The sequence below is a fragment of the Delphinus delphis genome, chromosome 8, assembly GCF_949987515.2.
Source record: "Delphinus delphis chromosome 8, mDelDel1.2, whole genome shotgun sequence".
Lineage (NCBI taxonomy): Eukaryota > Metazoa > Chordata > Mammalia > Artiodactyla > Delphinidae > Delphinus > Delphinus delphis.
Window position 1 is genome coordinate 22,662,826 of NC_082690.1, and position 144,179 is coordinate 22,807,004.

Genomic DNA, 144,179 nt, shown 5'->3' on the forward strand with positions numbered 1-144,179 from the left:
CACGAGCCTGGGAAGGTAGACAAGGATTAGATTGCCAGCGGTCTTCTGTGCCTCCAGCTCTGTGGCTGAAGGGACCAGGTGAAGGCTTTTTAAGCTGGAGAATGGCATGATTCAATCTAGGTTGTGTGAGACGGCTCTGAGGCAGTGTGGAGGGCAGAGCAGCAAGGCCCCAGACCGGCCAGAGGGGGCCCAAGTCAGGTGGTCTTGACCCCAGACTGATGGGGTCATTAGGGCCTGAGCATGTGGACTTCAGGTACCCAGTGACAGAAGGCAACCAAACTGGGAAGAAGTCCATGGCCTAACACCCCAAACACTATCAGAGGGTGAACCCCATTTCTTTTCCGCCGAGTCACTTCATGTGGACAGGTGCTGCCGGCTAGCAGGGAGGCTCCTTCACATAACGTCTGCAAGTTCTCTTCGAGTACCCAGCTCCAGTTAAAGAGCCTGGGAGTCTTCTTTCTGCGCTGAGGGAGCTGGCCTCTTTCTCCGTGGGCATGTGGACCATCAGAACCGGTGTTCCCCCTATTTAAGCATGATTAGGCCTGGCCATTTTGGTCGTAGCTGGGGGGCAAGGGGAAGCGCTAACCTGGTTCAAAATGGAATGCACAGAAAAGCAATATTAAAAGAACAAGGAGGTTGTTTAGTGAGGCTTGAAGAGTCTACAGGTGTTTCCTCCTGTGTTGAGAACCAGTGTCCCCTGGGAATCGCATTTCCCGTCGAGCAGGGCCCAGGGCGGACTGAGCGCTGCCGACACCCCGGTGGTGGAGAGTCCTGAATGGGTGCCACAGAAAACCCAGAGTTTTCCAGGGGGTCTTAGGGCCCATCGCAGCGCGGAGGGGGGCACGACTGGACACACACGCTCACGGAGTTCACACTCACGCACACTTGCCCACGCCCCGCGCACCCTGGCACCCCGTGGGGTTGCGTCCCGCGGCTCACGGCCTCCTGGGCCGGCTGGTTGTGCAGATCCAGCCGGCTGGCCGCGAGCATGGCGCATGGAGGGGTGGGCCGCCGGTGGACCCGTGAGCGCGCGCAGGGGGGTGACGGGCGCCCCGCTGGAGAAGAGGGGCGGCGGCGGCGCCCGGGGTGGGAGGATGTGATGACGCTGTGCCCCCGCCGCGGGAACTCAGGCCTTTAAAAGCCGAGGAAACAGCCTTGAGCAGGCGGTGGCTCCACTGGAGGCAAGCACACCCGGGTCTCACATTAAAGAAGCCAAACTGTCTACTTCAAAGAGAAAAGGCAACATCCTGTCGCAGGCCATGCTCTGGCAAAAACGTAAGTGGTTTGGCTGTGGCTGTCGGAGCCGAGTCAGCGAGGGAGGGCCTGGGCTTCGCCAGGCATCCGGGAGCCGGGGAGGTGCGGGGTGCGGGCGGGGGGGGGACCGGCAGTGGGGTCCCGGTCCCCAGCCAGGGGAGCAGCAGGGGCGAGGTAGGCAAGATGGAGCGGGGTGGAGAAACCAGCCTGTCAGAGGTGATGCTGATTTTCCAGGCTGGAGGGGAACGAACTAGTGTTCCAAGGTGGGACAGCTCATCCTGTCTCCGCTGCCTGCATGAATCACTGTGGTGAAGAAAGGGCAGCTGATGATTCACAAAACACAATTTAGGGGGGAAAGCGTGGAGCTCTTTACCAGAGTGTCTTTACTTTTATAAACAGCTACTCTACCCTGTGGTTCAGTTCCGTGGGCCTGTTTCTCTCTGAGTTACTGAGCTTTCTGACAAAGGCACGATGTGTCTCTGTGACTGCATCGGGACGATGTGGAAACTTGGCTTGTCAAGCCTGTCCTCACCTGCCTTGCTGTCTTTCTCCTGTCATTCTTCTTCCCCTCTTGTGGCAAGGCTCGTGTGTCCCCGCGCAATGGGGCGCGGGTTTACCTCTAACCTTAATGTTTATCCCTGGAGTTGGATGGAACATCTGTGAACTTTATTTTCCATATGTGGGACTGAACAGAGACTCGTGTTATTAATAATTGAAATCACACAGAGATTATCAACAACATTCCTTTCTCAAAAAAACAAAGTCAACTCAATGGCCTCATGAGAGTTGAACCTTCCTGGGGCTCAGTTCTGTACTTCCTCAAGAAAGAAGTAGTACCAAAAAATTTCTCTGTCTTTTTAAAGGTGCTTAGGTCTTTAAAATGCCCTTTAATGAATTCAGGTACACCCTACCTCAAACAAACTTAATATAAGAGAAACTAGATTTACAGAGAAAGATACATTAGGGAGTGTTTATTTATTTCACAAAAGATATTCTAATGGAGACCTTACAGTTCTGAAAATATACCATCATTGATTAAGTCATAACTTACAGTCACTTATCAGCAGTTCATTGTTTCCTTTATTTCTTGTGTAAATTCTTTGCAACTGAGCTTGTTAATGTGTAATGTGAAGGAATGATTTCAAAATTTCTCAGATTGTGAAGTCTCATCATTGTTCGATGTTGGCAAGATGCAGTTTTTTTCTTCAATGAAAGAAGTGAATTCTAATTTGCATTTGAGAGTTATGGAATCCTTCCAAGGTAACTAGGGATATTCTAGTATGGGTGGTGGCCACCGCTCCCAGGAGCAGGATAGAGCAAGACCCTCCCCTGCGGGGGCAAAGGCAGCCGGCCCTGTGGGAGTGCATTAATGGTGGTAGGTGGGCATTAATGTCCCTACTGGGAGCTGCTGAGTGTCCATATGCCCGGACCCCGACACTTAGAGCCCGATCTGTGGATTTTATGTAAGCCCCTGGAGGGACTTCTGCCTTTATTCCTACCTACGCAGAGAAAGTCACTTTCTTCTTTTTTTAATCCTCAGGTTTCTTATATGTAAAATGGGGTAAAAATGATACCCATTCCACAGAGATACCCTTAGTAAGGTGAGATGCCACCGAGATGATGTTGATTGCTCTGGTTCTGCTTCAGTGCCTGAGATATGGGTTGCTTCCTTGCACTCATGAGCTGCCATATTTCCCCCTCTTTGTTACACACTGCATTTTTTCTTCTTTAGCTCCACCTAAGAGATTAACAATTGTTTTTTAAAGGGGATGCTAGAGGCACGCTTCCTGCTCACTCCCTGGAGGTCAGTCAGGTGCAGCAAACTCCATCCTCAGGGAGACCACGTTGTAAATTCATCAGTGGAAAAACTGGGGTGAACGATTCTACCTGTTCAGATGCACATAATCAAAATTCTTTTTAATTGCTCTTTGGCATCTTAAAGGAAATTAGGAAAGGCCCTGGGTACTGGGCCCACCCCCTTACCCTAAGTGAGGCCCTGTCTAAGGCACTGAGGGCACGTGGGTGACTAAACCCTGTGGGAAAACCACTAAAAACAGGGCAGCATTGTCAGCCCACTTAGAATCACCTGATGGAAGGTCAGAATTTGAAATCAGGCACCAAGAGCGCTGAAAAGGCACTTTCTTTTTTCAGAAAACACCCTTGAGGCCTGAGCTGAAATGACTGTACTATGGGGTTCTGGAAAGGGTTAAGAAAACATTCACTTTGTAGATGTTGCCTCCTCCCTACCTGGCCCGTGACCCCTGTTTGTGGACTAAATGTGAACGTGGGCTTTGATTCAGATCAGCTCAGAACTGGGAGCACACAGAGGTAGAAATCTTCAAGTCACAACCATGAATTGGAGATTTGCTTGACCGGCCAGTTGGACAAAGAAGTCATGCTCCCTGCAGATCCACCCACTGCCACCACCCCTCCCCGCCCCGCTGCGGTTCTGCACTTGGTCCAGCAGGTGCCGCGTAGATGTGAAGAACTGACATCCACCCCAGCAAGAAGCCCTTGTTAAGGCCAACTAGTAACGGTGCCGTAGAAATAGCAGGCACGATGGAGTGAGACAGGCCTGGGTTTGAAAGTTGGCTCTGCAGCTTAATTATTTAACCTTTTCACATTCTTACAAATCTGGAAAATGGGGGTTCTAATGCCTGCCTTACAAGGTTTTTGTCAGAACTAAAGTAGAGAATGGGGAAAGTGTCATCATGTCTCCTGAGAATTAATGACAGTGGTAAGAGAGCACCTTCCCTCCTGGGACACCTTTTGTGGGCCCATCTCGAGTGATTAGGGCTATGCCAAATCCTTTCTAATCATTTCCCACACTTTGATTAGCATAGTTAAAAAGGCACATCAAAATATTTTTGAACAATAGGACCTTACATACAGTTTTCCAAGGGTCTAAATCAGAGGTCTGCCAACTATGGCCTGAGTGCCAAATCAGTCCCACCGCCTGTTTTCATAAATAAAAATTGATTGGGACATGGCCATGTCTATTCATTTACATATTGTCTAGGGCTGCTTCTGCTACAATGGAAGAGTTGAGTAGGTGCCACAGAGACCATATGGCCTGCAAGCAATATTACTATCTGGCCTTTTACAGACAAGGTTTGCCAACCTCTGGTTTAAGATGATTTGGGTAGTACTTAGGATGTTTATTTCCCTAAGTCACTGGGTATCATGGACTTGCACAATGCCAGTACCAAAGGGAGACAAAGCTTGCAGTCAACTGATTACATGATTTGCACGATGCCGAAATTTGACTTGGTTGACTTCTTCCTTAAAAGCAGTGGAACTGTGTATAATAAACTCAACACCACTTGTTAGAAAATGAATGAATTGAACAACTGCTTTTTATTGTTATTTATGTTAGAGAAAGATCTACATGAGAACAGAAGGCCTGCTTGACTGATTTTCTTTGAATTGACTTGTTTGTCTTGATGCCCCATAGACTTGGTCTTGGTGTTTCTTTGCTGTAGTGCTCAAGGAGGCATCTTAAGAACAGGAAATACTTATCAAATTATTATGGCATGAATGTTTACTCTCAGACAACTTGAACGGAGCAGAGATTCACCAAATAGATAAATTAAGGTCTCAAAATTCTCATTGACATAGAACTCTATCCTTTCTCCAAGCTTCCACTAAATAGCCAACTTTTTGAGGACAGTTAAAAGTTCAGTTAAAGATAAGAAAAACTTGTAATATACATATAATTTTTGGAACTCTATCTCCTGCATAAATTCAGATGAACTTACAATAAGAAGTAATTTCGGTCTGTGGAATGCTTCTAATATTTCTAGTCTGTGTTATAACCTTTGCTTACTTAATAAGCCTAATAAACACCTTTACTTCTTACTAAGTTTATCTATTGATGCAGTGGTTCTTGTTGATTAGGACAATTAGGATGCAAAAGATATTCACGAATTTACGTGCACAGGGGGAGGTGAAATAAGTGACACACATCTACTAAGCGCACAGATTAATCGGTAAAAGAGCTGATGAGTTTCAAGGTGGACACTTTACTTCTTCTCCCTATATTAACTAAATGAAAAACCAACCATGTCCCCCTCTACAGCCCAAAAGTTTATGAGTCAGAGGTTTTGAAAGCTCTCTTCTGATTCAAAGCGGCAAATCTGTTCTGTTGTGAGGAACAAAAAATGACCAGGGCTGTCCACACTTATTAGCTAAATATCTGGACATTTAATTTACTTAGAAGTGCTGTAAATTTTTGCTTTTAAACTTTCTCATTACAAAGTAAAGATATTAGGTTTTTGTCCTTTTAACTTCTTTCTAAAGTGGCTCATTTCCCACTAAATGAAGATGTCCACCAATTTCTCACTTTGAGCCAAAGAAACCAAGGTTGGCTAATTGGTTATGATCATTAACATATTTTTCAGCTTTATGAAATACTCAGTAACATTGTGGCTTTCTCATTTTTGTAGAGAAACTGCTTGATAGAGTGGGGCTGCCTGGGATGGAGAGGCTTCCTCTGAAACCCTCTTGTCCTGCTTGTGTGATGCTAAGATAAAGCATTACTCTTGCAGGGAGGAAACATGGATTCTACTTTCCAGACTCTGGGTAATTAGGTGTGGGGCCTCAGGCAAGCCACCTAACCACTGTGGGTCTCAAGTGCTCCAGCTGTAAAATGGGACTTCTGTTTTCCTGGCTGAGGACAAGGAGCCTGGACTTGACTGAAATCCTTTTCCATCTCGAGTTGCTGAGTCTTCACGAGTGCTTATAAAAAATAAATACATATTTTCAAATGCATCCCAGGTGATTCTAATGGGCAGTAGAGCTGAGAACTGTTGACCTGGAGTCTGAAATTGATGGCTTATAATATACTTTTGGACATTGCACCACTATGAGCAGAACATGTTCAATCCTTTTCATAGGGATAAATTTCAGTTGAGTGCTTCCCTGGTGCCATGCAGTATACCAGATGTTCTGCTGGATCAGTGTGGATTGCATTTGGTGGTTATTGAAGAGACCAGAAAATACATGGATTTAAATAAATAAGACAGTGGTATAGTTTCTCTCACACAAAAAAGTCCATAGTAGTCTGCAGGGGCTGTATGGAGGCTCTAAGTGCCAACAGTGTCTCAGGCTACTTCTGTCTTTCTGGTCTGAGGTCCTTAGCATGTGGCCTTTGTCCTCAAGTTTGCTTCATAGTTGCACTGTAGCTCCAACCGTCACATCTGTGTTTCAGACAATGAAGAAGAAGAAAAGGGAAAGGCAAAAATATCATGCTTCTCTATCATGGCATCTCCCCACCAACACACAACTTCTGCTGACATCGAATGGCCACTCCCATCTGCAAGGGAGAATAGTGTAATTGTTTAGCTGGGCACATTGCCAACCTTCCAAAATGTCGGGGTTGACAGTAAGGAAGGAGAGGGCAGATGCTGGGTGTGGCAACCGCCAGTCTTTGCCACACTTTGAATGTATTATCTCATTTAATCCTCATAAAATTCCATGAGGTAGATTCTGTTTTAAGCTCTATTTCATAGATGAGAAAACTGAAGCTTAAAGATGAGGTTAGTAACTCACCCTGAGTGCTGTCTTGCTAAGCTGTCCTGTCTCTCTACCATGGTGCCCGTCTCACTCACAGGGCTTAGGAGGATGCTCTTGGTAGAAGCACAGGCCTTCCATGTTAGATAAAGGACCAGTGACAAAATGAAGTACACCAGCTGGCAGATGTCTGTTCATACTTTGGAAACATTTTTGATGCATGTGTTTCAGCTTGCTTATTGAAGGAAATGAAGTTTTTGCTTTCCTGCTATACCTCCTTCACTGGGCTCTTTGCAGATACTTTAGCTGAAATGGAGGGTTCAAAGGGGAGGGAAGGACCTAGAATCGCCCCAAAATAACATAGCCTGCCTGTTTTCTTGGGAGCCCTGTGTGGCAGCCTGTGCTGGAAGCCAAGGCTTCTCGGCACTTCCTTCATTCTGAACTGTCTAGGGTTTGGAAGAAGACTCAGGCTCTCCCTTCACGTGTGTGTGTGTGTGTGTGTGTGTGTGTGTGTGTGTGTGTGTGTGTGTGTGTGTGTGTGTGTAAGTGAGGTGTGGAAAGCAAGGTAGAGGGGATTATTTTGAATTAGAGAGTGACAGCTCTGTTCTTTCTCTCCCTTCAGCGGTTTAAAGCTCAGCCTCTGGGGCAGGCAGATCTGAGTTTGAATCCTAGATTTATGCCTCAGTGGTTATATGAAGCCGGCTTTGCCTCACTTTGCTGCCATTTCCTTGTATGTACAAGGGGGAATGCAGTTCTTCATAGGGTTGTGGTAAGTGTTTACTACTGTGCTTGGCATTAAGTCAACACTCAATAGCTATTAGTTACTATTATTATGTTCCTATTCTCACTCACTCTACCTCTGAGGACAAAGTTTATGCAGCTAAGCCTAGATTACAATTTGTATGGCCTCTGAGTTCTGCCTTTCTTGTGAAATAGCAGGATGCATATTTCCAGTCTTGTAACTCATGGTGGGGTTAGTGATCAGGGCTTACATGGATGGTTAAGCTGGCCATACTGTGACCAAACTTGGAACTTGGACCACAATTTCCTACCAGCCTCATAAGGTGGGATGGTGGATGGCTTGTATTGACTGGCAAACTTGTGTTTGTTTTTTAAATTCACAAGATAGGACTTGAGGTGTTGTAATCTAGCTTGAAGTATGCAAGAAATAGAACAAATGATACTGAAAACTGAAACAACAATGTGCTGCCTCCTTTTCTCAGTAATGGTTTCATTAGTATCACTTTCTGGGAAGAGCAGGTAGCCAAAGAATTACAAACCAGAGTCATACTCAGACCAGGTGTTGGGACCAAAAAGGATTTGACCACACTTAAGAAAGATGAATTACTTTTTAATTCTCTAGAAAGAATCATAAATTTAATTGGAAGAGGAGTACAAAGATTGCTATAACCTTCCAGGACTGAGAAATGCTGGGAAGACAGAAAAGAAAGGAAAAAGGGAGGCCAGAGAGTTGAAGATAGAAACAAGTTTTAATGCTGGATGAAAGCAGCACCGATTTAGGAAAGAAAAGGTATAGAAGGAAAATCAACCATCCATTTATCATCCCATGCAAGCATGCATCCATCCAATAATGGAATTATTTCCAGCTAGGGAAATCAACGAATGAAGTAAATCCCTTCAGCAGGAGGGAGAGGAAAATGGAATCAGAGAAGGTGTCATGGAGCATATATATGGCTTCAGATGTGGATCCTCAAGAATAAATGGTAATCAGCCTTCTTGCTTAGATTCTGGGGAAGGAAGAGCATCTTAGGATGTAAAATATTATCATTGGGAAGAAAATCCAACTCTATCTATCTCGGCTGGTGTCTAAAACATTTTTGTCACCACCCCCTTTATTCAAACCAAATCTACTGCAGACCTCTGATACAAAAGTAAAAATGGAGCACTTTTGGGAGGCTCTTGGAGCTCTGATTGCTCATTCACCCCCAGACTCCCCCGCTTCCTTCCCTTTCTTGGCAAAAAATTCCCTTTATAGGCACCTTTACTCTATTCCAGAGTTTTTGATTACAGCCTGACAATCCTGGCCTGGACCAGTCCTCTGCTCCTTAGCAAGAACTCTGATACCTGGTCACAGATCCTTGGTTTAAATACTTCCAGGGTAAGGACCTCACTCCTAGAGAAAAGTGAGTCACTGTGAAGCATGTTGTATTCGTTTCCATGAAGCTTTGAGACTGTGAAAGTCGTGTTTTCAGTCTACATAGGTATCTTGTGAATACGGAAGGAGGTACATTCCTCAAAGATTGACCTAGTGACGTCTTTCCCAGGCTTGCTGTTCTAACTTCTTCAGTGTCCTTCACAAGGGATTTCCCCCACATCATAAGGCCATTGTTTAGTAAACCCCAGACTTAACAAAAAAGCTCCTTTTGACTGGCAGTTACATCTCACATCATGAATCAATTATAGGGCTGCCTTCACTTATGTAGGCTGTACCCAGGCCACCATGAGCCTTGAGTCTTGGGCAGTTGGGTCTGACCCCAAATATATAGCTGATGCTGGGTCTGAAGAGTCCTTCCTCCAAGGAAGTGTTCCCTACCTGAGGGTCTCAGGAAAATTTTATTTATTTTATAAGAGTCTTTGGTCTTGGAAATCCTAAACTAGATATTGCTTAAATCAAGGAACAAACAACTGAATGTCCTCAGTTCCTAACCACAGGTTTTTCCTGTTCTAGATCATACTGGCAATTAGATTTAGACTTTGTATCTCAGTCTAAAGAGGGTAGATGTATCTGCCTCCTCTGCTCCATCTCCTCATTCTGGTGCTGCCTTTCCATAGAATTTGGGTGGGAGCCCTGGGTTGGTTCACTCCCTGATGTGGTCTTGTGCTCTCAGTGTAGGTCCCTTCTTCCCCCATTTTGATCCCTGTTGCTCTAGGTAAAGCTGAGGCAATACCCAATATGTCAGCCAGAAGCCTGTCTTGCTCTATAGCTGGTAAAACTTCCCTCTCTGACCACTGAAGAGCCCTCCCTCCTCCACTGCCATGTTTGCATCCCATATGTGATATGTGCTTCTAGGTTTCTAGTCCCTTGAAGATGTATCCATGACTATGGCCTCAGTCATGGCTGCGTCCCTGTCCTTTTGGAGATACATACAGGTTCCTTGAGGGGCTACATCTTACTCTGTCTGCCACTCAAAAATCTCCTAGGAACTCCTTCCTAGAGTTGTCCTTTAAAAAGTCAGATCTGCCACAAACCTAATCCTCTGGTGGCTTTGGAAGAAAACAGTCCTTCTGCTCAGCTCATGGTATCTTTACGACAGGTCAGTGCCAGGATTTTGATGTCTCCTCTCCAGGCTTGCTCTGTTTGCCTGTGAGGTCTTTGACCAGTGTCTCTGCAGCATCATTGGCCTCCCTGTCTCCTAAACAGGGCCATCCTGCTGCTGGGGACATAGGCCCAAGCACCTGAGGGATGACTTCCAGGAATACAAGGAAGGCAGACAGGCTTTGCTGGAGGAAGAAGGCCCTGGGTATATTGAGGATAGAGACATTCAGTATCAGGATGCAGCAGGATGAGGGCAAGTTAGGGTCACTGTACCAAGGCTACTTCTCTGATGAGTGATAAACCACAGATTTTTGGCTGAGAACAAGGAGAAAAAGCCATCTCTTGAAAACCTATTACATGCTAGGTGTTTGGTTAATTTCATACAATCCTCATGATAACCCCATGAGATGGAGATCATTATTCTCATTTAACAAATGGAGAAACTGAGGCACACACAAGTTAAATTATTTGCCAAGGGTCACATAGTGATAAGCTCTGTAGCAGGCTTTCCAAACTAGATCTGCTTCGGTTCCAAACAATGCCACACCACTTTTCAATGCCAAGGATTTTAGGGTTGCATTAGATGCTTCTTCCCTTCCTAATTAAAATAAATGCACCATTAGAAGGAGGTGGTCTCTGACTTCACTGAGAGTAATTGTAGCCTGACTCAAAAGCCCCTGCAATTATGAATCTCAGAAAGTTAGATCTGAGACAGCCTAGAACTTCTGAAGCCAGCTGCTTTCCATCTTGGAATCTGAATTCCTAGGACTCGTCTTCCCCTAGTGAGCTAATCAGCCAAGATAGGATAAGTGAAACGTCTTCGGGGTTTATCCAGGGTCCCTAGGCTGAGGAAGGGTCCTGAACATCTGGGGCTCCTTTGTTACATCTTGGGCAAGGCTTCCATTCATGGTGTGGGCTGAGCCTGACCCCAGAGCCATCTCCTTGCACTGGAGACAGAACAGTCGAGCCTCATGCACTCTTCTCTTTATACAGCCCCAGGAGGCTGGGGCCCCTGGCTGGCTGCTCATTCAAGCCCAACTGAATCAAGTGAGGCTTGGACTTGACATGCTACAGAAAGTCTTTCCCACCCAATTTACACTAGATTGCAGTTTACTTTTTTTAATGTAGGCCAACAAAGAAATCCCATATACATGTAAATTTAGGTTTTTATTAAAAACCTAATTAGGTTATTATTATTCAATCAAATAATAATTATTATTATAACAATGCAATTACGAGGCAGATGCAGCTCTGTCACCGTTTGTAATTCTAGGTTTGCTTGTGCAATTATTTGATTAAATCTATATTCCCTACTAGACTAGATAGTAAGCTCCATGATGGCAGGGGCATGGTTTCCTCCGCTCTGTTCACAGAATGCACTGCCAGGGCTCTCCTACTGTTGACCCCACCCTGGGACATGGTATCTGAGACGGGAGCTCTTTCTGCTCTGGTGACCCCAGTTTCTGTAAAAGGCGGGCAGATGCAGCTGGTTTCTCAGGTGGACCTATCCGCTGTCATTTCAGTCGAAAAATACCAAAAATAAAACTTTGCGGGGAATTGTGTGGGTCTCTCAGTTCTCGCCACTCCTCATGTGAGCAGACTGCTGGTAAGCTTCTCATGGACTTCTCTCTCCCTCCTTGGCTGGGAGACGCCCTCTCTTGCGGGAATTGGCAGTCAAGGGAGATTGGATCAGGGTGGTGCGAGCCCAGACCCCCAGCGTGGAGGGAAGAGGGTTAGAACTGAGCAGGGGACCATTCAGTGGCCCACCTCCAGTGTCCCCCAGAGAAATAAATGGGATTTGCCGGGGCAGAGAGGAGGCAGGATGTGAGGCAGAAGCGGACTGCACTTGGAATCAGAGGTCCTGGGTTTAGTTGATGACCCTGCTGTTTACAAGCACAGTCCTCGGGCAAATCACTTAAAATCTCTGGGCATCACTTTCCTCATCAGTGAAAAGGAGGGTAAGAAGAAGACCTCCCCTGCCTATTTCAGAAGTTGTGGTGAGTCTTCATGTGAAATCATTTGTGTCAAATTCTCTGTGAGCCACAGAACATCTTGCAAAGGTGAGTGTGGTGATTTCTGAGTTCCTGGGAGTTAAGATCATGACCAGGAATCACACAGACCTTTGGCAGCCATGCATTCAAAATACCTGTGTCTCCACAGAAAAGAGGTCTCACACTGACACTGTCTCTGGGAGTAGGGAGCAGTATCCAGAGCCTTCTGTGCTCCTCTTGTTCTGTGGGAGGGTTGGAGGGAGGATGGATGTGTGGTTTGAGGGGTGCTGAGGGCTCTGGGGGAGGGACGCCTTAGCAGCAGTGCCTGTGAGGGAAAAATCTGAAGGCTCTGCCACTAGAGGCCTTGTGGCTGAGTCTACCCAAGGTCATGGGGTGGGACATCCAAAACTTTTGGCCTGGCCAGGTCTGGGGAAGTCCTAAGTGACTGTGGCCCTCGTTTAGCTTTCCCAGCGACCTGCCTATGGTTGATCAGTGAACTCTGTTTGGGCTGATGGGGATATGCCTCTTAGAATGGGGACACAGGGAGGGGAATGCCTACTGTTCCCTTCCTTTCTGTGACCAGACCAGAGAACATGGGCTCAGCCGCCATCTTTGAGATCTCCTGATGGAGACATCCTACTCTACACATGAAGTTGTCAAGACTTACTCTTGATTGGCTGACCAGTAGCCTTCAAGCAACATCAAATCCTAATTCAGTTGAGGTTCCACTTTCCCATATCTTCTGTATACCTTTAAAGCCACCCTTTTTGTCCGTCTATCTTTTTCTCCTCTTCCCTGTTATGCAGATTGCTAGAATACGTGAGTGACACTTCAATATTTCCTGGCTGCAGGGTCCTCCTCTGTTCAAACATTAGTGAATAGAAAACCTAAATTTACATGTAGATGGGATTTCTTTGTTGGTCTACATTAAAAAAAGGTAAACTACAATCTAGTGTAAATTGGGTGGGAAAGCCTTTCTGTAGCATGTCAAGTCCAATCTTTGGCCAAAGCCCAAGTTCTTTCTTCCTGTTTGGAAAAAAATCAGCCATTGTCCATGAATGCAAAGAACAAATTTTAAGACTTTGACTCAGACCTTCACCAAGAACACTTGCAGTAGTGTTTCAATTAAGGATATGAATAATCCTTCAGCTGAAAGGAGCTAAACTTTCCTGGGAGCCCTCTTCTGTCTTAGGTCAAGAACACAAGCAAGCTTGTTTACATTAAAGTGAAAAGTGTCAGCAACTTTTGTGACTTTGTTTTCAGTTAGAAGCTAGGACAAGTTTGTTAGCCCTAGGCTTGAATTCCTATTGTTCAATTATTTGTTTTTTGTTTTGCTGTAAGTAACAAGAATATTATTGTATTTCTCCTTAGTGGGTCTTTTTTATTTTTTAAAATACTACTGAAGGTTCAGCAGCAAAAGTGAATCATATGTACTGTGGTTATTTGGACTGATCCATAATGTGTTATGTGTCCTTCTGGGCTAGGAAAGCTTTGTCTTTCAAAATGGCCTCGTGTGGCTGCATCCTCAAGTTTCAACTAGACAGTTGTAAATGGGAAGCGCTTTCAACGAGCTAGACTGTCAGGATGGGTGGGCTGGGTTCCTCTTCCTGGTTCCCTGGTGATGGAAATGTAGGCTTAGCATGGATCCCACCTTAGATTCTAAACTTTAGAGCAGCAATCCTGCCTGGTGTCCAACTCACTGCCTGGGCCTGGTGGCTCATGGGAAATCTGTAACAGGACAATGGCTGGGAGAAGAGTATTCTTTCAAGAATATATTGGAGGCTGTTCTAGGTACCGCCTGCCTGAAGAGGGCTCTCTTAAAGCTGCCCTGAGGAGATGCCTGGGTGTTGGCTCCACTAGGACCTACCTGCTTAGCCTAGCTTTCTCACTGTGGTGTGAACATGGTTTGCATGGGGTCATTAAATAAACAAGTGCTGGCAGTTTTGCATATTTCCTTGGTGATGTTAATTATACCTTATCAAAGGACCGAGGGCCATGTTTATTTAAATCTGTAGAATCCTATGTTCCCGAAGCTTGGTGCAAAGCAAGCGCGGGACCCACATGCAGCCAGAGTGCTGTCTCAGGTGACCCTTGGGCTTGAATCTGTCATGGTCTGTGCTTTCCAGTGGAACAGCAGCTGCAGGACTCTTATTTTTGTGATGTGAAGCATGTCCGGGTATGCGGCAGGGGGAACTGAAATAGCCTCTGCTGACTTTTTATACCTTCAGATTTTTTCGTTGCTCATTTTGGAAAAGGGAAGCCCTCACTGGGGCCAAATTCATAGGTTTTTCTGTAAATGAGTGTTGTTTTTTTCCCCAAACAACATTGGTGACAGACTTGCCGTGGTGGAAAGGTAATATGGCTGAACTTCTCAGACTGAAAAAGGAGATTCCCAATGAGGGTCAAGAGGCTTGTGTTTAGGTGGAAAGATTTTTCTCAGTGCTGGACACTTGGATGCCCACAGGGGACTTAAAGGGCCTTCGAACCACAGGATAAATTGTGAGAAAGCTTCAGGTTTTGAAAGCGTGCTGCATGGAGCTGCAATCTGACCGGTGCTATGAAAATCTCTGGTCAACTGTACTTTGGGAAATTGGACTTTCATCTTTCTCTGCTTGTGTATTACTATTTTGATCTCCTGTTTTATTTTCCTTGGCTCTTCTTTTATTTAGTATTATTATTTGAAGAAATTATTTTAATAATCTTAAATTTTTCTTTTACATATTTTAGTTTAGTTTTTTTATTCAGGGATCCAGAAGACCCAAGGCAAAGCAATCATGACTGCGGGACAAGCTTCTTTTCCTTTTCCAAATTTGAATTTGTGGGCTCATTTCTCATGCTAGCAGCAGTAGGGAGTCCAGCGTTTACTGTGGAATTAGAAATGTTTATCGCTGCTTCACAAAGGTGGTGTGAAAGGCACCAACTGCGTTTTCACCTTGCAAGTACACTTGGCCGTTGGGGTCCTGTGGAAATTGTCTTGAGGCTTCAGATTTTGATATTTCATGGGCACTTTGCAAAGACACTATCAGAAGTGCCCTCACTCTTGCCTACTCACCTGGCAGCAGTCACAGGATTCCTTGGCAGCTGGCTGGGGACTCCTGGGTGGGCAGTCGGGAGGTCCTTGGGAGCTGTAGGAGTTTCATGACTGCAGTAGGAAGAGGTGGGGACTTTGAAACTGTTCTCCATATGGTGGTTGTGCCAGGGCACACCTGTTGACACTGTGGGTTCCAAGGGAGTCCAGACATCAGAGGGTGATGACCTCTGCTCACAGCACCTCCCCAAGCCCTCTTTGTTCGTTGATTCAAAAACAACAGGAGGCAGGAAGCTCTCACTTGCCAAGAAGCTGGAAGTGCCCAGCTGTCCCCTTTGCAGCCAAGTGGTCCATGTGTCCACTTCCCAGGGGGCAGTGGGATTGGAAATCCTCTGGGCCCTTCCCCAGAAGTGTACATGCAACTCAGAGGGGCATGAGCCGTATACCTGTCTTTGATCTGGTCTGAGATGTGTGCATGTGTGATGGGGCCTTTCTTGTCCCCCAACTGAGTTAAGAGTGTGATCACCATGCTCAGACCCCCAAATAACCCTGTCCCTTGAGTTTCTCCCAAATGCACAAGGCCTCAGGCTGCACTTTATGCCTAAGAATAGCTGGAAACCCAACCGGAGACAAGTGTAGGTTGAGTGATACGGGTGTGAACAAAAGCTGGTGTAGTTGTGGGTGACCCTGAGAATGAGTGAACAGAGTGCAGGAGGGCAGGGGCCCTTGTTCTCTGCCATGTCAGGCCATACCTGGGGTCTCTGGTCACCCCTGGGCATCACCCATCATAAGGGGAAGTGGCAAATGAACTTGTGGAGGAGTGAAGCAGCCAGAAGGAAGGTTAGAGGGATTCAAAACATGTCGTTAAGAAATAGCTGAAGGAATGGAATGTTCGCTCAGACTCTACAGGGGACGTGGGGGTCTGTCTTCAGATGCTGGGAAGGGATACTACTACTAATACTAATGATGATATTAGCTCACATCTTTTCAGTGCTTCCTCAGTGTAAGCTCTATTCTAAGCATTTACATGTAATTCTCAAATTATCCTACCGGGTATATACCACTATGATCCTCACTCTGTAGATGAGAAAGCTGTAAATGGATTATGAATTGTGAGTTTCATTAGAAGGTAATGCCAGGAAAAATGGTGCTTGTCACCATGAGGCAGGTCCAGTAGGAGGAAGAGCTTTCTGACATTTGCACTCTCCAGAGGAAGGTAAACATGGGTGGAGGAAGGGGAAGGAAAATAACGTGTGTTGAACATCGACCGCCTGCCGGACATGGCTTTGGGAGCTTCCCGTGTGTTATTTCAGTTAATCCTCACAAGAACCGTGTGAGACAGGAACTATTATCCCTATTTTACAGATGAAAAAACTGAGGCTTAGAGATGTAAAATAAATCAACTGAGACCTTTCCACCAGAAACTGACACCCCAGGTATCTTGAGCTCTTAAGTCCATTGTCACTGCTGTTTAAACAAAGATGATGGTGCACAGGTGGCCCCAGGGTGCAGGTACCTGTCTGGCTCTCTCTGCTGTACACTCCTGCTTCAGCCTGAATTTCACAAGTTGTAACTGTTTTATTGCTTGCCTGTCCCACTAGACTGCAAGATGCGTGTGGGCAGTGGCCACATCTATCTTGCTTAGTGCTGTATACCTAGTGCCCATCGATATTTGAAAGAATGAATGAATACCAGTAGAGATCCCTTGTTATGACAGGGCAAGTTAGAAAGAGGATGTTTAATCTCCTCTTGGGATGTTAGAGGGAGATCAGGGATGCATTAGCAGTGGTCCTAATCCCAGCAGAGCTTCAGAATCACCTGAGGGATTTTTATAAATATAGATCGTAAGTCCACATCAGACCCCTGGAATCAGACACTCCAGGAGCAGGGCCTGGGTATCTGTATTTTGCATCACTCCCTGGTCGCTCCTGCTACTTGGCCAGGTTAGGAAGCCCCCATAAATGCATCTGAGTCTGGGGTTCTCTGACTCTCACGTGTTTCTGGGGCTCTTGGACAACGCTTCTCTCTTCCCCCTGCTTCTCTGCCTGGGCTTCCAGGCCAGGCCATGTGTGTGCCTGGAGCATGGTTGGAGGTCTGGTGCTGGTCAGGCTTGGGGTCTTATCAGGTGGGTATTTACTGAGCAAAGTTTAGTTAGGGCAGCACTGCGGATCCGGCTTTAATAGATACCCAGGCTTCCGGGCTTTTGATTCAGAGCCCAGGTCCCTGGGCCCTTATCAGTGGATGATAATGGACTCCCATGTGAGTCGTAAGGCCCAGTGCTACTTGCCTTTCTTGGCTGACCCAGGCCTGCCCTCCAAGGGCCCAAGGCCTCCGGCTGTGGGCCGTCTGGGAGGGTAGATTGTCACTGCCCAGCCATGGCTGCTTTGGACTTCTTCTCCTGCCAGGGAGAGCCCTGTGTTCCAGCTCATGGTGCTTTGGTTTCCTGGCATTGATGGCAAAGGCAGAGGGAACCCTCTCTCAGAGGCAAGGCTGGATACTCTCTGGCCCCAGGGCACATGGATCACCATTGGGTATTTGTCCTGGGAGACACAGAGAACCTGGGAAGCATTCACTGCAGCCCATTCTAAAGTTCCAGGAGAGGTGAAGGGAAGGTGAGCGGCAGCACATTTTGAATAATCATCCAACCAATTAATCAACAAATAACTTACTGAGCTTATTATGGACATGCTACTTGGGATGATATAGAGAAATAAGGTAGAATATTTCACCTTGAGAAGTTTATAACCTAGCTAGGGGCATAAGAAATTTACCCCAAAAAGGATGACTAATTATTACATAGCAGACTACAAATTTATTGAATGCTTACTCTGTACCTGATTTTATACTTAGCATGTATTATGCTTCCCATTTGCTATGTCAGTGACTCCTTACGACACTCCTTTGATAAGAAACTGCAGGTTAAGAGGCACAGAGAGGTTTAGTAACTCGCCCAGGATCACACAGCTAGAAAGTGGCAGGGGCAGGTTTTGAGGCATCTGACTCAGAGTCCCTGCTCTTATGCCATCCTCTGCTGCCCCCTGTGATGAATACTAATCTGTCTGGAAGTGTTGAAGAGGTTGTAGGATGAAGCAAATTCTGTGGGCTCTGTGGTCAGCTAGGAGGCTTGCAGTAGTAGTCTTGGGTCAGGAAGAATCCAGAGGTCGAGAAAAGTGAGAGGGAATCCTCACCACGGGAAACTGCAAGTAGAGAAGAGGAGGGGAGACCTTCAAGGCGGGTGGAGAGGAGTCTAGGTGGACCTTCTGGCTGGAGTCAGGCTTTCCATAGTGGTTAGTGTACAAAGAAGTTGGGAAAATGGGTTGAGATCACCCAGTGGTGCTCGGGCCTTAATCCTCTGGGTGCAGGGGAGCCGCAGAAGTGTTGGGGCAGGAGGAGTGATAATACTGGGAGGAATACCCTAGGAAGTCTCGTGTGGTCCTGCACGTTCAGGCACAACTTTGGTGAGCAGGCAGACCCTCGAGGAGAGGGGGCACATTGGGGTGGGGCCTGTCTGAGAAGGGAGACCGAGTACCAGTGATGCTTTCTTCACAGCCACAGCTCCAGAGCAAGCCCCGGCCCCACCCCGGCCGTACCAGGGCGTGCGGGTGAAGGAGCCAGTGAAGGAGCTGCTGCGGAGGAAACGTGGCCACGCCAGCAGTGGGCCGCCGGTGGCACCGACCGCGGTGAGGGGGCCGCTGTGGCCAGAGTGTGTGTGTGTGTGTGTGTGTGTGTGTGTGTGTGTGTGTGTGTGTGTAGGGGGCTGGGGGTGGTCAGGTGGCAGTGTATGTCTTGCTCCACGGGCTACTCCTCGAGGGCACGGAGGCTGCACCTTGCCCTGCTGTGGCTGCCAGAGAATGGGCCCAGGTAGAAGTGCCTTGAAGTGGGATGAGGAATATGGGGCGGCTGGCTTGGTCCACTGAACAGCAAGTGTCTCACATGTCCTGGTGTGAGTTGAGGGCTCCCCCTGGGACGTTGATGAAGCCAGTTCCCTCAGTGCACAGCCTTCTTGCTAAACGGGAACACCGATCCCTCGAAAGTATAGGTGGTGATGGTTGGGACATGAGGCTTAGTTCTAACAAGGGAGGTTCTTGCGCCCCACCCGATACCCTCCTGCCCTGGGGCCCTCTGGGCGAGCTCCCTGCAGAGGGCCAGCGGGAGATGGCTGAACCCTGATCCCGGTCTCCCTTCTCCCCTCTAGGTGGTGCTGCCCCATCAGCCCCTGGCGACCTACACCACAGTAGGTAAGAGCTCCCCACAGCCCTGGCCTCCTCCCGGACCCGCATCTGGGAGACACCTGCAGCTCTGTAACTTCCTCCTTCCCACAGGTCCTTCCTGCCTTGACATGGAGGTCTCTGCTTCCACAGTGACGGAGGAGGGGGCCCTGTGTGCCGGCTGGCTCTCCCAGCCCGCCCCGGCCACCCTCCAGCCCCTGGCCCCATGGGCACCCTATACTGAGTATGTGTCCCATGAGGCTGTCAGCTGCCCCTACTCAGCTGACATGTATGTGCAGCCCGTGTGCCCCAGCTACACGGTTGTGGGACCCTCCTCGGTGCTGACCTACGCCTCCCAGCCGCTCATCACCAATGTCACGGTACGTCACACAAAGGCCTTTCTATACCCACCCATGCTGAGGGCACCCTTTTAGAACCAGGGCTGACTTCCAGACCCCTGACCTTCCTTGCTGTTGATTCCCAGGATAATCCCATCATCTAAGCCCACCCCATCCTCCAGGGAGGCCTACTTTCATTCCCAGTGACTTCAAATATCTTTCATAGAAAAGGCTTATGGCCTCCTTTGCCATGCTTTGTGGTCCTCGGGGTTGGCACGTCCTCCTGCCTCTCTGTCCTAAGTCTCCCCTGCTGCCCCATAGGCAGTGAGTCTCGGTGATGAGTCTAAATTTTTATTGAATGGTGATACTTGTGTGGGGTCTCTTGCCAGAGCCAGCCTCTCCTTCCTACTCAGATTATTTAGGAGGTGATCATTCACCCAATAATGGGATTTGCTAGAACATTTTTAGGCTGATCAACAGGTGACACAATTTTTCAGAAAACTGTACTTTTGATGGAGTCAGACCCAGCTGCAGGGTAATTTTTTGAGTTCCACCTCTAGTGTCAGATTGCCTGGGTTCAAATCTCTGCCCCTTCACTCACTAGCTATGTGATCCTGAGCTTGGTGACTTAATGCTCTGAGTCTCAGTGTCCTCATCCGTAAAATGGGTTGATGTCAGGATCAATGACATGATGCACGTAGAGGGCTTAGAACGCTTCCTAGGCTCAGCATAGCTCCTAGCATACAGAAAGCACCCGATAGATGCTAGTTATTATGATCGTTGCCCAGTTGGCCAACAACACTAACCAAGGGCCGTCTTCAAGTGCCAGATAGGAAAGGAGGTGCTTGCTCCCCCAGGAATGGAGGAAGGAAGAGAAACAGTTTTATGTGAATGATGCCTGTTTGACCAAAGGAATGGGAATTCTCCAAGTGTTCAGAGGAGAAAAGACCTGTGGTTACAGCTACATCCAGCTCCAGTCCAAGGAAAACTGCGGGAGGTAGAACAGGGGCCTCATGAGTCACTGCAGAACCACCCTTGATGATGGAACTTGCTTTGGTTCCCCAAATCCTCTCTGTTTACCTCAAGGTCCGGTGTCACCCTGATGCTCCTGCCCCTCAAGCACCGTCCAGGCACAGGCTGCAGGAGCTCTCCCACTCCATGCCCACCTGGTTACTCAGCAAACCAGCTGTGGGGCCTGAATGACGGTGGATGGGAAGGAGTTAATTCAACACCTCTCCCAGGCAGCTCATTTCCATATCAGAGGCCTGGGGTGAGGGTGGGGAGTGGTAGACACAATGGTTTCCCAACCATTTCAGGACCGAGCATTCCTTTCATTATTTATCCTTTCATCAATCTCACCTCTTGCTTTGAAAGGTTCTGTGTAACAACCAAACTATATTTATTAAGAAATAATTTATTTGTTTTGCCATTTTGTAAATTAACTCATCAAAGCTGGTTAGAGCTGCCAATCAGTACTCCAGATCGGTGGGAGATAAGACCTGTTTTGATGACAGTTTGATATAATTCTATCCCTGAGCCAGGAAACCTGCAGTCGCAGTTGACCTGCGCAGGTTTATGACTCAAAACTGTAGGATATCTGTTTGGAGTTTTGAAATACTAGAAATAACAAGGATTTGCTGGGAGGCTGGAAGTCCTCTGAGACCCTTTCCAGCTCTATCATTCTATAGAAAAACATCCTAAAGCCTTGCTACTCAAACTGTGGTCCCTGGACTAGCTGCACTGGTGTCAGCTGGGATCCAATTAGACATGCAGTATTCAGGCCTGACCAGACCTCCTGTACCAGAATCTGCATTGCAACATGGTCCCAGGAGATTAAAATAAGCTCTTCCCTGAGTGACTCCAATAGTTTGCTCCCAAGACACAGTGGCAACTGGAGGAGCTATGACAGAGAAGGGAGTGTGGTAGGGGGAGGTTTTGGCCTCTCACACACACATCTTTCCATGCAAAGACCTTCCTCCCCCACTGCTTCCTCAGCAGTGGAAGATAGTAAGAATCCAGACCCTGGCTTTGCAGGCTTGAGCTGGGATTCGTAGGGTGGCTGCTGTGCAGGTGAAAGATGTTTACAGAGGACCTGGGAGAACGGCCCTGACCTTTGGAGGTCCCTGGGTTGGCCACAGAGGGCCCAGCTAAGAGGCAGCAGAGGGTGAGGTAGTGGAAGGCTAGTGGAGCTGAGTCCAAGGGGTCCTTAAAATGCCAAAGCTGCTGTGTGGAGCCTGGACAGTCTCTGTGTCTGGGCACAGCAGTGGCCGCTTTGGGATATAGCTGCTATGCCGTGTGATGGGCTTGTTGTTTAACATGCTGTGTTTTCACTGATTTTAAGATGCACACCTCCCCCCTCCTCACACATATTTTAATAACTCTGAAATCAGGATGCATTTTATATTCAGTGAAATCTGGAAAAGTATCTCTAATTCACTCAGCTCTATGATGTCAGTCCTCTGTGTAATCTATTTACAGACGCTTCAGATGGGGAAGTAGCATGAGCAAGGACATATAGCTAGTGAGTGACAGGGTAAGGGATGCGGAAGTTTGTCTGGCTTCTCCCTTGGGGAAGACCTTGAGCAGGGAGAGACGGAGACCTCTGGAGTGAGACGGCAGGAAAGGGCTGAGGTGAGGGAAACAGAGATCCCCGTGGGGACCAGGGTGGGCAGTGGATATACCCCAGGGCTGCTAACCAACCAGTGTCTCCCCCATCACAGACGAGAAGTGCTGCCACACCCACAGTGGGACCCCAGCTGGAGGGCCCAGAGCACCAGGCACCTCTCACCTATTTCCCGTGGCCTCAGCCCCTGTCCACGCTGCCCACCTCCACCCTACAGTACCAGCCTCCAGCCCCAGCCCTGCCGGGGCCCCAGTTTGTCCAGCTCCCTATCTCTATCCCGGAGCCAGTCCTTCAGGACGTGGAAGACCCCAGGAGAGCCATCAGTTCCCTGACCATCGACAAGCTGCTTTTGGAGGAAGAGGATAGCGATACCTATGCGCTCAACCACACGCTTTCCGTGGAAGGCTTTTAGGGCTGGCTCCCACCCGAGCATCCTGTCCCCTGAAACTGGGATTTGAAAACGAGCCTGGGATTGAGCCTCAGGTTCATATCTGTTTGGAGTTTCATAATTACAAACTACAGTTTCTACCCCAAACTAGAATTGTAAACCAGACTTCCTTCCTCCCTCCCTCCCTCCCTTCCTCCCTTCCTCCCTTCCTCTCTTTCTTACTCTCCCTTTCTTATTTCTTTTTCCATTTCTGTTTCCTTTGGGAGGGAATTATAGGGATTTTAAAGATAATATTTGATGCCAAGTGTTGCCTAATCTGTGGCCCAGGGTTTTCATTTCTGCCACGTTTCCTTCCTGGAGAAGGCCCCTCTCTCCAATGCCCACTGCTTCGTGGGAGCAGCAGCCCTGCTGAGCCGTCTTCAGGCAGTGATGCCCTGTGCTCTGTCATTTTGAGATGGATGGGGTGCCCTGTGAGAAGACCAGCCCTGCCAGCATCTCCAAGGGCAGAACCAATGCCAGAGGCCTTGAGCTGTCAGTTCCCACAGCTGCTCCTTTGTTTGCTGTTCTCAGCTTTGGCCAGATTTACAGTCTTGACAGCAGGGTCTCAAGGCCTGGGGCTCAGCGAGGTGGTGGGTGGAGGGTTGGGGGGACGGAAAGGGAGAGTAAGAAAGAGAGGAAGGGAGGGGCTGAGTCAGAGGGACAAAGGAGGGTTGGGGGCATGGAGTGTGGATGTGGGGGGGGAGGGGCGAGCAGGAGGGCTGAGGAATGGTTTTCTTTAGATTACTTGGTTATTAAGAAGGGGAATAAATTTAAGAAAATATGGCTTTAATAGGTGGTTTTGCTGCTCTCCTTGAGGATGCTTGCAAGGAGAGCTGAGCTTTGGTCAACAGGATGATGGGATATGTCTGACTGTATCTTTCCATGTCCAGACCCTCTTTGGGGCTATGTGCAGGCCAAGACCCACTGAGGCCCAGGGATGACTGAGACCTGGTTGAGTGTGGCCACATGTGCTTCTTTAGTGTCTTAAGCCTCCATGGACCATGCTTATGTGAAGCCAGGACCGCCTCCCCAAGCACCATCCTTCCTGGGGGTTCTAGAGCCTCAGCAAGAAGGACCATTAGGTTTCATTTCAATTTTTATTTTTTTGCTGGAGAAACATCAGATCTGCAGGGGCCTGAGCACAGCTGTCACCAGGGGTGCACAGCTCCTGACAGAGGCCATGTCCTTCGGGAACTAGCACATCTGTCTGCTAAGGACACCATTGTCACTATTAGGCAGATGCATTAGTTGGAGGACTCCGCATAGAAGTAATGGACTTTTCTGGGAAGTGACCCTTTCTTTGATCTATATATATATATATCTATATATATATATATATATATAGCCATTTTAAATAAAGACTTTGGAGAAAAATTGCCTTTTTTGGATTTTTCTGCTTTGGGTTTATTTTGACCCAAATTTCTGGTATCTGCCTAAAATCCCCAAACAGATATCTTGAATTGTTTTTATTTAAACAATTTTTAGATTTAAAAGGTTAAGATATCATTTTAGATAACAAATTTCTATCTTTGTTGGCAGTGATGTGAGTAGGAAAGGGGGGGGGGTCTCAGGCCTATTTGATCAAAAGCCCTGGCTTCCTATAAAAAACACTATGCAAGAATTTTCCGCTTACTGTTTGAGGGTTTGAGAAGATGCAGAAGCAATCTCCATAAGGGAGTTTAAGCTGAAAAAACAAGCAAAGAAATAAAGTACTTGACATATTTGCTAAGATTTAAATGGTGTTTTCTTTCTTCTTATCTTGAGGTCATGGAAATCTTGGTTGTAGCCATCCATCTAGGTTTCTTCCTGGGTTTTTCTGTTAAGATGGAAACATTTTCAATAAAGATTTGCTCAGACTTTTCTGTGCTGAAGTGTTTTATTTCTTATCAGATTAATCCCCTTAGCTTGCAGTCCCATGTCAGGCAGTGCCATTCTAGGAAGGAGCTTATACTAGTCTTGTTGATTTTGCAATGTGACTGGCTGCCAGGGAAGATAAAACCAGCCCCACTGTGCTTGCAGCCCAGTTATCCTAAGCAGGACATGTGAGGCCAGGAGGCTTGGTCTCCAGGAGAGTAGGGATCTGAGGAGAGGAAGAAAATCTTTGTAACCGTATTACTCTTCCTGTTATTCATGGTACGTGAATACCTGCTCATGATGCTGGGGGTCCAGGGATAAATCAACCACTGGCATTTCCACAGCAGGTTCTTAGAGTGCACCAGTCAGAACCCAGGGCTGTGTACACGGTGCTGAGTGCTATGCGCAAAGGGAGCCATCTCTTAGGACCAGACACCACAATGAAATGGAAACTCAAGACGCCAGCAGCCTCCTCTAACACCAGTCCTTGGAATGAGTAACAGTTTGGAGGGATCTCCTTTTCCTGGCGATTTTCTGAGTTGCTGAGAACCTCTGAGCTCATTGCCTTCACTGGTAATATTTACAGGGGTGATTTTTTTTCTGCTGTGTGTCTTATTTCTAGTTTAGGGGGACAAAAGTACATCCAGTTATTTACCTCAGTTTAGATTATCATCACCATTGTCTTTTTTGTTTATTCTCCATATAGATCATAATTCAGAAAAAAGATACGGAAAGAAAGGGATTTGAGGGGTTTTTTTCTCCAGCTTTACTAAGGTACAACTGTAGGGGAAGCTCTTCTTAAAATGCACTTTGCAGGGGCTTCCCTGGTGGCACAGTGGTTAAGAATCCACCTGCCAATGCAGGGGACACGGGTTCGAGCCCTGGTCCGGGAAGATCCCACATGCCACGGAGCAACTAAGCCCGTGCGCCACAACTACTGAGCCTGTGCTCTGGAGCCCGTGAGCCACAACTACTGAAGCCTGTGAGCCTATAGCCCGTGCTCCGCAACAAGAGAAGCCACCGCAATGAGAAGCCATGCACCGCAAGCCCCCGCTCGTCACAACTAGAGAAAAGCCCACACGCGGCAACGGAAACCCAATGCAGCCAAAAATAAAAATAAATAAAATAAATAAATTAAAAAAAAATGCACTTTGCAGTCCTCACCTCCTTATGTGATAGAAGGGTGAACCACTTGCTGTACGATGTGAAGACGGTGGCCAGCTTCTTATATATGTATATTTAGTAGTTTTTAAATTGTATCCCTGAACTATTCTATAAATATAATATCCAATATAAAACAGTCACGATAATAGAAATTTAAAAGATGAAGTAAGTATAAAATAGATAATATTTTAATAATTATTTTATTAATGGTATAAAAGTACTTTTGACCTCATTTACTATAAATAATATTTAGAGGGAGAAATGTTATTGAATATGTCTAATTGCTTTTAAAAATCTTTGTAATATGCCAGTTTGAAGATCTGGGTCTTAGTTCAATCGATTTCAGTTCTCTGCTTGAATAGATGTTATAGGTGAAAAAGATACCATACAAAGATATTTAAATCCAAATAAAATAGTATATAATTGGCTGTGCTAAGTAAATTACAAAACTCATTGCGAAATTCCTTCCATCAATTTTGCAAAGGCTTTATTTTAACATTTGGCTAGTAAATCTCATCTTAGTTTATGTCAGCTAGTCTTGCAAACTAGTTAAGGGGGTTGACTTTTTATTTTTTAACACAGTGAGTTAAAACCACGCAAATTCTTTATTTGGAAAATTTAAAATAAACTAAAAAATTCTGCTTCTACTTTTTAAAAAAGTGTAAAGATAAGGGGTTTTACAGGGGACACATACCTACATTGTTGTTAGAAATAATATCACATCATGGTGGAATCATTCCTAAACATGCACTAGACTTCACTTTCTAAAGTTTTCCCCATTCATTTACTTTCTAAAAGTACTATTAAAATGTCATCTATAACTCGATGGGCTGGATTAAATGCAAATTGTGATTATTACTTAAAAAAAATCTGCAGGTAGCATATTTTGGACAGTCAACTTATCAACCAGAAAAGATCAGAAAATTTAGTACTATTGCATTTTTAAAAAATTGCTAATAATTTATTTTTAAGTTTGACAGTTCTTTGGAGTTTTTTTGCCATGAGATAATCAGTGATTCTTTTTGTGGTGGAAGAATCTCATATCATTATAAAGATTATATCATTTAAAACTGTTGCACCTATAAAATTAATCACATTTGTAATTGCCCTGTAAACTTCAAAGGTTGCCATATGATATGGAAACGAATAAGCTGAGCAAGGGCATCACCATCACCCCTGCTCTCGCGCATAACTTCCACTTGTCCCCGCAGACACTTTCAGAACCATGGATCACACATAACCAAGTGGGATGCTAGCATTAGTCCATGTTAGGTGACCAATTTGTCCTGGTTTGCCTGGGACCCTCCTGGATTTAGTCCTGTGTTCCAGGAAATCCTTTAGTCTGGAGCAAATTGGGACGTTTGATCACCTCAGTCCACATATTAGGTACAACTAGATATTAATTTCTTCTTTTCTCTGTTTTTTTCTTATAAATTAGTAGTTTTTTGGTCTGCACGCTAATGGTTTGTCTCATGTGATTACTAGGATACATGCGTCCCACTTCAGAGCTTGTAACTGAGATTCTTGCTGGCTAGAATTCTCAGTAAAAGCTCCCCTGGGGACCACAGGAGGGAAGCTGGCTCTGGCCTGAAGAACCTTGTCCTAATGGGTTCTAAGTCAATACTAGGTCTAGAAACACCAGCGATTCTACCAGGGAATGATCCTGGGGTTTCTCATTTGAGTGGTAATAGCATGAGATACACATTACATACTGTCTTAAAACTAAAATCAAGTTCTCACAAAAGGTTTTCTTTATGTAACCTGATCTTGAAGCAACACCTGTACGAATATGACAATGTCAACTCATTTGGGAAAATCTTAAGAGAAGGCACATTTTTCCTAAGGTCAAGGTGATGCCTTCTTCTACCCAATTCAATCAGGTGGGACACTTTAACAGCGGTCTCTGCCTAGCCTGCATATTAGAACTTCTTGGGGAATTTTTAAAAATCCCTGTGTCCAGACCAAGACTTAGATCAACTAAAACAGAATTGCTGGGAGTGCGAACTGGGCATCAGGAATTTTAAAGCTCTCAGGTGATTCCAGTGTACAGCCCAAGCCCAGAACCACTGCTCATCTACCCTCCCCTGCCAGTGGTTTTGGGATAGCTGTCATATCTGAAAGCTGAAAAAGAGATCTCAGCGACTTGTGCATGACATGTAGAATTGACGCTGTTCTATTTAATTAGCGTTGTTTTCCTACCAAGCCAGGCAGAGGTATAGTACTGCACCATCTCTTCATTAGAGGGTGAAAGCCCAGTGGTCTTAGCAATCACTATAGGAGGGCTCTAGAGTGGATACATTCAGTTAAGAGATAGCAGCTAAAGTCATTTCTTATGCCCATTATCTGATAGCACATGGATTTTCTTTTAATATGTGTAGTTCCCACGAGCAAATGTAAGAATGAAACATAAAGGAAAGAACAGGATATTAGAATCTTCTCCCCTTGTCTCACCTGTGTGTTTTAAACTTCAGTAATGGATTGATATATTCAATATGGAGCTGCTTGGACCAGATGAAAAGATAACAGGGACAACAGCTATGGTAGAATCCCCCATATAAGCCTATGCTTGTGGTCAAGTCAAGGGCCTCCCTGGGCAGAAGGCTTTATGACCTTCAAACCAAACTAAACCTTAAAGGATGAGCCATGTAGGACCGAGGAATCTGCTTCTTCCAGTGATGGAATATAACTAAGCCTTGACCAATGTCCTTATTTGCTATCTTAGATTCTATGTATTTTAGTGGAGAAAGATCTTGATGTCTGGAGGGCCTGAGAGAACTGGAGGACTTGGGGCCCAGGAGTGTAAGGAAGGTTGTCACCAACTGCTGGTAAATGAGACTGGAGACCCTTGTTTTGTTTACCAGGTGCAATAGCATTTATGTGCCGGGTACTTGTGGAATTCCAGGCCCTGACCACAGGAAGCTCAGAGTTAGTGGGGCAAGTGGAAAGTTGCAATAGAGTGAAATGAGTGGTAGATCTAAACACAGTTGATTTACCTGTCCCTCCTTTACCAATGAAAACGTTATTACCATCTCATTTAATCTTCACGAAAAGCAAATAAAGACTGTACAATTTTAATTCCCATTTATGGGAGGAAGACATAGATTTAAAGAGGCTAAGTAACATGTCCAAGTTCACACAGTCAGTAAATGGCCCTGCTGGTGTTCAAACCCACCATGCCCAATGCTCATTCTTTTAATCATTTTGTCATACAGCCAACAACATTGGCTCTGGCCTGAAGAACCCTGTCATAATGGGTTCTAAGTCAGTACTAGGTCTAGGAACACCAGGGATTCTAACAGGGGATGATCCTAGGGTTTCTCATTTGAGGCAGAGAGTAGGGATGGAGACCAAATATATCTATTTCTTACTATAAATCACAGTATCGTAGTGACCAACTAATATGTCCAGACTTGGTGCTGGGACACTTTACAAATCAAGAATTTGTTGCCTTCTTGGTTCCTGGCATACTTAACACAAATCAGAATATTTAAAGGGCTGAAATAAAATGTATTAATATTTTGGTCAACTTCAACACAATATTCAGTTCTGTTAAAGTATTTGTTAGAGTCTCTTAATCTGTAGATTTGGCTAAAAATGACTTTCAGAGGAAGGATATGATTAATATGAAGTTTTTACAGAGATAATTCGAAATATGTATTTCACTTGATTATGAAAAGGATTTTCTTGTGTTTTTCCCAAAGACTTAGATTTACATATTCACATTACCCCTTTTAAACAGAAATCTGCAAGCCATCTATTAAAAAGAAATAGCCTAATTCTTTCTGCACAAGCCAGTAAAGAGTCCAAGGGCTTTGGGGCTAAGATGCACTAAAAATGCCTCAGTGCCATGGCAGACCTGGATTTCTAGAGGTGTGCTTTCTTTTTTTATTTTATTATTATTATTATTATTATTATTATTATTTGGTGTGCTTTCTTTATGTCTAGGGAAGTAAGTCAGGATAAAGAGTTTTCAGAGTTGCAGCATTTGGCCCTGTTCACCCCTGGGAACAGTGACTCTGGTCTATGTACTTCAAAAACAAGGAGGCAGACCGGAGATCCTCGTGATGCTGAAGGGGCTTTTGAGCAGACCTGTCTGCTCACCACAGTGACTCAGCACCAACTTACAGAGACTAGCTCAGACTGCTGTGCATTTGCTGCTGTGTTTCATGTCCAAGTGTTGATTAGGGGCACTTTTGACATGGAATAACTGTCTCTTTCACATATCAAAAGCCATTGTTACCTCATCTGAGGCAATGCAGCATAGTGGAAGGGAGAAGAGTTTGGAGCAGACAAAATTTGGTTTGAATGGGGATAATATACGTGATAATATAATTAAAGAGACCACTGTAATGTCTGACATTTCATAAGCCTTTCATAAATGTTAGTACCTCTTAAGTAGAAGGTTAGAAGGTCCTGCATCTGAAGCTTTTAAAATTTAAAAACAGCTCACAGTTTTGATAGAAATACTTTATATAAACAAAATTTAGAGGTAAATCAGTTTTCATATAGCTGATGTTGAAATAGAATCTCCTGGCTGGGAAATAATTTGCCTTCCTGTTTACAGTTGTCATTTTTCACCAATTTTAGGTCTGAAATAAGAGTACTTTTTACATAAACAATGTAGTTCTCATAAGCTTTACCATATTAGTAATCACAGTTTTTAAAATTAGAATGTACACACAGACTTGCTGAAGTAGTAATGACTTGCTGTATATTCTTTTTCTGGGAAAGTTTAGTGCAATGAATGAGCTGGGTTTATGAGAAGTCTGGGTGTTGGATAACCCCTGCATGGCGCAGATGGGCTGATGGGCTAGTATGCAGCACGGAGAGCACATCTTCCAGGGGCTGAATTCCTCAGGGTTATGTCCTGAGGTCACCAGGGAGAGTTTTGATCTTTCACATCAGTGTTACTTTTTTTCTACCCATCATCTTATTATGCAAATGTTCAAGCATGCACAGAAATTTAAAGAATTGTACAGTGAACATCCATATACTCACTGCCCAAGATTCTACAATTAACATTTTACCACAAATCTGTCTAACTCATTTACTCACCCTCTATTTCTCCTTTAATCTGTCTTGTATTAAGATAGATTTCAAAGTGAGTTGCTGATACCAGTACACTCACCCCTAGATACTTTACTATGCATACAAGAAACTGATATTAGATTAGGGTTTTGTTTTTTTTTTTAATTGTGAGGTCAAATTTGTGTATGGTGAAACAGATAAATCTTAAGGGTACCATTAAATTAGTTCACCTGTGTAACTCAAATCTCTACCAAGACACAGAACACTCCCATCAACCCCAAAATTTCCTCATGACCCTTCTCAGTTAATCTCCATACCTACCTCCTTAAAGGCAACCACCAATTTTTCTTTTCACCATAGATTAATCAGTGTTGCCTCTTGTAGAATTAACATGAATGGAATGACAGAGTGTGCACTCTCTTGTGTAAATCTTCTTTTGCTCTGCATAATGTTTTTTATATTCATCCGTGTTGTGCACGTATAGGCAGTTTGTTCTTTTTCATTGCTGAGTAATATTCCATTGCAAGAATATTTACTGTAGTTTGTTTATCCGTTTTCCTATTGATTGACACCTGGGCTGTTTCCAGTTTTAGGTTATTATGGATACAGTTGCTAAGAACATTCTTGTACAAGTTGGTTTACTTTGTGTGTGTGTGTGTGTGTGTGTGTGTGTGTGTACATACATTTTTATTTCTCTTGGGTAAATACCTAAGAACAAAATTACTGGAGCATACAGTAGATATATGTTTAGTTTTATAAGAAAACTGTTAGATCTTTTTCCAGAGTAGTTATGCCACTTTACACTCTCACCAGAAATGTATGAGAGTTCCTGTTACTTCACTGCCTTGCCAACATTTGGTCTATCTCATTTTGGTTTTAATTTGCATTTCTTTGATGACTAATGATGTTGGACAATTTGTTCTACATTTATTTATTGATCATTCATCTTCCTTTGTGAAATGTCTGTTCAAATCTTTTGTCCATTTTTAATAGGTTAATTTGTCTTCCTTTTACTGAGTTATAGGAGTTCTTGATATACTGTGAATACAATTCCTTTGTTAGGTATATATTTTGGGAATATTTTCCTCCAGGCTGCAGCTTGCCTATCATTTTTCTGATAGTGTCTTTTGATGAGGATAAGCTTTTAAACTTGATGCAGTACAATTTATCATTCTTTTCTTTTATGGGTGTTTATTTCTGTGTCTTATCTAAGAAATCTTTCCCTCCCCAACACCAAGTTGTGAAGATATTATCCTGTTTTCTCACAGAGGCTTGGTAGTTTTATGCTTTACATTGAAACCTAAGATCCGTTTGTGTCTGTGGTATGATATAGGAGTCAAGGTTCTTCTTTTTTCCTACATGAGCATTCAGTTTATAGGAGACAAGTTTCTTTTTTTTTCCTACATGAACATTCAGTTTTCCTAATACCATTTGTTGAAAAGCATTTCCTTTCTCCATTGTATTTCTCTGATGTTTTTGTTGAAATTAAGTGACTATATAAGTGTGATTCTATTTCTCAACTTTATTTTCTGATCTTTTGATACTTTTTATCTATTCTTATACCACTACCACACTGTTTTAATTAATGTAGCTTTATAGCAAAACTTGAAATCAAATATGTAAGTCCTCCAATCTTGTTTTCCTTTTTTCAAGATTGCTTTGAATATTATAGGTCCTTTTCATTTCCATGTACATTTTAGAATCAGCTTATCAATTCCTACAAAAAAACAGATGAGATTATGATTGGGTTGCATTAAATTTGTAGATCAACTTGTAGAAGATTGACATCTTAAAACATTGCATCTTCTAATCCATGAACATAGTACGTCTCTCCATGTATATAGACCTTTAAAGTTTTTCTCAGTAAGGTTTTGTAGTTTTCAATGTACAAGTCCTATGCGTTTTTAAAATTTATTATTAAGTATTTTACGTTTTTGATGTTATTATGAAATAAATTGTATTTTAAAATTTTATTTTCTAATTGCTACTAGTATAGACAGCACAATTATTATTTGTGGATTGACCTTGTATCCTTCACCTGCTAAAGTTACTTATTGGCTCTAGTATCTATTTTTTGTAGATTCATAATGATGTCACATGTAAGCATTCATGTCTGAGCAGAGGTTTTACTTCTTTCTTTCCAATCTGCATTATTTCTTTTCCTTGTTTTATTGTATTGGTTAGAACCTTGGGTAAAATATTGAGTAGAAATGGTGAGAGACAATCTATTTGCCTTATTCCCAATCTTAGAAAGAAACAATTCAGTATTTCACTATTATATATGATATTAGTTATAGGTCTTTCTTAAATGTAAAACCTTTATCATATTGAGGAAATACTCTTATATTCCTGATTGCAGAGTTAAAAAAATCACACTGGTGCTTAATTTGGATTTTTTTGATCCACTGAGGTATTCATGGAGATCTCTGAATATCAGAGGAGGGTCTGGGCTATGAACACCACTGTCACAACACACATTTGATGAGCATCAGCTATTCGTCTTCATTGTGTTGTATGTAGTAGAGTTTGGCCTGGAGGCAGAGGGCTGGATAAGGTGATCTCTGGTTGGCTGCCTGCCCTAAGATTCCATGACTCCTTCTTATGTAAGCCACAAGAGAAGCTGATGTCTCAAGCTGCCACTCACTAGGGAAACTGATCTTCCCTGAAGGAGCCCCTCCCTAATTCTCACCTGGCAGTCTAAGCCCCAGGTGGACAATTTATTGGACAATTTATTGGACAATTTATTATGGGGCTGGGCTGCTCCAGCTGGACCCAGGAGCTCAGCTATGCAAATACCAGTTATGAGTTTGTATTTGTGTTGACCTCACCTTTTGCTTTCAAACCTCCAATGCCCACCAGAAGGAATCTGTCTAGGGAGTTTGGACAGTAGTGTTTTTTTTTCTTTTTTTTTGGCTTATTGTTTATTTGGTTTTTGCTCGGGATGAATTTTATATCTCATAGACATGAACTTGTGATTTTTAAAAATATACCTAGCTTTGTTACAGTGATTTTTCTTAAAAAAAAAATGCACTTTGCCTTTGTCATCTAGCCAACTTTAGTTCCATCACTTGCTCCTCCTAAAATAAGCTGTGGACCTTCCTACCTCTGTGTCCTTGACATGCCCTTTCTCTGCTTTTGATTCATCTCCAAGGTCCAGTTCAAATACTGCCTTCTCTGAGAAACCCTCACCATCTGGTCAGAATAAATGATTCTGAGCTCCCAAGGTCCACTGAAGAAATCCTTCCACCTCCTGTGAACCCCAAGGATCCTCTGAAGGAAACACTTTCCCCTTCAAGATGTGTGGGGAGGCAGGGATTGGGCTTCAAACCCACTGTAAGGACAAGACTGAGGGATGAGTTTTGTGCCTGTCACACCAGCCCTGGGTGGTCACCCTCTGCTCATCAGGTTGTCACGTCCTGGGAAACCTCCTTGCATTGATCAACGGTGTCTGTTTTTGCTCTATAGCTGGATGGAAAGGGTTAAGCAGTTAGGCAATTCCCCTGTGGCTTGGTAATTTCTGGAGAATCCTGGCACAAATAATTTGCATAAGGCGGACATCTCCTGGACGATGCAGCGCCCTGCAATCGCAATGCAAATGAACTGCAGCTGTATTAACCTCTGAGGCTTGGGGGACTGATTGGACCGTCCCTGGGAGCCTTTGCAGATCACCCTGCCCCATCTGGCCCCAGGGACTGCAAAGTAGAGACAGAACTTCCTTTGTCTGGGGTTGGAGTTATGCTGAAGGTGATTCTCCCCTCATTTCATCGCATCAGCAATAGGGCTCGGGAGACTGCCGGAGAGCTTCGCCTATGAGGTTATACAGACCTGGTTTCAAATCCTGGTAGTCATGTGACCAAGGGCAAGTTGCTTGGTAACCCTCTGCCCTTGTTTCTCCATCTATAAAATGGGTCCTCAAAGGATTGCCATGAGGATTAGATGAGATAATAATATAATATATGCAAAGTACTTAGCCTAGGGCCTGATGACTTGAGTGATTTGTGGCTGCAATGACGATAAGGAAGAAAACCTGCTCTCAGAGATTCCTCTCTGAAACCTGTGAGATCTGACATTCTCCCCTGAATAGAAGACCATCGGCAGTGTTCTAAAGACATGTGGCCCCCTCTCACTGAACTCTGAAGCTCCATCGGGGATGACCAGGGGTCCTTCCTGCATGGGGACACCCCCATCCATTCAGATGATCTGCTGCCTATTGAGGCATGAAAGGGAGAAAGGGATGACACCGAATCAGATTTCCCACAAGAAGAGTCTTAGGACACCGTGCAAACAGAAAATTTAGTCCTGTGCCTTGCGCTCTGATCAGATTCACTTCTCTACCAGGACGAGCAGAACCTCCTGGATCACACCTGCCAGCAGGGCCCCGGCCCCAAGGAGTTACAAGAGCCTAAGCTCTCTGCCCTTATGAATATCTACCCCTCTGTAGGATCCCTGCCATCAGAAGCCCTCCTGGTGAGGAAGACTCTGCTGGTCTCTGTGAACAAGGAGACCTAGCACGTGGGCTCACCTTCTCCTCATCTCCAAGGAGATTATCATTTTCTATTCTTGCCCCATTAATGGGGGTAAGGGGGTAGGACAGGAGTCTTCAGCAGGGACCTGGGAAGTCCCCAGGGAAGACCCAGTGAAGAGGCTGGGGTCCTGGTTGGCCTAGAAGAGTCTGAAGGGCCTGGTGGGACCAGGAGAACTAGTCACCCTGGGACTGAAGATCATCTTTGCCCCTTCCGAACTTCAATCCGGGCTGGTCTTTTCTTTAGGTCTGGGACTTTTGGACGCCCTCAGACCAGCAGACCCTGCTGACCCCGGGTTGGAGGGCCTGGATTTGGTTCCCACTCTTCACCCCTCCCCATCCCCGGTGCCCGCACCTGCAGGGTATCGCGGCGGTAAGTCCCACAGGTGATATTCCTGCTATTCGGGCCCCCAAACCCAGAGGGCTGAAGCAGACTTTCATTCTAGGATTTAACAATCCAGAAAACTTGCTTTGCCGAGGAGTGTGGGTTCGGATTTTGTGTATCCTGGAGCAGTTTCTTTGCCGAGATGGCTCAGGAAAGACTCTAGGGCACCTGCTGTGGGAGGCAAATTCCACCCTGCGCGCTCCTCGGGGACCGCGTTTCCACCGAATCAAGATAAAGCAGGTAGAACTATTGTCAATATTTAATCGGGTACATGGATTCGGCTCTGTAAAGGCAACACTCAGGACTTGTGTTTGCAGATGCTGACCAAGCGCCAAGAAAGTATTAGTCCCTCCCACGTTTACAGGGCAAGATTACAGAATTTCTCCCAAAGTATGTCACAGGAATTCAGATGAATAACTGAGCTGCATAGCAACCCCAGACCCCTACCTCTTCAAAGCCACGCTGCGGTTCTGTGCTGGGCCGGGCTGGGAGGAACAGAACCTTGGCCTCCTAAGTGGGCTTTCCCAGGCCCCCTTATTGCCCCGACCTGCTCTGTTCACCTTCTCTGCTCAGACAGCGCTGAGAGCTGTCAGCCGCGTGGTAGCCTCACAGGAAGGAAGAAATGCTGTCTTTGAGTTCTTATATTTGACCTTTCTCTTTCCAAATGACTTACTCTAGGAAGTTGGTCTCCTTGGTGGCGAGCTCCTGTCCTCAGAGCGAACGGGCTCCGCCAAGTCGGGGCTAGGACCACAGATGCTCTGAGGCCGAGTCCTGGGTCCCGGCCCTACTTTTATAAACATCTTTTGATCTCAACAGACAAATGCCTCCACCCGTGCTTTCCACCCAACTCTCCTCTTGGATGTCACTTGCCCTCCCATTTCTTCTCCCTTGGGGTGCGTGTACCTGCGTGTGCCTGTGTGCGGGGTGGAGGAGGGGCATAAGCTCTTCCTGTTTCCCTGATAGAAATCCTGGAGTTGTGATGAGATATTGTTACTTCCCAACAGATTTCTGCCCGCTCGAAGGCATAAATCACAGCTCCTCCAGATCTTTAGGAGCAATAAAAGCTGCCTGCAATGATTGATCACGATGTACGCACAGGGTTAAGAGCTTTATCCATTACCTCATTTAATCCTTCACTACACCTTCTGAGCTAAGTGTGATTATCAACTTCATTTTATAGCTGAGGCTAAAGAGACATAGAAAGGTTAAGTAACTTATTTAAGATCACAGAGCTACTGAGTGGTCAAGTCAGGATAGAAGCCCAGATCTGTCTGAGTCTACACTGCATCCTTTACCACCACATGCTATCATTTTTCTAATGTAAGTAATTAAAACAACTTTATATTAAATTTACTATAATTGCACAAGTAACACATGAATACATTATTCTTGTGAAAACTTAAAACTGCTCAGATAGAGCTGGAATCCCCTCTGATCAAATCCCCTATTTTTTGTTACTTTCCCTCACTCAGTGGGTAATTATTCTCAGTCTGGCTAATATAATTTCAGACCTTTTCCTATATATTTACATACATCTAAATATATGCATAGAAAACATCAGCATCACTAGCTGGGCATAAATACATGGAATCATGCTTATAAGCTTCATTCTGAAACTGCTTTCCTTTCACAATAGGTCTTTATTCTCTTTCCATGTAAGCATAGCAGATTCGTTCATTCCTATCGCTACCCAAAATTTCATGTTATGTGTACATGCCATAGTTTTTTGTTTTGTGGGTCATTCCACAATTGGTGAACATTTGAGTTGTTATCCACTTTCCATTATCACAGTGTTTCAACCAAGATCCTTGAACATATCTCCTTGTATACTTTTGTAAGTATTTTTCTAGGACAGAGGGGTTGCTGTGTGATAGAGTATGCAAATTTTAAATTTTAATAGATACCAGCAAATGATCCTCCAAAGTGGCTGCACCAATAAATAACTTTAACAATTGTTACACACATGTTGGGGGAAAGGTACTGTCTCTCCAGTGAAGACGGCATGAAAGAAAATGGGCTCAAACGGCAATAGGACACACACAGGCGGTAGGCAGCAAGTGACTGAGCTGTGGCTTCACAGTCTTCTAGTTGGGCAGCTGACAACCTCTCTGAACCTCAGTGTTCACATCTGTAAAATGGAGACAACAATCTCACTAACTCAGAGGGCTGTTGTGAGGATTAATTGAGATGACACATGAAAAACTCACAGTATATATAGCCCTGATGACAGTTATCATTAGCTCTAGGGGAGGTTCGGGACTGCCTTTCCTGGGAAATCTTTAAGGACAGCAAACCCACATCTGGGCTGGACCCAGGTGCTGTCCCCTGGAGGCAGAAAGTTGGATGACAGGGCATTGATGCTCAGCCAATTTAAAACCAGAGCTATAAGCCACTAGCCATGACCTTGAGCTTGACAGGCCAGCCTAGGAGTGGTAGAAGACCATACAGCATGGACATTCACTGCTGTTTTATGAAAATTACAAGGCCATAAGAAATGCTCTTGATGTTTTTGCCCTTGAAATATCTTGACTTTTTACCCCCAACTGCTTTAACATTCTGTGTGGCAAATATTCAGGATTTCAGGCCCTCAGGGCAATGCTAGAGTAGTAATGCTTTATTTGGTGGGTTTTATTTTCCTACCAGCATGGCATAGTCATCTTGGCTCTGACCTTCACTTGGTATGAATAGCCCTGAGAAAGATGTGGAACCGCTTTAGGTCTCAAATCCTTTGTAAAAATTGGATGATAATAATATCTAAAAGTAAAGCTAATGTTTATGGAACACTTAAAATGTACCAGACATTGTGCTAACTAATCACTTTACATGTATTATTAGGTTATTACCTAATTTAAGGCTCACAATAAGTAGAGGTGGGTGGTGGTCCAGGAGGCAAATCTGGATTTAAACCCACTAGCAATAACTGACCCCAAGTGCCAGGCTAGGCCCAGCTCTCCTGGGGAGTGGTCTTCTCTTGGGTCTGGTAGATGAGACCAGTATTGGCAATTCTTGGCTTGAGAGGAAGCAAAGAGGGTCATGTGTTGCTGACCTGCTTCTCGGAAGCCTTCATGGTGATCTGATACTTGCATGGCAGATTGGGACTGAAACCAGAGCTCTTGAACCATCTTGAGCTTCTTAAACCGCCGTCTCCCTTCTCCATCCTTCCCTATGCCCAACTCCGTGTGCCAAAGTGAGGGTGCCAAAACCCAGTCCCTCTTTCTCCGGCTTCTAAACTGCTGAAACCCAAGGGGGAGATTCTACAGGGAGAGCAGCACCTTAGCATCTTGGCACCTTGGAACTCATCAGAGCTGATTTCCTGTCAGATAGGAATGCTGAGAACAGGGCAGTGAGAGAACGAGGCACCACAGAGGTAAGATATGGTGGTGGAGAAGTTCGGAGACTTGGCCTGGGAGGACAGGCCTAAGCATGGAGCAAAAGAGAGAAACACAGACAGAGAAGGAAGGGGCTTCTGAAGAAAATCTATATGCTTGTGACCATCCCTGTCTTGGTGACTCAGTTGTCTCCCCATCAACCCCGGGACTGTGAACTCCCTTCTCGGGATGTGACAACAGTCATACTGTCCTCACTGGGCAGCCTGGGAGCTCAGATGGGAGCTCTGCCTTCTCAGGTGCCTCTTGGAAACTCCTGTTCCCTGAGCAGGTAGGACATGGGGGAAGCCAGTCATAGGAACATGGGTCTGTCTGGGCATCAGAAGCTCTTTGCCTGTATGAAACTGGACATCCCAGGGCCCTTCGACCATCACGTCTAGCAGCACCTGGCTCATCACCATCTTTAAATGAAACCTGTTTCTTGTGTGGTTGTGCCTGGGCCTGAGCTGCCCGCTCCAAATTCAACAGGGACAGTGTTCTGGCCCAGGGTGTGGCTGACCAAGAACAGGATTGGGGACCCTAAGACCTGGGTTAAGTAGCTGGGTAACCCTGGGCAGGTCTCTTTGGCACCGAGCTTCAGTTTTCTTCTCAGCGGAGTATGGGGCTGGCCGGCTCTGAGTGGGGCAACAGTCACCCCACAGCACACAAGGTTGAAGGCAGCTGAGTGTTTAAGCAAAAGAGGCTAGTCTCTTCCTTGGTGAAATTGACAAATACCAGCTCCACACGGAACTGACTTCTTCAGAGGTCCTAAAGCAAAGCTAGTGAGTCTGAGGGTCTCACACATGTGGGGAGCTTCTGAGCTTCCAGATCTCTGCTTTGCCAGGGGCACTCACTGTTCCTAGAATGACCAACTGTCCCAGTTTTCCCAGGACTAAGGGAGTCCCCAGAAAGCTGTGGGGGACGTTGAGTGGTAAAATGGGGAAATTTGAGGCAAACTGGTCAAATTGGTCATCCTAACTCTTCTCCGAGCTCTCTTCCTGGAGGCCTAGGGCGAGGCCCTTCTGCCTCTTGGTCTTGGGCTGAGTCCAAACCCAGATGCCCTTGGCTCTGACCCACTGGAGTCTAGCAATGGACCTGGGCTGCTTGCTTTTCTTGCCCATGGGCTTGGTGTCTTTCTCTCCTCTGTGCCTTGTCAATCTCACTTCCCTCACCCACTAGAGTCAGACAGTCCTGGATTTCGACCCTTGGGGAAGTTATTTGATCAGGTGTTCTCATCCGTACAGCATAAAATGGTACATATTGTGCTCTCATCAGGTGCCAAAGTGCTAAGAACTTTCCATATCTTAACTCATTATTCCTCATAGCAATCTCACGAGCATTATTGTTATCTGTACTATCAGGCATTATTATTATGATCTGTTTTACTCAGAGTTCCCCAGAGAAACAGAACCAATAGGATGTGCATCCATCCATCTATCTATCCAGCTACCTATCTATCTATCTATCTATCATCTATCATCTATCTATCTGGAGAGATTGGTTTTAAGGAGTTAGCTCACATGATTAAGGAGGCTGGGAAATCCAAAATCTGTTAGGGATGGGGAACAGCAGGCTGCAGACCAGGGAAGAACTGATGAGCATGGAAAATGAGGCATAGAGAGGTAAAGTAACTTGCCCGAGGGCACATAGCAGTAAGAAGGGGAGCCAAAATTTGAAACTGGGCAATCGTTTTTTCAGAGCCTAAGCCCCTAATTACCATGGTAAACAGGCTTTGTAATATGGGGCTATTACTATACCTATTACCTTGCTGAGTTCTTGGGAGGATAAAAAGAGATACATTAATCATTAGAGAAATTCAAATCAAAACCACAATGAAGTATCACCTCACACCGGACAGAATGGCCATCAATCATCAAAAAATCTAGAAACAATAAATGCTGGAGAGGGTGTGGAGAAAAGGGAACCCTCCTACACTGTTGGTGGGAATGTAAATTGATACAGCCACTATGGAGAACAGTATGGAGATTCCTTAAAAAACTAAAAATAAAACTACCATATGACCCAGCAACTCCACTACTGGGCATATACCCTGAGAAAGCCATAATTCAAAAGGACACATGTACCTCAGTGTTCATTGCAGCACTACTTACAATAGCCAGGACATGGAAGCAACCTAACTGTCCATCGACAGATGAATGGATAAAGAAGACATGGCACATATGTACAATGGAATTACTCAGCCATAAAATGGAATGAAATTGAGTTATTCGTAGTGAGGTGGATGGACCTAGAGTCTGTCATACAGAGTGATGTAAGTCTGAAAGAGAAAAACAAATACCGTATGCTAATACATATATATGGAATAAAAAAAAATGGTTCTGATGAACCTAGGGGCAGGACAGGAATAAAGACCCAGATGTAGAGAATAGCCTTGAGGACACGGGGTGGGGGAAGGGTAACCTGGGATGAAGTGAGAGAGTAGCATTGACATACATACACTACCAAATGTAAAATAGATAGCTAGTGGGAAGCAGCCACATAGCACAGGGAGATCAGCTACGTGCTTGGTGACCACCTAGAGGGGTGGGATAGGGAGGGTGGGAGGGAGACGCAAGAGGGAGGGGATATGGGGATATATGTGTATGTATAGCTGATTCACTTTGTTGTACAGTGGAAACTAACACAACATTGTAAAACAATTATACTCCAATAAAGATGTATAAAAAAAAACAAGAGAGATACTTTAGGTGCTTGGTGACTGGCAGTGAGGAGACACTCAATACTTGCTACTTCCCTTCTCCCAAATCTTTTCTGTTGTAGACAATGAGCCATGTGGCCACAGAGAGTCTGGTGACTATTACTATTAGACTCAGATGGTTGGCACCCACGAGGAATGGATTTTTAGCCAGGAACGCATGTGCCTTATGCACGCTTATTATGTTGCATGGCTGGGGGCAGTGGGGGTGCTGGGCCAGTCACCTGCATTCCTCTGTGTGTCTCTAAGCCAGAGCAGGACCAAGCCAGGAGCCTGGCGAGAGATAACAGGGTCTGGGGCAGGCCTGTAAAGCCCAGGGCCCTGCAGCCAGCAGGGAGAGAGGGGCCAGGTGGCCTCAGGGGCCTTTGTGAGCCTGCCCTTTGTCCCAGGCCATGGCCTTGGCATGGGCCCAGCCCCCCGTCTCTGCTGCCAGATGCTAGGATGTGGAACCAGTCGGACGGTGATCCCTGAGGCCGCCTCACCTGACCCTCTGCCCCAGTTATCGGTCCATCTGACCTGAGATCCACGATGAAGCTATTGAACTGCTGGCTGTGGTATGTGCAGGTGACATTCACGCTCATGTCTGTAAGCTGTTGTGCAGGACTCTGTCAGCTTTCGAGGAGACGCCACCAAAGGCAAAGAGGTGAGCTCTGGCGCCAGCAGGCCTGGGCTCAAATCCTGACTCCATTTACTAACTTTGTGACACTGATCAAGTCAATTTATCTCTCTAAGCCTCGGTTGACCTCTGAGCTGGTGGGTTCAGCTACAGGGACTCACACATGTCAAAGGGCTTGGCCCAGAATAGGAGCTCCTTTCTCTTCTGTGCTTGGAATCACTCCTCATCTGCTTAAGATGTTGATCCCGAGGCCACCTTCTCTGACCATCTGCTCTGTTTTCCTTGAGTCTAGAAGCATCAGGAAGGGCTCAAAGCATCCTTGACTAGTCCCATGCTTGGGCCTAGGCTTACAGTGACTGACAAAGCCAGGCTGGGCTCCTGACAGGGGGGCCAAACTTGGCTGAAACCCAGACGGTGGCAACAGTCTCGCTGCAGGGAAAGCGCCCCAAACTGCTGGGGTGGATTCTTGTGCATTTCAGTTATATCTCCCGGGAACAAGTCCTGGCTGGTTTTGATTGATTTTTTTGGCTTTCAAGTTATAGCATATGAATTTCTAAATTTCAAAGCCCTCTAGCCAATATGCAAATGGCTTTAATTTGAGGTGTGACAGGTGGAATTAACACTAGAAAGCCAGCACGTTTTTGGCTCCTGCCATAAAGCTGATCACCGAAAAGCAAGATTATTCTTTCAATTTATAGAAATTGTTTGGGTCTCTTCCATCCCATGATGCTTCTAGGCTGTGGTGTTGAAGAGGAAAACACTTAAGGAGAAAATTCTAAGAAGAAGGAATTTTTTCCCCTGCTTTTGGATATGACACCTCGCTCTCTGTGCGGGTTTAGCAGGAGTGCATTGGGGGCTGTGTTTGGATGACAGTTGGGTCAATCTTGGATCATAGAGGACAGGACTTGTTTTGCTCCTTTCTTGTCAAGTTTTCCTTTTTCTTTAACTCCTTATGGACTTTTCTTTGGGGGACACTCTGGCCCTACAGAACAGTCCCTGTCTGAGTAATTGGGATTAAGATAATGGTTAAAAGCATGAGCTTTAGAGATGGACAGATGTGGATTCAAGTCCTGACTTTTTCCACTTCCTGTCCTTGTGACTATGGGAACTTCAATAACCACCCTAAGACTTGAGTACCTGTAAAATGGAAATCAAAACAGCACCTGCTTCATTTTGCCAGGGTGAAATACATAATTATGTAAATCACACAGTACAGCACATGATACTTAAAAACTCCCTCACAGAATGTTTCATTCTTTGTTTACTGTATTATTAACAAACTAAGGAGCTCCAACCCATTAGCAGCTGATGGGTCATACTGTGGTTCCCGACTGTGCTGAGTGCTTCATTCGGAGACAGGAGAAGGATTAGCCTTGTTTCCTGGCTTTGAGGAGCTCCGGGAGAGACAGGACTTACACATGAATAGAAAATGATGAGCCAGTGAACAGCCAAGCCAGTGTCTAATAAAATGCTAAGCTGAATGAGACCGCTGATAAGAGGGATTGAGATTCAGGGAGGGAGGCTGCTATGAGAAGTGAGGAGGTGCCCAGCGTTTACTGAGTACTCACTATGTGCTGGCTTCACAGGACTGGACCCTCAGTCCTGACCATAGCCCCGGGAGGTGGACATTTTCACACGTGTTTTACTCACCAGAGGGCACTGAGGCTCAGACACGTGAAATAACCTGTTCGAAGTCATTCAGGTAGAATTGGCTGGAGTTGGCACTGGAGTCTGGATGACGGAGGGTGGACTTGAGCTGACCTGGAAAGAGGGGTGGGGTGTGGAGAGGCAGAGGTTGAAGGGGAGCTCTATTCCTTGGTTTGCTGCCTTTGGCCCTTGGAGCTGGGCCCTGCTAGGAAGACACTAGAAGTTCTGCCTGGGACCTACCGCTGGGCTTGCCACTCCCGACAGGCAGTGGGCATCAGTGCCAGCCAGTCCTGGCAAGTGGAGACCACATACAGCTCCTACCTTGCCACAGTCCAGCAGTGAAACCCGACCTGTGTCATGGCTCCACAAGGTGCCAGGCATTTGCCTTCTTATCAGGCTGGGCACATTCCATGGCCAAGTGGCCACCTGGGTTGCCTGTCAGGGTAGATCCACTTTGGGCTGCATTTGCATTGCTGCCTGTCCTGCGACTTTTGCATTTTTGAGAGTCTGGCCTGGCGATGCGGGAGCGGGTGCCAGGGTGCGCTGCCTTGGCTGCTGCCCTTTGTGGCAATGAGACATACTGCATACTGGGAGAAGCGTGGTTCTGGGGTAAGAGGACCTGGCTTTGAATCCTGCCCTCCTTTCTTGGCTGTATGATCTGGGGCAGGTCACCTAACCTCTCTAGGTCTCAGCTTCCTTTACCCAAAATGGAAATGGTAAAAAATTCCTACGCTCAGTTTCAGTTTGAATATCAAATATTATAAAGACCCTGACCTACCTTCCTAGGTGCTCCATCAAGTTAATAATCATTATTTTTAATGGTAATCACTGCTTCTGGAATACTGAGAGTTCTAAGCTCCAAAATCATGCTCAGAAGGGAGTGCGTGGGGATGAATACAAGCGTGTGGTGTGAGGCTGCCACAGTGTCTCGCTTGTGCAGACTCGGGGGAGCCCCAGCTTCCAGTGCTCAACTGTGTGAGGGAATTTGTGCTTGCAGAAATCCTGTGCTTCACCAGATGGCTCAGAAAGGCTGTGTGATTGTGATAAAACTTTGCCCCTACAAAGTCTCTGTTGGGCTGGAACTGGGTTTGAGGAGAGTTTAGCTCAAATGCATCACCCAGTAGGGAGCTATAGTGATCATAACGTGCAAATGCATGTATACGTTTCTCGTCCGTCATGTCTGGGTCTCAGCGGAGAAAGAACACAGTATGTGTCAGATGCACCTGGGTTTAAGTTGCAGCTTGGGTTTAAACTTCAGGTGATCTGCTGCAAGTTCTTCCACTTCTCTCAGCCCCCTCTCATGTCAGGAGGGCTGCATTCCTCTACACTTTCTTTCACTTGGCATTTACAAGAGCCTGTGAGGTTGGCGTTATGACGATTATTATTGAGCAAACAAGCTCGGATCACTTAAGTGACTTGCCCGAGGTCACTTGTGTAAGAAACCCAGAGTGAGAACAAGGTGTCACACAGGCTTGAGCCTCATGTGTTGAAAACTTCATCTAGATTCCCTGGGAGCCTCTCGAAAAAGTTCTAGGCCAGTGGTCCAGTTTGAGACCTTGAGTTCTTCCTTTGGCTTCTTAATCACTGTGCTTTTCCAAACAAAATTCCTGTCCTCTGGTGATACCGACGGCATGTTTGCATAGTGTATCTCTGAGAACAATCTCAGGCCCCAAACCTGCCATTTTATGACAAGTTGGCTAATTATAGGAGGCACCATCGGTCTGCAACATGGAGAAGATAGGGTAGATTGACTGTTTCAGGGGATTGTAAAAATTCCCTGGATGACTGTTGCTAAAAAAGCCCTAAAATGGACTACAAGGTGGTTCTACAAAGACATTTTTGGGGAGGGGAGGTCTGGCTTTATGGAGAGTCACTAAAGAATAGTCTAGATTGGCCTGGGGTTTTGATTTTGATCAATTCAGTCTGAAATCAACTTTATTCTCAGAAACCTGGTCGACCAGCCTACACCTCTAAAGTCTCAGTCAGGTGAACACAATGCAGAGTTGGTGAGAGGGTGAAGGTAGTTCTGGTAAAGTCGGGGTTCTTTTCTGAGTTTCAAAAAGTAGAATGACCCCTTAGAGGAGGCAGACCCGTGGATCAAACAAAAATTTTATTTTCCTCCAGCAAACGAACAATTCACAGTGGCTGGAGGAGAGGCTGTGGCTTTTGTGGATGCAACCTTAGCACTGTTTTCTCTACGAGAGCACATGGCAGCCGAGTGGCGAGCAGGGCGGAAGAGGAACCGAATGATGGATGGCACTCGGCCAGGAGGAGCAGATTTCTGCAAATCAGGCTGCGGGTGATTCTGAGACCTCTGCTTGATCTTAACCTGCCCAGCTCCCAGCTTGGAGAGTGAGAGACAATCCCCACTCCACATGGGGAGCTGAGGTTCAAAAAAGAGGCAGCTAATGGTTGCATGAGTCAGGCCGAGAGCTGGAGATGCAGTGGTGTTTTATTTTTTAACATCTTTGTTGGAGTACAATTGCTTTACAACCATATGTTAGTTTCTGCTGTATAACAAAGTGAATCAGCTCTACATATACATATATCCCCATATCCCCTCCCTCTTGCGTCTCCCTCCCACCCTCCCTACCCCACCCCTCTAGGTGGTCACAAAGCACATAGCTGATCTCCCTGTGCTATGCGGCTGCTTCCCACTAGCTACCGGTTTTACATTTGGTGGTGTATATATGAGACATAGTGGTTTGATTGGCAGGTTTGGAGACTGGGGCTCAGGAGCTGGCTGACTTCTTAGCTTCAGCCCTCCAGCCTCTAGGTGAGTGTAATTCCCCGACCTCCCCACTCCCTACTTCATAGGCTGTAAGTGAAGCGAATAGAGGACCCAGAGTAGGCTTCAAAGTCTTCCTTGAAGCCAAGGTGACCCAGTTCTGCCTTTCCCAGTACCACAAGCTGGCGAACCCCTCAGTCTCTCTTTGAGTGTCTACCTCTTCTTCCTGGCTTATGCGGTGGGTCGTTCCCTTTTCTGGGAAGAGTCAGGAGGCATCCCACAGTGGACGTGCTAGCACCCTCATGCTTGTTCTCTTTCTTCTTCTTTTTTTTTTTTTTTTTTGCGGTACACGGGCCTCTCACTGTTGTGGCCTCTCCCGTTGTGGAGCACAGGCTCCGGACGTGCAGGCTCAGCGTCCATGGCTCACGGGCCCAGCCGCTCCGTGGCATGTGGGATCTTCCCGGACCAGGGCACGAACCCGTGTCCCCTGCATCGGCAGGTGGACTCTCAACCACTGCGCCACCAGGGAAGCCCTCTCTTTCTTCTTAATCAGCACTTGAGACATGCTAGGAATAGAGTCCTTGCTTTCTCCTTCTCTCCCTCTCCTCCCCTCACTCTCACTCTCTTGCTCTCTCCCTTCTTCTTTTAACCTTTTCTGTTCCTCTTCTTCTTTTCTCTCTTTCCCCAGCCTTTCTCCGTCCTTGTTTGGATGCATTGATTTGGTCCCTATCCCTGACAATGTTGCCTCCTTAACAAAAGCGTGGGCTCCCTGAGGCCAGGGACCACGGACTGAACTTGCACCCCGATCTGACATATGCAAGGACTGTCTCGAAACATTTGTCAGTGTGGTTCTCAGTGAGGCTGTGTCCTTCCTGGCCTGTGACTCCACTGCAGAGACCAAGGCAGGAGTGCCGCCTTCCCTCCCCAAGCCCTCCTGGGCTACTTTCCTGGGCTGTGGCTCTGTTGGGGCAGATTTAGTAGATGGTGGTGGCTTGTCTCTGCCCTGGATGGCATGTCCTGTCGTCAGCCCAGTGTCAGTCCTCAGCTGCTTGTCTCCACTGCACAGACTCTTTTTTAGCAGCAGAAAAGGTCTTGGACAGCAACTAGGAGAGTCTAAAGGTCCTTGTTCTCTGCATTTCTTTATTCCTCTGCTGGCAACAGGAATCCTTAGTGGCTGGAAAAACCAAAAAATATCTGAGCTGTAAGTGTCTGACCCAATCTGTCTGAAAAAATAACACAAAATAAGAAAATGAATTTGTTCAATTCTACTTGTAAGATATTACTGCAGACAAGCATATATCATTATCCAACTTTAAGGGTGAAATCTTGGCTTTTCATGGCTAGAGACCGACCAAAATGCAGAGGTGCATGAGAGTTGGGATCAGGAAGTCTCCGTGGAAGGTTTAATTGAAACCTTAAGGTAAATGGCTAACTGCCAGGCACCTGGTTAGCTGCTTCGTATACATTCTTGCTGAGTCTGCAAACAATCCTAGGGGGCAAGCAAGTGTTATTTTTATGCCTATTTTACTCATGAAAAAGCTGAAGCTTAGGAAGGTTTAAGTAGTTTAGACAAACTTATGTGCCTAGAGATTCAAACCTGGGGTGACTCTGGTTGGTGTTTATGTTCTTAGCTTCTATATTGTACTGCCTCCAAAAGGAAGTATAGTGTCAAGTTTGGAAAGCCCTCAGGTCCTGAAGTGAGGATATCCAGTCGATAATGAACTCTCAGATTAATAAGTCATCACAGGAGGATTATGCTGCTCGCCTCTGGTTTATATGTTTGGGCCCATTAGACTAGCCCTAAAATGTGTACTCTTTACTTCTGGACACCATTACTACAATTCGTGTAGCTGCCACCGGGTGAATAAGCATCTTGGTTCCTTGCTACTCAGAGTGTGGCTGAGCAAGGCACTGAAAATACCTATAGATGAGTTTATTAACTCCATAAACACATAGGTTCGGTCCCAGCTTACCAGCAGTGTCAGCCTCATCTGGCAGCAGGCTCTCAGACGCACCCGACTTGCCCAAGCCCAGTCTCCACTCTAACAAGAGCCCCCAGTGACCCATGTGCACATGAAGAGAGTTGGGCTCACAGCCTTGGCCTATGGCTATGTTACCTAAGCAGTTGGATTTTTCTCAAGAGTAGAAGACAGAGCTAATTGATTCATAATTCAGTCCACCCATTTTTCTAAAGGGACACAACTTTTTATTATTTAAAAAATATTTAACCAATCATGATGTAACTGATAACCATGACTAGCTCATAAGAACTAACCATTTAAAAACATTTCTGTTGAACAGTGACGTTTACCTGAATCCAAATACCTGGGCACACCTCAAGTACTTCATTCACTGAACATCACCTGTTCTCATTCTAACACCTAGAGACTTTCTGGGTCACTCCACAGGATGAGATCCTTGAAAATCACTCAACAAAAGCATTTAGCCACCTGTGTGCACTTATTAGAGAAAAGAACAAAGATGGCCACCACTTATTAAGTACTTCTACTTGGGATCAATACCCGTTACTCCTATTTCTATCAGTTTTTTGGTGTGGTACTTCAATTTGCATCCCTTCTGATTTTTTTTTTGGAGAGAATTTCATACAGTATTGTGAGTTTTTGTCAACAGGGGCTATCTTCGTCACCTTTCCACCTGCAGAGTGCCTGGTGCAGTGTTTTATATAGGGTAGTTGCACAATAAATGTCTTTTGAATGTGGGACAGCCCAGAAACTCCAAGCTCTTCCCAAGGATGCTTCTTAAAGGAGCCTTTTGATTTTTCTTTAGGACATTAAAAATAATAGTTCCATGGCATCACTTGAAACAGAGTTGTACTGGAGCAGTTTCTTTGCAGAGGCCATGATAATATCTGATCAAATTCTCTTAACTCCTTTTCTGTTCTGTACCATGTTTTACCCCACAGCTTTCCATTTCAGCATTTTGTTGTTAATCAGAGATGCCCTCATTCTGCTGATGGATAGCGCTGACTTGTCCATGGATGAAGAGTGGGTCAGTAGTGTGAACCTCAGGAGAATTCTCTTCTAGAAGCACCTAAGGCCTTTCCTAGGGAAAGGAGGTCATAGGCTATGGGATTAGACAGATTTAGGTTTGAATTATGCTCCTTTAACTTATTGGCTTGGCATTTGACTCAACCTTTCTGAATTTTAGTGTTCTTACCTATAAAATGGGATAACAATACCTACCTTATTGGCTGGTTTTGGGGACCAAATGAGATAGTGGCAGGTAGGTGACCTAGCAGAAACAAAGTAACTGGGGATCTCTAACTGCAGGGGTGACCAGCTGAAATCAGCAAAACCATGATTTTCTCCTAAAGTGCAGAGAGAGCAGAAAAACCAGATAGTTAGGGAAGTCTTTTCCAAAGGAAGGAATGTGACTCTTCTCAGACCCCTGTAACACTGATGATGCTCTCACACTCTCCAAGACATGATGACCTCTTGTCTCAATGTCTTAGAGAATTTGGAAAGGTCTTGGATGCTCTGGCCATGCAATGTGACCCAACTTCCTGAGCTCTTTTTATTTTAATTGAAATATAATTGACCTAGAACGCTGTTAGCCCCAGGTGCACAAATAGTGATTCTGTTTCTATACATTACAAATGATCACCACAATAAGTCTAGTTACCATCTGTCACCATACAAAGTTATTACAATGTTATTGACTATATTTCTCATGTTGTACACTGCATCCCCTGGACTGTATGAGCTCCTTTTGATCAATGCAAAAAAACAAAACAAAACAAAATAGTACTCCATAAGTTGTTCCCAGGACAAAACCAACTTTGAAGAGTTTTTCTGAATGAGTATATTTTACTCCATTGATTTGTGTGCTTTGGTCACTAAATTGTAGCCCAGAGAGGTTAAGGCTCTTGTCCAATATCACAGAGGAAATAAGTGGTAGAACCAGGAATCAAACCCAGGACTGTCTGGCTCGAAAGACTGTAAGTCTGGGCTGTATTGCTTTGTGCCCGGGGAGCTGGATTCCCTCTCCCCTCGTCCTGCTGCAGGAAGGAGACAGACAGAAGCCAATGCTCCTTTCTTCCATTGCAGGGGTGGGAAGGAACACAGAGGCTCAGGCTCCGCTTGGCTACCCAGATCAGGAGGCTCATTTCGTCCTCCCCAGGTAACCTCCTCCAGGTGATCAGCCAGGTCTGTAGCGGATGGGGCGGGGGCCCTCCTCCAGCCATTCCCACCACAGGGAGAGGAAGCCTTAGGAAAGGGCAGCCAAGCCCATCGTAGCTTTGATCCTTCCTGCAAAACATTGGGAACACAGAGAAAACTTCAGCCTTTTCATTTTCTTATTCACAAAGCTCGTTGAGTGAGTGCTTAAAACTCTTGAAGAAGAACTTGAAAGAAGCCGCAGGGAGACTGTCCTGCAATCTGAGTCTACCTCTGCTTGCTGAGCCTGTGGCAGAGAACAAGTTGCTTGGACAAGCCTGGCCCCTCAGACCCAGCTCAAACTGGCTTCAGCTGGCGTGTGCCAAACAGGAGGGCGGAGAGCAGGGGACAGGAGCCCCAGGGTTCTCATCTGCCACACCCATCTCCGCAAGCCCTCAACCCACTGTGCTGCCCTGGGGCCAGACTCCAGTTAAAGTTTAGATGGATGTCCTGGCTGTGTTTTTCTGTCTCAGGTAAAGGGTGGCCCGTAGAGAGATTTACTCAGGCAGGGGAGGTGCTCAGGCTGGACCCATCTCACCCGCGTGGGGCCACCTTCCGTGCCCTCCCCCGGCTGTGCCATGTTTGGTGGACAGAGCAGTTCCGTCAAACTGTGGAACATGTCTGTGTAGGAGCAGCTGCTACAGAAGGAGGAGACATTCCTGTGGCTTCCTCAGGCCAAAATGCACATACAGTGGAGACACAGAGCCCCAGAGAGAGTAGGTGATCGCCTCCACCACCTGGCTCAATGCCTCAGTGGAGATGGGAAGACGGATCCCCAGAGAGAGCATGGCAGGAGGTCATCTGAACAAGGCTGACTATGTGTCCCAGCCACTGCCAGTCCCTTTGCAACATGAAGCAAGCAAAAGGAGCCACACAGAGAAAAGGTCGAAGGATATAAGAATGTCCACATGATGCCAGACCTGAGATCCCTCCAGGCCAGAACTCTCTGATAATAATAATCAAGGTGGGGGAGGTTTTCTGTTGGCCAGGGCCTATGCTTTTTTTTTTTTGCGGTACACAGGCCTCTCACTGTTGTGGCCTCTCCGGTTGCGGAGCACAGGCTCCGGACGCGCAGGCTCAGCGGCCATGGTTCACGGGCCCAGCCGCTCCGCGGCATGTGGGATCCTCCCGGACGGGGGCACGAACCCATGTCCCCTGCGTCGGCAGGCGGACTCTCAACCACTGTGCCACCAGGGAAGCCCAGGGCCTATGCTTTTTATGAAACTTTAAAAAACGTCTTTCAATAACCTTATGAGGTTTGAAGGGCTACCAGAGGTTGGATTTTCTGTTTGTCCCTTAAGGGGACCTAAGCAATTAGTCACGTGTCCCTTCTACTTCTTGCTCCCCCTCTCTGTCAGCTCTTTCTCAGTAGCTCATTGTTGACCTGTAACAGCTTTAGGTGCAGTAAAGAACTTCCCTCCTGAAAGAGAGTCGTGTGCTTGGACAAGTCACCTTGCCCCTCTGGACTCAGTTTCCTCACTTGTGGAATGAGGGTTGGTTGGACAAAACCACTGGTTCTCAACCCTGACTCTGCATTAGGATCTTCTGGGGAAGTTCTTAAAACATATGAATGCTTATTTCATAGACACACACACACATCTATGACACATAAATGCATGCATGTGAAAAGGGTGAAAACTGCATAAGATCTGTAGTCTAGCTAACAGCATTGTACCAATGTCACCTTCCTGATTTTGCTATTGTACTGTAGTTATTTAAGATGTCAGGCACCAGTGAGGGCAGCTCTGTGAAGGGTACATAGGACTTTAAGTACTAATTTTGCAACTTCCTGTAATTTTAAAATATGGAGTTAAAAAAATCCTAATCCCCAAATTCTACCCCAGAGATTGTGATTCATTAGTCTGGGACTTGGATGGCAACGTTTTTTTAAAACCTCCTTGGTGATTGTAATTCGCAGCCAGGGTTGAGGACTCCTGAGGTAGATGATGTCTGGGTCCCTTCCCAGCCCTGAAATATTATCAGCCAAATTAATCTCAACCCCTTCCTGAAACTGTTTAAATGTTCAACTTGTAGGGGTAATTTTTTAAAGTTTATTACCCACTGTGTAAAGGTGTTCTTTTATTTGTCCTAAAGTTACCCCTTGTCTGTTAGCCTCTTTCATTTCCAAGCACTGTCATCCTCTAGCTGGATCTTGGAATTGCTGCTACTCATTGATGCCCTTTCCCTGTGATACTCTTGCCACCACTCACTGGCTGCAGGTCATTGCTTATTCACCCTGGGCCACAAGCCCCTGCATTAGATGCTGCCAACTCCGCACGGGTCTCAGCAGATAGGGGTGAATCGGGCAGGCTTCCCTTTAAAGTCTCTTCACTTTATTCTCTGGACTTCCACCCAAAGCCCTATGGGGAACCAGACTTTCCTGAGCCAGTGGGGGGTAACCAGTAAGAATTATAATGTGGGAAGGGGAGGATTCAGACATAATGCTGAATGGCACTGTGCTCACCGTCTGTAAGAAAACCATGTCAAACTTAAACCTCTCACGGGGAGTCCAATTAAGGATGTGCCCCTGTTCTTATGCTAGATCCTCTGCCCTCTGACAAACTGTCTTTTCAGAGAACACTCCCTTCTTTTCATAACCACAGTGAAATTGTTACCCTACCCACCTTTAGGAAAAGTGTCACCTACCCACAAATTGATCTCTTCTGGTCATCAGAGCAATCCTAGGACTTGAGTAGCCCCCAGCAGAGCTCTTCTCAAAATCTGGCTTATGCAACTATGAATTACATGGAGGGAGGGAAGTGGACCTCGATAGGACAGCCCCGTGTGAGCTTTGACAGGATTTAGTCCTGACAGGTTAAAAGTGAATATCTCTTCTTTCTTGCTGATCATCCAGGTGGCAATGAATGAATGTCTCTCTCTCTCTCTGTCTGTCTGTCTCTGTCTGTCTGTCTGTCTGTCTGTCTGTCTGTCTCTCTCTCTCTCTCACACACACACACACACACACACACACACATTTTCCGAGACCCAACTGCATGTTATTTATCTATATTAAGCAAGAGAAACTGTTTTCTAAATGGATGCAGATTCCTGCCCTCAATGAGTTTGAAGCTTCATTACTGTGCAGAGCTGTGTCCACTCAGATTTGTTCATCTTCCAGCTCCTACATCTTGCCCAGAGGCCTGTTGGAGCAGAAGAAATGGGTCTACTTTCCCTGCCTTTGAAAGCACGGAGCCACCTAGTCCCGAATCCCCCCTCCGTTGCCACACTAAAATCTAGTCACTCGGGCTTTGTGATGCCCCCAACCCGGGACCAAATCTTGTTTCTTAGGCAGGGCATCCCCATCCCCTTAGCTGTGAGAGGAAGGGAGGCAGTGTGAGGGTTAATTTTCCTAAGCAGCCCTGCCACCATTGTGCAGGCGTCACAGAGGGTTTGAGGATTTAGAAACGATTGTAAGTCTGTGTTTATTTTAGTCTATTATAGTCAGAGTTTTCATTGGCTTTGATTCGAACTCATTGTAGCCTTCATCTTTCTGGAATGAATAATGATTTTAAAAAACAATTTCTATCAAAAAGTAGCACTGCACCACCTCCCTCCCCGTTCCTGCCCTGGCCCCATCATTCCAGTTATCCTTATCTGTGCCTTGCTTTCTGATGTCCACCTGCAGTCTTAGGCAAGCTGCCAAATGTCACCGCTCTGGCCCATTGCTTGAGGTAATAGTTTCCAAAGGTTTACTGCTTTCAACTTTGTCTCGTCTTATCTCTCTCAGGCTTCAAGGCTTGACCCCTAATGTAAATTTCCCAAGAATTTGAAAATCAGTCCACGCCCATCCTCCCCGTTTAAGATTTTTAAAATCACACCCTCTTTTAAACATTTGACTGGATTTTGAAGGCATGTGATCCGTCTTGCACACAGTAAGCACTTGATATTTTGTTCTATTGATCTCTCTAATGGTTCTGAATAACAAAACGATTCATTCATTTAAATTTCCATTTGTAATCTTATTAAATGCCTCTGAGGTGTGAGGAACTGGCTACAGATATACATGTACAGATGCATATATGACTTTTAAGGCAAAAGATCAAGTTCCAAATAGATTATGTCTCCAGGTCTAATGCATGAAAAGTACACTGAGACTATTGGAAGTTCTGACTGTGGCATCAGGTAACCTGAATCGGAGAACTGTGATCCCGATTTATAGGTTGTGTGACCTCAGGCAAGTCATTTCATCTCTCAAAGCAGCAGTTTTATCATTGAGAAAAATGAGAACCATAATAGTATCTATCAGGTGTGCTTGTTTGAAGATTAAACGAGATAATGCTCACGTCACTGGCCCATAGAAAGAGCTTAGTCCATGTAAGCTATTATTATTGTGCTTCTAGGTTCTACAAGGGAACAATCCAGACATTGAATACATCAGTGTTTTACAGAATCAACAAGGTACATTAAAATGCAGTTGCCTGGGCCTCACCAGTGGCTTACTGATCATGCTTCCTCACACTGAGGTGTAGGCACCTGTATTTTACCCAGCTTCCCAGGCATCTGTTGATGAGAAGCCTTCTAGGTTGTCCCGCTGCTGCTGCGGGGCTCCCGAGCTGTTGTGTGAGCTGCAGTGGGTAAGAGACTGGGTGGGCTGTGATAGACTTTGTAATGTGCCAGGTGATCTGTTGCCCCAAATTTCTGCAAAGGTCTTAAAGACCATTTTAAGGTTGGAGATATTCATCGTAACGCACAGTAGCGATATTAGCTCTTGTCTCACATTTTTAAATGAATCTTTTTCCATGCCAGATTTAGGGAAAACCTCAGGGGCATGTGAAGAAAAGAACAAGAAACAGGGAGGTAGGAAGCGCTCTCTGTTTGTTAGAGCTGCAAGATCACCGATTCAGAAGGCAGAGGATAGAAGTGGGGAATAAAAAAAAAAGAATGGCATCCAGGAAAGAGAGATTTTGGTGCCAACCACTGGATATCTATGGGTTCTCTGCTCTCTGTCCCTTTGGGACAGCTGCTGGGGGTGGGGTGCAGGGCATGCAAGGGCTTTGGGCTGTGTGAACAGACGTTTGTTGACAACAGGCCAGTTTCAGTTTAGTTCGAAACTATTAAAAATTTAGTTTTATTGGTGTCTCAGAAAGGCAGTAATTGTTCTGTTCCCCTGGCATATCTATTCCATGAGGCAGGTTGTAACTCGTCTTGTTTGCCCAAGCCTTAGCAGAGTCCCCAGTGAGGGGACAATTTGACGGTGTCAATTGGAAAGCAAATCTGTCTCCTGATCAAAAGAAACCCACTGAGGTAGCCGTTTGTCACCTTCTTCCCCTCAGTCCCCAGAGTGGGGGACTCTAGCAGCTCTTGTGCTCGGCATCTTTGTATCCTGTGGACAGCTCGACCCGTCTGGGGAGCTCTGACTATTGGTAGTCAGCTGGGAACCCAGCTTTGTGTGTGCAGGGGTTTAATGGAGGATGATTCCACAGGTTCCTGAACAGTCTTTCACCAATGGTGACAAACTTTTCACCAGTGGAGAGTAGGAAGCACCACTTGGTGTTTTTCAGACCCAAGTCCAGGCACTTATTGGCTGGGTGGCATTGGGCCGGTGACAACTTCTCTGAGCCTCAGACTCCTCATTTTGCTATCAATGTTGTTGCGAAGAGTAAATGAGAGAAGTAAATGTGTGAGAAAACGCTTAGACAATTCTGGCACACAGGAAGGGCTCAGAAAATGGTAGCTGTGGCCAGTACCAATGGTACCAGCACTGCTGCCATTGTGCCGAACCTCAAGACGAGGAAAATGTCCCCCAGACCTCACAGCAGGGATGAAGTCCTGGGCCTTAATGCCCTCTGCAAACAGGATGTAACAGTATAGTCTAGCACAGATGGCTTAAGTAGCTCCTCTTCAGCTTGAAAGACAGTTGGCCTTGTTCAAATAGATCAATCAGAGGAAGTTCAGTCGTAAACAACATGGTCAATCCTACAAATCAATCTGTAAACACCAGTGATGCCTATTTAAAGACCTAAAGCAAAAATTCAGAAATAGAAGGTAACAAAGAATTCTAACCTTTTTGGTACATCAACTGCATGGTAGCTCTCAAGAGAAAGATCAAGTATTTGCCCCGAAAGTTTACGAAAAAGGATTTTGGAAATGAAATATCTACAGGTTAACAGTGCTGTAGGTAAGATGTGTTTTTTGGTCATATTAACCTTCCACTGACTACTGATAGATATGAGAAACTAGTGATTCATAAATGTCTTTCTCTGATGTTTCCCCAAGATGTACACTCTCATCTAGCGGTGAGGCTGACTGTCCCTCTTCAGCCATCATAGCTGTGTCTACCCTCTGTCTCCATGGGAGCCAAGGCACCTCATGATATTAAAATAATTTTCAATCCATGAACAAGTGAGATTAAATACTGAAGAGTAATTAGTGATTTCCGGAATTAGTTGATATTACTCAAATCAACTGGGGAATGAGTATTGGAAAATAAAAAAAATAAGCCAACTTTTAATAATACAAAATTATTTATTAGTTAAAAAATTATAATTTGTTCATTACACAGAAAGTAAAACGAATATTCCCTACAACAATTTTAACTGTAAGCGTACAAAGTAGGAGTGGCACTATGACTGGGTCTGAATTTCATATTAATGCCTAAATTAGTGTTAGAAAATCGAAAGTGGTGACATGTAAACTGCGCCTGTGATATTTTGTTAGCAGGTTGCATATTTTGAGTTGTCATCTAGAGGTGGTAAAAAAATAGATGTATGCATGCCATGTTCCAAACTAATGTGATTTCTATTAACTATAGCAGATGTCCCAGTTTGCTTCCCTCCTACAGAAATCACTGCTTGCTGCTGCTGAGGGAGTGAAGTTCACATAGTCTGTGCTGGGGTAAGAAAAACACTCTGAAGCTCTGAAGGTGTCCAAGTGTTCTGCCTCGCAGGACGCACAGCAGCAGACAGAGGCGGTGGCAGAGGAGAAGCAGTTGTACTGGGTGTGTGAGGGCAGGTGAGGGTAGGAGTAGTCTTCCGAGGGGTAGCCACAGTTTCTGGTGTCCAGAGAAGGGGGAGAGGTGTAATTCTCCGGAGTATATGAAGGTAGCTGAGCAGGAGAGTAACTGTAGTCTAAGGAACCAGAGAGAGTGGAGGAATCCGAAGGCCATCCTGGGGTCTAGAGAGATGAAAACCAAGGAACAAAAAGCTTGATAAATTAGACAGAATTAAAAGAACTGAATAGAGTAGATTTAGTAACTCAGAGTAAGAACATTAGGGGGAAAAAAAAAAGAAAAGCACAACAAAACACCCAACCCAACCCAAGTCTGCAGAAGTAATTTTATTTGCTGGCTGGCGTGATTTCATGACACCGCATTCTATACTTACCTATTTCTTTCCCAACAATAAATTGCCTTGCTTCACTGGCTTTCTTTGTTATAAGCATACTTTAGAGCGTGCTTTGTTCTTAAACCACAAAATCCCATTGTGCTTCATCACCTGCGCATCAAATCCTGCTGTGTGCCACGATATAAGCTGCAGGTGGCACCCTGGATGTTCTCCACACCCTTGACTGTGGAGAACAAGGTGAACATACACAGGTAGAACCGAGATCCTCAATGAGCCAGTGTCTGGGAGACTCCAAGACTCGAAACTACTGTTACAGGCGCTAAAGTCTTGACCCCTGCAGAGAAAGGTACTTTCTTCTTCCTCTTAAGCAGGTCCACAATTGTTACTGAGAAAGCCTAACTTGGAAGCTGGAAGAGAAGTGAATGACTGGGGCCCTGTGTGCATATCCTGTGGAGTTAATTTCTTATCCCCTTAAAATTTAGTCAGATACCTACACGGACTTTTGACAAACCAAAAGAAAAAAGTATTTACATTAAAAAACTACTTTCTAAGGTTTAAAAAAAACTATACGAGTATCTAAAAGACATCTTCAACAACTGGTATCTACCAATGGACACCTTATTTCCATTTTAAGTGGTAACACATTTTCAAACATTTGAGGTCCATGAAGAACAGACAATCCAAATGTTTTCAACTATTAGGACTTCATTTTTTTACCAACCATCTCAGACCCAAATGAGTTCTTGTGCCTGTACCAGACCAAAACAACCAGTTAGTAGAGCCAATTCAATGCCAGAATAAAACAAAAAAATCCCTTATCAGATGACAGTTTGTACTGTGTTGAAACAGCCTTAATTCTAATTTCTAGAACTCAAAAATCCAAGGGCCATTGTTTAAATCAGTAATTTCCAATGAGTAGATTTCTGAACTTTACAGTTTAAAAACATTAAATGAGTATTGCCGGGAAACCTCTTTTTATGGCCACACACCAAAAGTACTTGGGCGTAGCCGACTTGGGAAATCATAATTACGTGTGTATCCAAAGGATTTTGCCCTTCAGTGTGTGGCTATTTCTACCTCCATTGAGTTTTAAATGGTTCTTTGCTTGTTTCCTGGATGATTTTCTTGTTGATAGTGTTTTTATGATTTCTCACGAGATGATACAAACTCTCTGCCCCATAGTAAACAATAATAGGTTTTGTAAAGAACAGAGATAAATTACCAGGCTCTGGTTAAAGCAGAAAGGGGCAGGCTGGAAGCTGTCTGGGAAATAGTGTGGAGTACTTTGCATGGAACTGGGCGAAGGGTCCGGGTGTGTCTCTGTCTGAAGGTAGGAATCAAATATCTGGTCGAGGAAGCCTGGATTTTCTTCACAAGAAACACAACTGGAAAATTCTCGGGGTTGGAAATAATTGGGTGTGGAAGGAATTGGTTGAGGCTCAAAATACTGTCCTAGAAGAAAAAGGAAAAGGAGAGATTTTTGTTTAAAAATTGCACTTACAGATTTGAATGGAGTTCTGTTCTTTATTCTGAATATTTACTACCTCTAGGGGGAAAGGGGGCTTAAGAAGTTCGAGAAAAGTAAGCCGGCAGGCAATCTGGATTTTTTAGTTGCCTTAGAGAATTCAAGTCCACTGAAATGAATCCGGTTAATAATGTGGAAACTGGCTGTAAATGTGGCCTGGGCAAAAGAAAACAATGGTGATCCCATTTCTGTCCAACTGTCACAGTCAAGCTCAAACTTCCCCTGTCCACTCTCCTAGACTATAAAGCACCAACACCTCACCCCTATCTGCAGTCCAAGTGATCCTCATCTCTCAGAAGTAACTTGTAGTGTTGTTTGAGACTTTAAGAAAACTTCTGATGCCATGGGAGATAATTCTCTTGATCTAGGGTTAATTGCTTTCCAAAAGTTTTCACACTTACTCAGTAACTTAAATTTTGAGGAGTATTACAAATGGCAATGCATATTATAAATAGAGAAACCAGGAATGTCTACAGATTAGTATTGCTCATTTTATATTACAAAAAGCAAAATGTTTCCTTAGTGAACATGTTACACATGATCATGGAATTAATATGTTAAATACCAAATAAGAATAGTTCTGAAACCCCTCCCTTTTCCATTTCAGTATTAATAGGCCCCATTTTTGATTATTACCCTTAAATGCTCATAGAAGATAGGTTTAGAGTGTGTCCATCAGAGGAACGACAGAACACTGGAGTTTTTGAAGTCTCGAGGCTCCTTTAAGGTTAAGTGGCACATTCAGTGGGGAGCTCCCATAGCACTGGTTTCCTTATATATGACCTCCTTAAACTCTGAGCCGTTGAGTGGCATAGGTAGGAGTGTTTATGTAATAGAGTTATTCGTAATGGGCTGAGAAAACTTACACTTGTTTGAACTGCTTTCTGGGAAGAGAGAAAAGGAGGGGAGGGAAGCCCCTGTTGGCTAGAAACTAAGCGAAACAAGAGCAAAGGCATTATTCTAGGACCTCGGGATGTTCTGTATTCCATCTAATAGTACACTAAAAAAGATAACAGGTTTCTGAAAACAGTGCTGATCTTTTAATCAGGTTTAATTACTTGGAGACAAGGACCTGGAACTAATGTGAGGAACAAGCTCTTGGAGCAGAGTAGGTAGCAGGGAATAGACAGTTCAGAAATGAGGACAAAATGTTGCACTTGTTTCCTTGCTGGGCTTGTATTTGGAGTCACCATGCCTTTTTTCACCTTCTGATTGGTTGGATTCCAATTAAATGGTGGTGCCTATCCTAACCCCTGAATCAAGTACTGAAAGCCTTTCGAGATGGACTTTTGGAAGAGTTTTTGAGGGAATTGTAAGGCTGGCTTTACTGACCTGCAGAAGATGGTGGGACTGGGTCTGAAAGGTGGACACTGTTGCCTCCGGACAGCTGCCAAAGCAAGAAGATGACCACAAAGCAAAGTGAAATAAAAGTTCTTTAAAGGGAAATCTAAGACATTTTGACGTGAGCTGTGTTGCCTTCTGCTTAAGGTAAGCCAGATTCTTTCTTCTGAAAAAAACTCACTGTTGTGAAATACAACCAATGTTATATCTTCTTTGGATTCAACTTTCATTTTTGCTTGGGGATTTTTTTCTAATATCTCCCACTTAAATTATACAGGTTGTTAATTTTGATAAAAATTAATTTAAATGATTTTTATATGACATAAATGAACAGTGCAAGAAAACACAGTAAATAGCCTTTCTATTAAACTATTTAATTTAAAATAAATAAGGATTAACATTTATTTAATCCCAACTGTCCGTAACTTAGTCAATCATTTTCCTTAAAAATTTCATATACTATCTGGCAGCTTAATCCTGGATAGCTAAAAATAGTCACATGTTCTTCCTAGCTATGAAATATTAAAATAGAGAATACTTTCTTAAAGTTGTAGTCAGTGAACTGGAGCCTATCTACATTCTAGTTAATGGCTGGGAAATATTTCACCGCTCGGTATGTTTTTTACTATTTTCTATAAAAGTTGCTTTTTTTCACTACGATAGTTAAATATCTGAAGTTTATGAGACTGTTCCTTTTAACTATTCAAAGTAAAGTAGCCTGTGTCTTCCAGTTAAATTGATAATTGTACTAACTGAGTAATTTAGGACTTCTTTTTTTTTTTAGATTTCAGGTGGTGGCTTTAAAGTTTAAAGGGACCAGCCTTGCTCTGAGAATCTGTGCTGGGAAGCAGAGCTCAGCATGCCTCTCTCCTGGTTTACAGGGTATACTCACTCCTGTACCCTGAGCCGCTGGGAGCCTGCACAGTCAGCCGCTGCTGAAACAGGAGGTGGTGTTAATTTTGAAAACGATCCATGCTGTAATATCATGAACCAGGAAGTTGGAATCCCTCACCAGTTCTTTATGCAAATATTTGGCTGCAGCTTAAGCTCAAGCACTTGCAAGGAGTGGGTTTTAAAAACTCGGCTTCAATGTAGAGCTCTGGTTAACCCCATTCCCCCCCCCCCACAATGGTCTGTTTGTAGGCCTCCCCAGGTTATCTCCCTCAGGTATGTTTACAATACCCTACTTGATATTATCTTTCTAGTCATGGGTTCACTTTCTACTTTGCTGCAAGAATACAAAGTCTCCTCTCTCTTAGATTTCAAACAGCACAAAAATCCACAATCTACAATTTATAAAAATACATCAAGGCTGTTTAAAAAAATTAATGGTAAAAAAGGGTAAATTATGCCTTTTGATAAGTACTAACTCCAGTTTCTCTTTATCCTAAAGGTAAAAGAGTTGTGTGTGCATGCGTGTATGTGTGTAGGGCTGTTTGTAAATTGATCTGGCCGAAGTAAGTTTTTTAATCAAACTGACAAATCTGGCATACACGTGTTTCTCCTGGCATTGAGACCCTAATGTTTGTCTCAATCTATAACTTCCATTCAGGATTGCCTTCTTAAAATTTCAAATTGTGGATGCTACTCTGACTTTATAGCAAATTACAATACATTTCTTCCCGCTTTATATATTTGATAAAGTTAACTCTTTCCTTGGCTTAACGCTTCCCAGAGGTATCCTTAAAGCACTGAACAAATTGGAGATGATCTCTGTTAAACCAGAAGCAGGCATACACCATGCCCTGTTACCTGCCATCCCTGCCTACTGAGTATACCTCACAGCTTTCCTAGAATCCTAGATCCTTCTGATGGTGCCCAGTGAGAGACTTTACATTTGGCTATCACAACTAAATCAACTCTGTGTTACTCCTCCATGTCTGTGAGGATCTGGGTGGATAAAATCTTCCAGAAAGCAAAGTAGGGCTGGCTTTGCTCTGCATGTTCCTGAAAGGCACTGGCTCAGAAGTACTGCTTGATTATTTCTCAGGGAGGAATTCAGAAAATTCAGATAAGTCAGACTGCTCCAGGGAACAGATACTGGTCAGATACACAAGTGCAATGTCTCAGCCTTGCCTTCCTTCCAGCAGCTAGCTAACAGGGGAACAGTGGCCAAACCAACCTGTAAGAGGCCAAGAGTAATAAGATTGCCATGTGCAAGTGGGCAATTGCAGTGCAGGTTGCAGCTGGAGCAGAATTCTACCAGGTACCAAAGCTCCTTAACAAAAGATTACATTTTGTTAGGAACGTCTTGATGATTTTTTTTGGCACCAGCAGTATTTCGCAGTTCCCTTGCTCCTGGTTTTATTAATTTTATAATAATCTCTGAACTGAAGGGGTTGATGGTTGAGGCTATCAGACTCCTGCTCAGCACAGCTGGATCTGCAGAAAGATGAATTTTAAGAGCCATTGGGTGGGAAGTTTCTTTAAATATTAAGAACAAGAAGATCTTAGTCCCACTTTTTGCTCTACCATTAGTGACTGTAAGGCTTTGACCTTTAGACGTAATAGAGGCATACAGATCCCCGATCTACTTACCTCCCCTGGTTGTCATAAGAATTAAAAGAAATAGTGAGTGTGCAAAAGTGCTTTAAAAGAACCACTGGAAAACCCTGTACAAATGGAAGGAAGTTTTATGGTGTTAGCTGAAATTCTACACATGGAGGTACTGACTTTACACCCAGAAAATGTAAAATTTGTGCTGTTCGTGCCATCACAGCAAGCTCACACCAGAACGCTAAAACTCTGAGCAAAGGGCGTGAATGAACATTACTGAAGAGCTGGCTTTCAATCCCTGGTTGTACTTTTATTTTAGCTGCTTTTGGGAAATAATTATGATGATAGTTAACATGTACTGAGCACTTTCTAAGTGGAAAGCACTCTTCTAAGTGCTTATGGGCAGTGACTCATTTAATCCTCACAAAATCCCATTATCTCCAGTTTAAAGATGAGGAAACTGAGACTGAGTAACTTGCTCGAGGCTTCACGCCATGGAGGAGCTGAGGTCTGAACCCAGTCCATTGGTTCTGAAACTTGTGCTGATCACCCCTACCGCATCTGCCTCTTCCCGAAAAGGCCCAGTTTCATGAAGTCGGGCATTGCACACAAACAGCACTGGACACAAAAACTGTTGTGCGACAGATGCCAATAAGCTGGAGACAGGACCAGTCTTACCACGGGCAATATGGGCTCTGTCCTTCATATCCGACATTCACACCCAAACCAACCCAAAGGCAACTGTATGATCAAGGGCTCTCGGCAATGAACTGCCCTCTCTTGGAGGATAACCCCACCTAGTTTATTTGGTTCTGCTGCTGCCCTGAGCACTCTTGGTAGTACTTTCTGCTTTAGGATGTACATAAAATGGCAGGGTACCCTTATGACTGCCCAGATCAATCGCATGATAACTTGGAACTGCTCAAGGCTTCATTACATCTTAAGGAGGTTCTGTATTTCAAGCCGTCTCCTCTGAGGCTACACGGCCCCTTTCGGCTGGGAAATTTCAGTGCCTGGTGATTTACAGATCAATGACCTCAGAGGCTGGGTTCCAGAAGAATGAGGTGGCGGGGAATGCTCCACGGAGATTCTCTCCTTGAAGGGCTCCCTAAAAGGAAGTTTCTGGGAGAGATTTTCTTTGCGTATGTGAGGGCACAGACACTGTCTTCCTACAAAATAACAACCTACTTACCTACTGGCTGCTTCTATCCCTGTATTGGACCAACATGCTCTTATACTCCACTATGATCAGTGAGGGATGGGCTCCCCCAAATCTTGAGCTCCACAACATGCCCCAGCTGTTCTCTGTTGCTTTCTGTGGTGAACTGGGATGAAGGTGGGCACAGCGTTATAAGAACCGCTATGGAAGGCCAGGCCTGGGGATGGTGACTGGGGCCTAGAGTGGCCTCCTACACCTTCCCAGACACAGGGCTGAATGAAGTTGAACATGAGTTGGGAAGAAGTGAAGGGTTTATGCTTACGGTTCCCCCCGAGGCTGCCTGGTGTGCCCTTCTCTGCTGCAGCAGCTCCTTCACTGTGATCTTCACCCGGACACCTTGATACACCTTAGGTTTTTCTGGGGAAAGGCAACCGAGTCAGTGGTCAAGTGTGAGGTTTGGATGTCAGGCTGGGGTGTGGGGGAGTTCTTTATAAACTATGGCATCTGAGGCCAGATCTCTAGGTCTGGAGAATGCAAAGAGAACGCTAAAAGACAGATGGGAAAGAAACTCAAATTTCTCAAACTCGAAAGGATGAAGAGATACCGTGGGCAGGTTTCAGGGCCCCAGTGGAAACAGAACCTATGGAAATCTGTGGGGCTACCTGCCCCAGGCTGAGCCCTATCCCTAGGCCAATAGCACAGGTTTTTCTGCTCAGGAATGTGGAGACCAGTCTAGGGGAGCTCACCCCTTGGCTAAGTTAGGGGAACCTTGGGTTCTGGTCTGGGAGAGGATGGAGACCTCTCCCAGACCAGAACCTGAGGAGGGGCTGGGCATCGCCGCAGCTGACATAGCCCACCCCACTCCCACGCCAGTGGAAGTTTTGAGTCCCTTCCTTCTCCGCCAGGGCAGACGTGGCTTCTGGGGAGCCTCTGACCTCTACGTGCCCTTGGCCTGGAAGCCAGCCCTGGGGCAAGCAGCCGGCAGGTGGGTTTGGCCAGCCTTGTCCTTGGGTCGGTGAGGGACTCGCCAGACTGACCCCAGTAAAGGGACCAGGCCCGAGAATTCCCTCCCTCTCGTCTTTTTCTTCTGCCTTCTCTCCCTCACCCCCTTTCTCGCCTTTCCTGCTCTCCATCTTCTCCTCCTCCCTCCTTAGTCTCCGCTCCCGCTCGCTCCTCTTCCCGTCTCTCCCCACCCCCTCCCTTTCTGGGGCAGGCATTTCTCCGCGGCGCCCGAAGACTCCGAGTCGAGTCCGCGAAGCGCGAGCTGGGGAAGGCGTGCGGTGCGGCTGAGGACCGCGCACTCGGCCGGGAGGCCGCCCTCCGGAAGGGGCCGCCCCTGGGGCTGGCGGGGCCGGGCCTGGGTGCCCGGCTCGCGGGAGAGGCCGAGCGCGCCCTAGGGGTCGTTGGGGAGGGCGTCCTGTGCGCCGGGAGCGGGGGCAGCCGCGGCCCCGGGCGGGCCCCGTGGAGCCGCGGTGAGTAGGTCGGGCCGGGCGGGCGTTTGCGGGCGGGGGTGGCCGCGGGATCCCAGGAGCGACTCCGGCCCTGACGTCGACCCTGGAGTGAGCGCGGGAGAGCCGCGCGGGGAGGGGAGAGCCGCGCGGGGAGGGGCGGGCCGCGCGATCAGCCGGGGCGCCCGGCGACAGGGCCGGGCCGCCAGCGCCTCGCCTGGTCACTGCGGAGACCGCAGCAGGACAGCTGGGAGCCCCCTGGGCCGGGTCCTGGGAGCTAGGGTTCTCCCCAGGAAAGGAGGTCGCGGTGTTCGTCGCCCAGACCCAAGGAATCCCGCGTCTGGCCCGCAGGGCCTGGGCGCCGCGCCCTGTCCGCGGTCCAGCGTCTCCCTGCGACTTCCTTGCCGCGTCCGCGTCCCCGCGGACAGCGGGTGCTGCCCGGGGTCCGCACAGGGACCGCCACGGCTCAGCCCTGCGCGGGCCGGCTCAACCGGCTTGAGTCCCAGGCTCACCGTGAGCCTCTAGCTCCCGCCGCCGCTGCTGGGCGCACAAAGTCCGCGCCGGGAAGTCCAAGGGTCACAACTATGACCAAGTGAAAGGACCGGTGGTGGACCGGGGTACGCGGACGCCACAGCGGCCAACTGGACCTGTGGGCCTCTGCCCTCGGGACCAGGCGTGGAGTGGGAGCGGCCACAGCGTGGCCCGTGCCCTCTCCGGATCCCGGGCTCCTACTTGCATGCCCTGACTTTGTGCCTCTCTGTTCCATGCAGGAAAAGCCGTGGAAATACACCCGGATCAAAACGCCCCTTACCCTCGTGACCCTACCCCAGGACAAGAAGCCGAGTTACCCGACATCGTGGTCAGCAGAAGCTGGGCTGGTGGCTGGATGCTGCAGCTGCAGGGGCTCAGCGCCTAGGAGGGCTCCTGTGCAGGGGGAGAGGCAGAGATGCAACATTTTTAAAGTTTCACAAAGCATCCAGCTGCACCCAGGTTCCTGGAGCAGGAGACAAACAGAATTAATGTTTTATACCTTCGGGTATAGGTTTGAGTTTTTTCCCCCTCATGCCAAGTATTTAAAACCTCTAGAAACCCATGATTTGACAATCAATGATTGCGCGATACTTTCAATTTGAATATTCAAAGGCTTAACAAAATGGACTATCTTCTGCAGAAATCCTGCACACAGGCACCCCACAGAGAGTCCACAGAAACAGGGGGTGAGACCCCTTTGGGGCCTGGCCCTTGCTTTTATTGTATTTTGAGCATTTTGCCCACCTTCCCACAGACAGAGCAGGAGTCCTCAAAGATGCTCTGTATTTCTGCCTCAAAGGCAGCTCTGGGAGCCTTGAGTGACTTAGGGTGCCCTTCATGACCACCTGAGCCAGGCTGGCCAGGCTGACTGATTTCCATCTCTTCAGTCTCTGTTTTAAGAGAAAATCTCAGGTTTTGGGGAGTGAACATGGCAGCCAGTAGGTCTGGCCTGGCAAGGAGTCACTCTGGGCCCAGACTGCAGGCTGGAGGCCTGCAGAGGCCTCAGCTCTGCACCTCATCTCCTTCTGGCCCCGCCTGGCCACGTGCTGGCTTCCCTCCCCTTTCTTCCGCTCTTTGTCTGTGCCCCAGACACTGGGGTTTCAGTACAGAATGCCTGCCTGTTAAGACCCTTTGCTCCTCCCCACAGAGCTGGGGATGCCTGTGGGGCTTCACCTTCTGGAGAGTTTCTGAGGCTGGTGTTTTTTTTTCACTATGAAGTTCCCTTTTTTCTCCTTTTTATCCCTGTAGAGCCATTCCTGCCTTTTTGTTGCAGGAGCGTGTGTTGAGAGAAATGATAAGCTTGGCTTCTGCTCATTCTAGCTGAAAGGATATGGATTTGTGTCAGGCCTTCACACTTTGGGTGAGAGGTGGGAGGGATATGAAGTCAACTGCTTCATTGGTCCAGGCCTAAGCCCCTCACAAATGACCAGGGATTGTGCTGGGTTAAGTTCTCCAACCACTTGCTGTACCTCTTCTGTGTGATTTGGAAGCTGAGAAGACAGGAGTGGTCCAGAGAGGGAGTGGGTGCCAGGCCAAATCCTCTCCTGGCCCCCAAGAGAGGGCAGGGTGGGGCTACCTTTCCATTTCCATGTTGCCAGGACAGGCAATGGTTATAGGCCTCTGTTCTTTGTTCTCTGAATTCTCTGAAATGCAAGAGGTGGAGTTGAGCCCCTCAGGCCACCAGAAAAATACCCGAATGCCCTGGAATGTGTTGGATGCAGGAAGGAGCACACAGAAATGGAAGAAAGGGGCTCTAAGAGTGACAGGACACCAGGGTCTGTGATGGATCAGAGTTGCTTGGCAACTGAAGTTGTGTCTCTGGGGGAGGGAATCAGGGCTGGGAACACTTGAGATGGCACCTGGCAGTAGGTGTGGTGTGTGTTTGTCCCCAGCCCAGCTGGAATCTGTCAGCTTCTGGAGCCTCTTTCTCCAAAGGCACTGAGCCTGTGTCCTGAGTTTCCCTGATGTACTCAGGACCAGACTCATGAGGAGGCGAAGGACACTGGGAGTTCAGAGAGCCCCTATTTCTTTCTCCCTGTCCTGCTATGTGTGGGCACGGCCCCCTTCTGAAGGAACAGTGAGCAAAGCAGCGTAGAATTAGGGACAGTCTCTTGTCCTCATAACTTCTTCCATAACTTCTTTTCTCTTTTGTCCTCCTTTTTGTTTTATACTTATTTTTTGGTTTGCTTTAAAAAAATCTTCCTCTATGGCCTTTGTGTTTATTTTTTTCTGAGTTTCTTTCTTTTTGTCTCTCTTCTCGTCATTGCTTTCTATTTCTTACCTACATTGCTGTTTTTCTCCCTGGCTCTCTGTGTGTGTCTGTTTTCCCATGTTCTGGGGTGCTGTCTCATTTTTTCAGGCTTAGTCTCCTTCCTAACCTCTCCTTTCATGTGGAAGTGGACAGGGATGACAGGAGGCCATTGAGCGCCCTTGGCAACATCATCGAAATTGGTGCTGATGATTGGCTGACCTTTGGAGAAGGCAGGCAGGGCTGAGTGAGAGGTGAGCTCCTTGGAAGTCACGGGCTCTGTAGAGACAGCAAAGACCTCTTTGTCCCTTCCTCCAGAAGCCTCTGCCCAAAGAAGGACAGCAGTTCTGGGGGCTTCTGCGTTGGCCCCTGCTCCTGGGATGGATGTTCCAGTGCTGTTGCTAGCCAGCAACTTCAGAAAACTGGGTTTCCTTAGGCCTGAGCCCTGATTTGAGAAAGAAGCCCCCAGTTTTTAGCTCAACAATAAGGAGTTTCGTTGCCACTGTTTCTATAATTGCAGAACCCCAGCACAGGTATTTAAGAGCCACATGCCACACCTGCGGGGGTGAGGGAGGGTTCTTCTTAAATTGGGTCCTGTGAACCCTCCTTGTGGGGCTGTGTGTGTCACAAGGCCTGGAACAACCGGCTCAGCACTGAGGCCCCATGGAGTTGGATGTTCCTCATAGACTTTTTAGAGTTTGTCCTTTATTGAGTGTTTATTGCATGTCAGGCACTGTATGGTATAGCCTCCCCGTGTCACAGATGAGGAAACAGGCTCAGAGGGCTGAGCGGTATGACCAAGATTACTGAGCACACACATGGCAGGATTGGGAGTCAAACTTTGATAAATCAGATGCTAAACCCTTACTCTTAATTAACATTGTTGTCTTCCTGATCTTTTATAGCAGAGGCTTTCAAACTTTTCGGACTTCAAACCACACTAGGAAATTCATTTTACATGTTCACATACTATATCTATAACAATATTTATATATTTACAAAACAAACTTTTCATGGAACAATGTACACCTATGCATAAGAGATATCCTGAAAATTTCTATTCCATCTTTTCCATCTCATTCTATTCATGAAAACATCTATGTTGATTCGGAGTCTCTAATATAATTTAATGACCCACCAGTGCGTTGTGACTGACATTGGAAAATATTGCCTGTGAGACATGCAAACCCACTTGTCAGAGCTGTGCTCGTGGACAGCGTGTCCTGTCTGCTGTACTGTCGGGGTGTGTGGGGAGGCTGGGGCAGTGCAGATACTGACTGGAGAGTGGTCTGTAAACACTGGGGTCACCGGAACCCCGAGAAGAGGCTGACTGGAGGGGAGGGGAAGCTGCTAATTAGGCTTATGACAGTTTGTGCGTCTCAGACTGGAAACTCTTCTTTCTTGCTGGGGTCATGGTCACCTTCAAGGTGTCTGCCCTGAGGTCCTGATCATCTCTTTCGGGTTTTTAATAAAAGACTGAAAACAATGTTGTGGGTTTTAACAGGCTCACTTGCTTCAAAATATAACATAGGATCCAGATGTTTGGATGTTGGAAGAGGTCTTTGAGGGACTGAGACAGACTTGGAGTGTTTTTCCAACATTCCTGACGGTCGTTGTCCGGCCCAGGCTCCCTCCGCCACTTGGCTGAGCTGCCAGCCCACAGAGGAAGTGGGAGCTCACCGTGTGTCAGGCCGCCTGTTCCACTATTGGACTGCTTTAAATATAATTGGCTGAGACAAAATCCAATGCGGTGTATTAACTGAGCACCATCTATGTACCAGGCCTGGTGCCAAGCACCAGAAATACAGACTGATAGTCATGCTTTCTGTCATCAACTGCTTGGTGAGTAACATGGAATACCTGTTCTCCCATGTCCACACCACTGCTCCTTCATTACAGGTCTGTTTGGCTCATTCATTTGTTCATTCATTCATTCATTCATTCAACAAGCATATACTGATGATCTGCTCTGACCAGGCCGAGGACTAAGCCTGAAGAAGGTATCATGTCCCCTTCCACCCCCACTGCAAACCTTCTCTTTTTAAGGTTCACCATCTGTAATTTCTCTAGTTCTTCATATGTTATAGTATTTCAAATCTCTGAGCCACGGATCTCAGAAACCCTTTAGTTGGTCCTTGGCCTTCTTAAAGTCCTGTAGCACCAGAATAATGGGAATAGAATACATTTTTTTAAAAGTTTTAAACCGAATATTTTAACTGAAATTTTTTGGCAGGCTTTTGTATGCAAATGACACTGCAGAACATTATATTTAGGAGACGTTATTAAATTAGACACACATGACACATGAATATGAAAAGACTTTCAGTAGAAGAAAAAGAGGGAGTTTATTCCCTCCAAATTTGACTGTGGCTCTAAATTCTCTTCATTAATGCAAAGTTCTTTTGTCATTCTGACTGTGGGACACTGTTACCAAACCTTGTGGGAAATATCAAGTTCCAAAAACATGGAGGAAACAAGTATTTACTGGGTCCAATGTGAATGTTTGGTCCATATGAAAATGACCAGGAAGACTATTAGATGAAGGTTATTTAATGATTTCTGGTAAGTCAGTCTCTTCCCATAAAATATATCCAAAGTTTTTACATTAAGAGACTTCCATGGGGAATGAGCATTTGATAGTTTATCATTTAAATTAGGAAGATACCATCAGATTCTGCTTGAAAAGTTCATCTTTTACTTAAGACATTTTTTTTTAACATCTTTATTGGAGTATAATTGCTTTACAATGGTGTGTTAGTTTCTGCTTTATAACAAAATGAATCAGTTATACACACACATATGTCCCCGTATCTCTTCCCTCTTGCATCTCCCTCCCTCCCACCCTCCCAAGACATTTTTATTATGCAACATTTGAGACATAAAAAAACATAAAGATTACTGTGATAAAAGCCTGTGAATATATTATCAGCGTTAAGAAATAAGTGATATTTCATTTATGATTAAATTAATTTATTAAGCCTTAAACTTTTAGATTATCCACTCAAGATATTTGGTTAAGAGAGAAGGTTAGCAGGGATGGCTATCAATTTTCCCAATTTGAAAAGCTAATTCTTAGGTACTATTTGATTTGTCCACATTTTCTTCCTTTTGGAACTTGTAAATTTTTTTTTCACTCTCTTTTCCTTTTGGCTTGTAATATACTGACAATGACATTACATATTGCAAACCCACACGTTTATCAGAGATTATGATTAGAGGACACTTTTATAGCAAAGATCAAATATAACATGGTGTCATCATTTACAAATAATTATAGAAGATTTTCTTATTATTTATTTAACCTGATCTTTAGGGATTCTAATTCCTGATCTATTTATCATATGTGTTTTTATCACACCAGAGATAATACCAAACACTGAATAACTTTTATTTATAAGAATTCTTAGCAATATTTATAGTCTATATAGATACTAAATGAATATGTAAACATTTTTCTATGCTACTTCAAAGGTTCAGTAATTTTCCTTCTTAAAGACATTTAAAAATATGAAATCAGTCATCTTAAATATATTACCACTACAACTCAATAGCCAGTACTGTCATGATTTGCAAAGAGTATGACTAAGTTAAATCCTAAGCATGGTGAGGACTTTCCTATACATCAGAATTGTCACCCATAGTGTTGAGGTCTAAGTTGTTACTCATCTTTGTGGTATAATTTTCCCTCAACTTAACAGAGATTTACTGAGCACCTACAACTTGCTGGACACTAAGCCAGGTGCTGAGGGCACAGAACTGTCCTTCCCTTGATGAGTTTAGTTAGAGAATCCTCTTTAGCCAGAGTGTACGATTTTACACTGAACCTCTCGAGAGTCAGTAGTTATCAAATATGGTGTGTAAGATGAACAGTGTAATATTATTTGAACAGTGAGGATACCTTAGACAGAACCTCATGATCGAACATAAAGAAAGAGTATAATTTTGATGTGTGGTTGGTAGAATGACTGTAACGTAATGTGACTTAAACCTTGGACATCAATTGTTGTTTCAGTTCTTTAAATATACCTGATGTTTTATTTCTTGTGAATGTATTATTTAGATTTACATATTAAAAATGGATCACAGAGGTACTAGTAATTCCTTTATATATGTTTATATTTACATGTATATAGATATATATGTATGTATGCAAATATATATTTTACTATTGGGATTAGTAATTCTTTTCCCTTTGTGGAATTTTCTGTACAGTACTCTAGTACTGAAGTCTTCCCCTTGCCATCATATTGTATTATTAACTGAGCTGTAGCAAGTCATAACGCTGATTTAAAAGCAGTTATTAAGTAAATGAGGTAAAGCTGTGGTTTTCTTCTCTCTTTCTTTGGGGTTTGTATAACATTGTAAGAGAAGTACAAACAGTTTCAACTACATACTCTAGTATCTGTTTTTAGCGATGTATGGGGGGATTGCCTATATTTTAGCTTTTACATGGGAAAATTTTGCTTTCCACTTTTTTTGGACATTATCCTCTAGGGAGATTTCTTAGCTTGAATTTGACATCACCATCTCTGCTTACTTTAAATCTTAAGGGACCTGAAAGAAATGGTGTTTTGAACCTGAACACTTAAATTTTCTCTTGCTTCCCCAGGAAAGCTGTGAGTCTGGGAAGAACAGGTTTGAGAAGGAGAGGGAGAGGAGACCATGTATAATCTTTATGTTGGCATTCTGCATTATTACATAAAGGTGCAGTTAGTCCCTGGTATGTGGTAGGAAATAGAGAGTACTTGAATGGGAAATGGGACAGGGAAATATAATTCATTTTCCTAGCATAAGTTTCTATCTTGGTTTCACTTTTTACAAAGTATTGTAAATTCCCAGAACAATAAAACAGAACCAAATTAAAATATATGCAATATAGCAACACTGTCAAGCTAAATAGAATTCTTAAAAGTCATTTACCATTTGGAAATTATTAGCACCATTCCCCACTCCACTTGATCCTTTAGACTAGAGAACTGAAACGGATACTAGACAGAGTATGGGCCTGTGTGTGTCTCCTTTTTTATAAATTAAATTTGCCAAACACTATGAAAGGGCTTGGATGCTCTAAGAAGAATGTGGACACCACTGGTCACTGAGCTATACTTATCTGAGAGCCAGTGAATCCTCAGGTTGTGAGAAGATGAACATAATAGGTGAATAGACAATAGCAAACTAAAAGAAATAAGCATGCCTAACGTTTAGTGTTATAATTAAACCAAAATTGAAGTTATAGAACACATATTTATGACTTACACATAAACTTATGATTATTGTGTTATATGCTACTTAGTAACAAATGGTAAGCAGTAGATGACTGTAATTATTATAAAATTTATACAACCAATCTAGAAAAGTGACTTTGAGATCCTTCCTTGTGAAGACCCTGCATCTACAGGGAGGGCCAGATTTCTTCCTTCTGATGTGGGGCCTGCCATCCAGGTATGAGTGAGGCTGGATGACAGATGGCTCTACCAAAGATGCTGGCAACCAGGACTAAGGTCTCCAGTCTCAGCAGACTTGAGAAGGGCAGCTCTCTCCCATGGTAGACGCTGTCCCCTTCCACTGAAGAGCAAATATTGAGCAAAGTAAAGATCAGGTTGTGAAAAGGAGTGGTGGGAGGGAAGGAGTAGGCAGGGGACCCGGGAGAGTGCAGCCCAACAGCTATGGACCATGAATGCTCCTTTGTTTGTTTCTCCAGGGATGCTGTCCCAGGAGGGGGATGAAGGTTGTGAGGTAAAAGAAGGCTCCTATTCAAGCATTTCTTTGAGAACTCCACAAATTATGTGTGTGTTTGCTCAACCAGAATATATACCCTTGAAGGCCTAGACAAGGAGGAATATCAATTATTCACTTCTAAATGTGAATTAATATCCGTACTTGACTTTCTAGACTCCTACCTAGAGCATGGAACCCTGTCACAGAGGATGCGACGGAGACTGTATTGAGGGGCTTTGGACCCCCAGGAGATGGAGGGAAAAAAGCACTGCATCAGGAGAGACCCGATGGGTCAGAAAAATGTGGTGAAGAGAATAAAGAAAGGAAGGTGGTAGGAAGACAAGAAGAAGATTGTGGGTGTGACCTATGAGCCTTGACTCACACTTTGCAAAGTTAAAGTGTGTGCAAGGTGTTTATGATGGGCTTGGCCTGCAGAGAGGCACACTGCTTGGTGGGGATTACTATGGGAATTTAATTGCCAAAGAAGTCCACACCAGTCAGACTTACATGAGACAGATTGATGCTTCAAATGTCAGTTTCTTCATTTATACATAGTAAGAGCTATATATTTCTGACCAGTGAGCCATCAACAAGGTCTTTCTTCAAAGGTCATGTTGTCAAAGGACCTGACAACACGTCCTTCTCCAAAGACCCTTTGCTTCTTGGTGTTCTGTAGTCTTGTTTCTTGCCGACAGCCCAGGACTGCTCTCTGTGTTTTCCTTACAATGCATGCATTCTTATTTGATCGTAGAATGTCCATTTTGCTAATGCATTCTGATAACTGTCGGTTTATTCCATCAGAGAGACAATGTCTAGCTTAATTAAGGCTACCATTGATCAAAGAAAGTCTTTGGTCTGTGTTGTTTTTTGGATTAGCCTGATTTTTGGACATCCTGGGCTTTAGTGCAGAGTCAAAACCATGTTATTTATGAAGCCATAGTGTCCTGACCTCATTTTAATGACAATAAAGCATTTATATGTGGTGTCACATTTGTTACCTGCAAGTTATTGTTACTTGCAAGTCACCATAAGGGGATAAATGCATATAATGCTTCACACTTTATAAAGTCACATGATATAAAATGAGTTTTGTTCTATGCACCCTAATCTATATTATATCCTATGCATTCTCTTTTATTGAAGAACACACATAGTTCATAATTAAGAAAAACTGGAGGGAAATCAGTATGTTTTATGATCTGCATGAAGTTTTTAATGTAATTTAAGAAAAAAAACTATCAGTGCTAAAAATGATACTTCAAAGATAACAAAACATTCAGAACATAATGGGTTACTAAATTCCCCCAGAGACCCCTCTGTCAGGCTGTCTAAGTAGAATATGGTCCCTGACACACTGAATTCACATTGTGGTGTGTTTCAGTGGGGTTATAGGGGGAGGATCACAAGTGAATGCCATCATCATCTATTAACAAAGGGTGGCACCATGGCTTATCCTGAGAATCCGGTTCTGAAGGAGCCGCCACACCACGACAATCTGCGAGTACAGACACTGACTTAAAGAAAAGCACAGAAGTCCTCTGGCATCCTCAGTAAGCTCGGCGGCACTCATATGCCCCCCATGCCAGGCTCCCATCTTCTTTGGTCCACGGAGAAGGGTCCTGGAGGACAGAAGTGTCTGCCCCCTCGTCCAGGGAGAAGGGCCCCACCTTGGGTGGTGGGTCATCGGACATTGTCATGAAAGAGGTGAAGGGGTAGGGGGATGGGGTTGGGTACCCCTGCACGTGGTACAGATCCTCCAGTGTGTGCAGAGAGTAGGACTGAACCCCCGCTAGGGGCGCCGCCCAACCGGAGCTCCTGTGCTGGGCAGTGCTCCCCGACTCTAGCTGAGAGAGGCAGCCTGTGCTGGGCGCCAAGCTCTGCAGGGCATCGGTCGGCACGGGGTCTGGTTGGCTGAGGCCTTCGGGCACCATCTGCTCCCATGAGTCCCTCTGAGGAGGATGGAAAGGTCACTGGGGTTAGTCATTAGATGATCGTCTGACGTGGGCAGATTTCCTTCCCAACATAGGGTGCTGCTGGCCCATGTCTTCCAAAGCAGACTAGGTGTCCTCCTTCTGCTGTCCAAAGCCTCCCTACCAGGCAGCTCTCCCCTCTGGTGTTTGACATCGGCAGTGGGAGTTTTAGTTCCTTTCTTACTCTAGAATTATACTGTGTGTGTGTGTGTGTGTGTGTGTGTGTGTGTGTGTGTGTGTGTGTGTGTGTGTGTGTGTGTAGAGAGAGAGAGTCCTTTCCCCAGAAAACATTAAATGTGAAGATAATAAAATGAACATTTTGACAGCGTTTTCATCATTTACTCCTGGAAGAAGTAGACCCTAAGCTACACAGTGGGCTTCTGAGAGGGCTAGGAAGGCTACCGGCCCTCAGTGAGCAAGGGGGTAGAGCCTCATAGGCTTGGAGCTGGAAAGATTTGGCTTCAATTCATGGCTGGGCCACTTACTACCTTCCTGATTCTGAGTATTTCACTTTGTGCATCTGTAAAATAGGGCTTTAATAACTATACCCTGAGTTGTTGCAAGTATTAAATGAACAAGTGCACATAAAAGTTCCTGGCTGTAGTAGATACTCAATAATGTTAATTCCTACTCTCCCACAGCCTGTTTTGTCTAAAATCCCATCTCCAGAGATTCATGCCTTTGTGGTTGAGGGCTTTACAGTATAAGAAATTTACTAGTATTCATCTTTATGAACTCATCTCTGGAAGGACTGCGAGAGAACAGGGTTCTAGAGGGTAGAAATATCGTGGGAGAGGGGAGGCAGGGAGGGGGAGGGCGAGAGGAGTCCTGACGCGCCTGCCCTGGCTGACAGCCTCGCTGGCTGCGAGGTAACTTCAGTGCTCTTTCCTTATGCACGGGAGGAATAATGGGGAAACATCTGGCACAATCGGTAGAGTATTAACAAAATGGATATATATCCTGTTTTATCAGTCGTCCCCGCCCAAATCCCTAGATAGAGCTTCTTGCCGCGTGGCTGGCACGGATCTTTGAGGAGGGCTCCCTGGGCGTGGATCCTGGCATCTCCCGGGGCGGCGCAGAGCAGCCTTCCGGGGGTCTCCGGGGCAAGCAGACCGGGTTGCTAAGCACATAGGCTGGCCAGGGCCGCGGGAGCCCCGACGTTAGTGACCCCCTAAACTAAGCCTCTGCATACTCACCAGCACGAAGTGTGCAGGCTCGCTGGGGAAGGGCAGCGGCAGGAGCTGTGGCAGGGGTGAAGCGCTGATTAGGGAGTCGCTGTTGGGGGTCAGGGCCGTGGGGCGGTGGTCCCCGTAGAGCTCCGGGAAGTAGGAGTCCAGGTGGGCCGGGTGGCCCTGCCCTGCCGAGGACTCGCAGGCAATGTCCTTCGCCACAGTTCGGGTGCAAGCATCGTTTGCGAACTGTTTACTGTTGTGGAAGTCCGAGTCGGTTAGGAGGGATCTCCTGATACCATAGTAACCTGACATCACCGGTGAGCCTGTTGCCAAGGGGAAAACAAACGGGCAAAAGTTGTTTCGTTGGAGGAAGTCAAGGCATCTCTGTTGCAGCCAGGTCTCTCCACGTGTGAAATGATATTTCCAACGCAGGCCTGATGCCAAGGCCAACATTTAAATAGATAAATGTCTTGAAAGGCATTAAATATAGCGGCATTATCTCTTTTAACTGGTCCAGCCCAAATAATTCATACATTTAAAGTTCGCTCTGCCTTTGGGGATAAGTTCACTTTAGATGGAGCAGTAACTGTTCAGTGTCTCTCACTTCTTGTGCACCTTCAATGTGCCAGGTGCTGTGCTAGGCGCTGTGCTTATTCTATCTCTTTGGGCTTAAGGAGATAGAATAAGAAGCCCTTGGCATTTACATTTCATCTAATGAAGTATCTTTTTCACAGCTTCTGAGCTCTGTCCCCATAGATACAGGACCGTTTGCAAGAGGCTGCTTCTGGGGCATGTTATGTGAGACTCAGCATCTCTAGATAAGGTGAGACAATAACCCCGCCCCAAATCAGAGGCAGGCAGTACTCTTCTTCTAATTTTTTTGTACACTGGCCGTGACTTGCACCTATTAGGCACCAGAAACGGCTGCTTGCTTTGCTTCTGTGAAGCAAAGTTAGAGGACCACAAAAAATGTTCTCTGGCTTTGATGAGTCTGGTGTTATTTGCTGCCCTCTTGTGGCCACGTTGAGTCTCTCACTCAGCTCACCTGGGCACTGCAAGCGAGAGAAGGGAATGCGTGGCACAGAAAGCTCCCCTTGGTGGAAACCTGGAGAGGCTGAAACTGAGAAGAATTTCATTTAAGGTAAGGCCAGTGAGATAGTCCCAGAGGAGAAGAGATGTGTTTGCTAAAGACTTTCTGATCTCGTAGCTCAGTTGTAGCAGGAAACCCTTCATCACTTAGAACGTGGTCAGGAGCATAGACTCAAGGGCTGTAAAACTGATTTTTTTTTTTTCCAGCTGGTGGTGGGTGTGATCCAATTAGCTAAGACCTACTCCCTCAGGTCACAAAGAGGCTGAGCTGGGAGGATGATGCGGGTGCTTGTCTTTGTCACCTTTCCCAAACACAGTGAACCGCTTCTGAGCTTTGTCCCTGCCCACCCTGCCCACTCTTCCACAGGGAGAGAAGACAGACTCATCAAGACCCTCCTTCTTATTACACTGACTCAGTCATACATGACTCTCCAGACACAGCACTTTGGCCCCTGCCACCTGATGTGGCACTTCGTATTATGCTCGATACTCTCTCTCCTGAGTTACAGCCCTCTTTCCAATCCATCTGCAAGCTCCATGGGGGCAGAGCTTAGGTCCTACACATTTTCTGTAAACCCAGTCATATAATACTGTGTTCAACAATTACATGTGAATTTATTCATTCATTCAGAGGAAATCAAAATTCCCTGTAGAAACTTAAAGCACAATTCCACTCACTCCACTTTCATCTTAAATTCTATAGCCCCAAACTTCTAATCTGCTCATGAATTTGAAAGACGCAGTTCGAGGTTTCATCGTAAGCATAATTCTCCAGAAAAAACATCTGTGCAAGTGAAAATTAATACCAATAAATGAGGTTTCGTTTCATGCCAGGAATTTATATCCACAGTAGTGGTTAAGGCTGAGAACAGAATGAAGAATAAGTAAACAAGGCTTCCAGGATCTCATGTCTGTATTTCCAATTTCCAAGTAAAAAAATACAGAGAAAAAAACTCTTTGCTTTTTAAGCATGTATTTTTCTTCCTAAAAAGAGGAAGAATAATTCTAGATGATAACAGAGGCTGCAGAAATTTTCTTCTGTAGAATGGAGCAGATACAACCAGATTCCAGGGACAATAAATATGATTGGGAAACACAGCATAGAGACATTCAGATATGTGGGATCGTCTCCTGCTCTTACCCCTTTCCCTTTTCCAGCTCTGAAGATTACCAAAATTAGTGAGAAACCGTATGCTCTTCTGAGTTTGGGATCTGGAAGGAACATGTGTGTGTGTGTGTGTGTGTGTGTGTGTGTGTGTGTGTGTGTGTGTGTGTATGTGTCTACGTGTGTATACACACACATATGAGAGTGCCCCAAATTATTATTAAGAATTCTCCTATTCCATCCCAACAGGAGTACTTAATGAGACATATGTATTAAAATGAATGTAAGATGCTTAACTAAGTGCCTGGCATATAGAAAGCACCAATAAATAATTGTTATTCCACCTGCCCTCAGGTCTTTCTCTTTCTGTTCTGAAGCATGTGCATAATCTATCAGACCACAGTGCCAGAATCTTAAACATTTTAAAACTGTATTAAGGGCTTAATTGATATTGCTTTTGCCCAATAAACTTATGCTGGACGGAATGCGTTCCAAATTCAGGAATGAGGTCTGCTTTCCCTGATATTACATCTTAAAAATAAATGTTTCAAAGCTTCAAAATTTTGCAAGTGCTGTAAGGCAGCTATGAAAGAATGGAAGCCTAAATGCCTGATTTTGCTCAAAAGAGAAGGAATTGCCCCTTGAACAGCAATACTCACCTGGCATCGGGCCAAACGGAGGCTGAGTAGAGCTGTCACTGCCCTGGAAGACAGAGGGGGCACAAGTGTTTTCTTCTTTAGTTGCAAGTTTGAACTTAAAAAAAGTTTAGGAATACGTTCTACAAGCTTTATTTTCTGCTACTAAGAAACATTTTAGGAGAGGTTAGCTTAGGGGAGGGTCAAATGAGAGTTAAGAACACAATACCAGAAAACAAACAAGGGACAGAGAGAAACCAAAGTTTTAGATTCTGATAAACTTGCCAAAAAGCACAGTTTAGATGAAATAATTTATCTTTTTTTTTTTTTACTGTTTGTGTTAATATCCTTCATCAAATAGATATCAAAGATTTATATAAATACATACATACATGCACACACGAATATGTTTGTATTTGGTTTTAACATTGAATGGCCACTTTTTAAGCTGTCTGCCTCCATGTTGAATGGAAGTTTCACTAAGGGTAGAGACCTTGACTGTGACTTGTTCTCAGTGTCTGGAACAGAGTGTGATCCATCATAGACACAATAAAAATATATGGAATAAAAATAGGCGTCAAAGATCCTGCAGGTTAGTGAGCATAGGAGGCTGAGGGATATTGTCGGTTGAACTATGTCCCCTGAAAAGATATATTGAAGTCCTAATTACCAGAACCTGTGAATGTGAACTTATTTGGAGATAGAAGGTTTGAAGATGAAACTAGTTAAATTAAAATGAGTTCGTCCTGGAGGATTGTGGGCCCTAAATCCAATATGATTGTTGTCCTTATAAGAAGAGGAGAGAGACACGCAGAGACACACACACAGAGGGGAGAAGGCAGTCTGAAGAAAGAGGCAGAAATCTGAGAGCTACAACTTCAAGCTAAGGAACACTAAGGTTTGCCAGTAACCACCAGAAGCTAGGAAAAGGCAAAGAAATATGCTCTCCTAAAGCCCTCTGAGGGAGCCTGGCCCTCCGACAGCTTGATTTTGGACTTCTAGTCTCCAGATTTGTGAGACGGTAAATTTTTATTGTTTTAAGGCACCCCATTTGTGGTAATTTGTTACTGTAGCCCTAGGACACTAATACAGGGAGTGACTGATGATGAAACAGATAATTCAGTGTAGTGTGAGAAGTGGCATTGTAGAAGTAAGGTGGGCTGAGGTGGACACCTAAGCCAGTATTAGGGATGGGATGGGGGACATATCCTGGAGGAGGTGATGCTTAAGCTGAGTGCTGAAGGAAGAGTATCCAGGTGTGTAGAGTCTTAAGATATACAAATGCAAGCTCTGGCTCCAAGATACCCAGGAACAATGTTGCTGTTGTAAAAGGTGAGTCCTCAACATCTAGTTCTTCGGATTTGAACACTTAGTCTTGACCCTAATGATCCTACAGACTCTCAAGAGTTGCAAGAGAGTTTACAGAGAGTCTCATTCAACTACCACTCAAGGCTGACATACTCTCCATGTTATCAGCCCTGGATGCATTTAGCCTACAGTGGTGGAGAACTTAGCACCCTCTGAGAAAGCCTATTTCTTCTTTGGGGCCCTCCAGCTGTGATAAAGTAGGCTGAAAAGAGTCATGTTCTTAATTCTAATCTTGGTCCATACAGAATAAGGTAAACCCTTCTTCCATACATAGCTCTTCAAATATCTGAAGATAACCCATCATTTCTCAACTGTCTTAATCAGTCTGAGCTGCTAGAACAAATACCATAGACGTGGTGGCTTAAACAACAAACATTTCTCCCAGTTCTGGAGGCTGGAAGTTTGAGATCAGGGTGCAAGTAAGGTCGGGTTCTCTGGGGGCCCTCATCCTGGCTTGCAGTTGGTTGTCTTCTCACTGTGTCTTCATGTGGCACAAAGAGAAATCATCTTTTCCACGTGTCTCTTCTTATAAGGGCACCAATCCCATTCATGAGGGCAAAGCCCTCATGACCTAACTACCTCCCCAAAGGCCCCATCTCCAATTACCATCGCGCTGGGGATCAGGGCTTTTTTTTTTTTTTTTTTTTTTTTAGATTCCATATATATGTCTTAGCATACAGTATTTGTTTTTCTCTTTCTGACTTACTTCACTCTGTATGACAGCCTCTAGGTCCATCCATCTCACTGCAAATAACTCAATTTTGTTCCTTTTTCTGGCTGAGTAATATTCCATTGTATGTATGTGCCACATCTTCTTTATCCATTCATCTGTCGATGGACACTTAGGCTGCTTCCAGTGATGAGGGCTTTAACACATGAATTATGGGGGTGGGGTGCAAACATTCCATCCATAACCCCAAACTGGAATTGTATCTTCTTCAGGCAAAATGTCCTCCAACCGTTCAGAAGTAGCACAGTATTTGGGAGTGAAGACTCTGGAACCAGAGTGTGTGTTTGAATCTCAGCTCTGCCTCTTGTTAGCTGTGTGATCTTGGGCACATGAAGATTAAATGTGATTTTATGTGTCAAGCACTTAGAATAGTTCCTGGCTTAGAGTAAGGAGGATGTAAGTATTAGCTATTATCACTCAGATGCATTTTTATGTCTCTTCAAATCTATGATATATTCCTCTAAACATGTTTTCCTATTTAATAAGTTAACACTTTGTTTTTTTGTTTAATCTATTGACATATAGTTGATTTACAATGTTGTGTAAGTTTGTACTGTACAGCAAAGTGATTCATTTATGCATATATGTTTTTTTATATTGTCTTCCATTATGGTTTATCACAGGATATTAAATATAGTTCCCTGTGCTATACAGTAGGACCTTGCTGTTTATCCATTCTATATATAATAGTTTGCCTCTGCTAATCTCAAACTCCCTAATAAGTTAACAATGGCAAATGGCAGAAGGAAACTCGTGGGCATGCAGGGTCAGAGATGGGTGTAGGTCAGGGTACTGTGATTCTTATATGGGAAGGAAAGGAGTTACTGATTAACTGTAGAAGCACTTGTGTTTGGGCACATTTTCCCATGTTGCCAGGGCCCATGTTATCCAGTGTTTCCCTCTGATTTCCAGCTCTGTCCATCTGGGTCTTTCCTCCGAGGCCTGTGCCAGGGCCCATTCCCTGTGGCTTCTGCCTCAGCCTCCTTCACTGGGTAAGCAGGGTGTGGCAGGGTGGTAACTGTCCTGGGTGCTGCCTGGGGAGATGTCCTGTTGCTCTCCTGCATCTTTTCCTCCCTACCTGCTCCCTTAAACTGCTCTGGCCAAGGCTGGGGCCAGGAGGAAGGCTTCTGTGAGATGCAGTGCATATGCCCAACCTGATGGACAGAAGTATCGGCACCTGTCAGCCATGCACTGGTTCATCAGCTGCTGTGGCTCTGCCCTGGCCTCTGCCTGAGGCATGACAGAACTCAGTCTGTGCCAACACAGTCCCTGCAGCATCTACCACCACCAATGCCACCATCTACCACCACCAATGCCACCAACAGTCTTCTTATACCCCTTCTTCGTCTTCTGCCCAGTTTTAATTATTACTGTGGAATTGCCAGCACTGTACCTCCCACTCCAACCCAATTTTAATACCTGAAGACTCTACAAAGCTTTCATAATTACTAGCCTAGTTGATTTTATTTATTATTTGATGAAAAGAAGCCTCTTGTGTTTGTTTCTCCTGCATACTTTGCCCTTTACCTGCTGTGGAAAGTAAACACTCTATTTCCATTCTTTATGGTTAGTCATAAAATTTTACCTGCATATTTAACAAAGATGACAAGCAGTATCTTTTTAAAATAATTTATTCATTTTATTTTATTTATTTTTGGCTGCATTGGGTCTTCCTTCCTGTGTGCAGGCTTCCTCTAGTTGCGGAGAGCAGGGGCTACTCTTCACTGCAGTGCACGAGCTTCTCATTGCGGTGGCTTCTTTTGTTGCAGAGCACGGGCTCTAGGCGTGCAGGCTTCAGTAGTTGCAGCACATGGGCTCAGTAGTTGTGGCTTGCGGGCTCTGGAGTGCAGGCTCAGTAGTTGTGGCACACGGGCTTAGTTGCTCACGGTATGTGGGATCTTCCCAGATCAAACCCATGTCCCACTCATTGGCAGGTGGATTCTTAACCACTGCACCACCAGGGAAGTCCCTACAAACAGTATCTTAAACCTCCCACTGACAGACAAGATCCTTAGGACATTAACTCTTATTGCTCCTCTCCTAATTTACACAAGTATGTATTTTCTTGTATTTTAGCTTGTTTCTTTTTATTAAACCTCCACAAATTAGACTTCATAATTATTTTTATCATTTTATCAAGTAAATCTGTATTAGATTTACTTACATGTTCATCATTTTCTTTGCTTATCTGTCCTCCAAAATTTTTTTCTCGATTCAAGTTTCCTTCTTCTGAAATAACCCTTTAGAAAATTCCTTCCCTGTAGGTGGTGTTAGTGGTAAACTGTTTCAGTTTTTTATTTATCTGAAAATATAATTTCTTTTTCCCTGTACTTAAAAGATACTATTTTGGGGTTCATAATTGTAACTTTACAGTTATCCTTTTGTCAGCACTTTAAAGATAGCACTCCATTGTCTTGTGGCTTCCATGACTGCTGTTGAGAAGTTTGCTATTAACCTTAAACTTATTCTTTGTAACAATCTTTCTTTCTTTTCTGACTACCTTTTTAATATACTCCCTTTGTCTTTATGGTTTTTCAAGTCCATCTTATTTTACCTTGGGGTAGATTTTTAAAATGTATTCTGCTTGTATAGGGTGTGCTTCATGTGGCTGGGGGTACATGTCTTTCAGAAAAGTTTCAACTATCCTCTACTTAAATATTGCCTTGCCTGTATTATCTGTATTCTCTCCTTCTGGGTCTTCGATGTATGTTAAATCTTTTACTTTTATCCCCTATATATTCTTAACTTTTTGTTACTTCCTCTATATCCATGATTCTATGTTCTATATTTTGGGATAGATGGGTATAGATTTCTTCAGCTCTACATCCAGTTCACTAATTCCTTCTTCAACTGTAGCTAATTTACTGTTTAACACAAACATTGAAATTTTTTGGTATCAATGATTAGATATTTTTTCATTTCTAGAAGTTCCATTGATTTTTAAAAAATTTTGCTTGGTCTTTTGTTGAGTGTTCATTATGTATTATGTTATTATTTATTTTGTATTTGGTAGTTCTAATATCTGAAAGTCCTGAGAATTTAACTTTATTGTTTATGCTGACTGTCATTCTTAGTGACTTGTTTCCTTATGCATTTGGTGATCTTTGATTGAAACTCATATCTGGTTGACCTTAATCTGTGAAAATCTGGGTTCCTAACTTGAGTTGTGCTTCTCCAGAAGAGTTATGCTTATATTTCTTCGGAGGTAGCTCCCTTCCAGGTTCCCTGTCCCAGGTTCAGCTCCCCAATCTTGGCAAAAATAGCTCAAGAACCAGTCTTCATGTATCAGGCTAATTTGAACACCCTTCCTTAGGAGAATCTGCCCTTTTGGTGTGATCAACTTCTCTTCATTCTGTGTCCTTACTTCTGCTCAAACATTTTCCCCACCTTCCATGCTAACCTTCAACCCAACCCCCCCTGCCCCAAACCCCCTAGCTTTGGTGATTTCCCTTACTTCCAGCCAGCCCAACAAATTAGCAAAATTTGTTTTATGCAGGATTCTATTTTGTTTTGGGTACAAATCTCCCCAACTCCAGACTGTTGACTATCTGAAACAGAGTCAAATCCCTAAGTATTAAAACTAGAAGTAGATACTGTCCTGTTTTAACCACAGCAGCTTTTATTTTTAACTTTTTATTTTTCTATGACTGCCAACATTTTCCAGCAGAGATTTAGATTATAAATAAAATTCATAAGCACACACTTGTAGTAATTTCATAAGCACACCATTAGGCACATGACCAAATGTGTTATATCTACTAACATTTAATTATCACAACCACCCCAGAAGATAAGTAATGCTATTTTCATCTTGATGAGTAAATTGAAACAGAGAAAACAACTCGGGTTCCCCTGTAGGTAGGGTTGTTGTTAGTGGTGGTGGGTGGGATCAAACAAGGAACTTTCTGATTCCTGAGCCTATTTCTTAACTACCACAGCATACTGCCTTCCAAGAGCTTTCATAACTTGAAAATAAAAGTCAGAAAACTTCATAGTTTAAAATATTAGTATAAAGGAGACTTAGGGACATTCAGAGAGATCATATAATTACATAAAAGCTCACAAAGAACTAGTGAGATTTGTATTTCCCTGTGTGTAAATACTATCCTGGGGGGGCTTCCATGGTGGCGCAGTGGTTAAGAATGCCTGCCAATGCGGGGGATACGGGTTCGGTCCCTGGTCCGGGAAGATCCCACATGCTGCGGAGCAACTAAGTCCATGTGCCACAACTACTGAGCCTGTGCTCTAGAGCCCGCGAGGCACAACTACTGAAGACCACGCGCCTAGAGCCTGTGCTCCGCAACAAGAGAAGCCACTGCAATGAGAAGCCCGTGCACCGCAATGAAGAGTAGCCCCCGCTCACCGCAACTAGAGAAAGCTCACGCACGGGAGCAAAGACCCAACACAGCCAAAAATAAATAAATTAAAAAAAAAAAACTACCCTGCATATATATATGCGTGTGTGTTTGTGTGTGTGTGTGTATATATATATATATATATATATATACACACACACACACACACTCTTTAGTCCTTCGGTGGATATTCTGTTTTTGGGGAGGGAAGTCAGCTTTATTAAGGTATAATTTACCTGTAATAAAATTCAGAAATTTTAAGCAAAACATTTGATAAATTTTGACCACTTTAACAAACTCTTATGACCCACCACCATGATATAAAACATTTCCATTTAATTATTTATAGTTGTAATTAGTGCTGTGCTCTCTATGGTGGCCTGGGAAATATTTAGATGGATAAGTAATATAAAAAGCAATGATAACACATAACTTCACAGAACATAGACGAGCTCTAAAGGGCTTATGTTGGGACTGGGAAGGATTTCACTGGATAGATTTTAGAGCTGGCGTCCCAGATTTATAGGTTGAGAAAGAACAGCTTAAAACATGAGCCTTCGGCATGCACACTAGTTATCATTGCTCATGTGAAGGGAAAACACATTCCTTTTCACCTTGTTCAAGATATCGTATTTGGGACTTCCCTGGTGGTGCAGTGGTTGGGAGTCCGCCTGCCAACGCAGGGGACAAGGGTTCGAGCCCTGGTCTGGGAGGATTTCACATTCCACAGAGCGACTGAGCTCATGCGCCACAACTACTGACGCCCGCGCGCCTGGAGCCCGTGCTCCACAACAAAGAGAAGCCACCGCAACGAGAGGCCTGCGCACCGCAGCAAAGAGTAGCCCCGGCTCGCCACAAATAGAGGAAGCCCATGCACAGCAACGAAGACCCAACTCAGCCAAAAATAAATAAATAAATTTATTAAAAAGAAACAAAGATATTATATTCACGCAGTTGCATCTCACCATACTATTTCTCCAGAAGTAGTATTGAAATTAATATTGAAAAGCCCATAAATTTTGACCAAGCGAGATGGTATATAATTTTTATTTTGCATACTGCAAACAACAGGATCCTGCAATGCCAAGTAGCCAAATTTAGAGGTTTACATTTGAATGAAATTTGCCAGTCTGCAACTTCCTGTAGCTAACACAGCAGCCTCACAGCTGCCCCCAAATCCCCTCCATGAAAATGAGTTAATTTGAACCAACAGGTCACCATGGTAGTAAAGTGATAAGATTAGGAGTTCAGTACATTTATTGTCATTTTTATGACCCTATAATATTTTTAGATGCCAACCTAGTTGAAGGACTATTTTGAAATGTACTAAGGAAAAGAGCTCCAAGTAGCATAAGCTTTTTCACACTGCTGTATATTTTAAAAATTCTGATTACATAGTTTGAAAGTGTCTCTTTAAAATTAAATATATTGCTATTAATGTTTAAATAAAAATCATAGCCACTTGTGAATAGCTGTGATCCTTCTTCAAGGAATTCACAGTATATTTAGTTTTTCATTGTCATCATATCTATGGCTGGGAGAGAGGTGGAACTGATGAAATATTGAACATTTTAAAACCATCTTTTAATATCTGTTTTGAGACCCACCATAAGTCATAGGATTTTCCTCCAACTTTGAAATGAATGTAAAGTTAATGCCAGATATAATGCTGTTAGCTTTTAAATGGACACCTGTGTTAGGATGGAATACCTTCTTCCTCCAGAAGAAAATGGGCATAGAGAATTAGATGCCTTAGTTAATGTGACAAGTATGTAGTAGAACTGGGGCATTCTGATTGGTGTGAAATTTTATACAGTGACTAAACTATACCATACCTGTTCTAATAAATCTTACTAGTTTTGCAAAGTTTGAAAGAGGTTTTGATTTATGGACCTGTTATCTGAGTTACTGATACATAGTAATTTAATCATAAATAAGAAAAAACACTTCATAATGAATAGGAACTACAGTTTTAAGCATCCAGATGCTTTATATGATGTTATCTTATTATAAAGTAGATATTATCATCTCAAGTTTACAAAAGAGGAAACCAAGCATCAGAGCAGTTAAGTAATGTATCCCAAATTATCTATTTAATAAATTACAGAACTAGGATTTAAACCCAAACTCTCTGACTCTCAAATTTATTCTCCTTTAACCAGTAGGTTCTGTGCACTAGCCCTTCCACCAAACCAAAGATATTTACCGGGCATCTCTGATAATCTAGGCACAATGCTGAATGTTTCAGGTGTTAGAAAAAATGCAACAAGGGCTTAGATTAGTATCTACTTAGGGACATAAGCCATTTGTGGTGGATTAAATATGGCCAGAATTACTTTGCAGCTCTTCCCATTGACAAGTTAGTCTATCTCTATACCCCTTGAATCTGGGATGGTTTTGTGACTAATAGAATGTGGCAGAAGTGATGTTGTGTGAGTTTCAGAGTCTAAACTTCAAGAGGATTTGCTGCTTTCACCTTTGCTTGCTTGAAATTCTGACTTACAATTTCCTCTTAAAAAGTCATTCTAGGACTTCCCTTGTGGCACAGTGGTTAAGAATCCGCCTGCCAATGCAGGGGACTCAGGTTCGATCCCTGGTCAGGGAAGATCCCACATGCTGTGGAGCAACTAAGCCCATGTGCCACAACTACTGAGCCTGCGCTCTAGAGCTCGCAAGACACAACTACTGAAGCCCAAGTGCTCTAGGGTCCATGTGCCGCAACTACTGAGCCCGTGTGCTGCAACTACTGAAACCCGTGTGCCTAGAGCCCATGCTCCACAACAAGAGAAGCCACTGCAATAAGCCCGCACACTGCAAGGAAGAGTAATCCCCGCTCGCTGCAACCAGAGAAAGCCTGAGCGCAGCAACGAAGACCCAAAACAGCCAAAAAATAAATTTAAAAACAATCAAAAAAACCCCCAATGTATTAAGAAAAAAAAAAAAGTCAGTCTAGCTTCCTGGAGGATGAGTGAGTGTGTGGAAGCAAATCCAGGCACTCTGCTGACAGTTAGCACCAGCTGCCAGACATGGAAGGAGACATCCTGGACTTTCTGACAAGGCTGGACCTCCAGTTGAATGCAACTGCATGAGTCCACAGAAGTACACAGCCAACCCACAGTATTGTGAGAAATAATAAATCATTATTATAAATGACTAAGGTTCAGTGGGCTCTTATGCAGCAATAAGTAACTGATAGAGACATACCCAGGAAAAAGTAACTCATGGTACAGAACAGTATGTACCTAGTGTCCAGGTGCATGGTCCATGCTCTACATACTCTGGAAGTGAGAAAAGGGGCAAATCAATGTGCTAAGGATTTGAATTTGGCACTGAAAGATGAGAGGATGCAGAGGAGAAAGGAAGCTCCCAGGTGCAAGGAATTTTGTGAACCAAGCACAGATATGGAAAAACATGGCTCTTCTTCAAGGAATAACAAGCAAGTTGGTTTGCCCAGAGCAGAAGTTTCACTTAATTGATTAAATAAAAATATGTTGTGGGGACTTCCCTATCGGTCCAGTGGTTAAGACTTCGCCTTCCAATGCACGGGGTGCAGGTTCAATCCCTGGTTGGGGAGCTGAGATCCCACATGTCTCGAGGCCAAAAACCAAAACGTAAAACAGAAGCAGTATTGTAACAAATTCAATTCAAATTAAAAATGGTCCACATCAAAAAATCTTAAAAAAATATAGTGTGTGCCTACTATGTATCAGGATTGTGGTAATTCCCAGAAATACAAAGAGGAATAAGGCATGGATTCTAAGGGAGCTCACAGTTTCAAAAAGAAGAGAGTTGCACAAATATATATGTAATTGGTGCAGTAATAAAAACAAGGGTTGGGAGGACTAGCATTTTATGAATACCTATTTCATGCCAGACTCTGTATCAGGCACTTTACATATGTGTTTCATCACTTTTAGTAACAACTAACATTTGTGTGTTTTATATGCTCTGCAGTATGCTAAAGATTCACACGCATTATCTCATTGAAGCCTTGTCATTAACCAACGAAATAGACTGTAGTAAATTATTACCTCTAGATTACAGATTGGCAACTAATAGTATAAGGACTTGTCAAGGTCACAAAGCTAGTGAGTGGTATAGGCTGGATTCTACTAGATCTACTCTAACCATGATTTAGTGCAGGTAGGGGGAGGAGGTTGGGGTTAGGATGAGGGTAGGGGTGGAGGTGAGTTGCTATCTTGAGGGATGACTGAACGTATCGTACTGTAGGTGATATATGAATCCCTTTTTGAAGGATGAAAAGAAATCAGTAAGCAGATAGGATAAGGGGCATTGTTGTTGGGGAGGAAAGCAAAGGCTCAAATGTGTGGACAGCATGTGAGAGACAAGGAAATGTGTGCAGGAAGTGTGCAGACAGGGAAACTGGAGGAGGGGGCAGGAGTCAGGTTATAAAAAGCTTTTTTGAGCCAGGCTGAGGAGCTTGGACTTTGTCCAGTAGCAGGCAGTGGTCCTTTAGGTGGTTCTTAGCAGTGTAGATGTGCTGAAAGTGGCATTCTAGGAAATTTAATCTGGGGCTGAAAATGATAGGTCAGAAATTGTTGGTGGGGTGAGTACATGGGCTATTGCAGCTGAACAGATCCAGTGATACAGGTCTGAGGAGCTCTCAGTAGGGCGGGGTTTCAGGAGGCCAGCAGGGGACATTTATATCCACCTCTATTTGGCTTTGTGTTAGAGCCTGGCGAGAGCTGATACTCTCCCTGTGGGTGCTAAGGGCTGCTGGCCACCTGTCCCAGTTGTACCAATTCCCAGGGCTCTTTCTCTCTTTTCTTCTTTATCCCCATCCTCCCCACTGATACCCGTGTATAAAGAGGGGCCTGGCATGTCTCCCTCATACTGCCCTGTTTACAGAGGAAAAAACTCTACATCCTTAAGTGATTTAATAGGGCATTGTGTAGGTCCAATCCTAAAGCCTATAAGAATTTGTGAGGAAGGAATATTGAAACATATATCCTTAAAAACATTTACCTTGCATCTATAAAGCCTAGATTATAGGGGATTTATCTCACAAAGAAAGAGTTGTATTTGTGCACCTTGTTTGCAATGTCACCACTTCAGGTGACAGCAGGGACTATGTAATTGACATAGATGGAGACATGAAAGGATGAAGTGCTTTACTTAGTGCCTTCAAATGTATAGAAGTGAAATGAAGACTAAAAAAGGTCTGTTTAAATTCTCTCTTGGGGGACAGGAATTCACCATGAGAACATTATTTTATGCATTTTTGTAATAGTACATGTAAATATCTAAGATTTTATGTTCATTAACTTGGTGCGACAGCTTAATTTCTTTCTAATAAAATATCATAGAGAAATTCTGGAAGACAGCACATAAAACTCAGTATGGTGAACCTGGGAAGTAGAACGAGGGGGTTGGTAGGCAGGGAAGGTCAGTAGACTCCTATTTTTTATTTTATATTATTTTATTATATTTGAAATTTTATCATGTGTTACTTTTGTAATTGAAACAACCAGTTAATAAAAATTTAAAAAATAGAATTTAAGTTATATCTTTATTGTAAATCTCAAATAAAAAAAAAAAACAACTGTGGTTCCAAGTGTCTTGCATTTCTGGTATATGAACTATTTTATGCCCTTTGGAAAGTAACACTGTTTACAGAATTCCAGATTTCTGACAGTTTCTTGAAATTTTACTGTTAAAACTCTCCTGCTTGGCACAAAATTATGTCCAGGCTGCCTTTTGTGGGAAAGTGGTTTCTGTTGCTTGAGTTACAAAATGAAACACTTTTTTTTAATTTAACCCCTGGGTCTTGGTGTGCCTTTGGAATGCTATTTGTATTTATGTAGCTAAGTTAGAACAACAGGAGCTACTGGGATGCACATTAATAAATGGTCCTGTACACTTTGGCCAGAGCAGAATCTGCAGAACTTCAACTCTGCCAGATGGACCTGCCATGGCTGTTTCACTGCAAAATCTGATTATTTTTGCAAGCTGTGTGAAAGGATTCACCACCAGGAAATGTTTTAGATTTCATGATATTAAAAAAAACCCTACAGAATCAATAAGACAGCTGAAAAAATAAGGTGCTTGCAGAAGGTTTGCCTTTATTATTATTATTATTTTTAAATTTCTGCAAATGCGAAGGAGCAGGTGGTTGGGTGGGGAACATGGACAGCCCTGGAAATGCAGTTCAGTTCTCCAAACAGGCGGGACCGTGGACTAATTAAAGTCAGACAATGGGCCATTTTGAAAGCTTTAGATAAAACATTCATTCAAATAAATGCCAGGGATATAATATGTACTTATGTATTAAAACATTGGCATTTGGAGTTTACAAGGCATTGCCAGCTCAGAAAATGCTTTTTTTCTTTTAAAATTCTTTCTGGGCTCAGGAAGGGGGTTAGTTGGCAACGTTAGCAAGCAATATGCAAGGCACTGCGTTATGAGAGTGAGTGAAAGGTTTGGGGGGACACTCCCAGGGTAGACACTGATTCCATTTATCAATAACTGTGCAAACATTACAGATGAATGGATCCTTCTGCTGGCAATTCAGAAAAAAAGTAGCAAGGGCAAGCGAGATGTACTCATTAAGGAAAAATTATAGTCTTCCTAAGAATTTGATAAACACAAAGAGCATGCGTACTTCTAAAATATAAAAAAATATATATATAAGAAAACTAAAACATTAGCAAAGCAGAAAGATACACTTTGGGCCATCTGATGACCATTTGCTGTGCCCAGGCAAACACGAAATTCTTACTAAAGCCAGAACACATTGTAGGAAGGGCTCTTTTATGAAAGTGGAAGAGATGAAAAATAACTTTTATGGTAAACTTTTAGAAATAATAGAAGAGCATGAGGATTTCTTGTAATAGCAGTAGTACAGATAATTTGCACTTCTGTGCCTTCAGAGCTTGCGGATGCCTCTGACGATGGAGTCAACAGAACATACATGTGCTCTGTTTTTACGCTTGCAAGTACAGTGAGGGCTGCAAAGGCTGTGATTTCTTCTTTGAACTTATATATGACCAACTGCCTAAATTTAAAGCATGGATAAGCAGTGTGTGGGCTTATTTACGTTCTGCCTCTTTCTTTCTTTGAGGTTTTTCATTGTTATTTAGCACCACAATTAGAATATCAAAGAGAAGTAGCACAGTATAAAATTGTCCAAGTTTTAGGAGGCTTTGGGGGTTATATCTTGATTAAAATTAGATTTTGATGTTAGTAAAGGCTTCCATCTGTCTTTAGCATGGAATTCTATAAACTGCCCAGGAAATGAGACTATTGGTTGTCCTTCTCTCTCCATCTTTTTCCGTTTGTTCATAAGAGGGTAAGAGCAGAAGGAAATTGCCCTCCCCTTTCCTTAGTGGTTATTATATTTATTCAGAGTATGCATATGATTCTTTAGTGTGTGCAACTGTGAGAGAGTGCTGGACACCACGTAGGCTGCGAGAGCACCTAAGAGGTGTATCAGCAGAGTCAACTGAGCTGGTAAGCTCTGCATTTCCCTGGTCTCGGGGATCTTTTCCAGCCTTCAGAAGGGAGCTGAGATGGTCTCCTCCTCCTCGAGTGGGAGAAGTGACATATTACATCCTGCCCCAGGAGCAAGCCATGTGATACCAGCCTCTCAGGTCAACTCGGCAACTTTCAGAAAAGAAATCACACCTCAGCAACAGGCAGAGCAGGGCTATAAGATTCAGGCAAGAAGAAGAGGTCAGAGTATAATGGGTTGGCCGAGGCAGACCCTAGAGAGCTCAAGCAGAGCAGCAGAGAGGTTTCTGCGAGGTCGGTGTGGTGTGCTTGGACTCTGGCTCCGGAAATTGTTTCCTCTTTTACAGGGAGGGCTAGATGCCATCCAAAGCGCAGGAGAACAGGGGTTCCCGAGTGGTGGGGAATGGCAGAGAGAAACTACACTCTGGAAGCAGGTTCTGGGACAGAGCTAGAGATAGGTTCTAGAAGGAAATTGAGAACTTCTGTGTCCAGTTTCTTCTAAGATGTCCGGGTATCAGAGGAGAGGAAGGTCCTGGCTCTGGTTTGGGCTGGGTGTGGCATCATCTGAGCAGTCTACGGAATTGCTGCAGAGACGGACAGGGATGAGGACATATGGTTGAGAGGGAATGAAAGCATGATGGGGCCAACAGAATGTATGGAGTGTGAAGGGTGAGCTCAGCACTGAGCAGAGAACCCGAAGCAAAGTGGTTATTCCTAAGATAGCCCTTCCTTGGGCCAGAAATGTAAACTTAAGAACGCAATACTACTTTAAGTAAAATAAAGACCTGGGTCCAAATCTAAGCTCCACTGATTCCTACATGATTCTTAATTTTGTCATCTGAAAAATAGGTATGAGTGTCACCCTCTTAGGGCTATTGTGTTCCTTGTTGATAAGTGAAATTTACTTTCAAATGGATAAATGAAAATATTTGTAAAGTTTCTGTTTCAGAGCCTAGCAGTAAATGATAGCTATTATCATTTAAGAATTCTTATTTACCCCAGAGAAAATTGAGGTGATGGAAGGGAACTCAGGCTCAGAAGTCACCGCAACTGTCCTACCCATGCCAATCTTTGACCAGATATCAGTGTAGAATATTTGCACTCCACATAATTGTTCTTGTGCTTTATGTGGTTTTTCTGTTGCCTATTTCCCTTGCAAACTCAATTTGCAAACTCTTGTCAAACTAGAAGAAATATGATTTATCTTTTTCAGAATAAATAAGGGATACAGCTTAGCTTTGGTTAGACCCCTCAGGTCGGGGGTAGGGTCGAACATGTTTTGGGGTCGGGAAAATCTAGCAAAGCAGAAAGATAAGCAGCTGTACCCAGTGGGTATAAGGGAGACACATCAAAAACACAGTGAGTACTGGTCCCCTCCCACCCATATCATTCATAGAATTATATGATCCTTTGTAATTGAGGAAATGTAGGCTTAAAAAAGTAACTCATTAGGTCAGTAAATTGAGAGCAAATCCTGATCAAAATGTTAAGACTTTTATTTCCTTCTTCCTGCCGTTTGAAGTTGGTGTTTTCATAAAACAGTCATCCACGATGGGTAAGTATAATACGTGGTTTGTTATCCAAGACTGGTTACATATTTGGAGATTCAGAACTGCAGGATGGGAGCAGTTGAATCTATCTTAATGAAATGTACCAAGTTGGAGCTTCATCTCTAGCCATCTCAACCCGCAGAATGGAGGAGGGTGGTATTGCTGAGTCAGAATAAAAACAAAGTTGCTAACTGTCGCTTCCACTATTTTGTTGTTTCATTGGCTCATAGTGAATCAATTTTTCGAACCTACAAAAGTTACCCAGTGGCCTTTCTCTGGGTCGATTTATTTATACTCTATTAGAATTTGTAGTAATGGATTCAAAGTATCTAATTCCCAAGGCTGCTGTTCAGAGCTCACCACCAACTGTGGGTGTCTGCCTTTGCGCAGCACACTTGCACGATAAGTAACATTTATCAAATGCTACCACACTCCAGGTACTAGCAAAGCCATACAAGCTGCCATTTGCTGAGCACTTACAATGTGCCATGTACCAGCCGTATCGGGGGCTTTTTATACCTTATCTAATTTAATTTTCATGACACATCTGTGGTGGGTATCACTCTCTCCATTTACATAGGATGGAACAGAAGTCCAGAGAACTTCGATCACCTTGATGCAATAGAGTCAGATCCTCACTCTGTCAGACTCCAAAACACAAGCTCTTAACCGTTCTACCCCACTGCTGTTTCTCCTGGGCTGGAGGCTCCAAAAGGAAAAAAATGGGAATAGCAAGAAATTAGCCAGTTGGGGGAGAGATTTAATAAAACAATCAATTATCGTACAGCGTAAGAAGTATTTTAGCAGATAAATATGCCGGAGGCTCTGGGCATGGAGGGGAGTGTCTGGGAGACCTCAGCAGGCAAGACTAAAACTAACTTTTGAGAGGTCATGTCCCAGGCCAGGCCTCCTGACTTCCTCTTCACTTCTCTACCCTATGCACCAAGTGGGTCTACGCACTGCACATCACAGACAGAGTCTCTCCTCTCCCTCTGGACCATCACCCAGGCCTCGTGTTCTGTTTGGACTCTACCCCTCCTCACTGCTCATCTGAGTTACCATCTTCCTTCCAAACTTAGCTCAAGGCTCACCCTCCTCCAAGAAGTCTTCTTCCATCTACCCTGTCCACGCCCTGCTCTCCCCCTTTTCAACCTCCATCTTGTTCACTGAGGGTCACTATTATGCATTTGGCACTTGGAAACCAAAGCCATTTTTAAATTTTTAATCACTTATTTCATGTATAATTCTTTTTTTTTTTTTTTACATCTTTACTGGAGTATAATTGCTTTACAATGGTGTGTTAGTTTCTGCTTTATAACAAAGTGAATCAGTTATACGTATACATATGTTTCCATATCTCTTCCCTCTTGTGTCTCCCTCCCTCCCACCCTCCCTATCCCACCCCTCTAGGTGGTCACAAATCACTGAGCTGATCTCCCTGTGCTATGCAGCTGCTTCCCACTAGCTATCTATTTTACATTTTGTAGTGTATATATGTCCGTGCCACTCTCTCTCTTTGCCACAGCGTACCCTTCCTTCCCCATATCCTCAAGTCCATTCTCTAGTAGGTCTGTGTCTTTATTCCTGTCTTACCCCTAGGTTCTTCATGACATTTTTTTTTCTTAAATTCCATATATATGTGCTAGCATACAGTATTTATCTTTCTCTTTCTGACTTACTTCACTCTGTATGACAGACTCTAGGTCTATCCACCTCACTACAAATAGCTCAGTTTCGTTTCTCTTTATGGCTGACTAATATTCCATTATATATATGTGCCACATCTTCTTTATCCATTCATCCGATGACGGACACTTAGGTTGTTTCCATCTCCGGGCTATTGGAAATAGAGCTGCAGTGAACATTTTGGTACATGACTATTTTTGAATTATGGTTTTCTCAGGGTATATGCCCAGTAGTGGGATTGCTGGGTCATATGGTAGTTCTATTTGTAGTTTTTTAAGGAACCTCCATACTGTGCTCCATAGTGGCTGTACCAATTCACATTCCCACCAGCAGTGCAAGAGTGTTCCCTTTTCTCCACATCCTCTCCAGCATTTATTGTTTGTAGATTTTTTGATGATGGCCATACTGACTTGTGTGAAGTGATACCTCATTGTAGTTTTGATTTGCATTTCTCTAATGATTAGTGATGCTGAGCATCCTTTCATGTGTTTGTTGGCAATCTATATCTTCTTTGGAGAAATGTCTGTTTAGGTCTTCTGCCCATCTGGATTCGGTTGTTTGTTTTTTTGATATTGAGCTGCATGAGCTGCTTGTAACTTTTTGAAATTAATCTTTTGTCAGTTGCTTCATTTGCAAATATTTTCTCCCATTCTGAGGGTTGTCTTTTGGTCTTGTTTAGGGTTTCCTTTGCTGTGCAAAAGCTTTGAAGTTTCATTAGATCCCATTTGTTTATTTTTGTTTTTATTTCCATTTCTCTAGGAGGTGGGTCAAAAAGGATCTTGCTGTGATTTATGTCATAGAGTGTTCTGCCTATGTTTTCCTCTAAGAGTTTGATAGTTTCTGGCCTTACATTTAGGTCTTTAATCCTCATGTATAATTCTTTCTCCCACAGCTGGACTGTACATTTCTTCAGCTCAGTGAATTTCTTACATCACTTGAATTCTAATGTTCCTTCACTGCAGTATTTAATAGCACTAGTATTGATTGAACACATACCATGTGCAAAGCTCTTGACATATTAAACCTAACCTTGCAAGGCACGTATTATTATCTTCCTCTGACACCAAGATTAAAGTACCTTTACAGTTATCATACAGTTGACAAATGGCAGAGCTGGGTAGTACATTCAGGTCATCTTGATCCAGAGCCCATACTCTTCATCATGCTATGCTGCCTGTGCCTTAGATGAGAAAATTCTGTGAACCTAAGTGCTGAAGATTCCCAGATGACAGAGTGATCTGAAACTTCAGCTCAAGGATGCTGCAGCCTGAATATGAGCTAGTTCTCAGAGATTCAGATCTACTTTAAACCATAAGCAGTGAGATGTGAACATTTGAAATATGAATAATAAAGAAGATAAGGGGATGGGATAAACTTTTTAAAGTTTGAGTATTAAAATTGAATACTGAAATGAGAGGAATCAAACTCTATTTTTATTGACAAGGACGCTGAGGCCCAGAGAGGAGAAAGGAATTGCCAGAGACCACTGACAACCAGAAGGAGGGGGTTCAAACAGACTGAGGAGGCAGCAATTTCCCTTTTGGTGCAGAAGAGGAGTCTCAGATGTGTTTTCCAAAGTTTCAGGGAAATCAAAGAAACTTTGAGATGCTGTAATATACAGTTTCCAATTGTCTACTTTCATTTTTTAATACTTCACGAGAACTCCAAATGCAAATCACAGATATGGACATCATGTTTACACTCGGTGATAACTGAAATGCGCATGTCATTGGTGCCACAAAACAGCAGCTGGATATGGAACAAAACAAATCTCTAACTAGCAGTCCTGATGGAAAGACAGACAGTTGTTACAGATGGAGCTGGACAACGTGCATCTGTTCTACAGTTAGAGTTCACTGACCTCCCAAGGAAGATCAAACATTTTCATATAATTTATGCCATAAATGCACTATATGGCTTCCATTCACCTTCAGTTCTTCCAGTTTTTTTCTATCAGTATGTACTATTGTCACGCTTCTTTCTGTGCTTACAGTGTTTTACTTCCAAAAATAATTAGGAAAGATTAACCAAGACACCTAGCTGACAGTATGGCTTTAAGGTTAGTATAAAAAGAATCATCCCAAGTGGAAATAGTTAGATTTTGGTCTGTGTATGTATATTATGTATAATTCAAGGTTGATATGATGCAAATATATTTCCCACTTGGGATATTGCTCCTCAACATTTCCCTCAGATCCCTCCCTCGGATCTTCTAAGAACAACCAGAAATCGTCACTTGTTTTTCCTCATATTTATGTAGGATATTAACTTAAAATCACTTTCATATCTATTTCCTTATTGTTCCTCACTCTAGCATTTTGATGAATGAGCAGAGCAGAATAGCTATGAGGGTGTCTATAAACCAGTAAAATGGATTAAATATCAGACCCTGATTGCTAAGCCTATTCTTAATTCCCCCTATATTGCACTGAACTCCCCCATTCCACTACTCAATTTTAACTCCAAATTTGGGTTACTGAGCTCCATTTCCTACTTAGAAAGTTTAGAATTTTTTCCCTCATGCAGCTGTTTTATAGTCAATGATTTTAAATGAATCTTTATGATACCTTGGGAAAAATTTGATTAGAAAGTTCAATAGCTTGCAAATTGTTCATTGAATTTCAAAACAAAATGAAAAATTGTGGCCATTAGGCTTACTGCCTCTTCTTCTTTTTAATTTTAGTATACATAACTGAGAGCTCACCGAATTTTGTGATATTATTTAAAATTTTCAATGATCGGTTTTTATGGAATGTCATAGAAATAGTGTAATTGAAAACAATGCAACATAAACTTACATCAAAAGTCTAAATACATATCTTTTGGTACCAGATGTTGGTGAGTGGCTCATATTTTTAATGATCTGGTCAATAGTATAGTAAAGAATAACCCAGAAAAATTTGAAAAAGAAAGAGGAAACGATTATTTAAAAAGATATCCATGATAATAGCTGTGGAACCACAGGATTATGGCTAAAATGCACACAGTGGTTTTAAGTCCAGTATTTGGTGAAAGTTTCTTTTTTTCTTTTTCTTTTTTTTTTTTGCGGTATGTGGGCCTCTCACTGTTGTGGCCTCTCCCGTTGCGGAGCACAGGCTCTGGATGCGCAGGCTCAACGGCCATGGCTCACGGGCCTAGCCGCTCTATGGCATGTGGGATCTTCCTGGACCAGGGCACGAACCCGTGTCCCCTACATCGGCAGGCGGACTCTCAACCACTGTGCCACCAGGGAAGCCCTGAAAGTTTCTTTTGATGCAAAGGATTTTTTTCCCCTTTGATTCCTACTGCAAAAATGTGAAAAACACTTCATGGTATAGAAAACAGATGTTCATGAGAGAAGTTGAGTCAACATAACCCATGTAAACTTATTCAAGTGCTGTCATAAAGAACAGAGCAGCAATTTGGGCATCAGATAGACACTTCCTAGAGAGTACTTATCTGGGGGATGTAGTTTTCATAATATCTGTGTACTAGTTTCCTAGGGCTGCTGGAAAAAACTACCACCACCTGGGTGGTTTAGAAAGACCAAAATTTATTCTTTCTCTCTCTAGGGACCTCGAGGGGAGAGTCCACTCTGCCTCTTCCAGCTTTGGTGGCTGCCTACCTGCCTGCCTTCCTTGATATGTGATATCTGCCTCCCTGGTCACATGACCTCTTCCTCTTTTGCGTGTCTCTCAAAACTCCCTCTTATAAATGTGGCACATATATACAATGGTATATTACTCAGCCATAAAAAAGAATTTAAATTGAGTTATTTGTAGTGAGGTGGATGGACCTAGAGTGTCATACAGAGTTAAGTGAGTCAGAAAGAGAAAAACAAATACTGTATGCTAACACACACATACACTACCAAATGTATAATAGATTGCTAGTGGGAAGCAGCTGATAGCACAGGGAGATCAGCTTGATGCTTTGTGTCCACCTAGAGGGGTGGGATAGGGAGGGTGGGAGGGAGATGCAAGAGGGAGGGGATATGGGGATATATGTATACATATAGCTGATTCACTTTGTTATAAAGCAGAAACTAACATACCATTGTAAAGCAATTATACTCCAATAAGGATGTTAAAAAAACCCCACAAAAACAAAAAAACCCCACAATTCTTCCACATTAAAAAAAACAAGAGTACATGGGATTGCATTTAGGGATCACCTCTTCCAGGGTAAGTGGAAGATCCACCCAAGATCCTTAACTTAATCACATATTTTGCCATTTAAGTCGACATTCACATGTTTCAGGTATTTGATGTAGGATCTTTGGGGGTCCAGTTTTTGGCTTAGGATAATATCTATGGTAAAACAGTGTGGTAGGGCCTCCAATCTCCTCAAGTTATCCTTTGACTGGTTATTACCCATGTTATCAGTAGCAAATTTTGAACACGTCTAAGGATGGCTTTCCTATCTAAACTTACCTAAGATATCAGACTCATTGTCACCTAGTGAACTGGTATGAAAAAGGGTAAGGAGTGTCAGTATTCCTCATGCCATTCGAGCCCTGTAAGTGCTGTCAGTAATGTGATTCTACATGACTCCTGCTCATTGAGTTGTGTTTGACACAGGGACAGAAAAAGTCCTTGAGAGTCAGTGATTAATTAATATGATGTCTTTCTTGGGATTTTCTAGAATAGTGGTTGAGATGAAAGAAGTAGACAGTAAAATCAATTCATGGAGATACCTAAAGTCCAAATAGCCATGTAATGGGACTATATGCATTTAATTACCCAAATTTAAAAGGTCTTTGAAATGAGGACGAGAGTAAGATACCAGCAGTGAGACACTGAGTAATATGTGAGAACAGGAAGTTAGGGCTGAGTTCATACTGCCTGTGTACCTGATGCCTGAGAAGAACAACCATAGTTAGAGCTGGTTTGCACCTTTCCAGTCCTTTCTATATGATGATATTTTCTTATGCCTTCATTTCCTTTGTTTGCATGTGCTGTGGTCTGAATGTTTGTGTCCTTCCCAAATTGATGTTGAAATCCTAAGGCCCCATGTGATTGTATTAGGAGGTGGGGCCTTTGGGAGGCAATTGGGTCATGAGGATGGAACCCTCGTGAATGGGATTAGTGCCTTTATAAAAGGGCCCTAGAGAGCTCTCTATGCCCTCCCATCATGTGAGGTTACAATGAGAATTCTGCAACCCAGAAAAGGGCCTTCACGAGAACCTTACCATGTTGGCAACCTGAACTTGGTCACCAAGCCTCCAGAACTGCGAGAAATAAATGTATGCTGTTTATAAACTCCGCTGTCTGTGGTATTTTGTGATGACAGCTCAAACAGATGAAGACAGCATGAATCAGAAATGATTCTACTCCAGTCCACATTGATCTTTCCCTTTAGAAGGCATATGGAATTGGCAGTCGGAAGACCTGCCACTTGCTAACTGCAACTTGCAAACAATCCCTTCCCTTCTTTTGTTCTCAACTTCTTCATCTGTAAGATGGAGAACGATGTCAACGTCAATCTCATAGGAGTAGTGTGTCTATTGAATGAGATAACACACAGGAAGTGCACTTTAAACTGTGCTTATGCAAATAGTATTCCAATCTTCATAACACGTGGCTATGCTGCCTGGTCCTTTGTCTTCAGCATTCAGTGTAGTGCTTGGTTATATGGTCTTTTATTTTTTAAATGTATAAGTGTTTTCCTTTCCGCCATTGTTGTTTAATGGCACAGACCATGTATCACATGTTTCCTGTACCCACTTTTGTATAATATTTGCAGTGTCACTGGGCCAGTAGCAATAGCTCAGCAACTTCTAATCTGGGTAGAGATAAGAACCTTGGTTATGTGTGGGGTTTTGACAGTTGCACTTTGCTGTGTGGTAAATTTCTTATATTATGATGTGCAAAGAAATCACCCAAGGAGCTTGTTAAGAATGACCATTCCCTGGCCCCAGACCAATAACTCTATGTTAATAGACATGGAACAGGGACCAGGAATTTGCATTTTAAAATTAAATCAAATAATATGACTTATTGTTAATTATGTTTATAGTGTTATATCTTTTAAAAAGTAAAAGCATCAAAAAATAGAGAAAACACACTCTTCGATAGTCGCAGAGCTTAAGTAAGAAATCATGTTAGGTAATTTTTTAATAAAAAATATATTTCCATCCACCATTTGGATAGGTGCCTCTTTGTCTTGTTATGCAATTCCATCTGGCACAGTGCCCTATTACTGTATGTGTGTATGGATGACGCTGCCGAGGAGGGAATTATAGCCTCACATGGGGCAGATAGACTATCTGTTCCTTGACTATGAAGTTATCTTCATTGCGCCTCTTATCTTCCCAACTGACAGTATGCCTGGAACTTTTGCAAGTTTCACAATTCTAGCCATAATAGTGGCCAAGCAATCCACGTTACATCCATGCCGCTATGGTTCACTTAGAGTAGACTGAATTCTCTGTCTCTTTCTTTTTTCCTCTCTTTCTCTCAAGAGACTAGATTTGTATGGATGTTTTTAACTCACATTCCAGATGATTCTGAAGAAGCATGAGGAGAAACATGGCACTAGGAACAGACAAGGAGCCAATTATTCAGATTTCTCTTTATCAACTAAGCTCCATTTGAACTAGAAGAGAGGAGGTGGTTTAAAAGAAAGGAAAGCCAAAAAATGTGTAAATAAAGGATGTTCTTAGATGGGAGGAAATTGAATCTGGAGTTGGTTCATTTGAAACAAGTCCCAGAAGTTTGACTTTGGAGCAGTGTTGAATATGGTGCTGACATTCTGGGCAGAACACACTGGAAGAAGCAGTTCCCACTCTGTACCAGCCCCTGTGCTCAGTGCTGTATGTGGTTGCCTCCTTTATTCCTGGTCATCTGCTCTCATGTCCTGCCCCCAGCAATGCAGGTGAGTAATTATATACACAACTCGATAACCAACTGCTATTTCCATTCAAGAATCATTATTGGAGATTTGGGTGTAACTACTTAAACATTTTAGGTATAGAGCAGAGCTATTTATAAAGACAAGGATGTCAGATAGAGATTTTAGACTTAAGACAACTCCTACTAAGATGTTTAAATCTGATTTTGCACGTTATATAGAAGATGTTTAGAAGTTGTCTCTATCAGATTTAGAATAACATGTATATGAAGGTCAGCATTATTCCCACCAACTGAGCCTTTGGTAGTTCATGACTGGCAAAAATGAAAAAGTCAGGACTCATCATCATTTCATATCCACTAGCTGAAGTAGCCAGCAAATAAGTTCACAGAGTTCTTGGAATCCTTGCTTATAGATTAATTATATAGTGTGTGCCAGTTAAAGGGGGGCTTTGCTGTGGAGAATATCAGACTCAAGAGGTGAGAGATTGGTGAGAAGATAAAGGGAGAGGGGAGATAATTAACCTTAATAGGACTTAAATACCCAAAGACTTCAGAATGGATTCAACTGAGACTTACATTAAATCTTGAGTTACTTGTATGCTTGGATCGTTTTTCTGCCAGTAGATCTTTGACTGTGTGCTTCACTCTCACGCCTTGATACACTCGTTTGCTGTAGTCTCCTGGGACTTAAGCAAATGGAATAGTAACAATCAAATGTGGATACTATAAGTAGGTTAACCTGTCCAGGGTTAATACTGTGATGCTATTTTCTCATTAGAATGATAGACTTGAATTTGAAGTGGCTTCAACACAGGTCATTTAGTCCTATCTCCTGATCCTTGACAGAAACTGATCCAAGCTAAGTGAAAGAAACACTATTCCATCTTTTACGTATTAGCCACTGACTTGGGAAAATCACAATTTCTCAGCCCTGTTTCCTTCATCTGTAAAATGGGTTTAATAATCTCTCTGAAACTGACTGCAGAGTTACATAAGATATGCATATGAAAATGTTGTGAAAAGTACCAAGTTAAATACAAAATTCCTGTACAAAATGAAGGAGAGAAAAAAACTAGGTTCCAAGACAATTTATTATTCAATTCAAATAAAGCCACATGCAAACTGATTTCAGCAAAACAAAGTTATTTGACTGATCCTTTGGGTCTTATTTTGACAGGATTTGGCCTATATATCTTTTAATTAAAGAGGCTTAAGTATCTCTTTCAAATCAGCCTCAAATTTAAAGCTAAATGATCTTAATGTTTGTTCCAAAGGAATCTAAGTGCTGCTCTTAGAATTGTGTGTGATGCCTTATTTTTTGGGAAAAGCCTGAGGCTACATTTATTCATCGATAATTTATTGAGTATTCTTTATGTGTCAGGCATTGTGTCAGAGCTGGTAATACAAAAGAACATGCCATCTAGTGGGAGGAGAGAAATACTTAAAAATAATTATAATGCAAATGTGCAAAGTACAACAAAAAGTATGCCTGAATAGAATACTCAGAAAAACACAGAACGTGTCAATTTCTCTTGAGGGTGGGGAAGGAGTTAGGGAAGGCAATGTGATAGCGGAGGTAAGCAGTGTGTATGATGGTAAATGAGTAAGAACATTCCAGGTATAGAGGGCAGCATGGGAAAAGTCCTGGAGGTAAGAACAGAAGGAGGGAGAAACTGAGCCTGGGGAAAGGAAATGATCAGGGCGCAGTCATGAAGTTTCTTGTAGGCGAAGGAGTTTGGATTTCATCCTGTGTGCAGTGAGCCATTGGAGGCTTCCAAGCATGGTAGTAGTGTGGTTAGATTTGCATTTTAGACAGACATTTCTAGCAGCTGTATGAAGGTGGGTTTAGATTTAAGAATCACAAAGCCACAGGGAGAACAGTCAGGAAGATTCTAGGATAATTCAGGCAAGAGATAGTGGGGTCTGAGTTGTGGTTGATAGGAGGGCAAGGAGAGGACAGATCTGGAAATTATTTAGACGTAGGAGGGAAAGGAGCAGGAAGATTCAAGGCTGATTCTCAAGCTTCCACCATGGGATTGGTCTGGGTATATAAGTTTCAGAGACATCATAATGTTGATAGTAAGGAAACCAGGAAAGAGAATGAACTCTCTTGGAATGTTTGAAAGGTAGAGTCATAACAATGGCATTGAGGGAAAACTTATGCATCTGGCATATTAGGATAAATAGACCAGGCTACTCTCAACGGCTGAGATCAATATCCTGGGAACTCCTACAATACTGATTCCTGACACACTGGTTGGGAAGCTCTGGACTAGATGGTTAAAGATGGAAGCCTGGGGAACATCCACATTTGAAGGCTTGTCTGAGGAGAAGGAGAGAACCCTAATGAAGAAGAAGTGGTTGGAGAAGAACCAGAATAAAACAGGAGAATGAGGTAGAATTCAAGGGAAGGGATTTCAAGAAAGAAGGAAAAAGAGTGAGATACGACAGAATTGTTCAGGAAGATAAGGACAGCAAAACATCCATTGCTTTCAATTCAGTGGTTGGTGTTGTCTTAGCAAGAGTAATTTTGGAAGCATTACCTAGAAGCCAGGTGATAACGTCAAGGGCAGAGGTGGAGAAAGGGAGGGAGACTATTTCTTCTTGAAGTTTGAATGAGGAAGGGAAGCAAGAGATTGAATGATCATTGGAGACAATTACAGGGACAAGGAGAGGTTTGCTTATGTTTTTACATCTATTTAATGAATTCGTGGATAGGAGATATTTGAGGATATTTGAACAGGAAGAGGGAGGGACTGAAGATTTAGGGAAGAGGGAGAAAATGATGAAAGGAGATCTTGAAGAGCTAGAGAGAAATTGGGGTCAAGGACACAAGTTGGCTCTCAAACTTTTGAGCCCAGAATAAAGAAGGGCAGGGGAGGGGTGGTGGCCCAGTCATATGGTCAGTGACTAAGACATCTCTAGTGCTCGTTCCAGCAGCCTGGAGTAGGAGAGTGACACAGGCACTAAATGTCAGAACAAGGCAGGAGTCAAGGCCAGACAGAAAAGTCCAAGTAAGAATACACACCAGTGATCCTCAGAGTGTGAATCTTGGGCCAGGAACAATAGCATCGGCTAGGAATGTGTTAAAAATGCAGATTTTCAGGTGCTGCTCCAGATGTACTGAATCAGAAACTTTAGGGGTGGGCCCAGCAATTGTGTTTTAACAAGCCCTTTAGGTGATTCTGATGTTCTCTGTAGTTTGAGAACCAAAGATATGCATAAGAGTAGGGATTTTATAAGGCTCCTGTGGAAGAGGGGGACAACTCTAACCTAGGCATTCCTAGCTGGCTGATTGATGGTGGATGTGGACTTAGGTCTGAGAGGAGATTGGGGTGGACGTTGAAGAGGTCCAGTTGCCCAGTCCCAAAGGTTGATCCTTTGTGTGTTTGCAGACAGTCTTGGTTTCACTTTTCCGAAGGGCTTTTTAGTTGGTGGTTTCAATCTGAATTATCCATTTATGCTTTATATGTATGCCAAAAAGCCTAGAGGAAATATACCTATTCTAAATAAGTTTAACAAATAAGCACATGGTGACTAATGGATAAAGTTCATGAGATGGCAAATAAGCAGATCAAAACTTCTGAAGTTTTGCCATAAAACAATCAGTCTTATGTACCAGTTGGCACCGACTCTAGTGCAAAATGTGGGGCTATATGCCACAGTGGATGCAAAATAAGTTTAGAACATATAACAGATGTCCTTAAAGACATCTTCTTTTAGTGAGAGAAATAAGACATGCACATGTGAGGGATTAAGGGAGAGGGAAGAGTATACTTTATTGATGAAAATTTTGTGGGAAGGGATGGGATTTAGTCTGGATTCAGATAGATGTGGATAGGTTAGGAGGAGGGAGAAAGGCCTTGTAGACATTAGGCATGGCATGAGCAAAAGCAGAGGTCGGAAAGAGCAAGGCATGTGTAGGAAGGGAAAGGAATGAGGGTAACTGGAGTTAATGGATTTAAATGCCATCAATATATAGATGAAGTTCAGATGGATATCCCTAGACCAGACCTGTCCTGGACTTTAGATGTGGATGTCCATTTTCACTTTGATGTCTAGTAGACATTTCAAACTCCACATGTCCAAATCTGAACTCTGTCCTTCCCTTTATATTTGCTTTTCTGAAACCTTCCTATTAGTTGTTGGCAACTCCATCCTTCTGTTTGCCCAGTCCCAAAGCTATAAAGTCATTCTTAGTTCCTCTCTTTTCTCTCATACTTCACAACCCATCCTTTAGGAGTTCCTGATGGTGCCACCTATAAAATAGAGCCAGAATCTGCTGACTTTTCTCCACCTCCACTGCTGATATCCAGGTAAAATAGACTGTCATCTCTCATGTAGATACTGCAGTAGCCTTCCAACTGATCTCTTTGCTTCCACTCTTCCCCCATCCCCAGTGTATCTCAACACAGCAGCCAAAGTGATTCTTTCAAAAAGAAAGTCCAATTGCCTCACTCCTCTTCTCAAAACCATACAGTGGCTCCCCATTTAACTCAGGGTAAAAGCCAAGGTCCTTACAATGGTCCTACATAACCTTGTTCCACGACACCTCTGATCTCATCTCATAACACTCTATTGTACTCCAGCCAGTTTCTGAAATGCATCAACCACACCACTTCTACCTTAGGACTTTGCATTGGCTGTCCACTCTATCTGGAATATTCTTCCTCAGTTATCCACATGACTAAATGCCCTTGTCTCCTTCAAAATTTGGCTCAAAAGTCATTTTCTCAATGAGAACATATTTAAAGTTACACCTTCCCATAAAACATCTCTATTCCCCTTTATCCTATTTTACTTTTTATTTCTACGTAGTACTTGTCTGTTATAATGTCCTATATAATTTCCTTATTTATTAAGTTTATTGTTTATTGTCTGTTTCTTCCTTGCTAGAATGTAAGTTCCATAAGGGTAGGAATCTTTGCTTGTTTTTACTCACTGAAACATCTTAAGTGCCAATGCCTATAACAGTGTCTGGCACTTAGTAGGCCTTCAGTAAATATTTGCTGAAAGTATCCTTTTTTTTTTTAGTTGAGAATAATGGAAATGTTGAAGGTGTTGAAAACCAGGTGGTAAAAATTTATACTTTATGTTGTAGGTGATGGAAACCACTAATCTTTTTGACCAGGGCTATATTATGACTTTATCGTATTTAGGAAGATTTGGAATTTTTTTGGGAAGATTAATCTGAGTGCCCATCTTAGGATGGGTTGAGGATGAGGAAGAAGAGAGGATGGAAAATGATAAAACAGTGAGAAGCTAACCAGAAACATTGGAAATGACAAGGGAAGGGCAGATTTAAGGAATCTTAAAGGTCTCTTTCAAAAGAACACAAACACACACACATGTACACACACAATAAAAAAGACTACCATGATTAAAAAGAAATCAAGGAGGCAGGGAAGAGGGTTGGTTTTGATGTGGAAAGAAGAGTTCAGTTTTGAATATGCTGACTTTGAGGTTGTGGTGGCTTAATCAAGTGAAATCATCCTATAGATAGACGAGAACTTTGACCAGCATTAGAACTGTACATCTAAGAAACATCTATAAAACTATGATAACTAGAGCTATGGAAATAAAGTTCTCCAAGGAAGACTTTGTAGCAGAAAGGAGTAGAAGCCCTGGGAAAAGGCTATAGTTCTGATGCCCAGGGAAAGTAAGGGGACAGGGAAGGTCAGGGCAGAAGTGGGGAGGAAGGGGCAGAGATGTAGGTATGTGACACAGCAGAGTGGTAGCAACAGGGAAATGAAGGAAAGATGGAGTGTAGAGAAAGAGGAATAATGATGGAGGGGGAAAGGCCTTGTAGACATTAGGCATGGAGAAAGAGGCGATGTCAAGTATCTGGCACCTAGTAGGTGCTCAGTAAATACTTGTGGGGTAAAGAAAGTGCCTTAGAGAATTTGAGGAAAATGAAGACATAGAAATATCATAGGGTTTGGAAAACTGGAGATCTTTAGAATGTGGGAGAGAGCAGTTTCATAAGAGGTGGGGAAGAAACCCTTTCTCTGGGGCTTCAGCATGGGTGGTAAGAAAACAGGGACAATGGAGATAAACCAGGCTCTGCAGTAGATACAAAACAGCAAATGCATTTTACACAGCATATAAGGTGGATAAAAATACATTTTAACTAAGAGATGGAACCTAGTAAAAACTCTTTAAACTATTACCTGGATTATTCTTCCTATTTTTGGGAATTCTGAAAGTTCCTTAACCTACCCTATCCTCCTTTTTTAAAGAGGAGTGATATTTAGAGTTTAAAAATGTTGCTAGTATTCCTACTTCCAAATGTATTTCCCCTTGTGCACTGTGTCTATTTAAAGAGTCCACACCTGCATAAGTGAGGAGATGCTTAAGAGGTTTTATTCAAATACCCTAGATACAAACTTGCATTCAGATCAGTTGTTGAGAAAACAAAGACGTGTGTTTCTGGAGAGAAAGCACAAGCAAATTTATTAATAAGAATCATTTATCCTTTCGAATTTGGGAAAAAAATTCATGCTGTTGTATCGTGACTGTGTACACGCAGCAAACTGTCCCAGTCATGCCCTTTCCACATTCCTGTTCACTTTGAAGAAGGATTTGGCCCACAGTAGATTTAATGATGCTGTTGCTTTAATGTTGTTTCTGAAAATTACATCTTTTCTCCATCAAATCAAACTCATACATTCTGAAATTGGCTATTTAAAATGTAGGCGATTCCTCAACTGTTTTTAGTTATGAAATATCAAATATATTTATGACATTTGAAGCACCTTATTTTACTACTTTTGATGACAGTTTCTGTAATACATTTTCTTGCTTTTAAATTCTTTAGAGTGTTTGAGCAGGTGCTTGTTACATAAGGTAAGGGAATAAAGAGACAGTTCGAAACAAACAAAAAAAAAGAGTAAAACAAAAACAATCCCATAACTTTAGAAAACAATTCATATTTTGAGTTACATCATTAGACAATGGTAAAATTAAGATAATAGATGATGTCTCTCTGAATTGTGGTCCCTCATGGTATGAAATACAGGCACACTCTCACTTAAGAAAGAGCAGAATAAACATCCTGGATTATTGGTGAACAGCATCTACGTTTGTTCCATTTCTCTGCCGGTCAGGGAAGTGCCAAGAATGAGGTCCTGGACAGGCCAGTGGCAATACAGTGCTTTGGCCCACCGTCTGGCTCAGGTGACAGCCTTGAGACTGTAGGTACCCCTCTCCTTACCCCACCAACCCAGCTCAGCCTGTCTTGCTGAGGCTGAGAACCCTCTCCCCAAGAGGAGGCAGATCCCTACGTAGGAATATAGTGCTTGATCTATACCCACTAGATGCTCAGCATTTGTGGTTCCACTTTTGATCTGGGAAGATGATATTACTAGTTTTATTATGCAAAGCCTCTGGAAGAATACAAGGAAAGACAAGGAAAGTTCAGAAATTAATCTTGAAATGTTCAATATATTAATTAATGTATACTACTTAGGAAATTTCACACTGGAAATAAAGACTGAAACTTTTAAAGAAGTGGGGCTAAATTAGTTAACATGTGAGGATTTTCTAGCAGTTTAGTTTGCCCATACCATAGGCATCCACAAGCCACTCCCAATAGCCACCCCCCTCTTCCACTTTTTAAGCCTCAGAGCTGGATCCAAACACTTAGCACTTCTGTCATAACCAGTTCCATACTGCAGAAGATAGATGCCCTTATGGCTCTTTTTATCTTTGAGGAGCTGTGGTGTTTTAAAAAATATTAATTTTTCTTTCAAGCTACTTTACAAAGTGTTTAAAGAATATTTCTTCTATCATCACTTATTACCATTTAAATGCAAACTTTTTAATCTAAAATTTGTTCCTGAAAGGGTTTTACTCTATGTTGACACTAACATTTGTATCCTCAGAGTGAACACACTGAGAAAGATCTATATATAGTTTGAATTCATGAAATAACAGCCCTTCCTTACCATGTGTATGTGGAAAGCCCTTCATCCTTAATCTTAAAAGCAAGATGCATGAATAAAAGATATTTCAAGTTCTATATAAATGTGGATTCTTCTCCTGCACTTTCTTTATAATTGAGGGCTTACTGGAAGTTGTTACTTTTAACATAAAATTTGGCTACACTGGAAAAGAATGCTTTAATATCCAAGTTCTCATTTTATAAAAATAATGTTCAATAGAATTGATCTTTCAGAAACCATACCTCCATGAACTTGAAACAGCAAAATAAACCCAACAATTAATAATTAAATGCAACAGAATTATGAAAATGTTACCAAGAGTTCAAAGTTGTTGGTCTCTGGTCTGTGTTTTTATACTTTTACGGTATATGTTCTAGCTGGACTTAGGGATATTTCTTCTTGTCCTTTGCTTTATGTTATGCATTTGTGACGTTAAAAATAAACATTAGGATTATTAAAGTTTTAAAAAAGTTTTAAATCATTGATATTGACTCACCACGTTCCATTCTGGATGGTTCTGGTGAATTTCCTTCTTAATGGCAATGTAGGATTTCTGGTGAATGGTGTATTTTGCTTGATAAGGGAGCCTGGTCTCCTGGAAAGGTCAGCCTGATGCTGATGGGAACAGCTTCTGTACATGGTAGTGATGCTTCTGAAATGACTTGCTTTAGATTTGATTAAATGCAAATACTTTTGTGTCAGTTTCTCTACAATTTGCATCCTCAATGTAGATTATATATGAAGGTACTTTTTTCCTCCCCAAGAGGATTTTTAGTCAGCAACAATGAGTTTCCATTGGGAACAAACTCTCTTGAACGTTTATTATGGAAACAAGGAATCCATTATTTGCTTTATGAATAGCAGTGGCATTTTCTATCCTTTTAATATAGAGTTAGGTTTTAAAAAATAGTACGTATGAAAAAGCCATATTTCCCAGTAGGAAATATAGGTACTATGCTGTTAATACTGTAATTATGAGTACACGATTTTTAAAAGCTAGACTATCTTTCAGATAAAGATAGAATTCAGAAAGGTTTTTTATTTAGGGATAAAAATCAAAATGAATGTCACTTTACTACAATAGGATATACTTTTTATTATATATAAACATCAATATATGATCTATAGCAGAGGTTCCTAAACCTGGCAGTACATCAGAATCACCAGTGGAGCTTGTTAAAAATAACTTTGCCCAGCCCCCAGCCAATTCTAATTCAGAATCTTTTGAAGTAGAGGCCCAGATAGCTATATTTTAAAACAAACTTTCTGATTTTTTTTTAAAAATTGTCTTTTTTGATGCACTATCAGTGTGAACTCCTTTAGACCATAATTTAAAGAAACCAAATTTGAGGTACTTTCTGATATTTCCATCATTTATCTTAACCCACTATTGCTGCTTAACCTAATTTTGGTTTTTCTCCCAGTCTTTTTTTTTTTTTTAACATCTTTATTGGAGTATAATTGCTTTACAATGGTGTGCTCCCAGTCTTTTAAATTATTTATTTATTTTTGGTTGTGTTGGGTCTTCGATGCTGTGTGTGAGCTTTCTCTAGTTGCTTCAAGTAGGGGTTACTCTTCGTTGCGGTGCACGGGCTTCTTATTGCGGTGGCTTCTCTTGTTGCGGAGCACGGGCTCTAGGCGCATGGGCTTCAGTAGTTGTGGCGCACGGGCTTAGTTACTCCACGGCACGTGGGATCTTCCTGGGCCAGGGATCGAACCCCAGTCCCCCACATTAGCAGGCAGATTCTTGTTTTATATATACAATTTTTAAAGGTTATACTCCATTTACGTATATTACAAAATATTGACTTTATGCCCCATTTTTTTTTTTTTTTGCTGTTAGTAAGATTTTTTTTTTAACATCTTTATTGGAGTATAGTTGCTTCACAATGGTGTGTTAGTTTCTGCTTCATAACAAAGTGAATCAGCTATACATATATCCTCATATCCCTTTCCTCTTGTGTCTCCCTCCCTCCCACCCTCCCTATCCCACCCCTCTAGGTGGTCACAAAGCACCAAGCTGATCTCCCTGTGCTATGCGGCTGCTTCCCACTAGCTACGGGTTTTACATTTGGTAGTGTATATATGTATATGCCACTCTCACTTTGTCCCAGCTTACCCTTCCCCCTCCCCGTGTCCTCAAGTCCATTCTCTAGTAGGTCTGAGTCTTTATTCCTGTCCTGCCCCTAGGTTCTTCATGACCATTTTTTCCCCCTTAAATTCCATGTATACGTGTTAACATGCGGTATGTGTTTTTCTCTTTCTGACTTACTTCACTCTGCGTGACAGACTCTAGGTCCATCCACCGCACTACGAATAACTCAATTTCATTTCTTTCTATGGACAAGTAATATTCCATTGTATATATTGCCACATCTTCTTTATCGATTCATCTGTCAATGGACACTTAGGTTGCTTCCATGTCCTGGCTATCGTAAATAGAGCTGCAATGAGCATTGTGGTACATGACTCATTTTTTTTTTTTTTGCAGTATGCAGGCCTCTCACTGTTGTGACCTCTCCCATTGTGGAGCACAGGCTCCGGACGCGCAGGCTCAGCGGCCATGGCTCACGGGCCTAGCCGCTCCACGGCATGTGGGTTCTTCCCAGACCAGGGCACGAACCCGTGTCCCCTGCATCGGCAGGCAGACTCTCAACCACTGCGCCACCAGGGAAGCCCACATGACTCATTTTGAATTATGGTTTTCTCAGGGTATATGCCCAGTAGTGGGATTGCTGGGTCATATGGTAGTTCTATTTTTAGTTTTTTAAGGAACCTGCAAACTGATCTCCATAGTGGCTGTATCAATTTACATTCCTACCAACAAGTAGGAACCCTACCAGCAAGAGGGTTCCCTTTTCTCCACACCCTCTCCAGCATTTACTGTTTGTAGATTTTTTGACGGTGGCCATTCTGACTGGTGTGAGATGATATCATTGTAGTTTTGATTTGCATTTCTCTAATGATTAATGATGTCGAGCATTCTTTCATGTGTTTGTTGGCAATCTGTATATCTTCTTTGGAGAAATGTCTACTTAGGTCTTCTGCCCATTTTTGGATTGGATTGTTTGTTTTTTTTGATATTGAGCTGCAAGAGCTGCTTGTAAATTTTGAAAATTAATCCTTAGTCAGTTGCTTCATTAGCAAATATTTTCTCCCATTATGAGGGTGGTCTTTTCGTCTTGTTCATGGTTTCCTTTGCTGTGCAAAAGCTCTTAAGTTTCATGAGGTCCCATTTGTTTATTTTCGTTTTTATTTCCATTTCTCTAGGACGTGGGTCAAAAAGGATCTTGCTGTGATGTATGTCATAGAGTGTTCTGCCTATATTTTCCTCTAAGAGTTTTATAGTGTCTGGCCTTACATTTAGGTCTTTAATCCATTTGGAGTTTATTTTTGTGTATGGTGTCAAGGAGTGTTCTGACGTCATTCTTTTACATGTGGCTGTCCAGGTTTCTCAGCACCACTTATTGAAGGGGCTGTCTTTTCTCCATTGTATATTCTTGCCTCCTTTACCAAAAATAAGGTGACCATATGAGCATGGGTTTATCTCTGGGAATGTTCCATGAGCAGTTGAGAAGAAAGTATATTCTATTGTTTTTGGATGGAATGTCCTGTAAATATCAATTAAGTCCATCTTGTTTAATGTATCATTTAAAGCTTGTGTTTTCTTATTTATTTTTATTTTGGATGATCTGTCCATTGGTGAAAGCGGGTGTTAAAAGTCCCCTACTATGATGGTGCTACTGTCGATTTCCCCTTTTATAGCTGTTAGCACTTGCCTTATGTATTGATGTGCTCCTATATTGCGTGCACAAATATTTACAATTGTTATATCTTCTTATTGGATCGATCCCTTGATCATTATGTAGTGTCCTTATTTGTCTCTTGTAATAGTCTTTATTTTAAAGTCTATTTTGTCTGATGTGAGAACTGCTACTCCAGCTTTCTTTTGATTTGCATCTGCATGGAATATCTTTTACATCTCCTCACTTTCAGTCTGTATGTGTCCCTAGGTCTGAAGTGGGTCTGTTGTAGACAGCATATATACAGGTCTTGTTTTTGTATCCCTCAGTCTGTCTATGTCTTTTGGTTGGAGCATTTAATCCATTTACATTTAAGGTAGTTATCGATATGTATGTTCCTATTCCCATTTTCTTAATTGTTTTGGGTTTGTTATTGTAGTTCTTTTCTTTCTCTTGTGTTTCCTGCCTAGAGAAGTTCGTTTAGCATTTGTTGTAAAGCTGGTTTGGTGGTGCTGAATTCTCTTAGCTTTTCCTTGTCTGTAAAGATTTTAATTTCTCCATCAAATCTGAATGAGATCCTTGATGGGTAGAGTAATCTTGGTTGTAGGTTTTTCCCTTTCATCACTTTAAATATGTCCTGCCACTCTCTTCTGGCTTGCAGAGTTTCTGCTGAAAGTTCAGCTCTTAACCTTATGGGAAATCACTGGTATGTTATTTGTTGTTTTTCCCTTGATGCTTTTAATATCATTTTTTTTGTATTTAATTTTTGATATTTTGATTAATATGTGTCTTGGCGTGTTTCTCCTTGGATTTACCTTGTATGGGACTCTCTGTGCTTCCTGGACTTTATTAACTATTTCCTTTCCCATATTAGGGAAGTTTTCAACTATAATCTCTTCAAATATTTTCTCAGTTTCTTTCTTTTCCTCTTCTTCTTTTGGGACCCCTATAATTCGAATGTTGGTGCATTTAATGTTGTCCCAGACGTCTCTGAGACTGTCCTAAATTCTTTTCATTCTTTTTTCTTTACTCTGCTCTGCAGTAGTTATTTCCATTATTTTATCTTCCAGGTCACTTACCCATTCTTCTGCCTCAGTTATTCTGCTCTTGATTCCTTGTAGAGAATTTTTAATTTCATTTATTGTGTTGTTCATCATTGTTTGTTTGCTCTTTAGTTCTTCTAGGTCCTTGTTAAATGTTTATTGTATTTTCTCCATTCTATTTCCAAGATTTTGGATCATCTTTACTATCATTATTCTAAATTCTTTTTCAGGTAGACTGCCTATTTCCTCTTCATTTGTTTGGTCTGGTGGGTTTTTGCTTTGTTCCTTCATCTGCTGTGTTTTTCTGTCATCTCATTTTGCTTAACTTACTGTATTTGGGGTCTGCTTTTCACAGGCTGCAGGTTCATAGTTCCAGTTGTTTTTGTTGTCTGCCCTCAGTGGCTAAGGTTGGTTCAGTGGGTTGTGTAGGCTTCCTGGTGGAGGGGACTAGTGCCTGTGTTCTGGTGGATGAGGCTTGATCGTGTCTTTTTGGTGGGCAGGACCACGTCTAGTGGTGTGTTTTGGGGTGTCTGTGACCTTATTATGGTTTTAGGCAGCCTCTGTGATAATGGATGGGTTTGTGTTCCTGTCTTGCTAGTTGTTTGGCATAGGGTGTCCAGCTCTGTAGCTTGCTGGTCGTTGAGGGGAGCTGGGTGCTGGCATTGAGATGGACATCTCTGGGAGTTTTTGCTGTTTGATATTATGTGGAGCTGGGAAGTCTCTGGTTGTCCAATGTCCTGAACTCGGCTCTCCCACCTCAGAGGCACAGGCCTGATGCCTGGCCAGAGCACTAAGCCCCTGTCATCCACACTGCTCAGAATAAACTGGAGAAAAAAAGAAAGAAATAAAGAAAAAATAAAATAAAAAGTTATTAAAATAAAAAATCATTATTAAAAATTAAAAAAAAATTAAAATGTAACAAATAAAAAAAGTGAAAGAAAGAAAGAAGAGAGCAACCAAATCAAAAAACAAATCCACCAATGATAACAAGTGCTAAAAAGTATACTAAAAAAAAAAAAACCTAAATAACAAAGAAACGGACAGAGAGAACCCTGGGACAGCTGGTAGAAGCAAAGCTATACAGAAAAAATCACACACAGAAGTATACACATACACACTCACAAAAAAGAGAAAAAGGAAAAAAAAAATCATTGCTCCCAAAGTCCACCACCTCAATTTGGGAGGATTCGTTGTCTATTCATGTATTCCACAGATGCAGGGTACATCAAGTTGATTGTGGAGATTTAATCCGCTGCTCCTGAGGCTGCTGGGAGGGATTTCCCTTGCTCTTCTTTGTTTGCACAGCTCCCGGGGTTCAGCTTTGGATTTGGCCCCGCCTCTGCCTGTAAGTCACCTGAGGGCATCTGGTTTTCGCTCAGACAGGACGGGGTTAAAGGAGCAGCTGATTTGGGGGCTCTGGCTCACTCAGGCCGGGGGGAGGCAGGGGTACCAATGCAGGGTGAGCCTGCGGTGGCAGAGGCTGGTGTGAGGTTGCACCAGCCTGAGGCGCATTGTGTGTTCTCCCGGGGAAGTTGTCCTTGGATCACGGGACCCTGGCAATGGCGGGCTGCACAGGCTCCTGGGAGGGGAGGTGTGGATAGTGACCTGTGCTTGCACACAGGCTTCTTGGTTGCAGCAGCAGCAGCCTTAGCGTTTCATGCCCGTCTCTGGGGTCCGCGCTTATAGCCGCAGCTCGTGCCTGTCCCTAGAGCTTGTTTACACGGTGCTCTGAATCCCCTCTCCTCGCGCACCAGGAAACAAAGATAGAGGCCCGAAAAAGTCTCTTGCCTCGTCGACAGCTCCAGACCTTTTCCCGGCCTCCCTCCCGGCTAGCCGTGGCGCACTAACCCCTTCAGGCTGTGTTCACGCTGGCAACCCCAGTCCTCTCCCTGCGCTCAGACCGAAGCCCGAGCCTCAGCTCCCAGCCCCCACCCACCCCGGCAGATGAGCAGACAAGCCTCTCGGGCTGGTGAGTACCGGTCAGCACCGATCCTCTGTGCGGGCATCTCTCCACTTTGCCCTCCGCATCCCTATTGCTGCACTCTCCTCCGTGGCTCCGAAGCTTTCTCCCTCCGCCACCCGCAGTCTCAGCCCACGAAGGGGCTTCCTAGTGTGTGAAAACTTTTCCTACTTCACAGCTCCCTCCCACTGGTGCATGTCCCGTCCCTATTCTTTTGTCTCTGTTTTTTCTTTATTCTTTTGCCCTACCCAGGTACGTAGGGAGTTTCTTGCCTTTGGGAGGTCTGAGGTCTTCTGCCAGCATTCAGTAGGTGTTCTGTAGGAGTTGTTCCTGTAGATGTAGTTGTTCCTGTAGATGTATTTCTGATGTATATGTGGGGAGGAAGGTGATCTCCGCGTCTTACTCTTCCGCCATCTTGAAGCTCCTCGGCAGGCGGATTCTTAACCACTGCACCACCAGGGAAGTCCCTGTCTCCTAGTCTTGAACAAAGTTAGTTCCTGGACACTTTCCAGGTTGTTCTGGATTTGTATAACATGGTATTTCAGGTCTTCAAATGGGTAACAGCTAGTGGTCCTCGAGCTCTGCATCACATGCCCATTTCAGACAAATGGAATCCAGATGACAGTGGTTGTGTTCTGTTCAAAGTGTGTTCTGGAGATCCTCATAGGTCCCAGAGAATGGTTCAGGAGATCTGCGTAGTTCAAACTGATTTCATAATAAAAGTAATACGTTATTTGCCATTTACTCTTTCATTTTCTCATGAATGTCCAGAGGAGTTTTCTAGAGGCTACATGACCTGTGATATCGTAGCAGATTGAACGGAGAAGCAGATATGAGAATCTGGCTGTTTCTTTTTGAAGCCAGACAGGCAATTTGTAAAACAGTGCCACCCTTTTCAATACATTTGTTTGGGTTTGGAAAGCATAGCTATTTTTTTGGAAAATTTATTTATGTTGACATGTTATGGATTATTACTGTTATTTTAAATGAATAATAAATATTTTAAATACTATTAGTTTTAATTTACAATGTGATAAATATACGTCGATATAAGTCCTATAAAACAGCTGTTTGGTGTCCTCAATAATGTATACGAGAATAAAGGTGTTCTGAGACCAAACAGTGTGAGAACTCTCCTCTGGAAGAACATTGGTAGTTTAAATGAGTTTCTAGAGTGTTCTAATGCACACTTAATTTGAGGACTTTGTGTCTGTGTTTGTCTTACTGATAGAATACACCTTTTTTGGTCTCCACATTTCTAAAAGAAAACCAAAACGACAAAATTTGTCTCAATTTCCCAGTTTCTCATACCTGTTTTCTTTCCTCCTTTAAGCAAAGAAAGAGGAAGAGCATAAACACACTGGTTCTAGAGCTGGTGATTTGCATCCTTTTTTCAAGCAGGAGTGCATTCTTGCTTAATCTTTGAACCAGTAGCTCTATATTAAAATAAAATATAAAATTTTTAAGTGACAGTAAATTCTCCAAGCATGTAGATTTTTCTCAACACTGTAGTTTTAAAGGAGCTGGAACATTATAAAGCTTTCAAGTAGAATGGAACCATTTACAAACACAGATACAGCCCCCATTGCTGATGGAATAAAACTCAACTTCCTTAGCCTGGCACTCGACGTCTTCTATGATCTGGGCCCATCCTACCTTTCCTCTTGTTTACTAATTCTTCCCTCCACACAGCCTCAATCCCAGTGCACAGTGTGGTCCTTGACCACCTGCCTCAGAATTACCTGCAACACTTAATAAATGCAGTCTATCTTAGATTTACTGAATCAGAATATCAGGCCATCATGACAGATAATCTGTATAATACACAAGATTCAAACCCCCCCCGTTTTGATTCTTAATAAACATTGTAGTTTGAGGGCCCTGCTCTAGCTATAACTAATAACTCAGTGATTTTCAAGATTCAGCCCAAATTACTTTCTCCAGGCAGTTTGCTTGTATACTCACCAAGATGGGTTCAATGGCCCATTTTATGGTGCTTCTTGCTTGAGTCTCTGTAATGGCAGTGATTTCATGCTGCTTTCCATTCTGGTCAGTGGCTTGCATAGTCATCCTCCATCCCCATGCAGACTGCCTCTCTCTTCTGCTCTGTATTCTCTCCGCTGTTAACTGTGTTGATGGTGCTGTGTACCCCTAGTAGGTCCCCAGTGAGTGCCTGCCATGCTGAACCCTGCTACAGAATCTATCAGAGATGACAGTTTCTGGATATGAGCAGCAATAAGAGATAAAACATAGCAGAGGGAATTTCGTTATTTTTCATGGTAGAGGAACGTTATTATAAGTATAACCTTTCTCTTTCCACAATCTGGACACAAAACTGAAGAGTTTATAACCATCTCCCTGTAGGCTGATCCTGCATCCAAAGCTCAAAGACACGATGATTTTCTAGAAGAAGTTTAATGTAGAGACGTCTAGTACCCTGCAGAAGCATTTCAGAGACTAGACGTCATGGGAAGAGCTGGAATGCGTTGACGCTGAGAAATTGATTTGAAATAGGTATGGGCTTGGGCTTTAAAAATACCCTCTAGTACACTTGCTGCATTTGCATAGAACTCCAGAATTGTTTACATGGAATTAAATACATTTAAAAAGAAATCCCAGAAAGGCTGTTTTCTTATCCCAAGGAACCAAGTCTTCAGCAGATGTGAGTGGATGGTTGTTGCTGGAAGGATGTGGGTTGGTGACCTATTTTGCCTGTGTTCGCTTCAGTTGCCTGTGGGTTCAGAAACATGGCACATGCACAATCAGGCAGGTTGTTGGGTCATAGTGAGGTCTGATGATGGTGTGGAGCAGCTTGTTATGAGTGAGGGGAAAACGAGTGTAAGTTTACGTAAGGTAAACACAAACCCACATAACGCAGGCACCACTAGTATTTGCTTCCTTTATCTTTTTGGGGAACACCTGTCCGATGCTCCCAACCACAACGTTTCTGTACCAGCTTCCCTATCCTTTCCAGGGCCTGCTGCATGGGTTGGGTAGCTCGTGACGACTTGGCAGGTGCTTCATTGACAAACTTGCTGTAAGGCAGTCAAGTGGAGGTGAGGTTGCAGAGGGCAGGTGAGAGGAAGCCCAGAGCAGGCCTGCCAAGGTGGGAAGCACAGCACCCTCTGTTTCTTCCACCCTGCCTTTGTTCCAAGCCTTTCCTGTTTCCAAGGCCTCTTTATGAGGGGGCGTTGAAGTGAGCAGTAAAGGCCGCCTGGTGGTTTGGGCTTCACGGCACAGTGCACAGGGGCCCAGGGCACCCTTACTACTGGTGCAGGAGCAGAAGGAGGCAGAGGTGAAGTGTGCTAGTAACATGTGAGCTGCCTCTTAAATGGAGAAAAGAACAGGCATTATGACATAGTAAATATATATTCAGGCTCTGCTCTTGATTCTTGACACAGAGCTTCTAAAATCCTTGTAACTTCCTGAGCGTTAGGGGTGCTAGGAGCATCTTTTTTTCTAATATTTGGCCTTTGACCCTGGTTCCTGACACAGAGTTCCCGAATCCCTTAGAATTTCCTGGTTGATAGACGAGTCTGTTTTTTTTTTTTTTTTTTTTTTTTTTGCGGTTCGCAGGCCTCTCACTGTTGTGGCTTCTCCCATTGCGGAGCACAGGCTCCGGACGCGCAGGCTCAGCGGCCATGTCTCACAGGCCTAGCTGCTCTGCGGCATGTGGGATCTTCCCGGACCGGGGCACGAACCCGTGTCGCCTGCATTGGCAGGCGGACTCTCAACCACTGTGGCACCAGGGAAGCCCGAGTCTGTTGTTTTAAGGAGGTGACGCTTGATGGGCTCTTGGATAACTTCAGAATGGGTGCTGGTCACCAGAAAGACCAAGCCACGACTGAGAGCTTGGAACATTCAGCCTTACTACACGTCCTCCAGGGAGGGGAGAGGAGCTGGAGTTTCACCATGCTTACATGATGGAGCCTCCATGAACATCCCTAAATGGCAGCGTCCAGAGAACCCCAGGGCTGGTGAGGTGCCACTCTCTGGGAGGGCGGCACCCCGGAGAAGGTGTGGACCTTCCCACCCCTTGCCCTGTGCATCTCTTCCATTTTTTCCTGAGCTGCATCCTTTATAATAAATGCGTGATAGTAGGCAAACTGTTTCCCTGGGTTCTACGAGCCATTCTAGCAAATTATTGAACCTGAGGAGGGGTCATGGGAACTCCTGATTTATTGCCTGTTGGTCAGAAGCACAGGTGACAACCTGGGACTTGTGACTGACCTCTGAAGAGGGGGCAGTCTTCTGAGACTGAGCCCTTACCCTGTGAGGGCTGCACTAAACTCAAGGCACTTAGCGTCAAACCTGAGTGAAATTCTAGGACAACCAGTCGGCATCTGCTGAAGTTGAACTGCTTGATGTGTGAAAACCCATGCATTTGGTGTCAGAAGTGTTGTGAGTAGAGAAAGGAGAAACAGTTTTTGTTTTATTCTTTTGGGCTTGAACAGTGGGCCCAGTGGGCCCAGTGGGATTCTCACATGAAGATCGAAGTTACTTTCCTCTCTATGCTTGGACAGGTGTGAAGATTAGGGTGCCTCAGGCACCTCTGAGGCACAGACTCGTTTCTCGGTCTGCCCCGCAGCTTCACGCTTCACTGTGGGTGTGAGGGCACGGTGGTCCTGATGAGGACTGAGCAGAGAGTGGGCTTGGCCACCAGAGTTTTCCATGTGAGGGTGAGGATGGCTGGAGAAAAGATCTGAGGCACAGAGAGGGAAGGGAAGGTGCTAACACAGCCACTTTAAGCCATCTAAATTGTCATTTGGAGGGACCTGCCTGGGGTTTGCGGTGGTGACCTGGTGACTTATCATCCAATCCTTCTACATGCAGCCAGTTTCAGGCCACAAGCTTTCTTTCAAATCTGAAAACGACTGTTTTACAAATACTCTGGCATTGAGCGTAAGGAAAGTCAGCTGGGAAATAAAACGTGGATGTTAGGCTGTGTCTGTTGGAAGGGACATGGGAGATCAGTGACCTATATTCCTCAGTTTGCATGGGAGAAAATGCAGTCCTAGATCTGCCAGGTCAGAGTGAATCACCACCCCTGAAAATGATTAAATTGGCCCTGGTGGTTTGTTTGGTAGAGCAGGCACATTGGAGTTACAGACTTGAGGGATCTTGAGGCCCCACCCTAGGGACTGCTTTGTGGCCAGACATGCTCCAGGGGAGGTTGACCTAGCCATGGGAAAGGAGGAATGAGAGGGCCTAAGGAAGACTTTGAGGATGCAGTTATTTATTTCTTAGGTGACACCATTCTGTGACCCCACTCGATCCTCCAGGAAGCAGTGAGATTGCTGAAAAATCTCTTTAGGCCAGGGAGGTGGATGGGTTTATTTGCTGAGCAATGCATAGGGGCTGAAGAGGGTCTTGGATGCTGAGATTTACAGAAATCAGTCAATTCCCTGAGCCTGTTCCCAGAATCCTTTAGCGAGGGGAGTTTGGGTATTGGGGGAAATGCTGAGTGAGCTGGTCTGGTGGTGCTTAAGGTGAACGCCTGCCACTCCCACCTCCGACTCTCAAACCTTTTTCTTTGGTGAAATAGGCCACCTCTGAGTCCCTCAACCATGGTGTCTGAGGGGGAAGAAGCAGTGATGAAAGGATGGAAATAAACCCTCTTCCCAACCATGATCCTGATTAGCAAAAATGCCAGAATTTTACAATCATAAAGTTCCTATATACCGAGGTTCCTGAATGTGACAGTTGAAGTGGAGATCTTGATTATACAAGTCAAGTGGGAGACTCAGTAGATTTTATTTATTTATTTATTTTTAAAATTTAAAAAAACTTTTTTGGCTGCATTGTTGCTGTGCGCGGGCTTTCTCTAGTTGCGGTGCGTGGGCTTCTCATTGCAGTGGCTTATCTGCGGGGGCACAGGCTCTAGGTGCTTGGGCTTCAGTAGTTGCAGCACGTGGGATCAGTAGTTGCAGCACATGGGCCCTAGAGCGCATGGGCTTCAGTAGTTGCGGCTTGCAGGCTCTAGAGCTCAGGCTTAGTAGTTGTGGCACATGGTCTTAGTTGCTTCGTGGCATGTGGGATCTTCCCAGACCAGGGTTTGAAGCCTTGTCCCCTGCATTGGCAGGCAGAGTCCTAACCACTGCACCACCAGGGAAGTCCCTAGATTTTATTTAAATAGCGATTTTATTTCACGTTTTTTAGGTACAAGAGCATGTAAGCCCGCAGGGAGATTCTTGCTTTCTGGCCAGAGCTGTGCCTGAAGCTTGGCCCAAGCACACTGCTGGGCGGAGCTGAGGGGACTTGATAAACCACCCTGACAAACAGCTTCAAGTCAGATACTTTTGCATATTTTCTACCAAAAAAAATTAACACGCCTCTATGGACTTTAAGTATCTACTTTACTTGGGTCTCATGGACACTGGGTTTTACATTGTAAGAAAAACCTGGAATTGTGGCCATTTCTCCAACAATGAGTACTTGTTTTACTAATATCAAATTTACATTCCACTGCTGTTTCTGTGCCTTTTGTGGACATGACATTTTAAACTTCAATGCTTATCACAGTATAGTCTGTTTGAAGACATTTTGAATGACATTTATATCCAGCATACATGGTACTAACTAGATGTATCACTAGGGTGACCTTCTGTCCACGTTTGCCTGGGACAGGCACCGATTACTCTTGTCATAGCGTCCTGTCTGGTTACTGTCCCCTTTCATTCTCAAAAGAGTCTCATGTTGGAGGATCAAATTCCGTGGTCACCTTACATATACTTCAACTGGGGTGGCAGCATGAACATCTATGACCAAGTGCAGTGACACACGCAGGGATGACTAGACATAACTGCTGCTCAGATGGCAGGGATTGAGAGGTGCTACTCAATTTCAGAGATGATGAAACCTGAAGACGTAAGTATCTTAGAATCCATAAAATAAGGAAGAACTCTTATAAGATTTGCATGTCTGAGTGTTCATTTTCCCAAGCTGCTAACATTTTCCTCTAGTAAGGGGTACAAATCCATTCTCTTCAGTCCTTCAAATGGATAACACTGTGTTTGAGGAAACCATAAAATCCATTCCCTTAAGGGGCTTGTGGTTTAGTGGGAAAGACAAAGAAATGAATGATTAGCTTGCAGTGTGATAAGAGCTATTAGGAGATTATTATTCCTGCCCTCAAAGTGTTTACAGTGCAGGTCAGTGTTTCTCAACCATTTTAAAATTCGTGTTTCTTTGTGTTAAAGATTAAAAATCGGGCTTCCCTGGTGGAAGTGGTTGAGAGTCCGCCTGCCGATACAGGGGACACGGGTTCGTGCCCCGGTCCAGGAAGATCCCACATGCCGCGCGGAGCGGCTGGGCCCGTGAGCCATGGTCGCTGAGCCTGCGCGTCCGGAGCCTGTGCTCCGCAGCGGGGGAGGCCATGACAGTGGGGGTACCGCGTGCCGCAAAAAAAAAAAAAAAAAAAAAAAAGATTAAAAATCTCCTCCTCCTAAAGATTCAGATAGTAGCAACTTCCTCTTCACTTTCACCCCCCATTTCCTCTCTCCTTCGTCTACTTGTCTTCTCTGCCTCATCCTCTTTCTTCTTAGTGGAACAAAGAATTCCATTCAAATTAAGGTATATGAAAGAACAGCATAGTGCCCTACTAATGGCACAAAATGTCTATGAGTAGCCCAGAGAAGGTGTTCAGAAGGCAGGAAGGTTACAGAAGGAGACATCTGAGCTGAGTCTTGAAAATGTATGTGCGTGCAGATGTGTGCGTGTGCATGTGTGTGTATTGGTATATAATGAAAAGTTTCCTATTTACCCATCCCTTCTATCCTATAGATAATCATCATTGCTAGTTTCTTGTATATTTTTCCAGGGATTCTTTATGCATTTACTAGTAAATACAAATATAAATTCTTATCTGGCTCTCAGCTTCTACAAAAAGATAGCACACTGTATACACTATTCTCCCACCTTCCAATTTTTGCTTCTTAATTGTCTTGGAGATTCTTTTAAATTTCTACATTGTACTCTTTTGTATGCCTGTACCACCATTCATTCAATCAGTTTCCTATTAATAAACATTTGAGTTGTTTCCAATCTCTTATTGCAAACATTGCTACAATAAATAATCTTGGACATCCATCATTTCATCTGTATGCAAGTATATTTATAGAATAGATTCTCAAAGTGGGATTGCTGGATCAAAGGTAATGTGCATTTATTTATTTATTTAAATGTTTATTTTTATTAATTTTTTTCCAGTTGTACTGAAGTAGAATTGACATATTACATTGTATAATTTTAAGGTGTACAACATAGTGCTTTGATATATGTATATATTGGAAGTTTATTTTAAATCTTGAGACATATTGTCATATTACATAGCCTTTGTACCAATTTCCCTCCTGCCAGTAATTGTGGGAGTGCCTGTTTCTTACATCCTCATTGGTAGTGTCTATAGTAGGTAGGAAGAATAATCCCCTCCCCCCATGTCCAAGTCCTAATCCCTGGAACCTGACTATGTTAAGTAACATGGCAAAGAGGAATTAAGGTGGTTAATTAGCAGACCTCAAGATAGGGAGATTTTTCTGGATTATCTAGGTGGGCCTAATGTAATCATAAATGTCCTTAAAATAGAAGAGGGAGGCAGAAGAAGAGTCAGAGGAAGATGTGTCAGTGGAAGAAAGACAAAGAGATGCAATGCTGCTGGCTTTTCAGATGCTGGACTAAGACCACCAGCCAAGGAATGTGGGCAGCTCTGGAAGGTGGAAAAAGCAAGGACGCATATTCTCTCCTAGAGCCTCCAGAAAGGAACGCAGCCCTACTGACACCTCGATTTTAGCCGGTGAGACCCATGTTGGACTCTAACCTATAAAACTGTAAGAGAATTAATTTGTGTTGCTTAAGATTTTAAGTCTGTATAATTTGTTACAGTAGCAATAGAAAACGAATACATTGTGCTGTCAAATTTATAGGTCTTTGCCAATCTAAGGTAATAAAATGTTATCTCAACTATTTTTCTTTTTTGGCTGTGTTGGGTCTTCATTGCTGCGCGCGCGGCTTTCTCTTGCAGTGAGCGGGGGCTACTCTTTGTTGCAGTATGCAGGCTTCTCATTGCGGTGGCTTCTCTTTGCTGCAGAGCACCGGCTTTAGGCACCAGGCTTTAGTAGTTGTGGTGAAAAGGCTTAGTTGCTCCGTGGCATGTGGGATCTTCCCTGACCAGGGCTTGAACCCATGTCCCCTGCATTGGCAGAAGGATTCTTAACCACTGCGCCATCAGGGAAGTCCCTCTCAGCATAGTTTTAATGTACATTTCCCTTACTATGAGTGAGATTGAGCATCTTTTTACACATTTATTTCCTTTTCTGTGACCTGTTTACTTTTGCATTGGGTTGTTTTTCATTTTATCAAAATCTAGTATTTTATAAATTGAGATCATCTTTTTCTGTGATATGAATTGCAAATAATTTCCCCCAGGTTGTCATTGTCTTTTGACTTTGCTATGGCTTTAAGTTTTGTAGGTTTTTTTGCACAAAATTTTAATTTTTATTTAGCAGGATGTATCAATCTTTTCTCTAAGTCCTCTAGAGGCCTAGTCTTCTAGGCCTTTTTAGAATACAGGTTTATCAAGGAATTCTCCCACATTTTTCTTTAGTATTTTAATTAATTGTTTATTTTTAAACACTTAAATCTTGGATCCAATTGGAATCCAGATGGTAAAACAATTATTTGAAAAGTTATCTTTTCTATACTGATTTGAGATGACTCTTTTATCATAATCTAAATTCCTGTGTATATTTTTGTGTATTTCTTGACTTTCTCTTCTGTTTCATAAGTCTATTTATGTATCAAACCAGCATCATTTGAATTATTGAGACTTTAGGTTTTAAGATTTGATAGGGATATTTTCTCCTATTTTCCCAGAGTTTTCTTAAGCTATTTTAATTTGGTTTTTCTCCATATGTACTTTATAATTAGCCTGTCTAGTCCAAAAAAAGAGAGCAAGAGAAAGAGAGAGAGAGAGAAAAGTAGAAAACTAAAACTCTTCTGGTATATTTATTGATTAGGTTTATGTTAGTTACATTTACAAATTAACATTTTTCATTTGTTCAATAAAAAATACCTTATTTGGTATCTTTCTGTATTGTTTAATTTTTATTCATGTTTAACCTAATTCTTATGAAGTTTATTCTAGATAGTTTATCTGTTTTCTTGATATTGAAAATGGAGTCTTTTCTTCCATTATACTCTAACTCGTTGTCTATATATATGAAAGCTGTTGATTTCTACATATTAATTCAGCAGCTCTCTATGTTACCAGATTTCTTATTGTTTCCAGTAGTTTTACAGTTAGTTGTGTTGTGTTTTTAAAATATATTATCATATCATTTGGGGATATTTTAAGTAAATTATATATTCATGGAAAAATATCCTTTTAATCTAGATTATCAGGTTTATTTGTGTAGAGTTGAATGGAGTGAACTATTATGATTCTTTTACTTTCTTCTTTATGTGTGTTTCTCACTTATTTCTTTTTATGTATATTGGGTGCTTTACCTTTTCCTTAACTAGGTTAGCTGGTAGTTTATTCATTTTTAAGGTACACTTTTTGCATTTACTTATTAGGTCTGTTTTCTAGCTCATTAATTTCTGCTTTATCAATTCTTTACTTCTATTTTCCTTTACTTTATTATGTTATTCCTTTCCTAACATTCTGTGTTGTTTTCCTAACTTGCTGATTAACACATTTTTTTATCCTTATTAGTTTACTAAGATACTGTCCTGAAAGTTATGACTTAAACATTAATTATTAAATTCGATGGCTTTCGCCCATCTGCATCATCTTTGTCTTTCACATAGTTGCCTCTTGTTGAGAATCCTTTCTTTTTCCTCCCAGAACACTGAGCCCTTCGGATATTTCAGCTTTTCAGGTAAGTTTTCTTTTTTTTCCCTTGAAGATTCTTCCTTGTACTGTTACTGTGTGTGAGTTTTCTAAAGTCCCACCAACACGCTTGTTTAAGCCCAAGTTGGTCATCCTGTCTTCTCTTACCCTCCTGGTCTCTTTCCCTACTGACTACTTTAAATTCAAATCCTACACTAGAAATAACTCTCATCTCAGCTTCAGACTTAACATTTTGACCTGCTTTTAGAAACCTCTCTCTGGGTCTTCTAGGAATTTAAACGTAATATTTGAAGCTGAACGCTTCACCCCACCGTCCTTACCCAATCTCATTCGTGCTTTGACTTCCATACTTCAGCAGACTCACCATTGTTTAAGGAGCTAAACCTTGACAACTCTGAGTTATGTTTTATTTTTTCTTTTCACTCCCAACATTCAACGAATTGTCAAATCCTGTCAGTCCTGCTTCCACTGTGGTTTTCCTTTCAGGCTTCTCGCTGTACCTATAACTTGATTCCAGCCTGTGCTTTCTCCTCCTTGACTATGGCAGTGGTTTTCTATTAGTTTCTCTATTTCCAATCTCCTCCTTCACTCCACCTGTCTCAACCAGCAACAGAGCTCGGAACATTCACTGCCCAACTCAAAATACCGGAAGATACCTCATGGCCCACAAATAAAGGATTTCCTTGCCTGGTCCTCTGCAATGAGGCTCTGATCTCCCCCCAGCTAATATGCTGTATACTCATGCTCATTTCTTTCTAGAGTTCCTGCATTTTATTATCTTCAAACTTGGCTCATACTGTTTTCTCCACTGGTAATGTTTTATTCTCTTCTTTATCTGCTAAAATTTTATTTATGCCTCAAATTCTATCTCATATACAACTTCCTCTGTGAAGACTTTCCTGTTGCCCCTGAATCTAAGACCATTTCTCTCTCTCCATTGTGTTGGATTTTCTTCTCTGAACACATTTATTAATTTACTTGCTTTGTCTTGCCATTAGATCTTGAGTCCTGAGAAGGCTGAGACTGTATCTTTTGAGAAATGTAAGCCAGCACTTTTAAATAGTAAGTTCTCAAATATGTATTGAACATAGGAAAATTCTCTAAAACAAGACGAAGAAATAAAGTAGAAGAGTCCCTGAGTGACTGTGTCCGGCAAACAGCTTGTGACTTTTCTGAACTGTAACATGAGAGAGAAATAAACTTTATTTTTAAGTCACTGTAATTCAAGGTCTCTTTGTTACAACAGATTAGTCTTTCAAACCAATGCTATGGGGAACATACATAAGTAGCTGATGACATTAACATCCACAGAGGAAGGCTCATTCATTCATTGATCTCAGGGGGTGATAATCAGCTCTGTCTGACAAATACATGAAGACCTAGGGGTGACCCTTCCAGGCTGACTGAACCTTTGCAGTAGGGAATGACAGCAGTCTGGCAGTGTGGGAGTGACCTGACATGGAGTGGAGAGTCTCATGTCATGATGACCTTGTAACCGCTGGTGAGACTAAGACCTGAGCTCAGCTTAGAACAAGAGGTGAAGAATCCACACTTCTCCCAAGAATAGAAACAACCTTGAAAGGTAAAAATAAGGTGAGCAAAAATAGACAAGACAGGGCTTCTCTGGTGGCGCAGTGGTTGAGAGTCCGCCTGCTGATGCAGGGGACATGGGTTCGTGTCCCGGTCCGGGAGGATCCCACATGCTGTGAAGCGGCTGGGCCTGTTGAGCCATGGCCGCTGAGCCTGCGCATCCGGAGTCTGTGCTCCACAATGGGAGAGGCCACAACGGTGAGAGGCCCGCGTACCGCAAAAAAAAAAAAAAGAAAAAAAAAAGACAAGACTCACAGGAAGGTGATGGAGTGGGATGCAGTGCCAGTCCAGATGTGCCTGAAGGGAAAGAATTCTTGAGGCTCAAGTGGGAGAGGTACCATCCTCTGCCTTGGTCAGAATACTGGGGGCTTGCAGGGGCTGGAGTGCCTACAGAGTAGATATGATAAGACCTAGGGACAGAAAGGAACACCTAGAGGCTCATTCTTAGAAAATATGTCAGCATCCTGGTTCCAACAGAGTCAAGAGTCTGTCACACCTGGCAAGATGCTAACCTGAACTGAGTTGGGACCAAGTCTGTGTAGCTTAAAAAACCCTTGACCTCATGTTGGTTTACACTACATTGGGCTGCTTCCTGAATCTACTTTTGTCTGTCCAGACCTCTCCTGTCTGATCCTTTGAATGCTTGTGTCAACTGAAACAAACAAACAACAACAACAACAACAACAACAAACAACATACAATGTGAGAGCTGTGAGTTCAGTTTTATTTGGGGACTTACTGAGGGCTATAGCCTGGGAGATAGCCTTTCAGATAGCTCTGAGGAACTTCTCTGAACAGGTAGCAGGGAGGTCAGTATACATATGATTTTGTGAAGGGATACGTGCAATCAGTCATACATCTTGGTAGAAGGTTGCTGCTAGTCATGAGGAGCGAATGTCTCTGTTAATTATTTTAAGTGTTTTTCTAGGTAGGAGAATATGCAAGAAATTTGGTTCATAATATTTTCTCCTGAAAATATCTAACTATCTGAAGGCCTGTTCTGCCAGTTTTTTCCAAAGGTGCAGAGTGTCTCGTTCCTGATCTCAACTCTGAACTCCTTTCAGGCCCTGTTAAAAGTCAGCAACTGCAGTGGCTAGTGACTTCATTCTTGTAGAACCAGATGGCGAGTGACATTCTTTAGTTTGCACTTGGAATTTCTCCATCTCCCCAGGTTTCTAGAGGTGGGTGGAGGAGACCAGCCAGCTGCCTGTTTCTCTAGGCTGGGCGCTACCACAGATCCTTCTTACCAACCACCCTGACTTGACGGCACCTGACACCGGAGTATGATCACTGCTCGGGATTCTAGAAGCTGTACTTATATCCTGTTGCTTCAGACTGCACCTCTTAGCTATCCCTTGGTCTTATAACTCTCTATTGTCACATGCCAGAGCTAGCTGAGAGTTCTGCTGGGGCCGTTGACCTGACCTGCCAACCTCTCTCCCACTTCAGTCTCAGGTGGACTGTCTCGCTTCTGTGTGCCAAGTAAGGGACAAGGGTTAGAGATCCACTAACAGCTCCTGAAACTGCAAGGAAGGTTGGGGTACAGCCTGCAACAGTGTATACTGCAGCCCTTCCTTCTATTAGTCTGAGTTTTTATATAAGCTCAGGGAAAACTGTTTTTTGAGAAGAAACAACCATTCCCTGCCCCCCCGTCCCCATTTTCTCTTTCCTTTCCTCCTTCTTCATTACCACTAACTTCTCTATTGAGTTTCCTCCAGATGTTGGGTAAGGCCCACAGATATCCAAGATGATTCCTAAGCCTGGGGAGAGGTTTTAGAAGACAGGATTTTTCAGTCTGCTGTAGAGTAAGTGACTGGGGTCTGGGATTTAGGTCTCCTGGATTCTAGCCCTTGCTTTGTTCCTGATACGCTGGGTAAATCCTTGAGCAGGCTGGCATGAAAAAAGACATCTTTTAATGATGTGTGTCTATGAGCTACAGGGGATACAGAAAGGCTTTGAGCATGGGTAGTTTTTGCTTTGGGTTCCCTTTTCCTGCACTGGATGCATCTCTGCTTCCTTTCTTGCCTCTGATTCTCTAGGGACATCCTCTAGGAATATTTTCAGTTTAAGCCACTAGGTGGTGCTTCGACCCTATCACTCACTCACCAAAATGCCTGCTCTGACAGCTGGGTTAAGAGCAAGGATTTCTTGGGAACTGCAGTGACATGGAAGGAATGTATTCTTTTCTTTCTGAAAACTCTGAAAGTCAACCTAAATGCTTTTTCCCTGGCTGCCTGAGGGGAAGGAGGCCATTTCCCCAATTTTACTGCTCATTCCTCTGACTCTTTCCCCCTGCCTTTCACTGTTAATTGCAGTAGGTTAATAGCTCACAGAGGAGAAGCATCTTTCTTTGGGTGATTGGGGTGGGAAGGCCTTTCTTTTTCATGAGAGGCAGCAAAGCCAAGTGGTTAAGTGCACAATTTCTAGATCTATTGGGTCATAGCTGAACCTGGCTCCGCTTATAAACTATGTACACGTGAGCAAGTCACATAACTTCTCCATGCCTCAGGTTCTCCATCTATAAAATGGGGATAAGGAAAGTGACCTGCCTCGGGATGGTTACACAGTGGTAGTATAGCTATTATTTATTAGCACTGTTCAGGTTAGGTACCAGATCAAACCAAGTGAACTTTAGTCCTTGATGAGATCAGTGTGCCATCTCACTAGCCCTGGTCTTTTCTAGTCCATACCTTTTCTAGTCTTTTTTCCCAGAAGAAACTTTGGTACACCTCAGGCTCCCAGCACTACCTCTGGGTAGTGGGAGAGCTCTACCTCTGACCACAAAGCTGGTAGAAGACTGTTAGCCTGCTCTTCTGGTCTTGAACTTCTTCCAGTTGACCATCTCCTTGGAGGTAGAGCCTCCGGACCATACATCAGTGTCCCAACTCAAGGCTGGCTGCCTCCTCACCATCGGTCTGCTCTTGGCACTTTCTCCCTTTGTAACCATTGGTATCTAACTTGACATTTTTTTCTTTACATTTCTAAGTTCTCAGCTAGACATAAACTTTTTTTAAAAAAGATTTCTTTTTTTGATGTGGACCGTTTTAAAAAAAGTCTTTATTGAATTTGTGGCCACAAGGCATGTGGGATCCCAGCTCCCCAATGGGATTGAACCCATACTCCTTGCATTGGAAGGCGAAGTCTTAACCACTGGGCTGCCAGGGAAGTCCATAGACGTAAAACTTTTTTAATCAGTTTGATTTAAAAATATTATTTCCAGTGGCTCTTATGGCCAGACACTGTGTTAGTATGTTTTGTATCTTCTATGGTATTATTTCTGGGGTGTGTATCATCAATTCCAGCAGCCTAGTAGTAGGAACAAACTCTCTTCCCATGGCGAATAGTAGGGATGCAAAGTCTCAGTTCATTGAGTGACTCTGGGTATGCAGAGCTGTGAAGGGAGAGAGCAGAGTCCTCTGGATACACTAGCCCTCTATTCCCAATATCAAGTTACAAAATGAAATTCACATCTCCTCAGGGTTCTCTGAACATCAGAGAGGGAATCACCTATATTCTATTGATAATAACTCTCTTTACCTCTTAGGTTTTTCCTAATTATCTATACTTCATATTCTTCAGATTTGTTCTCAATTAATGGTTTACTGACCGACTTTTGGAGTTAAGTGAGCATTAGAGGATGAGGGGAAACTGGATCCCCTATGGACTGAGGAATTTCGAGCACAATCCTCTTTGGCATCAGAGAAGGCACTGGTGGGTCCTAAAGACTTGGAAACCGATTAGTTTCCTCAGCTATAGACATAGTCCTTCTTTTCTTGACTGGCTCACAAGAGAGATGAACATTTTGAATAGGAGGGGATTTCTGTGCCTACCTAAAAAAGATACAAAGTCTCACTCATTCCCGAAAAAAACAGATTTGTGCCTTGGATTCTGTGGTGAAAATATTGTGCCTATTATTTTTAAAGAAAAAAATTGTGAATTTTTCTGTTGAAGCCTGCTAAAGGATGTCAAGGGATCGTTCTCTTGATACACCAGAATGAGCACTAGAGCCCATAGCTGAAAACATCAGGCAGGAACTACCTGTCATTGTGGAGATGGCCACCAACTCAGGGAGGCCCCTGGAAGCACCTGCTCCAGGTTTATTAAGAAGTAATGAATAGTCCCTTCTACCACCAGCCACTACCCCCACCTCCACCAAGTCTATACAAGGAAACTAAGGGGAGAGAGAAGGAGTAGAGAAAAAAAGCCATCGACCTGCAGTATTTGTGTGGAGAAGTTAATTCTTGCCTGTCTCCTGGGTGAGGAGTGAGTTATACGCCACTGCCCCTCCCCAACCCCAGTGACAGGGAGGCTCCAAGAAAATCACTTGTAGAAACTGGGAAAGGAGAGATGGGCATCTTGATCTCCAACTGGATGATTTGCTTATCCGTCTCATCTCATTTGAGCAGGGGAAGTAGGACCAGGAGATGGTGGGACTGAGAGAGGTGTGACCATGGTGAGGATACCTGTGACCCCGTGGGCCTAGAGGATGCAGTGGAAGGTAGCGGGTTTGCATCACTGGCGAGAGCTTCCCACCAAGAGGGGCCTGGGTAATGGGTTGCCATGGTGCTGTGGCTCTGTCCTCTGAAGGTGGAAGCTGGGAGGAGGGTGGAGGAGGTAGAACCAGAGTTAGATCTCCTGAGTCAGGAAGTGTGCTGGGCGGGGGCCTGGGAGCGCCAGCGAGAGCTCCCACAGGGCTCTTTGAAAAGCACACAGTAACTAACAGGGAGAGGAAACACAAGAACTGGTTAAATAGGAGTCATCTCTCTCTACCTCCTTCTTGCCAACATACTGGAAAGACTGGACCTTAAAGGGAGGTAAAGGGAAGGCAGTTCACTGCTTCCTGCATCCCCTTCCTCTCTGGACTCCACAAGGGTCTGGGTCAAAACCATGCTAATGGGAGGAGAAGATGTGATATGCAAATCAAGTTTGAGCTTCAGTCAGACTAAGTTTTAGCAATAGAAAATAACCAGGAAAGTTTTGAAATCTGCCTAGGATGTCACTAAGGAATGCAAAAGTCAGATTTGGTTGAATTTGGTTGAAGGCAGTAATTAGAGAAAAGTAAAACTACATCGTGTTGTGTTCATACAACATGCAGTTGAGTCAGAGCAATATACTCATTATATACAAGCCTTTTAAAAATGATTTGTCCCAAACGGGGCACAGCCATCTTTAAAAGAAGTATTTATAGTCTAAATTTGAGATGCCTTTATTAGAAGGAATTTATAAAATTTTCTGGTATAAAACACAAATTTTTCCTAACACATCTTAACCAAAAGCAAATTATAAAAAGCCGCTTGGTGTTAAATTTTAATAGATTGCCATGTAGTTCAAGGTGAGAGTTGGGAATTAAGATTAAGGATTATTGGTCTAAACTTTCCTTTAGTCTACCTAAAGTTGACTCAAAGTCCACCAAAGATTCTAAATATCATGTCGATTTGCATTTCTTTAATAATTAGAGATGCTGAGCATTTTTTCATGTGCCTGTATGTCTTCTTTGGAAAAATGTCTGTTCATGTCTTCTGCCCATTTTTTGATTGGGTTGTTTGTGTTTTTGGTACTGAGATGTATGAACGATTTATGTATTTTGGATATTAACCCCTTGTCAGTCATATCGTTTGCAAACATTTTCTCCCATTCCATAGGTTGTTTTTTCGTTTTGTCAATGGTTTCTTTTGTTGTGCAAAAGCTTTTAAGTTTATTCAGGTCCCATTTATTTATTTTTGCTCTTATTTCTTTTGCCTTAGAAGACAGATTCAAAAAAATATTGCTATGACATATCAAAGAGCGTTCTGCATATGTTCTCTTCTAGGAGATTTATGGTTTTGGGTTTTACGTTTAGGTCTTTACTCCATTTTGAGTTTATTTTTGTATATGGTATCAGGAAATGTTTTAATCTCATTGTTTTACATGTAGCTGTCCACTTTTCCCGGCACTCTTCAATAAGTATTGAAGAAACTGTCTTTTCTCCATTGTATGAAACTTTTCTCTGGGCAAGCTTAAGTATTGGAACATCTTCGGAGCTATTCTAGAATCTACATCCGTTTTGACTGATTCTGTTCAAATACTCTGCCAGTAGGAGCTCCAATTCATTCTCCTAGGACTAATGGATCCCTACAGAGCTTTAGTAATCACTTCCTCCTCCCCACCTGCACTGCCAAGTCAATAAAAATGCACCTACCTGGTGTGGGTCACCACTTTTGCTTGGACACTAGGCATGGCTTCTTTTGGCCTATGATTACTTTCCATGCCTGATCATTGGCCATTAATTGTGACCTCTGCCTAAGATTCCCTTCTCATTACCCCTGACTATGACCTCAACTTAGCCTAAATTATTAAATTCTCTTGGTTGGCCATGACATCTGCTTTGTCTGTTAAGCACTGCTGTCTATCTTGGTTAAACATTTTCAAACTGTGTCGCTTCTTGTTTTTAAACCATTTTACTTTGAAAAAACACAACATGAGAGGTGAATAAGGATAGCAGTTTTTGCAAAGAAGAAAGGATATTGGTTGGAAAGCTATTACGGCAGGGCTATCTTGTGTAGTTAAATCTGTGTGTTTTCTGACATATGTCCAGTATATCCTTCCCCTTCTCCACTCTCATTGGTGCCTGAGGGCTGCTTTCCCCTTCCCAGCCCACATGGAAGCAGAAACAAAGACTTTAAAGGAACTGCTGGCTTAACCCAGGAGGAGAAAACTCTGATGCTTGTTTATGTTAAGCAGTTTTCTATCCCCAAAGGTGAGGTGAGCCTGGAGCTCTAGGAAAGAGAAGAGGAGGAAGAGGGACAACAGACCAGAGAGTTTGAAGTGGGGAGGGGAAGACACACAGGCTTAGTGAAGATTTGTGATGGAGTGGGTGGTTGGTCCTCAGGACTATCAACTGCTTGTGCACAACACATTGTCCTATGGTCCTAGATCCCTGCAAGTCCCTGAGCAGAGGGTAAGGAATTTGGGGCGACTAGTATGAGAAGGGGCTATTAAATGAAATCTTCATCTCTGGTCAAGGAGGAACAGTTTAGAACCAGTCAGATTTTCCTTTGACAGAAAGGAACCATGGGTGTGCTCCCATTGTTACATACTTCAGAATGAACTGAGCTGGTTTGTTAGCTTGTAGGTAAAAATGATGCATTTCACCTGAATTTTAAGTTCTGTGTCTGGTAATTCTAGAGGGTCTAATTTCTCAATTGAAAATGTTGTTAATTTTACAGATTCAAATGAATTACAAGGTACAAAATATTTTCCTTGGGTAATGTATTATGATAGTAATTTGGACGTTCAGTTTGCACTGGGTGCAACATCGGTCATTCCATTGATCTTCAGGATTGACTGTCTGATCTGGATCTTTCTGTGAATGATGATACTAACCAGTTTTTCAAGTGGTCATCTAGTGATTTAGCTGGAAACTCAGGAGTCCAAGTCTGGCTCCAAATTACATGTCCCAGCCTCAGATTCATGCTTGATTGTTTTTGTAGAATAAAGTATACACAGAAACACCATCAACAAGTCAGCAACCAGTATTTATTGAGTCAATTTTGGGATTAAAAATTATGTTTCCTATGTGCGTGTGTGTGTGAGTGTGTATGTGTGCGTGTGTGTGTGTGTATACTTTGCAAAGAAGTAGAAGCTATGATTATAGCACTTGAGGAGCTTATAATCTAGTTAGAGAAGTAACATATAAAGTTAGTAGGTTTATACTTAGAATTGTATATGGCTGAATATTTCTTGGTCCCTGAATGTGTGCTTATACACATTTATAACAAGACACTGAAATTGAAGTTCCAACTGAGGCATTAAGATATAAAAGATGCTGTTTACCAAAACGATATGAGAGAAAAAAATATGATTGGAATCATGTAGTAAGTAGCTTTCTCTGGTTTCTTTCACTTAGCAGTATTCATTTATGATTCACTCATGTCTTTTGTGTCTTGATAGCTCAATTCTTTATATCATTGAATAATATTTCCTTGTATGACTGTTCCAAAATTTGTTTATCCATTCACCTGTTGAAGAACATCTTCATTGCTTCCAGTTTTTGGCAGTTATAAAAAAAAGTTGCTAACAACATTTGTGTGCAGATTTTTGTGTAGACATGTGTTTTCAAATCAGTTGGGTAAATACCTAAGAGTATACGATAGACTACGTTTAGCTTTCTAAGAGACTATCAGACTGTCTTCTCAATCTGACTGTATGAGTTTGCATTCCCATCAACAATGAATGAGAGTTATTTCTCTGCATCCTTGCCAGCAACTGGTGTTTTGGATTTTAGCCATTCTAACAGGTATATGGTAAATTCTTATTGTTTTAATTTTCAGTTTCTTAATGACAAATGATGTTGAGCATCTTTTCATATGTTTATTTGATATCCATATGTCTTCCTTGGTGAGATATCTATTCAGATATTTTGTCCATTTTTTACTTCGATTGTTTGTTTTCTTACTGATGAGTTTTAAGGTTTTTTTTTTCTATTGTGGATATAAGTTTTCATTAGATAAGTGTTTTGCAAAGATTTTTGCCCAGTCTATAGCTTGTCTTTTCATTCTCTTAACAATGTTTTTCACAGTGCAGAAGTTTTCTAATCTTTGTAAATTCTACTTATCATCAATTTTTTTTCCTTCATGGATTTTGCTTTTGATGTTGTATTTAAAAATTCATTGTCAAACCCAATGTCACCTAGGTTTTCTACTACATTTTCTTCTAGAAATTAAATGTTTTGCATTTTACATTTAGGTCTATTCTTGAGGAGTTAATTTTTGTAAAAGGTGTAAGATCTGTGTCTTGGTTGATTTTTTTTTTTTTGCATATGGACATCCAGTTGTTCCAGTGCCATTTGTTGCAAAGACTATTATTTTTCCATTGGATTGTCACTCCTGTTTCAAAAATCAGTTGACTATATTTGTTTGGGTCTATTTCTGGGCTCCCTGTTCTGATCTGTTGCAATGTATACTTCTGTTCTTTCACCAAAATCATGCTGTTTTGAGTAGTGTAGCTTTTCAGATTGTTTTCTAAGGTAAAATACACAGAATCATACCTGCTCTTAGTAATGCCTTACTCTCATGTGTGAGATTGAGTGGAGAGTGAAGTGTTGATTAATGTCCTGAGTCGGGTGCTTAATTTTTGAAATGAGACTGTATTTTTTTTACTTAAGGTAACTGTGACAGTAGCCATTACCTTAAAATGAATAGAAAACTAATGAAGCCTGCTGAGTTCTTACCTAGTGCAGGGGCAAAGCTTCTTTCACTGAATAGCTTCATGGGCATTGAGAAGACAAAAATAAAGTTGAGTTTTAATGAAATCCCACTCTATGCGGTTATTCAACATATGTGTCCAACATACAAATATGTTAGAACTCAGAGAGCATTTAAATAGTTATTTTATGGATTTAGGGTAACATGGGTCAAATCATTTGCCTATAACATTATATCTAACAAGCAAATACTTGATATGCATCATAAAATATAACAGTTAAATTACAGGTATTAATTCTATTTTCTGATACCATGTTTCTGTTGTATAGTATTTTCTTAATACTATATTGATATAACCAAGATAAAATGTAAATATATTGAAATAATGTTTATGTTTTGTTTTATTAAAAAGTATAAACTTTAGGTTGCCTTAATAACATCACAGTCTATTAATTACCAGCCATTTCTCAGTGTTTGTAATTATTCCAAACTGTGGGTCTAACACAACATCAATTATGCATTATGTTATATAGCACAATTATTGTTTAAGGTATTTTCTATCTCTTATCTAATTTTATGTCTGAGACAAAATTATAATGCACCTTTGCTACACTTAGAGGATGTCACCATTGGTATTCTTGTGAGGTGTTTATATAAACTCTACTGTTGCCTATAACTGCCTTTGTCCAGCAGGAACAATTTCAGCTGCTAAGAATTGACCGATACATTAAAGTAGCTCAGAAACTACTAAGCATTTTCCTAGTAATCTCTCTGATTATTTTATACCTTTTCCATGTTTGCACTTTGAAAAAGAAAGATATTGTTGGAATTCACCTCTTTGAGGAAGTAAATCTGTTTAGGTAAGAGTGACTAATTAGCCTAAATCAGGGGTAGGTTAACTTTTTCTATAAACATTTTAGGCTTTCTGGACCACTTAGTCTCTGTCTCAGCCACTCTGTTGTTGTAGCATGAAAGCATCATGGGTAATATGTGAACTTATGAGCTGAGTCCTAATAAAACTTTATAAAAAGTGCCAGCATTTGGCCTGCAGGCTGTAGTTTTCTAATCACTGGCATAGAGAATAGAATGTGCACTTCAAACTTTTTGTTTGTAAGTAAAGTGGAATTAAATAAATGCTAGCAGGCAACTTGTAAAATCTAGCACAGAGTAGTAATTACAATGGAAGTTCTGCTGTGTGTTTGTCAGGAGTCCTTTAAGAAAATGCCTCATGTACAAGAACTTTATTTGAAAATGTTCAAGACTAAGAACTATTATCAAATGCCATCTTGTTAGTAAAGAGGAAGAATCAGAAGAAGGGCAAATTCTAAAATGGTGCAGATGAGCCACTGGAATGGCCTCACCCCTGTCTTGCAGCAGTGGCCAATGCTGATGAAGGGAGCCTCTAAAGACTTGGTTATCTGGGACATTACAGAGGAACAGGAAACAGACACACATGCAGAGCTTAAAAAATGGTTCATGGACCCAACCCTACGCACTTCCCTCTTGGGAGAGACTCTAGCTTGTCAGTAACAGCATATTTATTCTTAGTTTAGAATAGATGACCTAATTTCCTAGCCCCAGATGGATCACAATCAACATATCAGTAAGGGCGAATAAGAAAGCTGCTGCTGGAGGCTGACAACCTGAGAGTAAGGAGAATGTAGGCTTAAAACAGACACAACAATTTGAAATCCCCAGCCTTGTAGTTATTTACTGCTGGGTTAAACATCCTTCTTTATGTACAGACTGATTTTGGCAAAGATAATTATGACATGTGGACCAGATCAATCAGAAGCATTGTGGAAATAAAGGAGTATTGGCAGATGTGTGTTTATGAGTAGATGTTACTCAAGCTCAGTGAAATTGACTGAAGTAATGGCTTAAACAAATAGGAAAAAGAGTGATTTTCTGGAGACACAGTCACCAACTGTTTAGCTGCCCAAAGTATGCAGGGAACTACTACTACATATATTTCCTGGAGACAAATGTGGAAAAAGGTCCTTTGGAATTATAAGAAAAAATGAAATTAGGAGCCTACTTGATCTTGACCCCAGGTCAACATGAAAACTTTAGTCATACTCTGTCTACTGTCTTAAGAAAGGGGAGAAAAACATCCAAATGTGCAATAGCTTTCCAAAAGTGATTCCACTACAAGTGGTTAAAATTATTAATAAAAAATCTTGGCACTTAAAGGCGTAAAATTATTTGAAACACTTCATTTCACAATGATGTTGAATAAATAAAGCATTACTCTCCTTAAGTAAAGCCAGATGTAGAAACAGATTACTTTTTCTTTGCTGAACGTTTTGGAGATTTGTACTTGCATAAGATTGTTTCCATATAATACAAAGTGTAGTGGACATTTGATTGTTATTTGGTAATTGTGATCAATATTCAGTATCCAAGAATAATTTATTCCTCGCATGAATTAATTTCGTGCAAAATTTAAGCTTAGATGTCTGATACCAATACGATTAACTGCTAAACATCTTTCTTTTTTCCTATGTAGATATCATTTATATTGCTAGGAGATTATTTGAAATTCTTAAGTTATCTAAGGTTTCAAAACTTGTTGCCAAGAAGAAATGACTGAACATCTTTTTCTTTTAAAAATAATTTACATGTTACTCTGATTTAACTCTTTTGCCTTATTACATGTTTTTAATCTCTCCTTTTTAATGTAATAAATAAAATATAGTAACAGATACAGATGAAGACCCATTTGTACCCATCCCCAGTCCACTACCCTCTTTCTTACCCCAGAGATAACCTTTATCCAAATTCATGTTTTTAGTTTTTTGTATATGTACTTTAATTGCTATGTACTATTTCAGTGTATTAATAAGCCGCAACTAATTCTCCATTCATCTGTTGATAGACATTTGGGCTGTTGTACTGGTATAAATTGTAATGAAATCAACTTTGCAATTTTGTTTCCACATACATGTATCTAGAAGTAGTGTTTCTGGATATGCTTATCTCCAACCTGGCTTTTATTGCAAAACCTCTCTCTTCTGTGGCTGTACCAATGTACAGTCCCAACCATGTGTGAGAATTCTCATGTATCCACATCTTCAACAAACTCAATATTATCCAGCTTGTAATTTTAAAATTTGCCAATCTGATAGTATTAAAACTGATGGATTTTGTTTTAATTTTCATTTGCTAGTCACATGAAACAGCTTGCATATATTTTTGTTTCCTTCATGTGTTTGTTAAAGACCCTATGAAATGACGGAGCATGACAATGAGTTGGGGTGCCAAAGTTTTCCATGGCTAGAAGTTGAATTCTTCAAAAAA

At 43.1% G+C, this 144,179-nt stretch overlaps 3 protein-coding genes and 1 long non-coding RNA gene across 4 annotated transcripts; 2 read left to right on the plus strand and 2 right to left on the minus strand.

The window, feature by feature from the left end:
* The first annotated feature begins 1,104 nt into the window (after positions 1-1,104).
* On the plus strand, positions 1,105-23,230 carry POU2AF1 (POU class 2 homeobox associating factor 1). Its single transcript, XM_060017180.1, has 5 exons — positions 1,105-1,275; positions 18,611-18,741; positions 19,257-19,299; positions 19,384-19,649; positions 22,328-23,230. Exons 1-5 carry the CDS (start codon positions 1,260-1,262, stop codon positions 22,640-22,642), a joined length of 771 nt encoding a protein of 256 aa, XP_059873163.1. The 5' UTR covers positions 1,105-1,259; the 3' UTR covers positions 22,643-23,230.
* Positions 23,231-57,362: 34,132 nt separating this feature from the next.
* Positions 57,363-65,878, minus strand: POU2AF3 (POU class 2 homeobox associating factor 3). The gene is made up of 6 exons (XM_069540971.1): positions 65,718-65,878; positions 65,564-65,667; positions 64,984-65,078; positions 60,998-61,052; positions 59,363-59,592; positions 57,363-57,970 (listed from the first exon to the last, which is right to left on the minus strand). The coding sequence occupies exons 1-6, from the start codon at positions 65,876-65,878 to the stop codon at positions 57,599-57,601; spliced, it is 1,017 nt and encodes a 338-aa protein (XP_069397072.1). The 3' UTR covers positions 57,363-57,598.
* Positions 65,879-65,884: 6 nt separating this feature from the next.
* On the plus strand, positions 65,885-67,148 carry LOC138414133 (uncharacterized). The gene is made up of 2 exons (XR_011246550.1): positions 65,885-66,133; positions 66,880-67,148. It is a non-coding gene; the product is annotated as an uncharacterized lncRNA (long non-coding RNA).
* Positions 67,149-76,153: 9,005 nt separating this feature from the next.
* Positions 76,154-108,963, minus strand: POU2AF2 (POU class 2 homeobox associating factor 2). Its single transcript, XM_060017614.1, has 5 exons — positions 108,867-108,963; positions 105,146-105,255; positions 80,602-80,644; positions 77,773-78,071; positions 76,154-76,555 (listed from the first exon to the last, which is right to left on the minus strand). The coding sequence occupies exons 1-5, from the start codon at positions 108,961-108,963 to the stop codon at positions 76,154-76,156; spliced, it is 951 nt and encodes a 316-aa protein (XP_059873597.1).
* Positions 108,964-144,179: the final 35,216 nt, after the last annotated feature.

Excerpts from the sequence above, each read along its gene's own strand:
- POU2AF1 (XM_060017180.1), top strand. Across the intron at positions 18,742-19,256 it reads CGCCGGTGGCACCGACCGCG|GTGGTGCTGCCCCATCAGCC; the intron begins GTGAGGGGGCCG and ends TCTCCCCTCTAG. Across the intron at positions 19,650-22,327 it reads CGCTCATCACCAATGTCACG|ACGAGAAGTGCTGCCACACC; the intron begins GTACGTCACACA and ends CCCCCATCACAG.
- POU2AF2 (XM_060017614.1), bottom strand. The coding sequence starts at position 108,963 with ATGGGGGAAGAGTGGAAGCAAAGAGATCAGTTGGAAGGCTACTGCAGT. Across the intron at positions 80,645-105,145 it reads CAAGTAACTCAAGATTTAAT|GGCAGTGACAGCTCTACTCA; the intron begins GTAAGTCTCAGT and ends TCTGTCTTCCAG. Across the intron at positions 78,072-80,601 it reads TCCGTTTGGCCCGATGCCAG|GCTCACCGGTGATGTCAGGT; the intron begins GTGAGTATTGCT and ends CCTTGGCAACAG.
- POU2AF3 (XM_069540971.1), bottom strand. The coding sequence starts at position 65,878 with ATGCCTGCCCCAGAAAGGGAGGGGGTGGGGAGAGACGGGAAGAGGAGC. Across the intron at positions 65,668-65,717 it reads GAGAGGGAGGGAATTCTCGG|GACAAGGCTGGCCAAACCCA; the intron begins GCCTGGTCCCTT and ends CACCGACCCAAG. Across the intron at positions 59,593-60,997 it reads AGTCCCACCATCTTCTGCAG|GACAGTATTTTGAGCCTCAA; the intron begins GTCAGTAAAGCC and ends TTTTTCTTCTAG.